At 34.6% G+C, this 144,179-nt stretch overlaps 1 protein-coding gene and 1 long non-coding RNA gene across 4 annotated transcripts; one reads left to right on the forward strand and one right to left on the reverse strand.

The window, feature by feature from the left end:
* Nucleotides 1-19,678: 19,678 nt before the first annotated feature.
* On the forward strand, nucleotides 19,679-87,652 carry LOC126733810 (protein SERAC1). 3 transcript variants are annotated; one of them, XM_050437221.1, is made up of 10 exons: nucleotides 19,679-19,845; nucleotides 29,342-29,593; nucleotides 30,126-30,399; nucleotides 48,107-48,383; nucleotides 65,058-65,327; nucleotides 68,356-68,601; nucleotides 68,672-68,890; nucleotides 81,042-81,200; nucleotides 81,256-81,469; nucleotides 87,478-87,652. In XM_050437221.1, exons 1-10 carry the CDS (start codon nucleotides 19,772-19,774, stop codon nucleotides 87,566-87,568), a joined length of 2,076 nt encoding a protein of 691 aa, XP_050293178.1. In that variant the 5' UTR covers nucleotides 19,679-19,771; the 3' UTR covers nucleotides 87,569-87,652. The 3 variants fall into 3 exon arrangements, with proteins under 3 accessions (XP_050293178.1, XP_050293179.1, XP_050293180.1); XM_050437222.1 differs by having other exon boundaries at nucleotides 65,058-65,309; XM_050437223.1 differs by lacking the exon at nucleotides 29,342-29,593 and having other exon boundaries at nucleotides 19,686-19,845.
* Nucleotides 87,653-98,987: 11,335 nt separating this feature from the next.
* On the reverse strand, nucleotides 98,988-100,100 carry LOC126734590 (uncharacterized). The gene is made up of 4 exons (XR_007660094.1): nucleotides 99,929-100,100; nucleotides 99,345-99,856; nucleotides 99,228-99,279; nucleotides 98,988-99,120 (listed from the first exon to the last, which is right to left on the reverse strand). It is a non-coding gene; the product is annotated as an uncharacterized LOC126734590 (long non-coding RNA).
* Nucleotides 100,101-144,179: the final 44,079 nt, after the last annotated feature.

Consider the following 144,179-nt stretch of genomic DNA (forward strand, 5'->3'; position numbering starts at 1 on the left):
AACAACATTTCATTTACATTTGAAGAACAAAATCTAAATAGTAAAACTTGCTTTATTATTATACATTTAACATAAAACGTCGGGAACACACTTATTGTCAACGTCAAAAACACTAACCTAACTCGCCTTGACCACAGCATAAAGAAACCAGCAGTCGCACTTTAATAAAAATACATTGGCTTGAATAAGCGAGTTCGGTGCATGTGTACTAACGCAGACGCGGCATATTTGCTTATAGTAGGGATGCCGCTGACACTCGCTACGGTCCACGCGGCTTTTGCCTTGGCTAGAGCCGGACTTAAACATTTTTTTAGGAAATTATTATCTTGTAAAATTAGGTATAAGGTAATTAGGTATGTACCATCAATTTAAGAGACCATTCTTTGAGTAATTTTAAAACAAAAAGGTCATATAAATATATGTCTAGAAATTCTTCGTTCTCAATATACAGGGTGTTAAAATTTAACAACTAAAATATACGCCACTGACTTTTGTGCAATTTTTATTATGTTCTGTAGATTATACAAATAAAACTTTTTTGTCTCTTGAATTTTTTTCGTATCTTGCTTAGTTAATAATAAATTCGAAAAGAAACTTTTCCCCAAATTCCTTGTGTGATCCAGGGATATGCAATTAAGTGGCCTTTTTTTTTCTCAAAAAATAAGCGAGATACGAAAAAGTTGTATTTGTATTTGGGTAAATCAAATAAGATATTAAAAATGGCACAAAATTCAGGTGCCCCAATTTTTTTGCCACAAATATTTCTTCAGGTCCCGTTCGAGATTACACTGAACCTAATAAATTTAATCATGTTAGGGGTAAATTAGCTCCTTAATGTTATAAATAACACCGCCAGACAACTTGCGGACCTATGTTCATATGAACTTTTTGTCTTAAAATTACTCAAACAATCGCCTGTTAAATTATTTATGGTACATACTTAATTAACACCCTGTATAGTAACGCTTTTAGATTAACATCTGACTACATAGTAGTTTAAGGATTTAAACTAATTATACAAATAAAGTAATATTTCAAAACAAATAGAAACTCTTAGGCCAATAAATAAAGGCAAATATTTGGCAACAATTCTAACATCTGCGAATTTTTGTTATATTATTAAGTACCAACTAAAGTAAAAGTATACAATTTTGCAACTCTTTTAAATATGGCAACACTGTTAAAATGGCAGAAATATAAATAATTTCCTTAAAAGACCAAAAAAAAAATATTACATTGCTGCAACTTTAATTGATGCTTAATTATGTTTAAGCAATTAATTAATTTAAGCCATACAGCCATATTTGCAGCTATTAAAAACTTTGGCAAAGTCAATTATTTTGCTTCATTAATAATTTTTGACATACCCCTCTTTTAATACAAAAGTTTTTATAAAAAACGCTACGCTTTGTAAAAACGCTATCAAAATAGTCACTAAGTACGGCGCTGAACTAGGCGATACACCTATGAACGCAGTTCGGTAAACAGTGAGCTCGGCATCCGGAGAACATGGCTGCGGCGTGGCTAAGGATGCTATTAGTTCGCTTACATTATTTTTTGAGCGGAGTGCGACTGCTGGTTTCTTTATGCTGTGCCTTGACTGTCGTTTAATTGTTTCCAAGGTAAAAAATGACTAAACAATTAAAACTGAATGAATTGTCAGGAAGCGCGTCCTTGTTAAAACCCGATGGAACAGTTTCAAAATATTTAGAATTATCTTCATTGTTTTTACCCAAAGAGACCAATAATTTTAGGAGAATACTGACAGTCAAAGCAAGCAAGTATACAAATTCTAGAAAATTAGAACTACAGGGATTTACAATAATATAACCTAAATAACCTAAATTGGGGCCAAAGTGGGGCTCTCGAACAAGATGAACTACTTAAGAACTAAACACTATAGATGAAAATAATAAACCAAACGTAAGTAGAACCCTAAAGAAACCCTACGAATCATCTTTAAATATAGAATATTATTAAAATTGTACAAAAACTAGCAGAATAATTAACGTATTTACATTTTCATAATACTGCTTTCCTCTCAAGTTTGATCGTCCCGATCAAACATGGGACCACCTGAGTCATGATAGGGCGCTAGCCGGACGATGTTTACAATTTTCATCTTCGTTGTCGGATGTCGCTGGATACGGTACACCACGTCGTTGATTCTGGTGATCACATTGAATGGACCTTCCCAATCCTTCTGGAGTTTTGGTGACTTCCCCTTGGTCCTCCGTGGATTGTATAACCAGACTTTATCCCAAGGATTAAAACTGGTAGAAATTGCTTTTATGTCATAAAGTGATTTCATTCTGTTACTTTCTAGATGAAGTTTATCCCGTGCTTGTCCGTGAACAATTTGTAAACGCTCTTGTAAATGGTCGACGTACTCCTCAAGGGTTTCAGACTTATGGGGTCTTCCAGTAATAATGTCCAAAGGTAAACGAAGTTCATCACCGTAGACAACTTTTGCCGGGCTTTTTCCAGTTGACTTGTGGATAGAAGAACGATATGCCAATAGGAATGGTTGTATACAGGTATCCCAGTCGGTTTGCTTAGAGTTTACCACCATCCTCAAATAGGTTTCAAATGTGCGGTTAAATCTTTCAACCATTCCATCAGACTGAGGGTGTAGTGGGATTGTACGGGTCTTATTGATTCCCAGCAACTGGCATATTTGTTGGAATATTTGTGACTCAAGGTTCCTTCCTTGGTCTGAATGTCTGGGAACTCTCTGGGTACACCAAATCGACAAATCCAGTTCTGGAACAGCACTTCAGCTACCGTCGTCGCTTCTTGGTTTGGAATCGGATAAACCTCGGGCCACTTACTAAAGTAATCCATAGCAACAAGAGCATATCGGTTTCCGGAGCTACTAGTAGGAAGGGGTCCTGCTACGTCTATGGCAATTCGTTCAAAGGGTGCACCAACAAGATACTGCATCATCTTTTCTCTTGTCCGGGTTCTTGGGCCCTTGCTTGACGAACACTGCTCACACTGTCGGCACCAGCGTTCAGCATCTTCATGATTGTTTAGCCAGTAAAACCGTTCTCTCACTTTTGCCAAGGTCTTACTAACTCCAAAATGTCCTCCGCCGACACAGCCATGAACAGCTTCAAGAACTTCCTGAATCCGTTTTCGAGGAAGGACTGTCAGGTATGTCTTTTCTTTGTTATCCCAGCGATTTCCCCTATCAGCGGCCTCAAATTGATTCAAATAGGTACTCCATGCTTCTTTGCCGTCGAATTTTGGTGGCTTTACTTTCATCATTATTTGCATTCCAGGATCGGGATGAAGAGGAGTCCGTTTTACTTTCATCTCTCGTTCTTGGATATTTTTTTGTACTTACGCCAATTCTTCTTCTACCGTTGCTTCAAAGTTAGTCATTAATTGTTTCTGATTTTTCTCCAGATCTTCTTTAAGTTGTAAAACTCGTTCCTCTTGTTTTCTGTCTCGTTCCTCCTGCTCCTTTTTAATATTATCTTTTAAATTCAGTAAGTCATCTTTCATGGTTCGAATCAGGTCTTCATTTTCTTTCCTCAGGTCAGATGTAATTGTCTTAAGTAAATCTTCCTGTTTCTTGTCTCGCTCCTCTTGTTCTTCCCTCTGTTTACGGTCTCGTTTTTCTTGTTTGCGGTCTCGTTCTTCTTGTTCTTCCTTCTATTTACGGTCTCTTTCTTCTTGTTTGCGGTCTCGTTCTTCTTTTTCTTCCTTCTGTTTACGGTCTCGTTCTTCTTGTTCTTTCCTCTGCTTACGCTTTCGCTCTTCTTGTTCTACTTTTTGCTCGTCAAACTTCCTTAATAGCAGCTCCATCAATTTCTCGGTCTCCATCTTGGCCTGACTTCTTGTTAAAGGTATCCACTAAAATGAGCTTCCAAATATCCTTTACTTCTGACACCAATTGTAACGAAATTCGGGAACACACTTTTATTGTCAACGTCAAAAACACTAACCTCGCCTTGACTGTCGTTTAATTGTTTCCAAGGTAAAAACTGACTAAACAATTAAAACTGAATGAATTGTCACGAAGCGCATCCTTTTTAAAACCCGATGGAACAGTTTAGAAATATTTAGAATTATCTTCATTGTTTTTGCCCAAAGAGACCAATAATTTTAGGAGAATACTGACAGTCAAAGCAAGCAAGTATACAAATTCTAGAAAATTAGAACTACAGGGATTTACAATAATATAACCTAAGTAACCTAAATTTGGGCCAAAATGGGGCTCTCGAACAAGATGAACTACTTAAAAACTAAAAACTATAGATAAAAATAATAAACCAAACGTAGAACCTTAAAGTAGAACCCTAAAGAAACCCTACGAATCAACTTTAACTACAGAATACTAATAAAATTGTACAAAAACTAGGAGAATAATTAAGGTATTTACATTTTCATAATAATATGTTGTAATGATAGTGAAATATGATTCTTTATAATATTTTAATACATAATTTATAGATACCGGTTTATTGTTATATGATATTTTTTATCTTGTTTTACTAAACATCTTATAAATTTACAAAGTTCTATATTTTAACATCCTATAATAAAAATTCATGTAGAATCGTATTTATGTTCCTATTTTTCTTAATTATTTAAATTTGCATAAAATGCATAATAAATAAGCCTCCCTTAAATCAACTAAAGATGCAATTATTTATTTAATACTTTGCTTCCTTACATTAAAATATAAAGAATCCTATTAATAGTAAAAATTATTAATTTTTAATATTTTAATTTGTTTTTGCATCATTCATATCTAAAATCTATATTCACTCAGTTCTACGTGAAAATTCCTTTTTAAGAAACAGAACGCAACGTAGCGTTCTTTTTTATTATTTACATTAAGTCAACATCTCGAGGGCATTAAGACTCATTCTAATATTTGTTAAAGATAATATTTATGAGAGATGTTGTAGATGATATTATGTTGGGATGATTTTGTTTGGTGGAAATAATATTTTTGAAATTATATTTATTGCTTACCTGACAGTTATGATTTAACTATCTTAACAACCAAAACGCCTTTTTAAAAAATATTATTTTATTTGAAAATTAATTAATACAAATTACATGCTAATTGTCTTAGCAACTTCAATTGACTAACTCGATAATAAACAATGAAACAGTTTTGTTGTAATAAAATGCAGGGTCAGCAGCTAGTGGCTTCCATGGTTGTACAGGGTGGCTCGTCACATAACTCCTCCCTCCTAAAATTCAACTTCATGGGCTAGGGTGGAAGTTGAACATCTCCAACATTGGCAGCTTCTGGATTGGTCGATCTTTTCGAACATCTGGTATACAGGAACTTCTTGTAGCAGAAATAACTAGTTACAATTATTAATAATAAATAAATAAATATCGTCCATAAACTAGGGCTTCCAATTATTGATTGTTGTTCGATTAGGTGAAAGGGCGGATTTTGCAAAATTTGATGTTTTACAGCATGAAGTTCGTCCAATCTGATGTCGTCAAGGTGGATTTTGAAACTTGAAGATTTTTCTTCGAACGTTGGTTCCACGATTCTTGGAAGTATCATTGATTGGATGCTTACAATTGGCTTATCGATCAGGAACTTCGCTTGATTGGTAACAATTTCACAATTTTGAGGTACGTTAAAAAGGAAACTGCCTTTTAAACGAATTGACTCAATTTGTTTATTACAGTTGAGTTTAATGACCTCTTGATTAGGAAGAATTCCAATAAACTGATTGGATTCTTCGATGCGCAGAATCTTGGATTTGGTAGCAACTATTTGGACCTTTTTGCAGGTGGAAGTATTTTTATTCTCCAAAAGCAGGATCTCACAGGGTGCTTCGTCAGTAATATCTTCAAGTGTCATCTTCTGGCATATATATTGTTGTCTGGTAGCTTTCTTGCAAGGGTCGCTCGTGAAGGAATAGTATAGCTCATTTTTAAGCAAAAATTTATTTCGTGGTACAATCGCCTTAAATTGACTCCCATTAAATATTGGTGCAGAATATAAATGATAATATGTAAAAGTAAAAGGTTGCATAATTGGTATTTTTAGGAAATATGTTATTTTATTATTTACAATATAACATTCTATATCGATAAACTTTTGAATTAAAAATGTATTTTCTAATGTTACTGCAAAAGGTAACTTTTTATTATTTAATTGTTTTTCGAGTTTAAGGAGTTCATGATATAAATCTTTTGTTTTTATAATACTTGGATGCATCACATTTATTTTTGCAAAAGAGATAGAATTTTCAATATCTTGTAAAACAGAATTAATAACTTCATATAGGTTAATTAATTGGTCTAAATAATCTTTGATAACCAAATAATGTCCTTCAGATCCTAAAATCAATGAGTAAATATCATTCATTTTATTTTCCAATATTTTTTGATTATTTATAATTTTGCTTATTGTAACATTAAATTGATCAATAACATTTAAAGATATTTTATATTGATTATACAAGTTATTTGCTAATTTCTCTTGGTTTTGTTCTAATTGTTTTATTAACGTATCATACCGCTCTCCATCTGATGCATCTAAATTGCCACTAATTGATTTAAATATTGAGCCTAGTCCATTGATTAAACCTCTTTTTACTCTGACATTAGGTAATATTTCATGAAGCTTTATATCTACCTTATCTTTAATTAAACTTAAAATTTTTAGCTGATTAAGAGAATCATTTTTATAAAAATTCTTATCATTTTCTAATACTAAGGTTAAATTATTAGTTTTCTTATCTAGTTGTCCTATCTCTAAAATTAACGGATTAAGGTTAAAATAGTGTATTAGATTATAGCTTGATTCTTGAATTTTAGCAGATCCTAAATTTATTGGAATTAAGCCAGCATGGCTACTTAGGTTTCTAATTTCTATATCGTCGTTTCCTTGCATTCTCACGATGAACGTGAGCAATCTAAAAGAAATAAGATAATTGAAAATAAACAACTCTAGTCGTTGTTATCAAAGGAATAAGGTTTCTTACGCGGTCTTTTTAAATTATTCATGTGAATCTTTTTATCAAGTTCTGTGGAAACCGTTTTTTGAACATTATCAGTAGTTTTAAGAATTGTCGGTTTTTTAAAAACATTAGCGGTTTTTTGTCTTATGTGTTTTCTCACATATGCTTGCTGATCAGGTGCAAATATTTCAGGGTCGTCACGATTTTTATTGCGGGTTTCAATTACAGTTTCTTTATTATGATGTAATTTTTCGTTTATTTGGGAATAGAGCAATTTAACTTTTTCTTTATGCGAATTGACATAATCGTTAATCAATAGTTGATCAAGTTTTATATCAAAAGGACTATTTTCCGTAATATGGCCATTAACTATATCAATTGGTTTAAATTTTGTAGATGAGTGGATTGTATGATTATATGCGAGAACAGAGTAAATCATTTTTTTATTAGTGGGTGTCTTTAAAAATCCAGTGGTATTTAGAATTCGAATATGCTCTAAAATAGTTGAATGAAATCTTTCTATCATACCATTTGAATCAGGATGATTTGGACAAATGAAATGGATTTTAATTTTGTGTATATCAAGTAATTCTGAAATTAATGAATTTTTGAATTCGGTTCCATTATCGGTAATTATTTGTTTCGGTACAGAATGGTGGGAAAAGAAATTTAATAAACAATCAGCTACTTCAATAGATTCGGCTGTAGAAATTGGGTAAGCTTGCGCATATTTTGAAAAAGAATCAATTATAGTTAAATACTTGTTTTTTTCAACAGTAAAAACATCAATGTGGAGAATTTCAAATGGTCGATTAGCTGTCGGTGTAACATTCATTTTTACTTTGACTGGATGGCGTTCATATTTACATTGTTGACAGATTTCACAATCATTTATAAAAGTTTGTACAGAATGTTTTAAATCTAGCCAATAGTATTTTTCTTTAATCCTTCTTTCAGTTTCATCTATTCCTCGATGGTTTGTTTTTGATTCATGATAATTTTTTATAATTTCTTTTATATCGTCTTTGTGTGTGACATCTATTAATTTAGTTAAACAACGCTTTAATTTTAAAGATGGCCATTTAAACGTTTTTCTGATGACTTCACAAAAAGGTTCAAAAAACTCAGGATTTTCGAAATATAAGTGATATTGCAAGCCTGGCTTTACATAATCTTTTATAAAATTTATTATATCATTATCGAAATTATTTTGGGATATTTGTAAATTAATTCGTTTCTTTTTTTCAAACAAAATTTTAATTTTGGGAATTGCCGGGGAATGTAAAACAACAGATATTATTATTTGGTTTAACCCGTAATTAACTGGTGTCTCAACGATCGGTATACCTACAATAGGATTTTGTTCAGCATTGGTATGAACAGTGTCGTCATTTGCGTTATCGTCATTAGGAATATCAGGTTGCACTATATCGTCTGTGTTTTCGACGGGAAGATTTTCAGTGCCTTCGTTTGTTTGGGGGCATTGATCTGTGGGGTCATGTTGCACAATCATTGAAATATTGTCTTGGTCAGGGTTTTCATTTTCCGGGTTTAAATTTTCGGAATTTTGAAGAGACTGATTAAATTCCTCAATATATTTACTTAAATTAAAATTAGTATCCGTATCATTGGCGTGGATTTCTACACGTGAAAGGGCGTCGGCATTTGTATTTAGTTTACCCTTTTTATAATAAATCGTATAATTATATTCATCTAATTTAATTCGCCAACGTAGTAATTTTGATGAAGGATCCTTTAGTGAGAATAACCATTGTAAAGGTTTATGATCCGTAATTATGTTGAATTTTCGTCCGTAGAGATAAGGCCTAAAGTACTTCGTAGCCCAGACAATACAAAGAAGTTCTTTTTCTATGGTTGAATAATTGACCTCACTATCATTTAAAGTACGTGATGCATATGCGATTGGTAGGTCATTACCAATTGGTCCTTGAGAAAGCACAGCACCTAGTGCTATATTGCTTGCGTCCGTTGTTAAATTAAAGGGTTTGTTAAAATTTGGATATTGTAAAATAGGGTCGTTCATTAAAAGATTTTTACAGGTTTCAAAGCAATTTATAAATTCAGCGTTATGTTCTATAGTGGCTCCTTTTTTTAAACATTTGGTTAGAGGTTTAGTCAATTTAGCGAAATTATCAATGAATTTCCTGTAATAGCCTAATAATCCTAAAAATCCCTTAATTTGTTTAGTAGTTTTTGGAATAGGATAATTTTTAATGGCTTTAATTTTTTCGGGGTTGGGTTTGACACCTGAAGGGGTAACAATGTGTCCTAAATATCCTACTTCTTTTTTTAAAAAATCGGTTTTATCTAGCTGTAATTTGAAATTGGTTTCACGAAGACGTTGGAAAACGGCGCGTAATTTATCAATGTGTTCTTGTAAAGAGGTAGAGTAGACAATTATATCATCAAGGTAAACGGCACACTTTTCGTTTTGCATTCCACGAAAGACATTGTCCATTGCGCGTTGGAAGGTCGCGGGGGCATTTTTCAGGCCAAAAGGCATACGCAGAAATTCGTAGTGCCCATTCTCACAACTGAAAGCAGTTTTCGGAATGTCCTTTTCGTTCATTGGAATTTGGTGGAAACCACTCGCTAGATCGAGGGTTGAAAAATATTGACATTTACCTAGCTTATCGAGAAGATCTGTTATATTGGGTAGAGGATACCGCATATCGATGGTAATTTCATTCAGTTTTCTGAAGTCTATTACGCATCTCCATTTTTGTTTTCCGCTAGAGTCAATTTTTTTTGGTACTACCCAAATTGGTGAGGACCATGGGGATACACTGGGTCTTATAATATTTTGTTCCAACATCTTTTTTATTTGACGCTCAACTTCTTGTTTGTGAATAAAGGGATATCTGTATGTTTTCGAATAAATGGGTGTTTCATCTGTGGTTTTAATTTCGTGTTTTACCTGACTTGTGAACGTAAGAGGAGTATTTTCATCATAAAAAATATCAGAGTATTCTTTACATAATTTTAAAATTGCAAATTTTTCTTCTTGATTCATATGATCTGTTCTGATTAGTTTTTCCGGTTTAAAATTAGGAGATTTATTGGTAAAATTATCGATTAAGTTAAAATCAATGGATTCTAATTCTTTTCTTTCAAAGGGTTCAACTTTTATGGGTTCGGAAAAATCTAATAGAATTTGATCAGTAGAGCTATTTAAGATAGTGGTGAGGGCTATGCCATTCTTTGCAATAGAGAGACTTTCTGGGATTTCACAATTTCCTATTTTTTGATATGGAATAATGATTTCACCATTTTTGATTGATGTTTTAATTTTTATAACTTGTTCGCATCGGGGTTCTACACTTATTTGATTTAGGTTTCGTTTTGTGTTTTGGAAAAGTAATTTTATTTGAGCATAAGGAGTACGTAAGTAACCATTGCCAAAATCTAAATTTGTTTTTAAAATTTCAAGATTATCTACTCCTATAAGACCATCAAAAATGTCATGGAATTTAAATAAAAAGAATTTTAATTGTAAAGGTTCGGGTAAGTTAAAAATTCTGGATGTTGGTATAAGAGTACTAAATTTATGAGCTGACATTTCTTTTCCACGAGATACAATAAACGGGTCTTCTATTATATCCTTTTTGTAAAATTTGTTTGCCAAGTTAGGGTTAATGAAAGATCGAGATGAACCGCTATCAATTAAAAATTTTAAATTATGTTCTGGAAATATAATGTAGGGTAGTTTACTGGTAGTAATTAAATTAAAGCTTATTATAGGAGCTACTAAGGATTGGTCTCCTCTGGAGGCTGTTTTGTAAAATTTTCTAAAGTTTCGGGTTCTTGTTGATCGTCATATGCTTCATAGTGAAATTGGGAATTATTTTGATGAACCTCATCATCAAAAGTTGTGGGTTCTTTTGAATCGCAATAATAATTATCATCATAATCATCATAATATTGATTAGTCTCAGTATTATATAATTCTTCTGATACAAAATTACGAGGGCCTGAGGGCACAAAGTGATTTTGTCTAGTTTGGAAGTTTCGTTGTGATTGATTAGGGTTATAAGTTTGCATAGATTGATTATTTCTGGAATTATGGGAGAATTGTCTAGAAGTTATGCTCATAGGCGTCGGTCGAGGAAGATCTTTTTCTCTCATTTGATTTGGCCTAAAAACGTTTCGATTTTGGGGTGGTCTACCAAAAACTTGCGAGTTTGTTGGCAGAGGACGTTGAGGTAAAATTCTAGGGCGTATAGGAACTGGTTGAGATGGAAAAACATTTTGTCTCATAAATAGATCATGGGGTGTACTTGAGTTAAAATTATTATGATTATTTAAATTTGGTTGGATGTAGTTGGGTTGTTGTATAGATTTATTAAAACTTTGATTATACTGAGGTTTATTAATTTTATTATTATTCTGAAAGTATAAGCTATTGTTTTCTTGATTTACAAATTGAGAAGCTTCGGCTAGGGTTCTTGGCCGCATACACCGAATATTTGTCCCTAAAGGCTCTTTAAGACCTGATACAAAGGTTTTAAGTGCTAATTCTGAGTACATTGTACGTTTTAAATTTTTAGCAACATCTGTAATTTCATGACTATCAATATATGAACAAAGTAAATTCAATAAATGCAGTACCTTATCATAAAACTGATTGGGATTTTCATTTGAATTTTGCCTAAGCATAACAAGGTCGCGATTGAGGCAAGCCTCATCTCTTTGATCAGCAAAATTTCTTTCAAGAGTTAGTTTAAGATCATTCCAAGTACTTACATTTTGAATATTTACCACAATTTTAGCATTTCCAATTAATTTACCTATTAAGCAATTAAGTAAATAAACATTTTCAAATTTATTAGGATCCGTTTGATCATAAAAGTGCTTAATTAAAGTTTCACAGTTTACGAGATATCGGTTAAGATCATTAGGGTTCCCATCAAAATTCGGGACACAATTTAAATATTCTGGTTTAAAAGTGGGCATCCTAGTATTTAAATGTAAATTTTCTAAATTTAGATTATTATCTAATGGTGAGTCAACTGAAGAGATTTTAAGATTATTCAATACAACGCTTAATTCATCTATATTGGACATTAACTTGATGAGCTGTACTTACATAAAGGCGATGGTCATTTCTATAAGGGACAGTCTAATATTCTGCCTCCTTGCGTAATTAGATGATTTGTATCTAATCACCGATGAATCTCCAATAGTGGTCTTCTTGTTTCAGCAATTTTCGATAAATTCACTGCAGATACCTCCACCGAATTTTCATCAAGTTTCGTATAGTCCGATTAATCGTTAAAACGAACGTTCGATACACTAACCGATCTAACTCCGGACTATCCTACCGACTGCGCCATTTAACTATCTTAACAACCAAAACGCCTTTTTAAAAAATATTATTTTATTTGAAAATTAATTAATACAAATTACATGCTAATTGTCTTAGCAACTTCAATTGACTAACTCGATAATAAACAATGAAACAGTTTTGTTGTAATAAAATGCAGGGTCAGCAGCTAGTGGCTTCCATGGTTGTACAGGGTGGCTCGTCACATAACTTATGTTTACCAATATAACTTATAAGACTAAATTTGTTGTTTTTATCAAAATTCTAATTTGGAACAATATCTTGCCTTTATATATAAAGCTTGGAATAATAGACGGCATCAGGGAGATTTCTTGGTGATCTAGTTTTTTCATGAGAGAACTTATTGTAGTCTGAGCGTTTAAGCGATGTAGGAATAAAGCCACAATCTCCCAATAACAATTATCTTTACAAATATCCCAAACAATAACTTTTGAATAAATAATAATTTTTAATTTATGCAAGTCTTATCACTTCGAGTCGAATCAATATATCTATTCTCTTTTCGTTATCTCGCCCTGCGAAATATATTAAAGAATGTGCCGATTGCCTGAGTCATTCCAAAAACATCCGATCGGGTGAGTCATGCCGTTGAATGCTTTAAGTTACAGTGGTGGGTTAGGAAGGGTAGTACGTCATTATATTGTGATGGTCAGTATTTGCATTTAAGGTAATTAGGGAGAAAGAGTTTGAAGGCACATCTACTTATTATCACAACTTAAAATGAGTAAACTCAGATCATGTAAAATTCTAAAGGTCTAACAGCCCCATATTTTTTAGCCGATACACCAAAACTTAAGCTGCTTGTGTAATTGTCTAGTTTTCTCTCTCATTCAAAAGCACAGATTATGAGAGTCAAATGATTTGAATCCAAGAACATTAGAAAAAGCTTGGAGAGCCCTTCAACAAAGATAATTTGAAAGCATATTTTCTGATGAGATTAATGGCTTATTCGTTTCTTTATTCATTCATTTTACCATACTATCTGACTGCTGGGCAGTAGTCCTCGGTGTCTTAATTCGAAGCGTCTTACAAGTGTTCTGGAACAAGCCCGATTCAAAATTTCGTCCTTCTTGGTCTGAATGTAGCTTCAAAGTTCAACCAAATCAGCAGATCCGTTCTGTTATTAAAACGTCGGGACAATATAGGCTTCCTGATGTAGTAGAGAATCTGCTTCAACCCTTAAGCTGAAGTTATTCTCTGCTTCTAATGCGAGAAACGGACCAACACCGTCAATAGCAATCTTTTCAGAGGGCTTGGTCTGCGGCACATTTCGAAGCAGCACACACAACACCTGTCCTGCACCAGTCTCTTACGTCTGCCTTGGTTATTAACCCAGTAAAATCTTTCCCTCACTTTTCCCAAAGTCTTTGTTAATCCAAGCTATCCTCCTGACACCCTGGCATGGATTTCCTCTAGCAACTCCGAAGTCCGATAAATGTTGGACTTCAGAGACCTAAATAAGCAAAACAATTTGCCTTCTTTTCTATTTGTTGTCATAGTCAACTATTTTGCAGCGCAAGAGTTCATCTTCCAAAATTAGGGAACCCTATATAACTTGATAGGGAAAATACTTGGCAACTTCTTCTTACGTTGGCTTCTGCCCTTCCTTTTTCCAGGTTCGGACTTCTCTTATAAGAGGTATTTTTATAAGAGGACTACCTTTCTCTTCTACCCCGTAGCAATATTTGCAGTATGTCATCTGGATAGATTATTCTTAATAGGGCATTTGCATTGGATCATTTGGATTGCACCCTTGGATCCTCCCTGCTCAGTGTTCAGTGTCAAAGTTAACCGCCTGTAGCCTCTCTATCCATCTTTCACTTAACCCTTCGGATTTTGAAACTGAAGGAGTCATTTTAAATCTGAATAATTAGATCGCAGCACTAACATTCATTCTAGCGAGCGTTATCAAGCTCCGTCGCTTGAAGAGTGTCTTACTAAAATAGCTAATGAGTTTTGCTTCATACCATCCTGGATTTGAGACAGGCCGGCTCCTATTGCCGACTAGCCCACATTGCTAAGGTCGCTGTCCAGTACAAATTTTTATTTCAGGTAAGGGATAGCTCAGGATACGCGCCCTTGTCAGAGCCCCTTTTAGGTGATGGAAAGGTTCCTGACAGTCTTGAGACCATTGCAATTTTCGTTCTTCTATCAGCCTGGTCAATGGTTTTGTAATGTTAGCAAATCCCTCCACATAGGATCATCATGCTCATACTTGGGAACTAGCCAATCTTTGCCTTTGGGGACTTTTGCCTTCTCAGCCGCAAAGGCACCACGTTAAATTGCCATAGTTCAGCACCAACCGTGAAACCGTTTTTCTGGAGCTTCAGGCGACAACTTATTCGCCATTATCCACTTTTCAGCGTGAGAAAGATCTTAGATCCAGCTAGGGTGTTCAGAGTGTCATTAATTCGGGGAAGAGGACATCTGTCTTTTTAAGTCACGTTATTAAGTTGCCGGTAATTTTTACACACAATCTGAATCATTTTCTTTATTGATTTTGTGCTGAATATGTTGGTTCTCCCTTTCTTCCCAGAACAATCAAAAAGATCTCCATATCTGTGGACCAAATGCGTCAGCCTCCATCTTTGGCCTGGCCTGACCGGTGCCTGACGACGATATCAGCTCTTCTAATTTTTTCGGACTAGCTTTTCGGTTGGTGTCTACAGCTGCAACTTGTCGAAGTCCTGCTGAAACTACAGAGTAATGCCCTAATTCCGTGCGCTTTTTTAATAGCACAGAATAAAGATTGACATTCATTATCCTTACAGGAATACACATTCCAGCACGTACAAGGGTCTTTCCGACTGCTATCCCTTAGCTGCAGATTATACTACGTCGAGTCTTAAGATTGTTTTCGTTGCACCTGTACCCTGCACCACAGTGCGGAAGATTCTACTCAGACACGCATCGACAAAAAATACTGTTGGTATGATGCTGCAGCGACGAGACCGGGAAAGTATTTAATGGGACTTGCTGAATACAGGTTGACGATCGGCCTTCGGGATATAATTAGCACCTTCTGGACTGTGTCTTATGTGACCTGCTGTGTCACATTTCCAACACTCCAACTGCCAGTCCTGGTGGCTACGTCCTCCATTAACCTTCCTAATGATCCGCTTAACAAAGTCGTCCTGTTCCAGAATCACTTGCCGGACACGAGCCTGATCTTTGTTCGTGTTCTTGGCAGCTTCGAATTCAAGGGACCCTGTTAGTGCATCTACCAGTTTAGGTGGATGTGCTATTAATAAAGCCTGCCTCATTTTACCATCTGGATGGACTCCGCCCTTCAGAACTGCCTAAACTGCCAAACGTTTTATGATCCTTACCTAGACGTCTGGATATGCTAGTCAAACGTGTAATATCGGCTTCAAATTCTTACAAGAGCATTCTCGTCTAATCGCACCGATTTTATTCTTATGAACTACGAGTTGTAAGGAACTAAAAGACAATTTAAAAAATGTCGGGTCCAGTCCCTGAATATATTTTACATCCTATGAATACTTTAAAATAGTTATTAATACATCTATGTATGATGTGTAAGGAACAATAAATTATTCAAAACTAGAGACATAAAAAAATCCAACCGAAAAAAAACGGCAACAATAGAACATAATTACATGTATATCAATAGTACACACTAACAAATTATAATAGTTGAAAAGTAGTACCTTTTAAGTAATTAATCACATTTTTTGTTTTGCTGGTACAATTAAAACAAACAACAACAACAAAAAAGATTAAATAAAGAATAAAAACAAAGTTACTAAAAAAAATAGGGAAAAATAAAAACTTTGCATTTTTAACATAATTATTGGCTCAAAAGCTGCATCTTTAGATGTTTTTCGAAACCGGTTAAGACTAAGACTTTTAAGATGAGGCGAGAGTCCATTATACAAGCGAAAGATGTTATAATAAAAACTCTTTTCAAATATTGCAGTGGTATGTTCTGGTGGAGTTATTAAATTTCTAAACCTTACCTTTATATTGTGCACATCTGTCCTATAGCTAATTTTTTTTAAATGGTTAGGCGGTGTTTTGGTGATAATAATTTTGTGATAAAATACCAGAGAGTTCAGGTATCTGCTATCCTTTATGCTTAACCATTTACGATCCTTTGGTTTATGAGATACTGGTAATCCCTTTTTAATATCATAAATAAATCGCAAACAGGATTTATGAACTTTTTGAATTCGGAATTGGTCATTCTGGTCTATACAAGGCAGTTTTTTGCAGCAATTTAGCTTACAGCCCTTGCAACATTTGGCCAATATCGCTTTGACCAGCAGAAACAAAGTTGTCCAGGTCCTCGTCCTCCTAAAATAATGCCGTACCAGCTTTAGCATTTTAACCCTCTTTTGTCCGATTTATTTCCTTTCACTATCATTTTTCACGAATATTCAGTTCATTTCATGAATATTCAGACTGACGTCCAATTCACACTGCACACCTGACACCAATGTATCGTTTTTCCTGTTCGTTAGGTGTGAATTAAATACTCGAGGCACAAAAATAGTCAACTGATTTATTTTATACGTACACACTAAACACGCTCTATAAAAAAAAACAAAAAACTCAGCCGGGGAGGATGGCCTATCTGCCAAAATACTCCTGAACATGCCGGACATCTCTCTGAGTGTCCTTGTTGAAGCTATAAATGCATCATGGGTTATGGGCACCTTTCCCGCTTGCCTAAAATCTGCTAAGGTTATCCCAATTCATAAGACGGGCAGCCTCGCTAAACCATCAAACTTTAGACCAATATCCCTTCTGTCCACACTTTCAAAGATTATTGAAAAATTGGTTAAAAAACGTGTGATGTCTTATTTAAAATCAAAGATTATTCTTAGTGATTCTCAGTTTGGCTTTCAAGAAAATAAAAACACAAATGACGCAATGTTTAACTTTATGAGTGATGTCTACTGTCAGATTAACGGTGGTGGAGTTTCCGCTGCTGTGTTTTGTGACTTGTCGAAAGCCTTCGACTGCGTCAGTCACGAGGTTCTGCTGCGGAAGCTCTTCCACTATGGTTTTAGGGGCTTGGCGGCGAGTTGGTTTTGTTCATATCTAAAGGGTCGTCGTCAGAGAGTGTGTGTGGGGTCGGAGTATTCTGAATATCAATCTGTTGCCTGGGGAGAACCTCAAGGGTCGGTACTGGGACCAATACTTTTTCTCCTATATATTAATGACCTCGTCCGACTTAATATCCAGGGAAAATTCACGCTCTTTGCTGACGACACCACCGTTCTCTGGCATGGGTATGATACCGACTCTTTGAGAATAGCCATGTTGGCTGATCTTCAACTTATATATGAGTGGTTCAGGGCAAATTTACTATCATTAAATCCAGAGAAGACCAAACTAATTTGTTTTACAAATAATCGTAGTCTTAATAATATTCTTATTGCTAACTGCCCTGTCCCGCCTTATTCTAACAATAAGTTTTTGGGTCTGGTGATTGACAAGGAACTTAAGTTTGAGGACCATATACGGAGTCTCAGCAATAGGGTTTCTGCGGGTTGTTTTGCTGTTAGGGTAACCTGTCGGGAGCTTGGCATGGGGATTGGGAGAGCCGTGTACTTTTCCCTGATTGAGTCCCATCTCAGGTATGGTGTCTGCTTTTGAGGTAGTGCAAGCAACTATCTTCTACAGATGTTGTTTGTTCTACAGAAACGTGCTGTGCGTTATATATGCGGGATATCACCTAGGGAATCATGCCGACCATATTTTATCAGGGAGGGCATTCTTACAATCTACTGCCTATACATACAGGAGGTGGCATGCCTTATTTTCTCCAATCAATATAGGTTTGTCCTACAGAATCCACGATATGTCACTCGCCAGCGGAATAATTTGCGGCTTCCCGTTCCAACATCTGCCTTGGTAAAGAGATCAATTTTTTATGAAGGTATAAAAATCTTTAACCACCTCCCAGAAGACATTAGAGAGGCAAAATCTCCCATAAAATTTAAGTTTCTCTTGAGGAGATTTCTGAGTGGTCGAGCTTATTACTCTGTGGCTGAATATTTCAACCACAATCAGATTTTAATTAATTAAGGGAGACCTAGCTCTTTTCCTAACCTGTTTGTTTTAAATGTTTTTCTTTTTTTAACCCTAGATGTTGAACTGTACTTAGTTAAGAAAAGTTAGATATAGTTGATTTTATTAATTCAAAAAAAAAAATGTAAATTTTAACTGTTTAACTTTGATCCGTCATTGTAACTTGTATTTTTAAATATACTTTTAACCTTGTAACTCTGTCTCTTTAGGATTAGGTAAAGCTTTGTTTATAACAATTTTTTGTTCAAACAATAAAGCATATTTGAATTTGAAAAAATTTGAATTTGATCACTTAAGACATTAGAAATATTTATTTAGACTTTATTTATTTACTACTGCTTATGTCGATTTAAAAGTCGCGCCAATTGGCCTCCCACCGGCGACGCGGCTCCTAATATACTCGGCAGTTCACTGTTCCGGAAAATTCGCTAACTATCCACGTATCTTGAGAGATGTCGTGTGCTCGGTGGCGTCACTGCGATAATTTCAGAGTTACGAAGAACGGCTGAGATTTGCGGCGTTGCCAATATGTTTATAAAAGGGTTATTTGGAAAGGCATGTTGAAAATATTGTGGTATTATAAAATTTGATGGACTAAATTAAACTTAATCTGCCTCAAAATGTAAATAAAGACAGCTTCTGACATATCACGGCAGAACTTAAGTGTCAGTAAGGATGGTTGTTGTTCAATAGCATTTGAAACGAAAAAACTAAATAAATTTGAACTAAAAAAAAATAAAAAAATTTGATGAATGTCCTATTTGGGATAAATCCCCCTTCCCCAATTTTCGGTTTCATGACCAGGGGAGTTTTGAAAGTTATAGTCGTTTATATTTTTTAACATCTAACAATTCAATAATTTTTTAATAAAAAAAATTTCGCTCCTAAAGGTTTGCAACCATCTGAAATCGGTTTAGTTATTTATTATTCATTATAACAGAAAGTTTTATCTAAATTCTTTGGGAGGTGTTTATGTTTCTAACGTGTAATTCAATATTTTTTTATCAAAAAAATATTGCATATTATTACATATTTCGTTTTTAGAAGTTTGTAACTACTATAAATTGATTAAGTTATACATTGTTAATATCTAGACAAAAAATTATTAAAATCCATTGGGAATTTCAGGAAATACGGACATTATATTGATTAAATAACAGCGAGCGCGGACTATAAAGCTGTTGCTGGCAACCGACATATGCTGCGTTCTCGATTTGGTTGCTGGATACAGGATTTGGCCCACCTGGTACAGGCAAGATATCTCTCCTTCCTCCAGTCTTCTTGACTATAACTATTTTTCTAATTACATGCCTTAACCTCAAAAACTTTAGTTGAATGTTGAACATGAAAATAGAAATTTAATAAACAAAAATATCAAATTTTAAAATACAGGAAAATGCTTTTTCACTCCGTATGGAAGGAGCATAAAAACTTTTTTAAATATATTTCTTTTGCAGTTTTTGGAACAACGTAAGTACAAACCTAAACCATTAACTTCAAGTCCAAGTATTTTTCTGTATGAGGCAAAAAATTGTAGCAAAACATTTTAAATTATTCTATAAATATAAATTAATTTAAAATGTATCTAACTGCGTCTGAGACCCAGCAGCGCCTTTTCAGTTTTTATAATAATATTTAAACTACATGCTTTGATTTTATTAATTATAGCCAGCATAATGTGGGAAAATTTATTTAGATTTTTACATACAAGGTGACAATTTATAAGCTTAAAATGACCATATATTAGGAACGAAAAACTGAATAAAAAACGCTGAAAACATGATCTATAAAACAAAGTCAGAACAGAAACAGAAAAGAATGTTATCTTACCCTTACAGGCAATCGATTGGACAGGATGAAATACACCCCTAAAAACATAAATAAAAAGGAAAGAAAGAAAGAAAGAAAGAAAATGTGCTATATTACATAAGACAACAAAATCTTGTGTACAAGCATCCTAAAAACTAAAAAATTCCAAATTCACTTTAAATTTCAAATTTCAAACAAACATAACATCTAAAACACTTTACCATAAAATTTACACACATTACCAAAATTAATCATAACAAAACAGATTGAGAAAAAAAAAGCATCTTTTTGATAAATTTCATTAAAAAATAAGTAAAGCTGTCAATAAAACAGAATTTAGAAGAAGTAAATTAAATTATTTAACAGGAAACAAAACTAAAACACTAAAATGATGTCAGAGCATATATGCCCTGGATAATAAAAGTGATTTTAATTCCTTTTTGAATCTCTTAACTTCTAAAATTTGTCTGATACATAGAGGAACATGGTTGTACATTTTTTTGCTAAGGTATATAAGTGAGTTCTTGGTGAGGGAGGATGTAGGGATTGGTAAGGGAAAATCGTTAACCTGGCGAGTCATATGACCAGTGTTAGAGGGAGGTTTAGGACATTTATGAATAAGAGTAGCTGTTTCTAAGATAAAAAGAGAAAAAAGAGTTAGGATTTTTTGAGATATAAAGAGAGGTTTACAAGAATCTCTTAACCCAGCGGAACATAGGTATCTAACTGCCTTTTTTTGAATCACAAAAATTATGTTTAATAATCCCTTGTTGCTTAAACCCCAAAAAGGCAAGCCATAACAAAGGTGGGACTCAATAAGAGAAAAGTACACTGAACGTGCAACTACGGGGAGTTTTCACTAAACATAAGGCCCTGAACGTCACACTTAAATCCCATAATAAAGGTTTTGCCCACATTAAATACAAGCCTGTTTGCAGCACACCACTCCGATAAAATCTTAAGATCCTTAAAAACCTGGGCTCTAACATTATCAGAATCTCTACGATTCCATAAAATGGTGGTATCATCAGCAAACTGAATCACTTTGCCCTGCAGTTTTAATGAACCCAAATCATTTACATGATCATTACCATGATCTACACAATCAAATGCGTTGGATAAATCGCAAAACACTGCCGCCGCGGACTCTCAGAATAAAAGGACACATAGACACTCTCCAAAAAGCCGAAAACAGCATCATGAGTCCCTTTTCCTGTTTGAAATCCAAACTGATTTGCAGATAAAATGCAATTATGTTGCAAAAAAGATAAAATTCTGATTTTTGCAAGTTTTTCAACTATCTTGGAGAGGGTAGATAATATAGAAATTGGATGGAAATTACAAGGCTCACTCGCATCTCCACCCTTATAAAGAGGGATAACCACTAGTGTTGGGACAAACCTGCTATTTTCGTATAGCAAATGCTTTTGCTAATGCGAATCAAAAATAGCAGTCGAAAATAGCTGCTATTTAATAGCAGGTGCGATTTGAGTTTTATACGTACATGTTGTACATAGCTAGTCCCAGCTGTAAACAGTGTAAACTGTGTAAACTTTAAACTGTTAAATTTTAAACTGTATAATACTGTAAAAAGCCATGAGCGAATTTGCAAAAGGAACAATTATTATAAACTATAAACAGACCGAGTGGACAAAGAAACATCGCTAAAAGCTTTTATTTTTATTTCTTAATTTCTAAAATATTAAAAGCCGACTTCTTTCCGATAACGCTATCGCCGACGCCGCACCATAAACGCCGCTGCAACCAACGAGACACCAGACAATCAGCTGCCGAGGTGCCTGCGTAAAAAAATTCAGTTGCTATTTTAATAGCAGCGATTCTTAAACTCATAGCAGATAGCAGTTGCTACTTAACCAAATAGCAGTGAAAAAGTAGCAGACTGCTAAATAGCAACCCAACACTAATAACCACTGCCTCCTTCAAACATGCTGGAAAGATGCCTTTATGAAAGGAATTGTTTATGGCAGAAGCTAAGGCATTCAATGCTGAGTCAGGCAAAAGGAGTAATTTTGATAATATTCCATCAGCTCCAGCTGATTTATGGTTTTTTAAGCTTTTAATTGCATCTCTAACATCAGTATAAAAGAAAGGCTAACAGGATAAAAGAAAAAAGAATTTTGAACTGACACTTGTTGAATATAATGCAAAGGATCAATATTAGTATTCACATCCTTGAGCAATAAATGAGGAATATTACAGTAATAATCATTTAAACTATTTGGTCTTACTTCTGGTTCTGAAACTTTCTTGTGAGAATGCCTGAAGTCATTTATAATTGACCAACATTCTCTCTGCCTATTTGAGGACATATTCAAGCGGTCACTATAATATTTAACCTTAGCTGCTTTTATCGTCTTTCTATATAGACTACAATATTTCTGGTGATAAAGAATAATGTTTGCATTAGTTGTAAAATTGCACAGCTTAGCCAAAAAACGGAGGTTTTTAGCTGAAGTTCTGAGGCCTGCTGTGACCCATGGTTTTCTATTTTTCATTTTAAGCCTCTTTTTAGGAAAACACTGATTGATCTTGTCACATAGCACATGAAATAACAAAGTAAACGGGTCAGGAGCCATTTCAACTGCATTCCAATTAACCAAAGCTGCAGTAGAAGAAAAAGCATTAAAATTTGCTCTGCTGAAAATTCTTCCTATATAATGAGATGAAGGAAATACAGTGTTGCATGGAATCCTAGCGAGAATGGCTTCATGGTCAGAAATACCAGATGAGAGTACTCTGCATGACACATCATTTATATTTGTACACAAATAATCAATAGTAGTTGCAGATGAGGATGTTTTATGTGTGGGTGAAAGAACATGCATCTTCAAGTCATAAGATTTCAATATACTTAAAAGGGATGTATGATATGATGGCAAGCTTACATCAGTGAAGTTAATATTAAAGTCACCAGCCAATATAACTATGGAGTGTAGAGACAATTGGGATAATAGAGAATCAAGTTTGTGCAAGAACATACCAATATCTCTTGTGGGTGGTCTATAAACACAAAGAACATATAAATTAAATTGCTTACAAAAACAAAGGGAGAATTCAAAAACCTTCTCCAACAGAAAGCTATCATAATTTTACAGAAAAAAGCTTCGATTGTTTGTTTAACTAAAATAACTGTTCCTCCATGTATGGAGTGTTGCCGACAAAAAATTGATATAGGAATATAATCAGATATTAAGAAACATTCGTTAGGCTTTAACCAGTGCTCAGTTAGTAATACAATATCAGGAAAATCACATGAATCAAGTAAAAGATGAAGCCTGTCCATTTTATTTCTTAGAGACTGTATATTTAAAATAAAACTACTGAAACTTTTCGCATGCTTATTTTCAATGTTATTTATAGAATGTGAGTGAGCTTCATCTTCTGTGTATTTATCTATAAAAAAGAATCCCTATCACAGTCAGTATCTAGAAGTCCAGATTGATTACTTGGTTTTATTGTGGACACATTTTTTGATGAAATGCTACTTTTGAAATGTTTTAAAATATGGGTATACAGTAATGATGCCAAATCTGATCCAAAGTTGCTGGCGTGATTAGACTCTAAAATTCTATTTAGGATATCTAGGAAGGTCAATCGGTCAACTAATACATTATCTATCATTTTTAGTTAATTAAATGTTTAAAATGATTTCTGTTATTTTGAAGACAATAATAAAACCTACTTTCAAGTTCTCCATGTACATTTACAAATGTTTCTCTTGATATAGCACTGAATTATTCTATGCTGGAGTTGCTCTAGTGTAGCATTTAAAAAACCACAGATTTTAGGTGACCCCACAAAAAAAGTCAAGGGGTGTTTAGTCTGAGGATCTAGGTGGATGGATATTCAATATGATCTTTTCTTCCAATCGACTGGTTAGGATAATGATCATCCAACCATTGACTAATGGGATCTACATAATGAGGAGGTACTCCATCCTGGTCAATAGGCCTGTGTAGCATTTTAACATATTAAGGTGGCGTAGTCCTGCTCATTTGCCGCTTTTCCGACGTCTAATCCGCTCATAACCAATAATAGCAAATCTCAAAATGTAAATTATAACGGATCGCCAAACAAAATAGTGAATCTGAGCGGAATCGAATAAGAAACACTTTGACCAATATTCAACTCATTCTGATGTAAGATTTTTTTTTTAAGTACTTTTTTAAGATGCTAAAAGTGCCCAATCACGAGAGCGGATTAGACGTCGGAAAAGAGGCAAATGAGCAGGATTACGCCGCCTTAAATATTGGGCTAATAATACCATCTTTCAATATACCAGCACCAACATTAATTTTCTGGAGATATGTCTTTTCTACATGTGTGTGGATTCCAGTAATGACAGTTTTGCTCATTATCTTCCCCATTTACATAAATGATACTCATCACTGAAGCAAATATTTTAACTAGTCAAGGTTCTGGCATAATTCTATCTCATTATTTCACAAAACTGGATTCTTCTATCACCATGTTCTTACAGTATTTGTATTTTATAGGGATAAAACTTAAGTACTTTTCTTATTGATTCACAAGATAGTCCAGTTGCTACAGTTGCTTGATGATTTTATAAATTTGAATTCATCACAAACTGATCCAGAATTTCTATTTGAGCTGTTGTATAGACTAATGTCGGTTGATTTCTCTTTTTATTCATGACAGAACCAGTTTGTTCAAATTTGACTATGGGTTGGCCAAAATACTCTGGGTTTATTTTGATATGGATACCTTTTGGTAAAACATTAAGCTGTGCTTAAGAAAGATTTATCCTGGGAACCATAAATGAAAATAATGTTTACATTCTTTTCAGCTATGCTGTAGGTACACCATTGTTAAAGATAAGAAGTGCTGCTTTTCATTTAAACTGAACTGAAAGTCAACTGTTTTTAAAATAACAATATTCAAATTCAAAAAGTAGCTTTATTATCACAGAATTGTTGATAAAGTCTTGCTATGAGCTAATTTAATCCTAATATATATAAAAATATCAAAGTATACACAATGACATTGAGTATGAAAATGGAGGGTGTGTTTAATATACATCAAAAATTGAACACCAATATTATACATAAAAAATAAAATATACTAATTATATAAAAGGTAAGTAGACTATTAATTCCAGCTAGTTACATTAAAATATTCATCCAGCATTTAACAGGCTTTTGAGTGCAACAGTTTCTTTAAAGCTTTCTTAAATCTAACAGGACAGTCTTTATTGGTTTAATTTTAAGAGGAAGATGGTTAAAGATTTTCTTAATTGGTTAATTACTTATTTATTATTTTATTTTTATTGCACAAAGTGTACAAATTTTCAGTTTTACAAAAAGTGGTGCACAGCACAACTATTACTAGTACAAGTTACTTTTAAAGTAAATTCCGCAATAATAAATTGTGAATATTTAAAGCAACACTTTTTCGGCAACAATAGCAAATAAACCAATCCAAAATACCTACAGACTTGAAATTGTCAAAACTGTGGGCTGTCAGTGGCAGTTGTGCATATAGGTCTCCTGATGGACCCATCATGCCCCACCGGGGGTTAAATACAGTATAAATCAGTGGTCCAGAGAGAGTTGGAACCTCTATAAAATCATGGTTTTTAATTTTTTCGCAACTTAATAAACACTCTTACTACTATAAAATTTGATTTAAAGATTAAAACCTTAATGAAGAGCAAAACTTTTTATTCTATTTATGGATTGATGCAACATAATTTTAATACTAATTATCTTTAATTTTGTATTTTGGTCAGTTTTTTTAATGGACTTACTGCAATTATATTTAATTACTTTTCTTTTCTCTATATTTCTGTAACTTCTGAAGACGTTTTGAATGTATGAATATTAGGAATAAATTTTCGGAGATTGAATTGATTGCTATAAATTTTTTTCTTAAGATCACTTTAAGAACCAACTCTAGTATTTTCAATTTAATTTATTTATTTATTTATTTATTTATTAACGGAATCCATTTACAAAAGTATTACATAGCATACCCATACAAACATATATATTCAGAAACATTATATACAAAACTATCTATAAATTAGTGTAAGGTGTAGATGAGTTAATTAATTAAAGCCCCTATGAAATAAAATTCTTTAACTGCCCCTTAAAAGATGTTATCCTAGAGTCAAAAAAGTTTATCTGTCCTGACAGACCATTAGCACTTCGAGCCATTCGTGTAATTGGCTCATTAATACCATAATTGGTATGGTGGAATGGGACTGAAAATATTTCTGATTGTCTATTCAATCTGGAAGGCACCCTAAGTTTAAAAAGAGACAATAACTCGGGACAATCTATAGTAGCATTTAAAACCTTATGCATAAAACATAAGTCGAGTAATGTTCTTCGTGACTCCAATGTGGGTAAGTTCAGGTTATCCCTGACCCACTGATAGTAATACTCCTGTCTCCTGTAACCACATCTAAAAGCCGCCACCCTTAAAAATTTATTTTGAGTTTTTTCAATCTGCTCAATGTAGCAGTTATATGACGGGGACCACACAATTGAGCCATACTCCAAGATGGGCCTAACAAGAGAGCAATAAAGTAATCTAAAAGTAAACAAAGACAAATCAGTTGTAGACCGTTGGATAAAACCCAGCATTTTCATTGCCCTACCAGTCACCTGATTGATGTGACTTTTAAAAGACAACCTGGAGTCAATAAATATTCCTAAGTCAGAAACCTCTGTTTTGATACCAATTGCTACATTATTTATTTTATAAAGAAAAGCAATAGGGTTTCTTTGCTTAGAAAAAGTAATCTTATGGCACTTATTGATATTAAGGGACATTCTATTCAAGTGGCACCAATCAAAGAATAAATTGAGGTCTTTTTGCAGGAGCACAGCATCAGAAAGGGATGTGATAACCCTAAATAGCTTCACATCATCAGCAAACATTAGCACACGACAATTTTCAAGTTTCCAAACTAAATCAATCAAAAAGAGGCAAAACAAAACAGGGCCCGAGTGAGAGCCCTGTGGCACCCCAGATGGTACCATAATTTCAGAGGAACATGTACCTCCAAGATTAACAATCTGGGTTCTACCTCTGATGAATCCCGAGATCCACTGAAGAAGAGGCCCCACAATACCTAAAGCCCTAAGCTTCTGCAAGAGCACCCCATGGTTAACCCGATCAAAAGCCTTGGAAAAATCTGTATATATTGAGTCAACCTGAAGTCCCTTCTCCAAGCAGCGGTAGAGGTAGTTGACATACAGCACCAAATTAGCATCAGTAGATCTGCCTTTTATAAATCCAAATTGCTTAGGATTAAATAAAGATTTAAAACTCCAGGCAATCCTATGACTGACCAGGCAGTCAAGCAGCTTTGGCAACTCAGATTGGTTACACACAGCCCGATAATTGGAAATTTCATTTCTACTACCAGATTTAAAAATGGGTTTTAGAAAACTTCTCTTCCAGAGAGTGGGATAAGAACCAGTACCTAGAGATTTGTTAAAAATGAACAGTATTGGTTTCGTAAGAACACAAACACATTTCTTTAGGAAGAATGCCGGAATCCCATCTGGTCCAGAGCAGAGCTTATTCTTAGAGGAAGTAATAACCTCATAAACATCCTGTGTTGACAGAGTTAAAGTGCTCAGACAAATTGATTTATCAAAATCAAAAGATGATATGTCATTGTCTTGCTCATCCGAGTAGACCGATGAAAAGTATTCTGCAAACATATCCGCAGTATCCGAGATATTCATACTAATCCTGTTATTGTATGTCATTCTGGAGGGAAGACTAAAACCAGTTCTTTTATTTTGAATATATGACCAGAAGTACCTTGGATTGCCAGCGAGATTCATTTCCACCTTATTAATGTATTGTTGATAGCACAACTCTCTTAAGTACTCACATTGTTGTCTCAACAATACAAATTCATCATAATCCTGCTGTTGACCACTAATTTTAAACTTTTTGTGAATTTGTTTCTTTCTTATGATCAAACTGCGAAGCTCTGAAGAAAACCAAGATGGAAAAGAAGAACTTTTGTACCTCTTTAGAGGAATAAACCTTTCCATTGAGGAGTAGATCACATTATAGAAAATTGAAACTATGACATCAATAGATGTCTCTCCCAAAAACAATTGATTCCAGTCTATCCCAGCAAGACAATCATTAATTGCTATGTAATCTCCCTTACCAAAATCATAAAAATATTCCTCATATATCATATCATCAGAATTTTCTGCACAACAAAGGTCGAAACTAATTGCTGTATGGTGTAAGCTATTCTCAAAAATTTTGTCTATTGCACGTTCAACACTAATTAAATCTGAGCTACTAAATACGAGATCCAAGGCAACCCCGTTGGTATTTAGAACCCCATTTACCTGGAAAAAGTTATAGAAGCTAAAGCAGTTGGCCAGAGAAAGCACAGACTCTCTGTCACTCTCCAGACAACCACCAACCACCAAACCAAGATCATCATTCTCCCATCTAGCATGTGGTAAATTGTAGTCACCTGCCAAGACAAACTACTTGAATATCTACTATATACATATTCAACGGATTCACAATGGCTTAAATAGGCTTGAAGTGGAGATGGAGATGGTATATAAATGCAACCAACAACAAAGCTTTGATTGTCTATTGTAAAAGTCAAATAGATCTGATAAATATCCACATCAACAAGTGGGATACCAATTCTATGTGTACATAAACTCTTTTTAGCCGCAATCAATACACCACCTCCACGAGCCTTGGTAGTATTCGTACCCATTTGACGATCATATCTATATAAATCATAGTTTGATACACCAATTTCAGCATCTGAATATTCAGATGTTAACCAAGTCTCTGCAATCATAACAATATCATAGCAGCAGCAACTAAGTGCCTGCTGAAAATCTTTTATTTTAGTTCTCATACCACCTGTATTAGCATAATAGCAAAATAGCAAATTTATACATGTTACTCGCCAACATGGTAATTTACGTCTTCCTATATCAACATCTGCTTTAGTCAAGAGATCAGTTTTTTATGAGGATATTAGAATTTTTAATTATCTGCCAAGAAGCATTAGGTATATACATGAACACTCATAAGTTAAGGAAATTTTGTATTCGGAAATTTGTTCTTTGTTTATAAAAGAAGCATTTAAACAAGTTTTTTTTAGCACTGGTTGGGTTTATTATCAAATAAATAGAACAAGAGAGGTTCTGGAGAATGCATTGGATACAACAGTTTTACAGTCAATGGATACGTACATCTCTAAAGAGGAGACATTAGAGGATGAAATAATCGAAATAGAGCCTTATTACTTTGAATTTAGGAAAAGTAGTTTGATAAGATGGGTCTTAGATACTATTAAATTTAATTATGCGAGGAGATTACTATCAGTTGCTAAAGGAAGCGACAAATATTACAGGTATGTGCTTTTAAGACTTTATTTTAAAAAAAATGAATGATATGACATAAAACATGTTTTACTTATTTTTTGTACAGAGTATAAATGGAAACTTAGGTTAATTAAAAAATGTCTGATTTGAATAAATATTCAAAATGGCCACCCAAAAGGAGAAAAGCCCAATTTTTGTATTATTAGTGAGTCGGTTGTCGACGTGTAAGTAAGGTGTTTAAGATAACTCCATAGGAAATAATGTAAAACACTTGAATCCTGAGATCTAAACTTGATCTATTCCATCTAGAATCTACAGCATATTCTGTTCTCTTTAAGAGGATTTTTGATGTTTTTCATTTTTGTGGTGTATTTAGTAAATAAATCTGCACAGAGAGAAAAAATATCTAGTATAAAAAAATATTATTTTATCTGGAAATTTACAGCACAGTCGTGAATATAATGTGGGGTATCTTTGTGATTGCGTAAAAGTTATTATGCACGTTGTAGATATTTTTTTCTAAATTATTATCAGGTGGTACGTAATTTTTTTAATTTATAGAACGAAAGCTGCGAACAGCCTAGCCGACATGCCATATTTGGACAACTGGCACTATGCCTTGATCGCAAACATGATTGATCCTCGAACTGCGGTGGCTTTAGCGAGAATTCCACATGCCGATAAGCGACTGTTCTTAGATCCGCCCTATAGATATCACAACTACAACAAAGATCAACTCATTAATGCTATGAGAGAGTTTCTAATTAGTGTCTATGAAAAGTCTCAGCATCCCTGTATGGGTTATTTTCTATCCAAAGCATTTGTTTATGAGCATGTAAGTTTTTAAAAAAGTGTTTCTACTTTAATTATTATTTTTTATTTATACGGGGTGATTCAAAAGTCAGGGGCATCCTTTTGGGGGTATAAAAATAGGACAAACATTTCCTGTTAACATCGGTCCGCAAATGCTTTCTAAGGAAGTTATTCCCCTTTTAATAAGACACCTTAAAGACGATTTTTTTCTCTGTAACTTTAAAACAGTTTACAATAAAATTTTAAAAATTGCTTTACTGTAAAATGTACTCTGCCATTGTACTATTGCCATTTTATTTGAAAATTATAAAACTTTAGAGTTTTTTAAGTAAAGAAGGTACTCTTAGTTCATTTGGATAAAGCATACCATTTACGAGAAAATTGACTTTGAAAATATCTTTAATTTGCGTACGTTTATTGATAGAAATTAGGTATTCTACATGTCTGAAAAAAAACATGTTTATTTAAAAATATTTTATTAAAAAATGTCGAGAAAATGTTCAAAATTATTACCACTAGCATCACGACAAGCTGCTTATCTTTTTATTAGCTTACGATGCACTCGTGGAAGAATTCTTGGATTGTATTTAACTGTTTGAAATCCTTCCTCTATTCTTTACCTAAGAACATTAATATTCGATATAAGCGAGCTGTTTTGTGTCCCCATAAATAAAAATCAAGAGGGTTTAGGTCAGGAGACCGTGGTGGCCCTGACACTGCATTCTCATGACCTATCCAACGCTGTGGGTATTCATCGACAACTTTATCTGTGTCTCGAAAAGGAATTTATGGCGCGTGACTTATCTATTAAAAGTTTTAAAGCAAAGTTGTCATGTTGATGCCCTAAAAACACTTTTTTGTAGGTTGAACCTTACTCAATTTAAATAAAAAAATTATAGTATTGGATTGGCAATGATTTGTATTAAGCCAATGCTGCATACAACAACTATTTCCGCATATCTATTAAAATAAAACCAATATGACAACATAGCACAGTAGAGGTGCGGCACGCGATCGACAGGTTATCCGAGTGGCTCGGTTACTACAACAGCAAAATAATGGACGTTTCGCGCCGAGCCAATATTTAAACTTATATAACTCCAACCTAGATGTGTTCGAGGCGTAGATGTTTTACGTCATGCTTAGGTGTTTTAGGAGGCGGTCCTCTACGACAAACAGAGGCGTAGGCATATTTATTATTTGTTTAGGGGTAGTATTTAATCGAACATCAGTTTTTATACTTTTTAGCACGTTTAAAACTGGGTGGAGCAACAAAAATACTTATTGAGCATCTAATCTTTAGCATATAATAAAGTTAATATTGTCAACTGTTTTATACTAATCTGGATAGCTATTTAAATAATAAAGCTTCTAAAAACTGTTTGAACTTCATACTTTATAATATGACAAAAGGTATTGAGCATAAAATAAAACAAAAATAGGCATCACAAATTTACGTTATTGTCTTCTATTCATAAAACAAAAAGAACAAAAAATGCCATTTTTAAAACAGTACTTGAACCACAAAACAAAAAAGAGTGAACATTAAACAAATTATTAATAAAACTTCAATAAATTAAAAAATCACTGAATTACCAAAGCAGGTTTGGATTTTGATGAACGTCCACGCTTTTTTTTTGTCCAATATGAATATTTTTTGCCTCTACAGGCGGAACTGTATATTTTAATCTAATTCCTAGGCCCAGAAGATGTTTGCACATATACATCTTAAAAAACTGTGGATAATTGCAGCTACCATTCATCCAATCATCTTTTTCTTTGGGAATTGTTACTCTCCAAGTGGAAAAAAAATTCTTTGAATTCATCAAAAGTTTCCCAAGGTTTTCAACATCCAATACTTGACCTCCTGGTACTATATAGACATTGTTCTTCATGTCAGCATCTAACACCTTTATTTTTTTGTCTAAATTTGCCCATTGATATGCTTTTGTCCAATCAGGAAGTTTAATAAGCGGATTAATTGAAAAGGACTCCTCTGTAGTTTTGCAGGACCATTCGTTAACCATCTCCGATGCGATTACCAGAAAACGAGACAAAGGAAATCTTTCGCGTAATGTATTGCTGTCTTTTATGGTTCTATTAAACGATTCCAGTGCGTTGTTTGTGGCTGGTGATCCTGGGGCAGCATCTAGGTACCAATTGCGATTTTGAGTTAACCACTCTTCTTTGAAGCATTTAATAAACTTAGTTTGGGTTTTCCATTTCCTCATAAAAAGCTGTGATGCGCTAGTAAAATGTTCAGGAGAAGTAACGGACTGTAAAGCATCAATGTCTTGTAATATATTCTTTCGGGCGTTTTTGTCTGAGCAAGTTTGTTTAACCCTGGTTTGGATTTTTGCTTTTGCATGTGCCCAACACATTCTCACTATGGGTTCAGGACCAAAGACTTCTGTAAAAGCATTTTGGATGCTCTTTGCGGCATCACAAACTAATACCGACGGTTGTAGAGAATGTCCGTATACAAACAAAACCTGTTCTTTTAAACAACATGGTAAAATCTTCCTGACGCTCGTTTATCGAAACTCATAGACATATCGGATGAAATTTTCTATGTTTATCTGTAGTTCCTACAACTAATACCGGGAACCCTTGCCAAATCAACTTGTATGTCGCATCAGCATGGATAATATTTGCATGACGTACTGCTAACCCCAGTAAATGTTTTGTAGACAATGCAAAGCGAAAGGACATTGGTTTATCCTCGAATATATAATAAGAACGTACAAACACTTGGTGTATGTCCTCGGGAACTGCTGTATGATTTAATATCCAGTTCTCCTAGACTTATAGTTGAGGAACCGTATTTAACACGTCTACGACTTGATAGATAATTGTTCAATAGTTTCATTGATGGTAATTTTACTCCCTCCATCTTACTAAGACTTTTTAAAATAGCTTTAGGCTTCAAATGTAAATCAAATAGTTTGTTTATTTCTGTCTTAACTTCCTGACTTATTCCGTAATCAGAACGAATTCCAATCGACTCGTGGTTATGGGCAGCCTCTACACGATAGAGCAAAACAGCATTTGATGTAGCATCAAACAGTAAATAAATTTGTGCCGCACACTGAGGGCCACGACGTTTTACTTTGTTACAGCGATAAAACCTTTTCTTTCCTTCTTCAGTCATATGTGTTATTAAAATAGACCAAGTACTTTCTGCACGAACAACTTCCTCCGCTTCTTTAACACATGAAAATTTTCTTACAAAGAGCCACTGCTTACTCTTGCCACGCTTTTTTTTTGTTTCCAATTCTTCGATCTCCGAATCACTGTCCGAACGATATGAAGGAATTTCTATTTCATTCCCCATTTGAATATTGTCATCAGAACTATTCCCGGGTAAAACAGTATCGAGTTCCATGATTATTTAATGCGAATTTAAAACGAATAAAACGGTGCATAAAACAACCGTTTATACTACTGAAATATTATATACACCATAACTAATAAACGTATATGGGAATCCCAAACGCAGTTAACTGTCGCTCCAGTATAAACGCACGTTGCCGGATTTTTTTTTAATTCATTAACGAAAGCTGTTGCCGAATGCATTTTAAGAAAAAAAAATTGATGATTATCTAAAATTTTAGTTGAAATGAATTTAAAAATTAGATGCTCATTTAGAGTTTTTGAAGTTTAGTTGGTATTTTGGTAAACTGGTTTTGAAAATTAGAAGCTCATTTAGATTTTTTGTAAGCTTTGTGTATTTTTTGGTGCCTGCTTTTGTTGGCAGATTAAAAATATAACAATGCCTTAAGTTTGTTCACCGATAAATTTAGTTGATATACAGAAATATGAAAGTTGCCATGTTAGTTAAAATAGTTACCGCATTTTGTTGTACATCCATAATATTTTATGCTCGTTTAAAAATTTCCCTTTGTTTAGTGCTACACGTGTACAAAAAATAATTCGCCAATGGAGCGGCCATATTTACCTCCGGTCTCACCTATACCTTAAAGCTTCAGATAAATTTGTCGACCTTTAAGCATTATTTAAATGGTTTTTAGAGATAATGACAAAATATGGGGGAGCCCCCTTGTGCATAAACCACATTTTTGCTTGTAATAGAAGTGAAAGATTTTCTAATAGTGGCGGTAATTCATGTTGTAATAATAATGTGTAGGTTTCTCCATTTACCCGCTGCGGTAAAAATACGTGTCCTAATAAGTGTATATCGATAATTCCCACCCACACATTTAAAGAAAACTGCCAATGATAGGTTTTCTATACTGCAAAACGGGAATTCTCATCTGCCCATATATGGTTATTATGGAACTTAAAAATTCCATTTCTTGTAAATCCAACCTCATCGGTAAATAAAACGTTTCTTTCCAAATTTTTAACAGCAAGGCGTTGTTCTTCAATTACAAAATTTAACACTAAGTGGAAAATATCGCTCTTACAATGTATGAACCTGTTGAATATGATAAGGGTACGATAACATCAGATGCAAAATTCTCCATACAATTGACTGAAGTCCCTTCTTGATTTGCGATGATGCGGGTACTTAACGATGGATCTGCTTTAACGCAATCTAGGTCGCATACTGGGTCTTCCGATGCTAGAATTCTGGCACTCCTTGATCGCTTAACAACTCCTGTCTTTGAAAAGATCCTAGAATTAAATGTAAGCAGGTATTATGCAATATCTTGTTTTTAAATTTTTAGAATTAACCTCTTTCCCCTAAATTACGATCTACTCTTAAGAAAACTGAATAATGTAGGACTCGTCGATCAGGAAATGTCTCTTCAGACAATGGTCTTCATGCGTAAAATTTATTTTAGCCTTTTAAACTATATACACTAGGTCAACAAAGGCGATTCTTATTATTAATAAATTAATTTGAAAAACACTATTTTAACTAATCACTATTGCTAAGTCAAGCGTATTTTACAATGACAATCATAAAAAACACCAACATAAATTTCGTAAGGTATTAAATGCATTCTTCTGTCCATGATAGTAAAAAAAGTTTGTATGGCAGGTATTTACCATACACGATTTGAAATTAGGTACTGAACTTCGTTTTAATTTTTTTTTTTTATGGTAAACACAAGCACAAGAGGAAAGTCCTATGTCACTCTTGGAGTAGTGCTTGCGCGAAGATATTTGTGGGCATTTATCTTGAATCGATGCAGGTTGTATGCGTCGGGAAATATGTGAGGTGGAAGCCCGTTCCACAAAGAAGATGTTCTCCAGATGAATGAGTCCCGATACAGCGACGTCCTTGGGGTAGGCAAGTGGACTCGATGTTAATGAGCCGCAACTGCTAGACGCGTCCTTCTTGCCGGAACAGCCCTGGGTGGAATCAGGCCTGCCAGCTCAGAGGAGCACTTACCGTGATAATACCGGTAGAATAAACAGAGATTAGCCACCTTTCTCCTGTGCTCCAGACTATCCAGACTCTTTGTCAGTTCTGGTTTGTTGATAAGACGAATAGCTCTCTTCTGTATAGAATCCAGCAGGTTTAAACTATGCCTGGGTGCAGAGCTCCAGACATGCGAACAATACTCGCGGGAAGGGCGTATTTGAGCCTTATAAAGTGTATGCGTATTTGAGTCAGCAGCTGTTCTGGTGTATACAGTTTTTTCGTTTTGAAAAGCACTCCGAGTTTTTTGGAAGCCGCTCTGGCGACCTCGGCAACGTGGTTATGCCAGGACACACTGTTGGTAACCTCGACTCCTAGAAGATGTAAAGATGATTTCATTGGCAATGTTTTCCCTGCCATAACCAGCTCCGGGCCATCAACGTTAGTCTTCATCGTAAATACTGCAGCCTGCGTTTTTTTAGCGTAAAATTGACCAAATTGCTATCGCCGTGCCAAGATTGCTCTAATATCGTTGTTGGTTGAAGCTACTTGTTGCTGCCTAAGATTCTGAGAACTTGCGGCTGTCAAGCTGAAAATTTTGTTAGTTTTCCACGTTTTAGTATCCGAGCAGTATCATTTTGCTGTGGTATCGCGGAATTTCTATTTTGATAGAGTGAGGCTCCGCGTAGTTTGCACCAAGAGGCAGAGTCAGATCGTGTCGAAGAGAGAGAGTGACAAGTTCACTGCCAGTGTCACCTGTCACTGTCTGTCAGTTCCTTGTCCAGCCTGTAGCCATCCCGTTATCAGCAAGAACAGTCGACATTTTGTGGTTTTAAATAAAAGGAAAATTTAAGTTCATCTTGCCGGTAATTCGGTTGAATGGAAAAATATTCCTCCCAAGTTTTGGGGTTTAATTTGATGAACGTCTAGTGGGAAGTTGTAGCCGAGGGGATTTCGGATTGGCCTGGTATTTTTGGATTTGGTCTGCTGCTCCCACACCATTTATGGGATTTTGAAATTTTCTAACCACAAATCGAGACTCTAGGCCTCGCTCACCACCTTTGGTATGTAGCAACATGTTGGTAATTGCCATCGAATTGATTGTGTGTTTATTTTTTTACTGATTTTTTTTGTCCTCTATTTTAGAGGCCCCTCTCCTTTTTCTCATTCTCTCCTCTATTCTCTGGTTTCTTCTGGTCATCCCAACACTGTAGGAAACCGGCTTAAATGAGCCTCAACACAGCCTGGACTGAGCATTGCACTGTGGCTCTGCGATTTTGAATTGGAACTTGCCTGAAATCGACTTGCCCATGTGGTCGTTACCCTGGTTGTAGCTGACTGGTTCCAGAAGTTGCGAGTTAAGCTACCTTAGCCAAAATACACAAGAGATTAGAGGACACGCAAGTTTTTGCACATTTTATTTTATTTTTCTCTTATTGAACGGTTTGATTTAGGGTTGGGGGTTGATTTATTAATTTGAATTTTATGGGTTTATTTTCTTTTATGTAAAACAAAAACGTTAAGGGGTTCTTGCTAAGTCTATCAATATTAACCTGAGGGTTTTTATTTGAGTCGAGCATCGACATAATTGATTTTGACATTGAGCCTGGATCACCTTGTAAGGGATAGGCTATTTGCTACAAATAACATATTTAGTCATAATGTTGGTTGTTGGTTAACAGGTTTTATTGCACCAACATACCATTAATAGGCTTTCAAATTCGAACCTTACTATTTAAAAGTTTTATTTAGATTAATGTGACTTGACTAGAGTTTGTAAAAGATATTTTAGGGCCAGTGAGGTATTGTGAATTAGGCTCCAAACATATACTTCTTGTAAACAACACGTGATCACGTTTTGGATTTTCTCCTTGAACAGTAGTTCAGTGCGAATTTGTTTTTTTATTACTAATTCCTCGCCTTAAGCATACCTCAAGTAACTCTTAATTCTTTTATCAATTTTTTATTTATTTAAAATTACTACAGTATTACATTTTGAATAATTATCTAAATTTAAATATCTCAGTGGAATTTAATTTTTTTAAATACAAATGGAAGTGACTATGTAACTCTTGGATGATTATAACAATCTGGTGGAACTATGGATTATTATTTGAGTTTTTCCCAAATAATTTTCAGCTTTTAGGATCTAGGTACAAGCATAAATATAGGTCATCATTTTCTTGATTAAGGGGGCTTATATTACCATCATAATATATCAGGGTTTGGTGTAAAATATTTAAATCAAGTGGCGCTCTTATTAAAATGTCTCCCACTACCTTCTCCACTGTCTAAAAGCTGGCGGCCACCAAATCTCTAAATCTTTTAAAACAAAATTTGCTTGTTTGGACTTAAATTTGCTTGACTGTAATTTTTTTGTGGCTGGATGGTAGGTATGACTGACACGGGTTTGGAAATAAATTGGTTTGAACCGAGTTACGCGCTACATTGTGACTCTCTTTGCATTCATCAATAATTCGCTTGCAGCTATTTCTGGAGGCTAAAAAGTTCCTCCGATTTTCGATGGAAGGATGTTGATGCCATTTGCAATATGCTGCGTTTTTAGTGTTTACTGCCTTTTTGCAATTCAGGTTGAACCATTGCTTGTTGTTTGATCCACATTTAGTAGAAAAAGGGATATAAGCTTCCATTTCTGCCAAGATCGTCTCTGTAATTTGTCCATTCTGCCATGTTATTGGTTCTAAAGCAGACTTCTTTCCAAGGGAATGAGCGATAGAATTCCCGAAGATGGTTCCACTCTGCTGAGTTATAGTGCCATACCTTCCGCGGCATCGGAGGATCCTGCGTTTTAACCTCCAACTGGCAAGAGACTGTTATCAATTTGTGGTCCGATGTTCCTAGGGGGGCATGTACTGATACTGTGTACGAATCAGGGTCTGAAGCCAAGACCAGATCTAGGAGACTCGCGAACTCGCCGTCTCGATCGGGGATTCTGGTAGGTTCCTCCACAAGCTGCGTAAGCCCGCATATGGTGGCAAATAGCTCAGCTTCTCGTCCTTCATCGTCGTTCTTGTTGCAGAAGTGCAGCCAGTTGATATTGTGAACGTTAAAATCACCCATGACGATGATTTCTGCGCTTGGGTAGTCAATTTGCAGATGGTTAATGCAATCAACCAGGTTCAAAAAGAGCCGTCTATATTGGGTGTCGCTTGGTGGTCTGTAGATACAGCAGATAAATTTCGTGGCACCACTGGCTATTATTTTGAACCACATGACGTCGAAGTCCGCTAGTTCAAGCGTTTCCTCCCGCTGGCAACTCAAATCGCTCTTGACAAATACTGTCAATCCAAAGTTTAGTAGAAATCGGGTGTGTAGATCGTATCCAGGATAAATGAGGTAAACACTTGTTGTTGAAGGTTTCACCTCTGTTTCTACCAATGCCAGAATCTGAGGCTTATTTGATTGCAGGTGTTGGTGTACTGCATTAATATTGGTGTTTAGGCCTCTGATGTTGCAGAAATTGATTTCTGATTGATGCTATTCTACCCCGGCCCTCCCCGGGGAGATTGCAATACTTTTGCGTACTGTACATACATAACCAGAAAATTTTCAGTCTATTTTCTCGTAAATGAGACCCTTTATTGAAATGAACTAGGAGTAGCTTTTTCTACGTAAAAAACTTTTTAATTTTATTAATTTAATTTTAACCTTTTAAAAGTTTTTAATTAAAAAAAATCACAATAACACAGAGAGTAAAAGAAGTTGGGATGTTTTAACCCCTACCCACTCCTGTATGTGACGCCACTAACTTAAATTTTTAATTTTTTTTATTCAGTATTTTAACTAACACAAACTAATTTTCAAAATGTTATGTAAACTGTTTTAAAGTTACATAGAAAAAATCGAGTTTAAGGTGTCTTATTAAAAGAGGAATAACTTCCCTAGAAAGCGTTTGCGGACCGATGTTAATAGGAATTTTTTGTCTTTTAGATTAAGGGAAACTTACACAAAATTAATCTATAGTCAATGAAAATTTATGAACCAAAAAGAATGTTTTGCGTCATATGCTCTCTTCAAATCAAAAACAAAGAGTAGTATTAACAACCCATCCACATATCACCCTTACGAAATAATCTAGAGTCGATCGATAGGTCGGGGTTCCTAGGAGGCCAATTAATATTGCCTTCTCGACATTTAGTTACTGGGGAATAAGATTTTAACAGTTTCAATTGTTATGACTTCGTCATACGAGAGCGGTCTGATATCTGAGCAGTTTGGAAACAAAAAAAAGTCGGCCGAGGCCAAATATGGTGAATAGGGTAGCATTTCGTAGTCAAATTTAACCAATCTCAATCTGTGTGCAATGCAAATAAGTGATTTCAACCAAGTGGAGAGCACTTGTTTGTCAAATGGGATTGTTTTTTCTGTAATTCGACACAAACATTTTATGCAATATACACACGGTCTTCTGGGATGCGTACTGTCTCGAGATCGTGAACTTTTGATACGTTTTTCTCTGTGGTAAGTGTTTTCGGGGCACCTGGGCGGGGTTCATCAAAAACCGACACGCGACCACGTTGAAACTCGTTAAAACTAACTTTTGACGGGTGGAGAAGAATCACCGTATAAAGTATCCAAGCGTTCTTTAATTTTAAAAAGAGGGACAATGCTTCGCCTCACATCTTCGCTGTCGCCACAGCCAAATTAGTCGATTTGGAATTCACCATATTCTCCAGATTTGGTCCCGCGCGACACCTTTTTTTTTGGTATCTAAAATTGAAAAAGTGACTTGCCGGGCAGAATTGTGAAAATTCGAGTGAGAAGGTTATCGCCACTAGAGAGAACTACTCAAAACCTCAGAACACGTGATTTTCAGGCGGGTTAAAAAAGTTGGGTCAAGGGTATCGAGCTAAAAGAGCTACGTAGAAAAATATATAATTTTCATATTTTTTCCGCTCTCGTATAAAGAAATAAAAAATACCCTGTGGGGGTAGATTATTTTTGCAATGAAAAAATACCTGTAAGTTGTATTTTTTGTGATTAATTATTTGTTCTTTTATTAATATTTTATGCTTACCTCTTTAAAAATTGATTGATGGATGGGCAGCTACACCAGGTAATTACTTACATATTGTTCTGTAACGCAAAGGAGGAATCACCTTTCCTCGATGTACATAAGTTTTTGTTACGGGTCTGTCCCTAATGACTTATTAGTTGTAATATGAGGTAGTTATTTGCAAAACTTGCTATTTGCTTGAAAGTCTTTTTTTAGGAAATCGGAAAAAAAACGATTAAGGGCCGAGTAGTATTTTTCTCGTAATGAAAATATTGTTATTATTGTTGCTTGATCAGGTAGTCTAAGCAACGCCAAGTTTTTCTGGCAGTCAAATTAAAAGTAAGTTGTGTTGAGTTTGGATTTTTAAGGAGTTAAAAAAGCCTTGGCTTGTGCGTTATAAACATGATACTGAGTGACCAGGTTTTGCTGAACATCTAAAAAAGTTGGTACTTCGACTGCTTCTTTATTCTTAATCAGGTGAAGCAACAGTCAGTTAGAGGAGCTTTAAAAGGGATGTTGTATTTAGAATTCACATACTTTCGAAAATGACTAATCTTTACATGCATAGGCTGAGAAACTCTCCGAAGATAATGTTGAAAAAGTTTTTCATCATTCAAGTCAATGGCAAGTACATCCTCTTCTCTCTTTTTCTGCACTGATTTCCCTTATTAGCGTCAAGGCTCCTGTCGGTCTTCTGATTACTTCCGTCTGCTAGTTTCGAGTGCTTCGCAGTTTATGGCTCGGGTCGAAAGGATTGACTGTGGGGGAATTTTTCTTTAAAACTGACATTTTATTTACTTCTTCAGCTTGACCATGCAAGGTCTATACCTACTAACTAATACATATAATATTCTTAATGCTAAGGTATTAACATATATATAAAAGTTTTGGTGGTCTTTGCTCGGTGTAGTGCGTGGGTTCTATTGGACTCCCACTGGTTTGATGCTTTGTAGTAGCAATTAGAATTGCTGCTGCATTGAAGCGAAGAATGCTTGCGAATAGCATTGCGTTTGGGTCTGTGGCCCTCCGCTAGAGATGCATCGACATCGACACCCACAATCGATTGCATCTATTATCGAAATAAAACATCGTGTTCTTAAATATCGTTGGTCGATGGTCTGTCTTTCAAATTTTACATAATTTTATTATTATTATCTTCATCAGATACCTTAAACAGTTTATTTTCATGTAACCTATAAATGTAAAAATCTATATTGTCGTTACGAATTTATAATTATTTACTTATTTTATTGGGTACCTATTACGTCACAATTTCAAAAAAATTACTGTCTTATATTCTTAATTATTGAAAAGAAGAAAAAATAGACTTTTTCACGTATTTAGAAGAAATGTACCGTACATCTATAACCACACCTCTCATTATATTTAATCCAAGTTTAGTAAATCTTATTTAAATAGTATAATATAAATAATTTACTGGAGGTATAATAGATTTTTATCTGTACCCAAGACCTGAGATTTTATCTATGGATCTCTCAGATCGTTTATTCTTGTCAATCTTCTACCTAACTTTATTTTTCCTATTGAAAAGAACGAAAAACTTATTTATTGATTAGACGTAATTTTAACCAACGTTTCGTTAGTTTAATCTAATACCGTTATCACGGTAAATAAAATAAATTAAAATCAATAAAAATAACTATTGCTCGAGTGGGTGGTATCGAATTAGTTGAACTTCGTGAGGCTGGTGTAAAGTCTTGGGATGAGCACAGCAGAATTTTTAGATAAAAAATACCGTTTTCTACTGTTTTATTAGCTACTGTCTGTGAATCACTAATGTTGCTATCGAGGGTGCAATTATATTATAAGATATTCTTACTTTCAGCATCAGTGTATTGATTAATAGTTCTTGAATTATTCTTGGAGTATAATGGTTTGCCTTTAATTTGAATTTGATCATAAATTGATTTGCGCATTTTCTTTAGATCAGATTTTAAATTTGATGTGTTTCCAGAATTTCAATTTTTTTGGAACATAATTTGCATTGTGCATGGATAGTTTTTTCTACCAAAACAGCTCCAAAATGTACTTTTAAACGGCACTTTTAATAATGTAATTTGTAAAAGGACTGAAGTTTAATACATAACAAAAAAAGGTTTTCATCAGAAAAAATATTATTACCTTAGATATCGAATAGACAAGGCATTCAATGTTCTAAGATTATTACCTTGGCTGCTATGATATTAATAATTAAAAACTTTCTCGAAAACTATTTAGCATCAACCAAATACCTATTTACAAAAGTATTTGGCACACTTTAACAATTACTTAAATTCAGATTTAGGCCACATTTTGAATAACTATCTTAATTTTACCTCAACTAACCTCTAAACTGTGTAAAAACTTAAATATTTAATTACATAAAGAAGTAAAGCATCTGATTGGGTTCACTGTGATTCCCTGGCATTAGACCAATAAACTATATGGCTTATTTGTTTTATGATTGGCCGAGCTTCTGGTCTAGGATTCTCCGATTATATTTGAATGACATAACATGACGGTGCAATGAAAGGTTTAGCCTGCTTGCTGAATGAGGATGGAATTGCTCTAATAAGATCTTGTTTTTTTTCAACTATAGAGTAAAAACAATAATGGAAAATTGACAATAAGGAAGATATTTTTGTAAAATATAACTTAAATAAACTATTTCGATGTTTTGTAGAAACATCGATATTCTGAAATGTTACTATCGATGACCAAATATCAAACATCGATGAATATCGCACATTTCTATCCTCCGCAGTTGGCGCAGATGGCTGGCCGATCACGGGGTTTGGTGCAATCGGCAGTTGCGTGAAGTTGGCCACTTCACACTCACACTTCATGCATTTGTGGGCTGCCGTGCACCTGGCCTGAGCGTTTTATGGTGGTGGTATCTATGGCACTGGATGCTCCGGGATTTGTTTCTCTGGATTTCCACCCTGACCTTCACGCCTCTCAGCTCCGTGAGTTAGAAGATTACTTTCTCTTCCCTCAGGAGATCCTCCAGGATTCTCTCGGCTGGCCAGTACTCGAGATGTTCACGGAGAATGATGTATAGTCGTTTCTCTTCTGGGAGGGAAAATGAGTGGAATGGCACTTTATTGATCTCCAGATAGTTCTGGGTTGTCCTGTAGTCTTTTATATATTGTGGATGAATTTTTATGCGATCGTGTGTGTTTTGACATCATGGCCATGACTTATCAGCTGTGATTTCCTCGAACATTGGATTGTTCCTAATCACGATCGGAGGTATATTTTGGGCCTTGGTTGGTGGCTCGGGTTCTGGGGCAGTGTTCCTGAATCCTGCTTTGGAGGTGAGGGAGTTTAGACAACCTGCTTGGTTGGCTGAGGCTGGGCGATGGCTGGGGTCTTCTCTGGGACCGTCTCCGGGTCGGATGTCTTGTAATGATATTACTGGCGCTTACTAATTTTTTTCTATCCCCTCTCAATCTTCTGGGTTATTCATAAAGTTTGTAGTTGGTTATTTAAGCCATATTTTAGCGAGTAAGCGTCTTACTGGGTTGCCTTACAATGTCTTAAGCGTTACGTCATTATCTGGTTGCGCTCGAATGACGTCATGTCTAACAGCTGTCAGAGTCTAAATATTAGTAAATATTAGCTATACCTTTCATCGGTATTGCATTCGCTTTGGAGACTGACCTAAACCAGGTCTTCTGTGTGAGTAAAACAATAGGCAACATTGTAACAAAATCACATTTATTCATCCCATAATCTAACATGTCATCTCCTATAGCAAGGAGAAGTATCTCTATTTCAGAAGTGTGTAGAACAATAAAACCTCATTAGGTATGCAAAAGTGGTACCTGGTGATCCACCAATATTTTATGCCACTACTTAGTTGGGTATTAGTTTCAATGTAAAATTCTTTCTTTTCGTTGATTGCAGGTTTTGGGTCAATTTATGAGTTTTGCCCATTGTTACCCACTGATAAACATTGAAAACGGTTCGCCAAAGGCGTGCAACTGGGACTTCTTTTTTACCTTATAATTAATGTACTTAAATGCTATTTTATTTTAGAAAGTTACTTTTGTTTAAATGGAATAATATATTTTGTTCACAAATTTATTGAACATAATATGTAGAGTAACACAGTTGAAAATATCACTTTTGGATCTGGCACTTTTTGAACAGTGTATAACAATTTTAAATTATAATAGATTGTAGTCTTCTTCGTCATCTGACGAACTGTCATCACCTCTTGACATTATAATTAAAGGATCGACTGTCTGATCGATGAGGTTGTCAAGATCCCACATTTTGTCCTCTTGCTTAATTACATGCTGGACTGCTTTTCGCCAATTCTCTGGTGTCGCTTCCGTAATGGCTTGATCAAACAGTAGCTTAACATCTTTCATTTTAAAAGTCGTGTTTCGTCTTGCTACAAATCCTTTTACCTGCGCCCATATCAGTTCTATAGGATTTAGTTCGCAATGATATGGCGGTAAGCGCAGTACAGTTATATTATATTTTTCGGCTATATCTTCCACGGCGTATTTCATGAAACGAGTTTTGTGTAAGTTTGCTATTGCCAGCAGTTCTTTTTTTATCAAATTTGCTTCAAACGCAATACCTTTTGCAGTCAGCCAATCGATAATTTCTTGCTTTCTCCAACTTGAAGTTGGCGTCTTCTCTATTCGCCGTGAATGATAGCTTGCGTTATCCATAACCACCACCGAATTAGCCGGAAGAAATTTTATCATTTCACCAAAATAGTCCTCGAAAACGTCTGAGTTCATGTCTTCATGGTAATTTCCTGTGCGAGTCGACTCAAAGGTTAGCAGACCTTCTTTTAAAAATCCCTCTTCGCTTCCAATATGTGTGATTATAAGCCTTTTTCCTTTTCCCGAAGGTACTTTAATACCCGTAGACAGGCCTTCTATGAAAGCTTGGCGAGCACTGGTTATATTTTTGTCTTGCCACATTTTTTGGACTATATAACCTTCGTTAATCCACGTCTCATCAAGATAAAAAAACTTTCTTTTGCTCCCTGCGGTACTGCTTGATACTTCTCAAGTATTGTCGTCTCCAACAAACAATTTCGTCGCTCTCCAGTAAAAGTGCTTTGCGGTTATGCTTTTCCCAGGCAAAATCCATATTTTTTAAAGTTTTCCATAAAAGTTTTCTACTTATCAACGGAATACTGTCATCTCGGCCAAGCTCCATTAAAATTTTGTCTAGGGTGGGTATTTCCTTTTTAAAATAAAAAGAGTGAACTTTTCTTCGAATTATACATTTAGCATTTTCATCAAGGACTTTTGTAGGTCGTCCTGGCTTTTGCTTGGGAGATTCCACTTGACCTGCTACTTTTCTTTCCCGCAACAATTTGAAAATGGTGGACTTTCCAATTCCACTCATTCGAGAACATTTTTCAACAATTTCTTGCACAGTAAAACTAGGGTAATCGTGTTTTATGCAATCATGTACATTTAAAATAATAAATATTGGAATTTTTTAAATATTGGGATAATAATATTGTGATTACACTACAGCGTAGCAGTGACTACTAACGTTTAAAATATGATTTAAAAGTATTTATAGTCTGTATATATTACCTGACCCCATTTTTGCATGTTACAAAGCGTTAAAAGATAGGTACCTATACAAAAGGATTAAAAGTATTTATTTAGTATTTAATCTCTTTCAAAATAAAGGCATTTAATCCGTGGAAATTAAATTCATAAATATTATAAGTACCTGCGCCTATGAACTACCACGAAATGTAACCAAACAGAACGGAATTCCCCAGTTTATTGCTCTATACACTTCTGAAATAGAGTATACACAACAACAACTTCTCAATAAGCTTTACATACGGTCAAATTCAATACGGTACGGGAAGAGGAGGGGTGCAATGAAGAGAACCCATGTCGGTAAGCAAAATGTAAAAGCGATACGATAATTTATGGCAGTGAATAAACGGATCAGATACAGCCCAGAGAAAATAAAGCATGAAACGGTCGGTATTAATCGGAATGGTAAGCGGTAAGTCACCCACAGGATTTTTAAGCGGTCTAATATGGAAAATAAATACGGTCGCTCGTAACCTTGGCCAACTCTGTTTAAAATGTCGGTAGACGTGGTCTTCATTATGTAGGTAGAAGATGGCAATGTTGTCAGGTTGGGAATGATGGGATAATATCCAATGCAGGGTGCTATCTCGTAACGGTCCGACACGTAGCCCCCTAGCATTTTTTTGAGGAATACACAGTGTTACCCCGTAACGCTCCGGCACGCAACCCCGTGTATCCTGTAGACACTAGGAATAGGAAAAAGGAATTTGCCTACCTTCTTACCTATTATACTTACATGCTTGCAACAGCGGCGGAGCGATGTACGGTACTGTGGGGCTTACCTCGGTCGGTTACTGCTGGCGCTTCGGTCGGTCTTCTCGGTCGGACTGTTCTCAGCGGACTGCTACTCAACGCACTGCCTGACTGCCGGTCAGTGCATCGCGTTATATAGAACACGGACATGCGCGTTACTTAGTAAACGCGGTAACAGTAGTGGTGGTACGGAATGAACGGTGCTGAGGTATTAACGCGGTGATAAATTAATAATTAACGCGGTCGCGCGTTTATTAACAAAATAGAAACTTTCCCAACATTACTGGGCAAATCTTAGTTGTTAATATGAATCTTGAAAATTATTAACTTAAGTTGGAAAAAGAACCGATTAATTCTATAGATAAATAAGAGAATTACAGAAAATTTAGTAACTTCGTTACAGTCTTCCGCCTCTTTCTTCTGCTGACGACGGGTTGGAATCCGTCGTCTTCGTACTTCTTGTGGAAGCTTGCTGTCTTTCTAGGCCAGGAGCTAGGCTCCTGCGATGGAAGGTCGGCCATTTCGATAGACTCGATAGTAGGAGAGAATCTTGCGCTGCAGAAGTGGTCTGTGGTGCAGGTGCAGGGATCCAAGTGCTTTAATCCGACTCTTTAGTGCCTTGGTTATCTTGACAAACATCTGGCGCATAATATCCATCTCCTGATCGTGCCTCCTCTTGGAGCTTTTTATGAGGACGATCTAATAGTCTGTGAGTTCTTCACGGGTCGTGGGTGTGCTTTTGAGGTCGGAGAAATCTCCTTCCTCGTACAAGAAGAATTGAGGAGTCAAAGCAAAAAATGAGTTTTGCGTATAACGGCCAAATAGAGACTTTTGAGAAATTCTTATTTTATTATTTGATTCCCCTTTAAAATTAAAATAAACTTAGCAAAGTCCATGATTTTGTGAATTTTTGCAAATAATGACCTCATAAATCTATTTAAGATCTAAAGTGCTACAGTACGATTTGTGTTTCCCCCATTGCATTAAATCATTTATAAGGTAGAATTAGACAATAACTACAGTATTTCTTTAGGATAGCGGCCACATCGTAGACAATGATTCATCATCGTTAGAATTAAGTAAATTCATCCAAACCGAAAAAGAAGTACTGCCGATGTGTCTTGAATCGTTATTGCACCATTGCAGTGTTGAAAAGTATTCCAAAGATATTGCCGATCTCAATGGCTTGCCACTTCTTATGGAAGTCTATAAACGCTATCCGGATGATATTAATGTCATCGTCAAATTATGCCAAATACTGTCTTACATGAGTTACAACAAGAGTTTATTGGTCCCTTTTTGTAAGTCTGGTAAGTCTCTAAAAGAAATTATTTTCATTTTAAGAAATATTTACATAAAATAATTAGGGTAGAAAGAACAGATTCGTAGAAAAAACACTTGGCTAAAAATGTATACAAAACAACTCACCAAGAAAATGTGACCAGCTTTTTGAGAACTCCTCAGAAAGAACTTCATCCCACGATTATCTCAATGACCATAGTTTTTGCATAATCAACTTTGCAATAATTATAACTGGCCCCAATAATCCCAAAGGATCATAAATCTGACATATCACTGATAAAACTAACCTTTTAGTGTAGGTATCGTTTACAAAGAAATCCTTAATTTTGTACCTATGTGAAGGTTCGATTTAGGAATTATAAATAAGAATGCCAAATGCGCTTACACCATTGTATATTACTCTCTTCGATGATATCTGGTATATTAGTAGTTATTTAAAAACAGTGTTCTACATAATTGTCGTGCATACGTGTGCAATAGTATTGCATAAATATTTAACAATAATAATAATTCATTGTATAACAAATTAATATACAGTATGATACTTGAAAATAAATAACATATATCACTATTATATTATTGTACCACATCTCCCCCTTTTGAAAGAATGAACTACATTTTTAATGAAATAAAAATGGAGTACTTTCGTACAAAAATAAATATTCATAAGGTATATGCGCTTTTTTACTACATTTTACACTTCTATTTTACAATAAAAATAAAATTATTAGAGGTTCAAGGAAAGTGTTAAGAAAAAGATAAGAGGAATAATAGAAAGAAAATAAATAATAAAGAAAGGATAGAAAAGAAAAGTATTTATCGATCGAGTATAGATTTAAATATTATTTTTTGTTTAATTTAAAAATGAAACCTAAAATGTTAACCCTGATTTTACTTAAACAAACTTATTACCTAAATAAACTTATTACTTAATTAAGGTACACATGTACTTAAGTTGTTTAATTTAAATAATGTTACATAATTCTTAACTATTTCGAAGCCTAAACAATACGTGTTAAGTTATTAAATTATGAACCTCAATTTTTGCGAAGCTTTGCATTGACTTATGAGTACATAATATGTATTATAAAATATTAGGTTACAAGGTTAGTAAATTAAAACTAGTACATGTTTTCTTTTCGGTACAACTGCTATAATTGACATAATTAATTGTTTTTCTTTTAATTTTTCTACGATAAACACTGAAAATGGCTTTTTCACTTTAATCACTTATAAAAATGCTGTAATCTATTTTTATGCACTTTCACTTTAGCGTCACTTTTACTATTACTTAATATACAATTTACACCTTCTACCTCCTCTACTACGAAAGGGCCTTTATACCAAGGGTCAAATTTCGTTCTATTTTCATTATTTAAAAGTACTGAGTCATCGGGTTTTAAATATATTTCTTTAGACTGTTTTTCGTATTCTAATTTTCGCTGAACTTTTGCTTTTTGAATAAAATCATTGGCTCGTCTATTTGCAATTTGTAAGCGATATCTGACTTCTTGATAATATGCGTCGATATTATATACAGGGTCTATCAAAGTACCATTTAAAATATTAGAAAAATCAACCTTACGTGCAAAAACTAATTCAAATGGCGTATATTCGTGATATACACTGGGAGTTGTGTTATAACAAAAGCTGAAATAGTTTGTCCATTCATCCCAATCGTCTTGCATTTCGTTTATGTACATTCTAAGAAACTCATTTAAGACTCTATGATTTCTTTCGCAACCACCTATAGTTTGACTATGGTAGGCTGTCGAAATAGAATGTTTAATTTTTAGAAGTTCAGAAAGTGATGTAAGTACTTCGTTTTTATACTCAGTGCCCATATCGGTTCTGATTTCCTGCATTGGGCCATAATTAAGAATAAATTCATTAAACATTGCCCTAGCTATAGTTTTAGCTTCTTTATTCGGAATAGGGATAATTTTGACAAATTTAGTTAACTCGCACTGGATTGTTATTGCATACATATTGTTGTTAGGAGTTTTTCTGAATGGTCCAATCGTGTCGATACATGTGATGTCAAATGCTTTTTGTGGTGTAGGTGTTATTACCATTGGCTCTGAATGAGTTATTTTTCTCCTATTAATTTGACACTTTTGACATTTTTTAACGTATTTGTTGACATCGCGGGACATTCCTTTCCATCGGTAATTTGCTCTTAGCTTCTTAAGAAATTTTTTCTGTCCACAGTGACCTCCGGTAAGTGGATTATCATGATATTCCTGTACTAACGCTAACTTGTCATCATTATTTTTAATAATTTTGGGCTCTTCATACAGAAAAATAGTAAGATTTTTTAATTTACTTAAAGCAATATTTTTTAATTCGTTTATTGTGCACAATTTAAATATTTCATCTGTTATTTTTAGCTTTAGTTCCTTAATGTTGCAATCAGCAGCCATTTTTTCCAGCTTAGACAAAACAGTTCCTAAGAATGTTTTGTCATTACTGATTAACATTTTATCCTCGATCATAAAATCTTTATTCTTACCCATAAGTATCCATAGATATTTATGCTGAATTTTAAATTTTACATAAGCTAATTTTAAAACATTACTATTTTCTAAAGTCTCTAGGACTTTTGGTTTAACCGTAAACGGCATGCTAGCATTCTCGCTATTATCTTCTGTTAAGGTAGTATCCTTTTTTGCCATTGCCCGTGTTACTGCAAATACGTTGACTGTTTTGTTATTTATCGCCAAATCGCTTAGTTCGCTAATACAAATTCTCGATAATGCATCTGCTCCTACATTCTCCTTTCCTTTAATATATTCAATTTCAAAATTATATTCTTCTAAATCTAATCGCATCCTGGTAAGTTTTGAAGATGGGTCTTTCATAGAAAAGAGATACACTAAAGGCTTATGGTCAGATTTTACCAAAAATTTATTTCCGTACAAATATGGCCTAAAATACTGAATCGCCCAGTGGATGGCTACTAATTCTTGTTCTATAGTCGCTTTATTAGATTCTCCTTTAGTGAATGATTTTGAAGCGTAAGCTATTGGCAATTCTTGCCCATTAAAGTTTTGTGATAATATAGCGCCACAAGCATTTTTTGATGCGTCTGTTGTTAAAATAAATTGTTTATTAAAGTCTGGGTATTGTAAAATTTCGGGTTGCAACAATTTTTAAGATAAATAAAAGCTTGTTTACATTTTTCACTCCATTCAAATTGTGTATTTTTTCTTGTTAACATATTAAGAGGCTTTGCAATTTCTGCAAAGTTTCGAATAAACCTGCGATAATAGTTACAAAATGCTATAAAGCGTTTTACTTCATCAGCATTTCTAGGCTCTGGGTATTTATTAATAATGTCGTATTTTGACTCGTCAGGCAAAATTCCATTACTAGCAATCCTGTAACCTAGGTAAGTAACTTCTTGCGAAAAAAAATTGCATTTTTCGGGATTTAATTTTAAATTGTATTTTCTGCACGTTTCAAATACACTACGTAAATTTTGTAAATGATGATTTTTTGAACAACCAATTACAATTACGTCATCCATGTACAAGAAAGCCTTTTCAGGTGTTATTCCAGCAAATGCTATATTCATCGTCCTCTGGAAACTGTTTGGGCTTATTCTGAGGCCAAATGGTAACCTTGTAAATCTGTAGCTACCTGTACTTGTACTAAAAGTTGTAAAATCTCTAGATTCTTCTGCAAGTGGTATTTGATGAAAGCCCGCCTTTAAATCTAGGGTTGAAAACCATTTAGCACGGCCTAGTTGGTCTAAAATATCGTCAATTCGAGGCAATGGAAATTTATCAGGGATAATTTTCTTATTTGCCTCTCTAAAATCCACTACTAGTCGCCATTTTTTATCATGACCCTTAGATTTCTTAGGTACCAAAAGGATTGGACTATTGTAAACGGCATTAGATTCCTCTATTATGTTTTCCTCTAACATTTTACTTACCTGTGCATTTATTTCTTTAGATTGGGAAAGCGGTGTTCGATAATTTTTTATATAGAAAGGTTGCTCATCAGCTAATTTAATTTTTTGTTTATAAAAATTGTTTGTTGTTAATTTATCACATTTTAACCCAAATATATCAGCAAATTCCATGCATAATTCGGTGGTTTCCTTTTTCGCGCATTCCGGGATGTTTTTATTTAATTCCTTTAATAGTTGATCTTTTCGGTTATTTTGATTACAATGCAATTGATAACACGAAAAGTTTTTTAGGGATTCGGTTACAATTTTAGGATTATTTATGGTTATGGTTTCGCATGTTGTATTTAGAATTTTAATTATTGGACTTGACCTAGAAATTATGGTTGATGCTATGAAAACGCCTGGGGATATTTCGTTATTTAATACAACCGAATCTTCTTTAAGATATTTTAACTTTTCTACTTTTCTAATTATTTCACATCTCGGGGGGATAATTAACATATCTTTTGCAGGGCTGTCATGAATTGATATAGAGATTAATTTATTATGAAGTCTTATTTGCATTGTCCAATTAGAGTAGTCCAATTGACATTGATATTGTGTAATAAAATCTCTACCAAGAATTCCATCTGCTGGTATGGGAAAATTATCCTCAACTATGTGAAAATTTTGTTTTAAAGAAAAATTGTCAATAAACATTACAGTTTTAGTAGTACCTATGGAAGTTATATGTCCTTCTGTAACACCGTTTATCCTGCTAGCATTTGCTCTGTCAACTATTTGGTTTTTATCGATTTTTGTTCGCTTAATTAAAGAAATATCGGCACCAGTATCTACGATTAATGTTATTGTTTCATTTTGTGTCATTTGGGTCTGAACGACGATAAAATTTGACAACGATAGGTCCATGTTAAAAATATTTATTGCTCCCCCAATGGACCTGGTTGGGGTGATAATTCGTTTCCCGAATTATCTGTCTCAAAGCTGCGCACAGAATAGTTTCCTCTGCCTCGTTGAGAATAGCCCCTGTGACCTCTATATCTGCTATGGCCACCATGATAATTATTATGGATAGGAACTTCAGGATTTCTATTAAATCCTTCTCTTTTTCATTGTCCTTGCGCCCTAGGATAATGACCTCTATAATTTGGATTTTCTCTATTGTTGAATCGATTTTGTGTAAAAAGCACTGTAGAATTTTTTGATTCAGTTTCGACGCTAACAAACTTTGTCAAGGCGTCTTGAGTTGTGTTGAATGTGCCTGCTTCCATTATCAACCTGGATCTTTCTGAGGTTGCACTCGATTTTAGGGCATTAACTGCAATATTAGTTGTATAACCCTCTGCTACATTTACTGGTACACCTTCATTTATGTACGCTCTTTTTAAGCTTGTTGCTAAAGCTTCTATGTCAGATGCATATTTTGATGTATCGCTGGATCCTTGTTTAAGAGCTAATAATTTTGCCGAAACTAACTGCGAACTTTCACCCTTAATATTGCTTGTTAGTTTTTGAATTATAATTGGTATGGTATCATTATCGCCAATAAGGTCTCTTGCTTTACCAACTAATTTAGTTTTAATAAGAGCCACGGCATTTGCTTCGTGCCCTTCGCAATTTTCTTGGATTAAAGTTAGTGCGTCAATAAAAGATCGAAGTTTATCCACTGAGCCATCAAAATCATTGCACAAAACCCTGCTGGTGAAATTAAAAAAATCAATTTTAGTCATCGCCATTTTGCCAGTTTCAATTTTAATTTCAGTGTTTGTATTTTCTTCGTCTGAACCCTCTGAAGAGTTTTCACTGTCAATAATATCCTCCTCAATCACGTTTGGATCAATTAGTTCAGTGCACGATGTAGGTATTTTATACGAAACATTTAATACTTGATATACCCTGACTACTTTATCTCTTGAGACGGAAAAAAGTTTTTTAATAGCAAAATACTGTTCTTGACTTAACTTTTTGTAATCATGTAATACAAGTTGCACAAAGGTATTATAGTATTTAAGTAAATTATCCCTAACTTCTTTTTTAATTTCCTCTGATTTAGGTATTTTTTCCTTTAAGACTCTTTTTGATTCGTTAGTAATTAATATTTTTAAATTTGATAACTTGGTATAAAGTTCTTCCCAAGCTGATGACATAAAAATAACTAAATTTAGCCTAAATTACGGTAAAAAAAATCTAACATAATAGTAGTACATGAAAAATGTAAACAAAAATCCAACATAAAAATTATTATTCAGCTATATATATGTAATATGTAACTTTATAATATATTATAATATTATAACTTTCAATTACTTTATGAACTAATAAAAAAAAATAGTTTAACCCCCAAAAATATTTTAAAACTGCTAAATAGCCAAAAAATCTTATCCTAAATATACACAAATAAATAAAATTACATACCAACTATAATATAACATTTGTGTGGTCCATGTCCTGGGACGGATGCCAAATCTCCATTACATTTCCTTCTTCCATCTTCCAATAAACAGGTGGCGTTTAATCGCTCGTCCTTAATGTCACTGATTTCAGGTTTTACTAAAATATTTTTCTACATCAACACATTGTTTCTTCTTTCACTAACACGGACTTACAAACACAAACCACTATGTAATAGTCTTACTTAGACATCACCAACTGGAGCTTTCAGCATAAGACTTCTTGACAAGTCTCTTTTCATGTTTCTGCAGTAAGCCTTCCTAATTTTTAGTAATACCAAGGTTACAACAGCCACAGTGATTATATACAGCAGAATACGGATATCCATAGGAACATTTATAGCTTGTTCTTCCACTATAAAATTGGAGTTTACAACACCTGTGTCCGTAACTTCAGCATGCTTGGTGTTAGTAGTACCCATATTGACTCACACTGTATGTTACTGTACATTAGCACACTTTACAGCAACTAGCTCCCATACTTTTACCACGGTTTTACTATAAACATTTTTCTTTTTGTACTATATACATATAGAACAATTACTACTCTTACTGAAAAATGCACTAAAAAATGGTGTTTGGCACTGGCAGGGTCGCCATGTGAAGGTTCGATTTAGGAATTATAAATAAGAATGCCAAATGCGCTTACACCATTGTATATTACTCTCTTCGATGATATCTGGTATATTAGTAGTTATTTAAAAACAGTGTTCTACATAATTGTCGTGCATACGTGTGCAATAGTATTGCATAAATATTTAACAATAATAATAATTCATTGTATAACAAATTAATATACAGTATGATACTTGAAAATAAATAACATATATCACTATTATATTATTGTACCACACCTAATCAGATCTTGATTAGAATCCCAGTAAATACCTAATGTCTTATTTTGTTGATGATCGCCAAGTTCTAAAATCCCCATTTCTAATTCTAAATCCATTTCAAACTCCTTCAATAAAGTTTTGTTGGTCCACAACCATTTTCTCAATTGAAATCCTGTACTACCTAAAATTGTTGTAACCTGAATCTAAATATTTAATAAATCTTTCTTGGTTTTTGCAGAGGTTAATAAATCATCAACAAAAAAAACATTTTTTATAACCTTACTGGCAACAGGATAATTCTTTTCATTCTCATTTGCCAATTCAATAAGAGAAATTTTAATATTTTCCTTTAAATTAGGTCTCCAAAATAACCTCTGATATTTCCTATCCTCGAATGAATTTTTTCTAAACCTTAACAAAATATTGCTGCAACCTTGGACCACTAAACCGAACATCATTTAGACTAATGCCTACTAGCATCGAAAACAATTAGACATCTTATAGTCTTTCTATCAGCCTTCAGAACTGCATGATGCGGCAAAAAATATCCTTCACTATTAGTTAACTCTTGCCACTCTTCATTTACTTCCCCTATTTGAACCATGTGGCCTAAAGTTTCATATTCGTTCAAAAATGTAATATAGTCATTTTTCAATAATTCAGCCCTTAATAATCTTTTCTCAAGAGAGCAAAACCGTTTTAATGCCATTTTTGCAGAATCTTATCGCGCCGAGTTGTTCTAGTGACTCACAAAATTCTTTCGCCTGAGAAGGCACAATCTTCCTTATTTGGGGCTTTTCCAATTCCCAAAATCGAACAATTAGTTGATCATCAACTGATTTTCTACCACATTTTCGGTAACCAAATAGCTAGTGGATAAATTGCAAGGAATGTCATTTCTTTTACCCTTGACACACATTTGACCTGCAATAATTCATTTGAAAACACTGTTCTGCAACACAAGAGAGGTGTTATCTAATATTTATTAATCCGGGCATAAACTTGACCAAAATATCTAAATCAGCCCTCAAATTAAATTTTAGATCAGCAAGATTCAAATCTGCAGGAATTTTTAAGAGATTTCTATCAAAACTTACATTGGGCAACCTCTCAGTAATCCTTGATAAAACCAAGCAACTAATTTCTAAACTAAACTGACTATTACATGATTTTATTACAACATCAACTCTTTCTGTAATGTGGGTTAAATTTTGTCCCACTCCCCTTACCACATTAGTTACTCTTGAAGGCTGCAACTTTGACAGAGATCTTTAGATATGAAATTTCCTTGACTTCCACTATCCAACAATGCCCTACCAAACACCATAATATCACCATTCTGTATCTCCAAGAAAGCAGTTTTGGATGAAGCAGCAACAGAGTCCCTTGTACGGGTGGTGGCAGCACCTTCTGAAGCTAAACAAATCTTCCTATTGGAACATGGTACACAAGAAATAACAGCAGTCATACTTTGCTCAAGGTTACCTGTAGAATTGTTACTACCAGCAATGCCATTACTATCTGTGACTTCCAAATTTGGCATGGGAACTTCACTCGTATGCAGCAGTACATGATGTGAAACATTTTTTCTGATTACATTTCCATGATGGGTGATTCCCTTTTAAACAATTAAAGCAAAGCCTATTCTGCTTTGTTCTCTCTAACCTATTAATTACACTTAGCTTAGTAAATTTTCCACAATCATAAATAACATACTCTCCTCCACACCAACCACATTTATAGCCCTTTTCACTCACATTACTTATAAAAAAATCTCATCCATTTTTCACAAAGAGACCGACGTATACAACAGACGAAAAACAATGAAAAACACAAAGTCACGGTCTCACAACATTTACTTAAAGCTACACGTGTTTCGCTCTATTCAGAGCATCATCAGGCCTAAAACAATAATAATTAGTCTTAAAAGAAAAAAAGAAAAAAAAAAAAGAGGACATTAAAAAGACTAAAACCTTAAAAAGCCACTAACGTTGGCAAAACAGTAAATAAACATACATTTAAGGTTAGGATGACTATACAGTTATTTAGAACCAAAAAATAAAAAATTAAAAATTGTAAAATATCACACCTATTGGGAATCGAAGCCGCGACAACAAGCTTACACGCCAGAGACTATAACCTATGGGCTACCGGAACACTGAGGAGAAGTTTAAAACATTTGTTGTTAAGCCAAGGCATTCTAACACAATATTAAACTTATTTCAGTTGGAAGAGATTATGTAAATATAAAATTGATTAACTAAGATTATTAAAAATAAGGTTGGGTTCAAAATTAAATACGTCGTTAACACAGACAAGAACAGGACTCTTCTTGGCTTCTGAACTCCTCTTGGCGAAGCTAACAGGTGATTCGCAAACGCTGACTTTGTATCACGGACGTCTGTATTTTTAAATTTCTCAAACAACGCTACATGTTCTTTAACATGTTTCATTCTTCTACATGTTCTTTTTTTAAAAATGTCTTATGTTCCCCACTAAAATTAAATATTCGTCCCTTTCTTGCTCATTTTCTTGACTCGCTCCTTCATCCTCACTTTGCAACCCTTCAATCTCCGATTGAATCTTACTAAATTCTTCTCTAATTTTACCGTTAACGAACTTAAACACTTCTTATCTAAAGGTTGAACCAACTGAACATTACCATAATCATTTATTAATCTACTTTTTAAAACCCTTCGCCTTTGTTTTAAATTCGCAAGTTCTTGCTTAGTAATATTTATTCAAACGGATACATAAATATAAAAGAAAAGGCTTATTTCGATGCCTTCTCTTGCGTTTGGAATCCAGGGATTTGCCATCCGATTCTCAAACGTCATAAACGATTTCCTCACTGCTCACTGTTTTTCTTTTTAATATTCACGACTTCAGCAACCTTCCAAATAATTAATAAATCCCGATCGAGTGCCCAAAATGTTCCTTCGTTATGTTAACTATTCAAAAAAATTCAAGTGGATTGTATAATTTATTTTATTGCCCTTTTTAGCCGAGAATAAAACAACCTTACACCTTACTAGTGGTAGCCATTATTGCATCTTCCTAGGGTTCATTGCTAATGCTCTTGTTTTCGTCACACATTCGGCGACCGTGACGACATACGTGCGCAGTTGCCGCGTTGAACAAAAATTCCCTTAAATAACTCAGACAGTCGCAAAACCAGAAAAAAACTAAGCACGAGCCCCATGCAACTAGAAAAACGAGACAATGGAGCTTACACTTTGCGATTGTTGCGACTGCTCTCTCGTCAGAATGCAGCAGAATTCTCGCTACATCCCATCCATCATATGAAGAGATCGAGGGATCGGCCCTGGGTCACGTCATCACGCTCATTAATTCGTTGTGAGGAATTACGAGCTGACGGTGGCTTCTCGCCTCTTTGGACTTACTGAAGCTTAGGTGCAGGAGTGTCCGCACCACTCTCTGCACGTTACTGATACAGAAAAGCAAGTTTTAGGAATTATTCTGGGTTATAAATTATGCAGACTTTGGTACGCAATTTGAATCTCCTGTTAAATATTTTTATTTTATTTATTTATTTCAATATACAGCAGAGCCAGTTCACAAAATCAATAATAGATAATACAAAATACTAGATAATATAACAATACAAATATAAATATAATATTAGAATTACAAAAAAAAATAACAAGATAAAACCTCTGTATAAATAATCATCAACAAGGCTAAAAACTTAACACTATCCAAGGAACGTAGGTTAAAGTCCAAGATTATTTATTTTTCATTTGAATGACCATAAACCGCTGGAAAATGGATCCAAACTATTTTCATTAAAGAAACGCAAAGTCCTAGTCAGTGGACAAAAAAATCCATAGTTGGCCAAATGAAAGGCTAAACGAAACATAGATAGGAGATTTGATCCTTCTTTGACAGGTGTTAAAAGAAATTGCTTCCAAGACGGTAGGACAATGATGTAAACCATTTAAGATCTTATAAAACGTTAAAACATCAGAATAATGCCATCCTACTTAGATTAAATTGGATACTAATAGCATTATAGTAGATGTAATAATTACGAAAAATATTAATTTCTGCTCTACAAGCAAGGGATCTTAAGAATCTTCTCTGTACAGCCTCAACGCGTTCAATATGAGATTAATAAGTTGAACTAAATTACAGACGCATACTCAAGCGAAGAATAATAAAGTAATTTGAAACAGTAAGGTGAAAGACGTTCACTATTTCTAGTGATAAAATCAAGACTACGCATACTCCAGTTAATAACATCCAAAATGTGCGGTAAAAAAATTAGCTTGGTACCGAAAAGAACACCTAAATCTTTAACTGTATCAACTGACTTGAGTTCGTTATTGTTGATTGTATATTGATAATTAATAATTTTATTAGAACGACCAAACGAGATACATACACACTTCTTTACATTCAGTTCCAAACTATTGCTATTACACCACTCAGCCACACTATTTAAATCCAATTTAAGTAGCTCAGCATCAAGATATGACTCAATGGCTTTATACAGTTTAAAATCATCAGCAAAAGCAAGATGCTTTGAATAAACAATTACATCACTCAAATCTGCTATGAACAAGTTATAAAATACCGGTCCAATATGCGAACCTTGAGGCACTCCTGAAGATACTTCAATTAGAAATTAATTACTCCAACTTTCGAACCAGATGTCCATGACCAACCCTATCAAAGGCCTTTGAGAAGTCTGTATACACACTATCGACCTGTACAGACCTCTTAAAAACACCAATCAAATCATACTGATTGATTTGATTGGTGTTTTTTAGTCAATATTAAACCATGCGACTTAAATCCAGACTGTAATTAAACTTATAGTCAGGTGCCTTGCTGATAGGTTGTCTATATGTAGTTTCAAAATACCTAGCAAATAAGTTTACAATATCTTGATCATTACCAGCAACCTCGGCTTCCATATGCATGCTATGGGGTACGAATCAGACCTATGCAACCTATTGATGTGTTCTGACAACATTCTGTAATTTGCTACTAAACCAAATGGGAAAATTAGATGATTTAAAATGTTTAATTGGAACAAACCTCTCAATAGCAAAATTTTCATTTATTAATATCTTTCTGAATAAAAGCAATATCGCAATTCATGCTAGCAAGGTAATTATTAATGGCAACAAAATCACAGTTTACAAAACCATAATAATAAACATTGTAGCATTTTATTTTTCCATTTACATTTATTTTTATTAAAATAGGCTAAATGCTCATATACATAGAAATACATTTTTATTGCTCATCTTAAAGTGAAACACCTGTTCAGTATACTGGTGGCGCTAGTATCGTTACGCCGCGGATTTCTTGATTTATTGGGTTCTGCTCCCTGCCCTGGTTCTTCATGGGTCTGAAATTTAAATAATCAGGTAAGAAATTTTCTTAGTTTTAGTAAAACTAAGTGGCGCCTATTTGGTTCTCTTTATTATTATTTTATTGATTTGCAAACTGCAACTTATATTGAATCCTTACCTACGAACACGCAGCCTCGAATAGTTCTGAGCTACCGTCTGCAATACTTGTGTACAATTTAACAATGTGCGATAAGAAAGTTTTTCTAAATCAGCCTGCTCTGTGGCAAATATAATAAAACTGATCTGAACTTATCCTAGTCTTCAGTCAGCCACACATGGAGCTTTACCAAGATAATCTGGGCCGTCTGTCCGAGTCCTATCTGTATGAAACGGGGCTCATAGTTAAGTTAGGTTTCCTCACCGTGGGTGACCGGAAAACCAGACTGTTTTGTTGTCAGTCATCACAGAACTTCAAACCATTACACCCTCAAGGTAGTGGTAAGGTTAAGAAGCAATCGAAGATAATAACGGAAAAGAAATGGAAAGAAAACCCTGAAACAATTTTTCAGTGATAATAACAAAGTTCAATGTCACAATGCCGGTACAAACAAAGAAATGTCCTATCACTCACCTCGCAAAAGGTTCCAATCAATCAAAAGTATGGCATATTTTATATAACTTGCATCCTCACTTCTTTGGTTGGGTCGTAAAGTTTTACGTGCCCTCCTACCAACACACGATTATTATTTTCAAACAAAAAATCCCTCTTTCTCCCGCACAGCTCCATACGGAGACTTTCAAATCAAAAAAAGATAGAAAGCATCAAAACACATACCAGCTAAAGACCTTTTAGTAGTCAAAAAATAGGCAAGAGCCAAAAAGGCTAGCCGAAGAAAAAGTCAGTACGACAAAGAAAAACCAACACGAGGGAATCAAATCCGCGGAAATATCGGAAGCGGCAATCGATATCGATCTTGACAAGTGACAGACCCATGAAGAACCAAGGCAGGGAGCAGAACCCAATAAATCAAGAAATCCGCGGCGTAACGATACTAGCGCCACCAGTATACTGAACAGGTGTTTCACTTTAAGATGAGCAATAAAAATGTATTTCAGTTACATTAATCATGAGTAATTGTAGCCTTATTTACTTGATAATTAAAAACAATTCATATTGTGAACGTTTAACTTACTTTAATAAAAATCAATTTAAATGGAAAAATAAAATGCTACAACATCATACTTAAGATTTAAATCACAATTAATAGGAATACTTATTTCACAAGCAGGATAGTGATTTGATGCCGGTGATAAATTTTCAGTGGCATATATGACTTCAACATTTTACAAACTTGAGAATAACAGATCAATAAATGTACCAAACAAATTTGGCAAGCCATTCACCTGCAAGATTAAGATAGTTACAACAACTACATAGCACATTTGCAGATGATATAGAATCAGCCGCCTGAACATGCAGTCCGTTCACAGAGTTCCTCCATACCGCATGTGGCAGACTAAAATCACCACAAAATAAAATATCACAACTAGTATGAATACTCATAAGATCCATGGATGTAGAGGGAAATGCCTCATAAATTGATAAAGGAGAAGCAGGAGGGATGTAGACAGCACCAAAAATGATATTCTTGTCACTGCATGATATAAGCACAAAGTTGTGTTCCAGGGTTGAATCACTGGTCTGTAATAACCTGGCTTTAAAACATTTACGAACAGGAATCAAAATGCCACCCCGTATTTGTGTAACTTCAATCCTGACAGGAAAACTAACGGAAAATATTGAAGTCAGTGAACTTTAACTCCGAGTCCAGAAAATCTTCATAAAGTCAAGACTCCACCAAAATTACGATATTAATTTAACATATTAAGACATCGTTATAACTTAAAACTTATTTTGATCAAAAAAATTGAAAATATATCGAGTGCAAATTCTAAACATGAAGTATTTTTCGTACAATAAACATGTTATCTATTCTTTATTTTAACATAATTCGTAATATATATAAAAACGAAAGAGCATTTCGTGATTTTAAGATTTCCAAGTCTAATCATCATCTAGAGATATTTAGATCTCTGCGCAAGACAATTAAAGCTCTAACTGCACAAGCCTACAAAATGTACATCCATAGTATTAAGAACAAAATAACCTCCGATCCGAGTGAATTTTGGTCTTTTATTCGAAGCAAACGTAATCAGTCTCAAATCTTCTAACCAATCATACAATACGCCTGACAGTATTGTGTCCGCTTTTGGAGATTATTTCAGGAGTGTATACACGAACTCACTTCCCAGCGATCATCCTGTCGTCTCTGAACCTCCCTTAACTTGCATAGACGTCGTCGCGCATCGTGGCTACCGACATTATAATGGCGAGCAAGTGTCTCAAAAGCAAAATGACCTCTGGCCCAGATCTAATTCCTAGTTTTTTAGCTAAGGACTGCTCTGTTGCACTTACAGACCCTCTGCTCCACATTTTTAATCTGATCCTTAACACAGGTATTTTTCCCAATATCTGGAAGCAGGCCAAAGTTTGCCCTATCTTTAAAAAGGGCGAGGCTGGAACAATTGAGAATTACCGCCCTATATCCATTCTGTGCAATTTCTCAAAGTTATTCGAGTTGGTTCTTTATAAATTCATTTTTCCCAAGGTTAAGTCCATGCTGACTAACGATCAACATGGTTTTGTTTCTGGCCGCTCATGTACTACAAACCTAGCATTCTTCTCTCAGTTTGTGTGCGAAGCACTTAATGATAGAGGTCAAATCGATGTTATCTACACAGACTTTCAAAAGGCTTTTGACCAGATTGACCACTTCATCCTATTAAATAAGCTTGAAGGCCAGTTTGGATTTTCCGATCGCTTGATAAAGCTCCTTAACTCCTATTTAGTTGACCGCTCTCAGTTTGTAGTGGTCGAAGGCTTTAGATCTGCTTGTTTTTCACCCACCTCTGGAGTTCCTCAGGGCTCTAACTTGGGCCCCCTTCTCTTTAACGTTTTCGCTAATGACTTGATCTCCACCCTCAATTGCTCTCGGTTGGCATATGCTGATGACCTAAAGCTTTTCCATAGGATTGACTCTATAGCAGATTGTGGTCAACTGCAAGAGAACATCAATACTGTACACCATTGGTGCACTTTGAACCGGCTTAACCTTAATGTTTCCAAGTGTAATGTGGCCAGCTACTTTCGAATCAAAAGTCCAGTTGTCTTTAATTACTCAGTTAATGGAGAGTCTCTGGCAAGGTCTACCTGTTGAAAGGATCTTGGAGTTACCTTTGACCAAAAATTTTCTTTTATCCCTCACATCTAAGATACTGTTTCTAGAGCTATTCGCATGCTGGGCTTTATTATTAGAAATTGCAAACTTTTTTCGAACACTGCTACTGCCAAAACTCTTTACTATGCATTTGTTAGATCCAGGTTGGACTACAGCCGATTCCTTAAATGTTTGGCATTTAAGGATGATGGGAGTCTATCCTCCAAGGGGTTTTTAACCATAACCTGCTGCTCTCTAGATATACTGAACGGTCACTTGCAAAGAGGAGAGAAATGCATTCGGTGAAATTCTTGTTTAATTTACTTAACCATAAAATTGACTGCCCATCCCTTTTGCAAAGGATTTGCTTTCATATACCATGCCTAGGATCTAGACAGTGTCCAGGTTTTAACTTGGGACACAGCCAAATCCAACATTCTGTACCAGAGTCCTATTCACTTTATGTGTCAAAACTTTAACACTATTGCTGATTCTTGTGACATTTGCCATGACAACTTGGCACTTATTTTGAGTCACCTGCGTATGGTCGGTGGGGGAGGCTAGGTTGTTTAGTTTTTAGTTTAAATACATTTGTTTACTCATTTTTTTTCTGCTCTTTTGATTTAAATTAATTCTTGATTCTTATCCCAATATAGTGTTGATTTTTTATTATTTATTTTCTCAAACTCACTACTTTTTTTTTATTATATAGCAATTCTTTTATAGTTTAGTTGCATGAATCTAATACAGTTCATGCATTCGTACTTGTACATTTATATATTTAATTGATTTAATTGATTATTATTATTATTATTATTATTATTATTATTAACAAAATCTATGTTTTACTTTATTTACTTGTCAATATATTTTAGGTTGGATTGGCGTTTTATCTTCCTGGACCAAACACGACGACGTACGGGTCTCCATTCCAGCCGCACGTGCTCTGGCCAACTTAGATGACGACAACGATGCGCAATACCCGAACAATTTATACATTTTACACCCCATCACCCGAACGAAAAGAATTCAAGATGTGGACGTAATATTTGTGCACGGATTACTTGGCGGTGTATTCTTTACGTGGAGGCAGAGACGAAAAAATCAATCTGCTTTAGGGCTACTTGGTAAGAGGCGGGGAAAAGGTAAGGCCTTTTTTATCATAAACTGGCATGTCACCATTTCTAGTTCCCGAACTTGGCCCTATCCTTTATTCCCATTTTTTCTGTATAAAAGGAAAAATATAATATAATAAAATACATACTTATATATTAGACAAAAATACATAAAAGAAAAATACGTAACACACGAAAGATTAGGTTTAGAAATAGCTGTATGATGGTCCCAGCTGGTAAGAAGGTATAGGCACGAACCTAATAAATATACCTGGACTGCCAATTCAATGAAAATTAAATGACCACTATTAGGGGGCCATTTGCGTGATTGTGTCCTTTCGATGTTGGTCACTCTGACCAATTTTAGTTGTGCCAATTGTAGGGAAATAAAACAATTAAAGTTTTTAAGAGGTTATGGCAAAAAATACAAAACAGAAAGTTACATATAGGTAAGAATTTAAGATAGTTGCGTTAGATTTGTGATTTTTCTCTAAAACTTATGAAAGCATGCATTTTAAAATATTCGTTTTTTTATTATTTGCAATGGCTGGAATCCTATCTGTCTAATCGTACCCAAAGAGTTACAGTATCTGGATGTTTATCCGATTCCAGATCCCTTAAAACTGAAGTACCTCAGGGTTCAGTGTTAGGACCACTATGATTTTTGCTCTGTGTAAATGATTTGGATTCATTAAAACTGCAAGGCAAAGTGGTTCAGTTTGCTGATGATACCACCATTTTATGGAATCATAGAGATTCTGATAATGTTAAAGCCTAGGTTTTTAAGGATCTTAAGATTTTATCGGAGTGGTGTGCTGCAAACAGGCTTATATTTAATGTGGGCAAAACCTTTATTATGGGATTTAAGTTATTACATGCAGATTTTGCCCTAAGCATGTATCATGGGATTTCATATAAATTCGGGCAAAAGTTTATGGTTTTTGGTATTGGCTTGGAAGGGTTGTGTGATTTACAGTTTTTATAAATGGAATTTGGGGTTTGATAGCAATGCAATTTATTTATTTTTTTAGGCTTTTGGGTTTGATTATTTTTAGGAATGTATTTACCTACCCTATCCTGTCAGCACACCTCGGTGGAGTTAGTTGTATTATGTTTCCTTAGTCCCTATTCATGTACCTGGTGTTGGGAACACTCTGACCTTTGGTTTGTTTGTCAAGAGTTCCTATGAGGCCGGTATATGTCTGGGGTATGGAGGGACTTCTAGAGGTGCTGTTGTGCCACAGATTGCGCTATGAGTGGAGTAAATAAGAGCTTTTAGATGGTGATCCGTTAGTGTAGGAAAACTTACAAATACTTTTTTCTATAGCGGAATCATGTTGGGCAAGGTATCCTAATTGATTTGAAATTGGCCTCGCCAGTTTTGCTTGCTATATTTCCCTTCAATTCTTCAAGTTAAGTTTTAGTAAATAAACGTGCCTTGACATCTGGTTTCTAACCCTACTAGCCGATTGACAGTGACTGTGATTGACAGTAATGACTATTGACACACTTGTTGTTGTGGAGGTTTGGCAGCGTTGCTGTTTCCCATTAAAGCTTGGTTTCCATTTGGCGGATGACGGAGCGTCATAAATCAGGCAGAGCGACGTAAGAGGAAAATTGGAATTTCCTAGCCCCGTTGGGAAAATTTTGTTAGTTTTCTATGTTTTAGCATCCGAGCAGTATCATTTTGCTGTGGTATCGCGGAATTTCTATTTTGATAGAGTGAGGCTCCGCGTAGTTTGCACCAAGAGGCAGGGTCAGATCGTGTCGAAGAGAGAGAGTGACAAGTTCACTGGCAGTGTCACCTGTCATTGTCTGGTCGGTTGTCAGTTCCTTGTCCAGCCGGTAGCCATCCCGTTATCAGAAAGAACAGTCGACATTTTGTGATTTTAAGGAAAATTTAAGTTCATCTTGCCGTGAATTCGGTTGAATGGAAAAATATTCCTCCCAAGTTTTGGGGTTTAATTTGATGAACGTCTAGTGGGAAGTTGTAGCCGAGAGGATTTCGGATTGACCTGATATTTTTGGATTTGGTCGGCTGCTCCCACACCATTTATGGGATTTTGAAATTTTCTAACCACAAAACGAGACTCTAGGCCTCGCTCACCACCTTAGGTATGTAGCAACATATTGGTAATTGCCATAGAATTGATTGTATATTTATTTTACTGATTTTTTTTTGTCCTCTATTTTAGAGGCCTCTCCTTTTTCTCATTCTCTCCTCTATTCTCTGGTTTCTTCTGGTCATCCCAACACCATCTCAGTGGAATTTAATTTTTTTATATAAATGGAAGTGACTATGTAAATTCTTGGATGATTATATCAATCTAGTGGACCTATGGATTGTTATTTGAGTTTTTCCCAAATTATTTTCAGCTTTTAGGATCTAGGTACAAGCGTAAATATAGGTCATCATTTTCTTGATTAAGGGGGGCTTATATTACCATCATAATATATCAGGGTTTGGTGTAAAATATTTAAATCAAGTGGCGCTCTTATTAAAATTTCTCCCACTACCTTCTCCACTGTCCAAAAGCTGGCGGCCACCAAATCACTGAATCTTTTAAAACAAAATTTGCTTGCCTGGACTTAGTAATTTTTTTTTGTGGTTGGATAGTAGGTATGACTCACACGGGTTGGAAATAAATTGGTTTGAACCGAGTTACGCGCTACATAGTTAGCGCTAGATTTTGTTTTGTCCCAATTATATTCGGCTTTAATCCCTGATGGCTCTGATTGTCTCGTCGGGAGTGGAAACTACGAGATGCGACGGTCTCGCGGGAGATTTAAATTATATTGAGTCGCTAACAGTATACTATATCGAATGTTGTAGAATATTTAATGATAAATAAAAAAATATTAAATCAAAATATCTGACCGAAAAAATATTTTGTTTCTAGCACTTCATTTTGCGCAGAGGTGACACGTTTATAATTCCCACTTGCCAGAAAAAAATTGACGTTTATTTTATCTTCTAGGGGCCTCTACCCGGGTACGCCCCTTGGACTGTTTATTTGAATTATTTTAGTGTATCCTAAAACAATAATTATGTTTTCAGAAAGTTTACTGCCAGATACGGAAATGACGCCATCAACTGAGAAAAGAAAAACCGCTAAAGAGTATCTGGATCAGCTTAAAGAAAAACTACTAATACAGGATTACGAAGTCGTATGGACTGACATTCCCGTAAATGCCAACGAGAAATGTGCCGGGCCGTTCACTTGTCCCGGAGATGACTTTGCCGTCAAGAAAAATTTCGAAGAGGATCAAGTCTATACGTATTGTTGGCCAAAGGATTGGTTGGGTAAGTCTTGTAGACTCCAATTGATGATCACAAATTAACATACTCAGCAGTCCGTTTGTATTATTTAAAGGTCAAGACTGTAAAAATATACGCGTTATTGGGATCAATTATGACACCAACTTGTCAATGTGGACTCCGCTATGTCCATTAGAAAAGGAAAAATTGACTTTAGATGAGAGAAGCGAACTTATAGCTAAGAATCTTATAAACTGTGATGTCGGGAACAGACCTATCGTGTGGATTACGCATTCAATGGGCGGACTTATCGTAAAAAATATTCTTCAAAAAGGTAAGAAAGCCATATACCTATAGTTGTCTATATAGTGTTCAGTTCGATTTCTATATAGTCTTTTCAGATTTTTACATAGTTATAAAAATACTAACCGAATGCCCGCAGCGTTGCTCTCGTGGGTCTTATACAGTGCATCCCAAAAGTTATGTCTAAATTCATTTAAAATTCAACGGTGTGTTCGAAAAAAAAACGCTCGGACCCGTCGATTTTTATTTCAAGTTGCGCATTTTTGTACGTGAAGTTTGTATATACAGGGTTGCTCAAAAATAAATTACGACCATAAACTTCATTTTTTCAAATGAAAGCACCTTTTTTTATTTCATCTTTGAATTTCGCGTGGAATTCTACGTATGTTTCATGCATCATGTCCTATACCTAAAGTCAACAGTTATCGAAAAAAAGACGATTTATGTAACAAATAAAAAAAGAACAAAAATTAAGTTAAATGTTCAAAATGGTTGCCATTCATGGCTTGACAATATCCGAGGCGATCAATAAAGTTTCGTTGCACATTTTCAATCATTTCCGGAGTTATGGCGCGCACTTCTCTGCGAATTCTCTCTTTCAAGTCGTCTAGATTATTTGGCCTATTAACAAATACCTTCGACTCAAGGTATCCCCACAAAAAAAACTCCATTGGTGTTAGGTTAGGCAACCTAGCAGGCCATTCGATGGGTCCTCTCCTTCCTATCCACTGATTGGGAAAGGTTTTATCCAAAAATGTACGCACAGTGGCAACATAGTGCGGAGGAGTGCCATCTTGCTGGAAAATTAGTTCTTCGTTAGGATAGTCTGGGTCCAATGGATTTGGAAATAAAGCTAGTAATGCTGGAACTAATTCAAATTGGAGAAAATCGAGATACACTTGTCCCATTAAAGTCTGTTCAAAGAAAAAGGGACCTATTACTCTTCCGAGCCCTATTCCACACCACACATTTAGTTTTTGAGGGTACTAGGTGTTTACCTCCATCATCCAATGCGGATTTTCTGTTGCCCAATATCGACAATTTTGTCTGTTCACACTGCCATTCAAGCAGAACGTGTCTTCATCGGAAAAAATAATATTTGTTATAGTGGTTTTAAAGTCACTTGAATGACCATAAAAACTATTAAAAGCGGTCCGGCGGGAAGACTTATAGACCGGGGCCTGTTTTAAACACATTGCTTCGCATTAAAAAATCGCCAAATCCGTGTGGATTACGCGTACTAATGCAGGTGTCGATGTTAAAGCATGCCGTGCCCAGGGCCCCTGCCGCCTTAAAAAAAAAGTCGCCTTTGACGAGCCGACTATTTTAAAGTTTTAGGACAGTGACAGGTGGCAGGACGAATCGAGGCAGGCGGCTCTTTTAGTTTTGCTCTGATGTTTAATGAGAGTGTTGTATGCATATTATAATATTTCTTTGTTTTTTAATTTGCGATTTGTTAAAGTTTGTGGAGTTACATTGTTTTTTGTTTCTTTTTTGATATAATTAAATAGTTTTTATTTCCTTGTTAATTCCTATAAATATTTTAGTGTTGTTATTGTTTTTTATGTTTATTAATATGGCTTTCTGGAGACCTTTTGAGGTAGCCGATACAGTATTGACAAGTAGTGTAGCTAGTGAGGAATCCAGCGAGTTTGGACATAGACTTACTTGTTTAGTGTCAAAGAGTAATCTTAAATATTTTTAATTGCCTTAGACAAGAAAGTCCGGATATGTCAGAAAATGCCATAATTAAACGTATTCATAAATTAACTTTAATTCCGTCGTCGACAATTTATCTCGTTTTAAAAGTGGGAGATGTCCTTTTTCTCTTCACAGAGTCAGCTAAAAACTTAGAAGAGTTGATGAAGCTACCAAAGACGTTATCCGGCGCGTAGTATACAACTTTTATAAGGCTAACTTGGTTCCAACATTGGAAATGATTAGAGAAAATTTGGGTTGATAGTTCAACAAATTGTGTTTTGAATACGCCATGTTCAAGAGGAAAGCGAATCATGAACATACTTTATGCTGATTTGTTAAAAATGCTTTACTTTTATCTGCAAAAAATATTTCTGAATCGTCGGCTGATTACCACGAAGACATGACTGCGGCATTATTTGAAAAGTGGTTCTCTGAATAGCTCCTACCAAACATTCCTCCAAACTCAGTAATCGTTATGGACAATGCATCTTACCATTCCAGGATATTAAATAAAATACCAAACAACAGCTCTAAAAAACAAGATATCATAACTTTTATAAAAATTAAGAACACTCCAGAACCTAACAAAATCCCCTTGAAAAAGGAGTTGCTTAATAATTAAAGGTTATAACTTTAAAAATGAGTATGTTATTGATAACATTCCTAAGAATAATGGACACACCGTTTTAAGATTGTCTCCATATTATTGTATTTTTAACCCCATTGAACTAGTATGGGGCACATTAAAAAAACAACTCCGAAAGTGCAACAGTTCACCAACAATTAAGTGCGGTAGTTATTGAAAATATCCGCATATTTGTGTCAGAATTCAAAACTAATAGATGGAAAAATTGTGTTGAGCACGTAATTAAAACTGAAAGAGAGTATACCGTTTTGTCACCCATACCCCAAATAATAATTCAACCTGGCCTTGATGATTCTACTTCTGAGGATAGTCTTTCAGAAGGTTAGTTAAGCATTGGTGAGTACTTTGCAATAATATAAATAAGTGTTTGAGTGTGAATAATTCTAGTCGACTTTACTGCGTTATAAAAATGTACCTAAGTAGGCAACATAAAAATAAGTTCTCATCTCAAAAATAATAATATAATAGTCAGTAAAACTCTAACTTTAACTTAAAAATTTTTATTTTATTTTATTATTCACCAAGAGATTTTTATAAATAACCGCACGCCTCTGACGGCGCGGCGGCAGAATCCTTTATGATTTTTATGGGTCTTAAGTTTTTGCTTCTTCAAGTGAGGTTAAAACTACTATACTAAATTATTATTTAGATTGAACATGTTTTGTAAGCGTATACAAAGCTCATTTCGCCTATCGAAATCGTCATCAAATAACTTTTGCACAGGAATAACTTTGTAGGGGTGATATTTGTGCTTTTTAACTATTCGTTGAACTATAGATTTCGCCATGTGTAAATTTGCCCCAATCTGCGACAGAGGAGTAGTGCATGGATTTTCTTCCAAAGAAAGCAAAACGTCAAGTTGTTCATTTTCATCTTGAGCAGGACGACCAGATTTCGGCAGATCTCTAACATGACCGAATTTTCTAAATGTAGCCTCTATTCTACTCACCACCTTTTGACATATCGGAGGACGATCAGGATGGATTTCATTGAATAATTGAGCAGCTTCTCTTTGAGTACGTGTTCTATCACCAAACCCAACCATGCACAGAATTTCTATTTTTTCTCGTTCCGTTAACTTTACCATTGTGAAAACCGCAACTTTGCTCGTACACTTCGCACTTGATAATATCTGTTCGGCGTACAACTTTTATACAGTTTCTATGAAAATACACGGTCACCAGCCAACAATAAAAAAACACGAATGAATGGAATTTTGCTCTGTATAGAAATTCTGAGAGATAAAGTGACTCGTAAGGTGAACTTCAATAATAATGTTTGGTCGTTTTTTTTTTCGATAACTGTTGACTTTAAAATTAAATTGATGCTCGTAATTTATTTTTGAGCAACCCTGTATATACAAACTTCACGTAGAAAAATGCGCAACTTGAAATAAGGATCCGAGCGTTTTTTTTTCGAACACACCCCTGAATTTTAAATGAATTTAGACATAACTTTTAGGATGCACTGTATATAAAAAGACTTATATAATCAACGTGCAGCCCAACCGGTAAAACCTAGAAATATGAAATTGGGGGACAACATTCCTATGGTTATGTAGACGTCCACTAAGAAGGGATTTTTTGAAATTCCATCGGGAAGGGGTTGAAACCACGCCTTATGTATCATAGCTTCAAAACTAAGTACTTTTTGCAAAAACGGAGAAACACCTCATTTTTTTATTTTATTTTTTTACTCAATTCCACAAGAGAAGTTCTACTGAAGAACTTCTTTGTAAACAACATTTTTTGTTTTGCCTTCTTGTGCCAGAATTATTAAGTTTTTTGGTTGTGAACCCCGTTTACCTTAATACACCCCAGGCATAAACAAAATTTAAATCACAATTTTTATTTTAAATGTACTACTTAGGTATACATAATAATATGAAAAAAGATCAATTTTCAACGCTATAAGTTTACAATGAAAGAATTTTCGTAGAAGAAGTTTTCACCCCTTCAGGGTGGCGGAATTTTCGAGAATCTTTTTTTTTTATTAAAATGTAATTAAATTTAAGTATTTTGCAGTTTTTTTTTCCGAAAAGCAATGAATTTAAGGATAAAAAAAGATGTTAAAATCTTAACGGGTGGTTTTAATCACTTTAAAAAAAAAACAAAAAAATGGAAATTAGGTAAAAAAATAAAATAAAAATGACGTGTTTCACCGTTTTTTAAAAAAGTACACCCCATAGGAATGTTGTCCCCAAATTTCATATTTCTAAATTTTACCGTTTGTACTGCACGGTGATTATCAGTTAGGACAAGTCTTTTTATATATAAGATAATAAAAATATTTACGGCCAATGCCATTTTTACAATAAAAGTTAAGTTTAAGATTGACTTATTTACAGGGGCGGCTCGTCAGGTAAAGTAGGTGAAGGTGAGCTTCACCAGAAAATATAAATAAAATAAGAAAATAAAAACAACATATGAGTATTCTTTTTTGATCTAAGACAATCAAAAAGTACCAAAATAACTAGTTTTTATTAAATAATACATCAGTTTTTCCAATAAACAATAAATTCTATTAATCAGTTCCGCGCCGCAACCCGCAAAACCCCAATATACTAATTTATGTCCAAGTGAAGATCCCGTGTTATATCCGCGATCGCCTTCACCGTTGCCATGGCAACGTGACGTCAGCCTCGCGCGCATGAACTTATAAATATCGATTCTTTGATGTTGGTCACTCTGACAAATTTTAGTTGTGCCAACTGTAGGGAAACAAAACAATTAAAGTTTTTAAGAGGTTATGTTTACAAAAATACAAAATAGAAAGTTACATATAGGTAAGAATTTAAGATAGTTGCGTTAGATCTGTGATTTTTCTAATACTACTTTAAGAATTTCGTTAAAATTTATAAAAGAAAGTAATCCTCATCTAAAATGAAACCAAGTTTCAATCAACTTGGAATAGATGCATGCACTTTAAAATATTTGTATAATAAAACAATCTGATAATCTTGAATCTTATAAATCCTAATACCATGAAAATCATGATATTCATTTAAATTTTTGCTTGTATTTACTTAACAAATTCAGTTAAAAACTATTTTGTTACTATAACGAGTTTTACTTTCTTTCCATGTACAGTGTTTTCACATTAATAGGTACAACCATCTATAAAAATCAAAATATACATGATTTTATGAGGGGTTGTAATTATAAAAGGTTTATAGAGTAAAAATATATTACTCTGTCAACAACTCAATATATTATTCTATTATTAACAACACAGACGGACAATTCACAATAATTCGGTTTTGAGAACCTCACCAAATACCAGGTATATTTATAAGTTCGTGCTCACGCGGCATCGCATAATCGGCCATAAGAAATTGAGGCGGGTGCAGATCAATCTGTTTGATATTCACCTGTTGTTTTTCGCGGTGTCGGGCGTTTATTTGTGGTTAGTTTGGATTTTTTCGGATTTTGGATATTAGTTAGTAGTGTGTTGGAGTTTTTGCGGTTGTGGAGATTGAATTTGGATATTGGTTCGTGTTTAAGATTTTTTTAGACAATATTTATAATAAACTAAATAAAAATGAACCCGATTAATGACGTAGTGTGCAACATACTGGAAACTCCCTTCAGGCATTGGATGGATGAAGATAAAAGGGATGTGCTGTTATATAGTCGACCAACCAATATTCTAAGCATAGAATTAAAAAAGGAAGCAAAGAAAAGAGGCAAGTCTTATAATATTAATTTTAAGCCTTCTTGGTTTACCGAATTTAATTGGCTGTGTAGCAGCACGGTGCTGCAAAGATTATATTGCTGGCCCTGTTTACTATTTTCAAACAAACAATCTGTATGGAATAGGGATGGCTTTACAGATTTTATTAATATTATTAGGTCCTTGCATAAACATGCAGATTCTGGAGAGCACCAAAAACCGCTACAACAAAATTAAAAATGTTTTTAGTGGGAAGTCAAAAACAATTCAAAATGAGATAATTGAATGTATTTCAAATTACATTAGTGACTACATTAGATCTGAAATTAAGGATACTATTTTTTTCCCTCCAAATTGATGACACTACTGACATAACTCAGACCTCACAGTCATCAATAATATTAAGATTTGTTAATTCTCAAGGGATATTAGTAGAAAGGTTCTATGGATTTTATGATGTTAGTGCTGGGAAAACCGCTGATCATTTGTTCACTATGGCTGCAACAGTTTTAGAACCTTTAGAATACAAAGATAAGCTAATAGGACAGTGTTATGATGGAGCGAATGTGAAGTCAGGGCATTTGAATGAACTTCAGCAAAAAATTAAAGAACATGCCCCACAAGCAATTTTTGTGCATTGTCTAGCACACCGACTTAATCTTGTTTTACAACAAAGCTTTAGGAAGATTTCAAAATGCCGCATTTTTTTGCAACTATTGCAGGAATTCCATCATTTTTCCATAGTTCACCAAAACGATCCTACGCTCTGGCGTCTACATCAGCTAGACGTATGCCAACATTTACAGAGACACGATGGCCTTCTAATTCAAAATTAATCAACGTAATTATTGATGACTGGCAAAAACTGTAACAGACTTTTGACAATATTATGAATTCTGAAGAGTCAGATTGTAAATCAGTTCAGTTGGCTTTAGGCTTTTTAAGAGAGTTTAATGACTTTGAGTTTACATTTTTAGCAATAGTGTTTAGCGATATTTTCAATTTAACAGATATTTTATATGATGTTCTTCAAAAAAAATCCCTGGATATTAATTATTGTTTAAATTAAATAAAAGGAACGCGTCAATTGTTAAGCAATAAAAGAAATGAATAAGTTTTTAATACAATTTTTGATAAAGCCAGCAGTTTGACTACCATAAATACATTGAAAAGATTTGAAGCTGGAATGAACAAAATAGAAATTATCAAACAATATAGAGCTTTATATTTTGAAATATATGACTATATTTTATCAGAAATTGATGTACGTTTTCAAGATTGTGAGAAATTAAAATTTGTATGCTTAGCAGATTCAACAAAGTTTGAAACGTACAGTTTAACATTTCCTTCGGACGCTTTTCAAAATTTACTAGAATTTTATGGCACAAAGTTCACAAAACAACAAAGACTAAAAAATGAACTTTGTCTTCTGTATGCCGATGAAAATTATAAAAATGTGAATTTGCAAGAACTAATAATAAAATTAAAACCAAATAAAGACATTTTTACGGAAGCTTATAATTTATTTTGTCTAATTCTCACCATTCCATCGACAAGCATGTCCGTAGAAAGGAGTTTTTCATGTTGTTTAAAAAGGCTAAAAACATTTACAAGAAATACTATTTCACAAGAAAGACTTTCCAGTTTGGCTATTATTTCACTACATAAAGAACTATTAAAAGAACTTATGCAAATGCAACATCCGTTTTACGAGGATATTATTAACCGATTCGCTTCCCTAAAGGACCGAAGGATCGACTTGATTTATAAAAACTAGGTAAGTCAGCTTTAACTATAATACTGTTTTCTGGGCCATGCAGATCTTCACTTACTTTTTTTCCCACGAGCCGCCACTGCTTATTTATAATAAGTACTTAAACTCAGTTTAAGAGAAAACAAGTTTAGAACAATTTACAAAATGCTTAAAACATTGAAAGACTAGAATGAATAAACAGCAACTTTGTTTAAGTTCATGCTACGTTTGGTGGTATGTTACATAATCCCAAATTCAGAGATCCCAATTCAATCTAAATTTATTCAATTGGCCACCGTTTGTATGTGTATGTAATTTTTATTTTCTCATTTATGGACAAAATAAGCCAATTAAAGTTCATACTCAGGGGTGAGTTTTGATGTCTAAAATTTAACCAGTTAATCTGAATTAAAATTAAACACATTTTTTTTTAATCTCGGGTATTTTGCCCACAATTTTAAATAACAACTCTCATCTTTCGGATACAGATCAATTAAAGAAGTAATCGCATCTTGGGCTATTTGTTACCATTCGTTGGTCAGTGCTTCTTCTAACGGAGCGAAAGTTTGAAATTTGCCGTAGATCTGCACTCTTGAACTCTTGTTCCCAGTATATTCCACAAGTACTCAATAGGGTTGAGGTCTGGACTTCTTAGGGCCAGTCCAATACATGAACGTCAACATCTATTAAATATTGCTTTGTTATTAGTTCTGTGCGCTATCGAGCATTGTCGTGCATCAAGGTAAAATATTCTCCTATAAATGACCCATATGTTCTTCTAAGCTCTTCAGTATTAAGCAGTATCAGGTGAAACCAAGATACCTCAAATATCTATCAGTCCTCTTATTAAAGCTAGAGCAAAGGCTGTTTACTCTCGAAGACTTGAAGATGAAATTGATCCTCAACTACGTCGTCTTCCTTGTTCAAGTGTACTTGGATAAGAACCAGTTTGGCTGAACCTTCGTATCGCATCGGATATCGTACCTTTCTGCAATATACCTAATCTGATGACCATCGCCTCATAAGTAGAGTTTTTAAGCGTATCGCTTACGCAACAGCTCCGAAACACACTTTCTAAAATAACTTAAAAAACGCTTCAAAAAATTCAAAAATTTACAGCAAAACTAAATCTGTAATTCGTTGACCACAATTTTTGTGACATGCCACGGTGCCATGGAAACTTCTACATATTTCTTATGTCATAACAGCCAACTTTGCAATATTTTTAAAAACAAATTCTTGCTACTAAAGTATTGTTTCCTTTAAGTTTTTTCTTTAAGAATACATATATCGGCATGAATAAAAAAACAAGTTGTTAAGAAAAGATGAGGCTTGAAAATGCAGCAAAATGAATCATTATTCAGTAGTGAATTTTTTCCATAGGTTGTTTAAAAGTTTTGAGAAAGATTGAACTTTTTATTAACCCCTGTATAACAGCAGATCAGTTGGAAAATTTTGTAGCTTCCTAAAACTCGGCAAAAAATTATCAATAAAATCGATGCAATACTGAAAAAGTTATTAAGGATTAAACTTGTGTGTTTATTTATTTAGATCGACCCCCATCACTTGGTGGAAGCACAATAAAGTTTAAATTACCTGGCAAATTAGTGTATTTAATATTATGCTAATCTGCGTTACATTTAAACATTGCACCTACCTGGTACCCTTCTTCTAGCTTCGAACTCTACCTTGAATTGAATTGACGAAACAGTGGGATGCCAAGGCAGTTGTGCATATAGGTCTCCTGATGGACCCGTTACCCAGAGCCCAACGGCCTTAAAGAAACCGATAAGGCTCTCTGGTCTGAAGGACTTAAAGTCACTCGGTACTCTGAAAGTGTTACCCAAGTATTTGAACCTGGCGCGCGTGAGTGCTCGGCACTCCCCGACTACATGGTCAACGGTTTCATCCTCCTCATAGCACCATCGGCATTCCGGGATGTCCGCAATACCGATAGTATGGAGGTGGCTTCTTAAATGCCAGTGACCGGTTAAAAGACCGGTCACTAGCCGAATTTTGCGTCTTTTTAGGCGTAGTAGATTTTTGGTGAGACAGGCAGATGGCCTACCTATGTGCGCTTTGGCCTATCTCATACCAGGGGACTCAGTCCATCTTCGGTGGATCCACTTGTCCAGCAGATCCTTCATTGACGCGACCGCAACGCATTTGGCAATACCAACTATGGGTTCCGGCCCCATCGGCACATTCGCGGATCCCAGTCTGGCAAGAGAGTCCGCTTCCTCGTTACCTGCATTGCCTGTGTGGCCAGGTACCCAGACGAGCTGAATCCTACAGCCAACCTGCACCAGTTTTTTCAGGACTTTTATGCACTCTAGTACAAGCTTGGAGCTTACCTTTGCGGCCGTGAAAGCCTTAATGGCAGCTCTGCTGTCCGAGCATATTGATACGACTGTATTACGGTGTCCGCAGCTTAGGATTTGCTGTCCGCATTTTAATACAGCGAATACTTCAGCCTGGAAGACAGTGGCGTGCTCCCCCAGCGAGTATGCCCTACTGGTATGTGGGATCCCACCACAAAGCCCTGATCCAGCTCTGTTATTCATTCTGGAGCCATCTGTGTACCAGATGGTCTCCCTATTTAGCAATGCAGGTCTGTTGGAATGCTGCCACTCCTCTCTGCCTGCAATGTGCGTCACGAGTCCCTCGCAGTCCACAGTCACTGGAGCCATGCAGTCACTGCCCATCAGAAGGAGAGAACATTCCTGTATGGCCCATGACCAAATTTTTGCGTGACCGGTCTCGCCAGCACGTAGTTCGCCGAGGACGTATAGCCTGTACGCAGTCCTCATTGCCTCGAATTGCACAACGAGGTCCAGAGGCGGAAGGCTCAGCAGAGTCTCAAACGCTCTAGTTGACGCCGTCCGCATGGAACCCGTTATGCTGAGACTTGCAAGACGTTGGACTCTGTCCAGTTGAGCACGAATTTTCGCTTTCTCCGTACATGGCCACCAAACGATAGCCCCGTATGTGAGAAAAGGTCTCACAATGCGCCAGTGGAGGATCTTAGGAGACAGACCCCAAGTATTGCCGAAAGCCCGCCTGCAGGCCCATAGCGCGCAGGTGGCCTTCTTCATTCTGGTGTCTGCATTATCGTGCCAGGAGAGTTTGGGATCGAACTGTCCTGGAGTAATGCAGCTGCACGCCACCTATATAACAGGGGGCGTGCCAAAGTTATGTCTACTCGTGAATAATAGCTTTTTTGGGGTTAATCCTGAGACCCCCCGAGAGGCACCATATGTCCACCATACGCAGGGCTCTCATCATAGGGCCCCGCATTGAGACAGCGTCTTTCCCCGGACAAAGGATTACCAGATCATTAGCGTAGGCCTGTGTGTATAGGCCAGCATTGTTTAAAAGATTTATCAGGCACCACAAGGTAGGGGACAATACTCCTCCCTGCGGGCAGCCCCTAGCCGCCAACGTTTCGACAATCTCGTTGTTGAGCTGGGCAGATACATGATGTTTCGAGAGCATGGCCTCTATCCAGCTAACCAAACAGGGTTCTGAGCCGCGGCTCTCGAGTGCTTGGCAGATTAATGCGAAAGGGGTGTTGCCGAACGCCCCTTCAATGTCTAGAAACGCACCCAGACAGGCCTTGCCACTACCCAGAGCACCCTCCACCTTCCTCACGAGGTGGTGTAGGGCCAGGTCCGTGGATTTGCCCGTCTGATAGGCGTATTGGTGCACATGCAGTGGTTTTTTGATCAGGATGCTTTCCTTAAGGTACCGATCAATCAGCCTCTCCATCGCCTTCAGCATAAAGCTGGTAAGGCTGATAGGTCGGTACGATTTGGGATCTGTAAAATCGCTTTTTCCGGGTTTCGGAATGAAGACGACTTTCACTTGACGCCATAACTTTGGGACGTAGCCCTGAGCAAGGGACGTCCTAAATAGTCTATGTGTGGGGTTAGTACTTCTAACCCGTTTTGCAAAAGGCATGGATATAATCCATCCATTCCCGGAGATTTGAAGGAGGGGAATGTCTTGATTGCCCATTTCACCCTCTCGTAGGTAATTATTCTTCTAGCAGTCTCGAACTCTAAGCGAATCGGAGCTCGAGATGAGTTGAGTCTGGGAAATGAGTGCGCAGCATGACCTCCAGTGACTCCCGTTCGTTGGTGGTAAAGCCGCCATCTGAAAGTGACAGCGATCTCACTTTAGTTCCAGGTTCCTTGGACAGTACTTTGCACAGTCGTGCTCGAATTCTACCTTTTTTTCTCGCTTTATTCATTAACTAGGTACTAAGTTTACCTAGGCCCATGGATGACCACAAAACTCTCGAAAATATGCATTTTATTAAACTCTGCCTATTTGAAATAAGTATTTTACATAATTTTTTTATATTATACAGAAATTTAAATTTATTATAGTCCATTTTAATTTTTTTAGGATTTAATAGTGCCGATCCTAAATTAAGAAGTCTCTGCATGAACACCAGAGGAATAGTCTTTTACAGTACGCCACATATTGGGTCGAAAATGGCAAATTTAAGTAATGCTGTGTCCCTTGTTCTATGGCCGTCAGTAGAGGTGCAAGAACTAAAAGAAAGCAAGTGATAAACCGACATTTTAGGGTTAACATAATGTGAAAACAAATTTTTCAGATTCGCCACGGCTCAAAGAAATGCACGAAGAGTTTTTGAAAATTGTTAAAGAAGTGCCAATGCGTGTCGTCAGTTTTGTCGAACTGAAATCGACGGTGGTAACGGCGATGAAATTTAACTTTCGATTTGTCGATCTCAAATCTGGTAATCCTGGAGTTGGAGAATATTACGAAATTCCGCAAGATCATTTAGGAATTTGTAAACCCGAAAACAGGTACGAATCTTAAAAATATTTTTTTTATATAAAATTGTTATTCGTAGAGGAGACGGCCGCAAAATTTTAGTTACATCGCGTACTTATATGGATTATTAAAAACTAGTCGATTGTTACGCAGTTTTATGCTTGCCATTATATACACATTATATCCGATTTCAAAACTAAAATTTAGTATTTAGTTTTGAAACCAGATATAATGTAAACGTCAGTAATATTTTTTATATATTTATTTTAACTTAAATGTTTATGGTGTTAAACAAATAGCTCTACCGATCTGATGATGTCTTAGAGCGAAACACATGTAGTAGATTTTTTAAAAATTTTTTATTTTAGATTTTTTTTTTTTAAATAAACATAATCTGAGACCACTGACTTTATGTCCCCCCAATCTATGAATTTCCTGACAGTAACCAAGTCGATATTCAAATTCTCAAAATACTTTACTTATTGTTTGAGGCCGGATTTCTTGTATTTCGGCTCTAATTCTATTTTTTAATTCTTCTAAACTTTCAGGTTTATTTAAATAAATTTTAGATAACACTATAAATAAAAATCCAATAAAGTTAAATCTGGCGACCTTGCTGGCCATTCAATAAAACCCCCCCTTCCAATTATCTATTTGGAAAAATGTTGGTAAGGTAATCTCGTACTGTTCGCGAATAGTGTGTGAGGGGTTTTCACCATTTGGTTAAAGTGAGAGAGATCTCTTTGTTTTTTCCCTATTGCTTACCTACCTATCCGAGCCCCCCTATGTTTTGCCTTTTAAAAAATGTCCTGCATTGGCTCCAAGACGAGAAGCGTATGACCCTGTCTAAGATCCCTAATATTAATATTTCTTGCACTACTCTTTTTTTTATACTCTTTTTATTAAATACAAATAGAATACAATGTCATACTACCCAATAGTATAATTTTTGAAATACTATATTAGCAACTTGTTCTACAGGGTGTTTCAGAACTATGGGATCAAACTTCTAGGGTTGTTCAGTGCAACAGTAGAAAATATTTGAGTATAAGGACCCATGTCCGGAAAAGAAATTATTCGATGAATTGCTTAAATAGGATTTATTGCATTTTATTTTTGGCTTTTGTACTTGATACAAATGCTACAGGCGGCTGTGTGTTGTTATCTTTAAAAACGATAACATAGATTGTTTTTTGTAGCTGCATTCTATATCCACCAACAACTTTGTACTTACCATTTCCAGAAAGGATTGACTGCAGTCGATTATCATGCTAGTGTTCAATTTTGTCAATGTAAATCGCTGCACAAACAAATTTCTTATGCTATATTTTATGGACTGACGAAGCCTCTTTCACAAGAGAAGATATTCTTAGTAGTAGGAATAGCTAATATGTTTAAGACGAAGAAAATCCACATGCAATTTTTCATAGAAAATTGGTGTGTTAACGTATACATTGTTGATAATTACTTAATTGGCCCATACCTTCTACCGGAACGATTAACAGGACCTAACTACTGGCATTACTTGAATAAAAAAATCTTCCAATAAACGTTCGACAGTTAATGTGGTCGCTTTACTATACAAGTACGTGAGGATTTGGGCACCATTGGATTGCCAGAGATGGAGCAGTTTCTTGGCCTCCTAAGTCACCTGATCTAACTTCACTAGATTTTTTCTGTGAGAATATGTAAAGTCTTTGGTCTACGAAATTCGAGTAGAAATAGAACAAGACTTAATTAGACCAATTAGCATTTGATACCATTCAAAACGAGTATCGAATTTTTAGTTAAATCCGCCGAAATCATGTGCGACCTTTAAATCAGCGTATTCTTTTTTTTTTTTTTTTTTTTTTTTTTATGGTAAACACAAGCACAAGTGGAAAGTCCTATGTCACTCTTGGAGTGGTGCTTGCGCGAAGATATTTGTGGGCATTTATCTTGAATCGCTGCAGGTTGTATGCGTCGGGAAATATGTGAGGTGGAAGCCCGTTCCACAAAGAAGATGTTCTCCAGATGAATGAGTCCCGATACAGCGACGTTCTTGGGGTAGGCAGGTGGACTCGATGTTGATGAGCCGCAACTGCTAGACGCGTCCTTCTTGCCGGAACAGCCCTGGGTGGAATCAGGCCTGCCAGCTCAGAGGAGCACTTACCGTGATAATAACGGTAGAATAAACAGAGATCAGTCACCTTTCTCCTGTGCTCCAGACTATCCAGACTCTTTGTCAGTTCTGGTTTGTCGATAAGACGGATAGCTCTCTTCTGTATAGAATCTAGCAGCTTTAAACTATGCTTGGGTGCAGAGCTCCAGACATGCGAGCAATACTCGAGGGAAGGGCGTATTTGAGCCTGATAAAGAGTCAGCAGCTGTTCTGGTGTATACAGTTTTTTCGTTTTGAAAAGCACTCCGAGTTTTTTGGAAGCTGCCCTAGCGAACTCGGCAACGTGGTCATGCCAGGACACACTGTTGGTGACTTCGACTCCTAGAAGATGTAAAGATGATTTCATTGGCAATGTTTTCCCTGCCATAACCAGCTCCGAGCCATCAACGTTAGTCTTCATCGTAAATACTGCAGCCTGCGTTTTTTTAGCGTTAAAATTGACCAAATTGTTATCGCCCCACTCCAAGATTGCTCTAATATCGTTGTTGGTTGAAGCTACTTGTTGCTGCCTAAGATTCTGAGAAGTTGCGGCTGTCGTTGGTTTGGCGGACTTAAATGTGGAAATAAGTGTGATATCCTCCGCAAAGCTGTAGATTGGATTGACAGTGGTTTCTAGCAAATCGTTGATATATATCAAGAAAAGGGTGGGGGATAGAATGCATCCTTGAGGGACTCCAGCGTTAATGTTAAATTTGTCGGAGAGGTGTCCATCGACGGCTACTTGGATTGTTCGTTGTTCAAGAAAACTTTTGATCCAATTCAATAATGAGTTTTGTATGCCGATTGAGGAGAGCTTGGTTAGTAGTCCCTCATGCCACACTCTGTCAAATGCCTTGGAAATATCAAGAGCGACTGAGCGGGACTCGCCGTGCTTCTCCATGGCTTCCGTCCACAAGTGTGTGACGTAAGCCAGAAGATCGCCGGTGGATCTAAGCTTTCGGAAGCCGTATTCATGATCGCTGATTAGTCCAGATGATTCCAGATATCTTAACAGGTGTTGGTTGACTGCCTTCTCCATAATCTTCGATATTACTGGAACTAGTGCAATCGGGCGGTAATTGGACGGCATCGTCTTCTTACCCTTTTTGGGTACAGCTTGCACTTGAGCAGTTTTCCAGCTTGTTGGAAATGAGCCCTGTTTATACGATGCCGTGAACAGTCTACATGAGGGAGGAGTCAATTCGTCTGCACAACGTTTTAGTACTAGGGCTGGAATTCCATCGGGTCCAGAAGCTTTGTTGGTGTTTACGCTTTTAAGAATTTTATTTATAATTCGTTGGGGAAACGAAATTTCTCCCATCGACGAATTCACCCTTGGCAAATATGGCGGTGTTTTGCCTTGTGAGTGCAGAGTAGAATTGGACGCGTAGAATTCAGGTTGGAGGAAGACATTTTAAACAATTATTGTGTTACAAAAGGAAAAAATTAAAATCATTAAATCCTATTTAGGCAATTCATCGTTCTTCTAAATTTTAAGGGATCTTAGGGCCGTAGTGCCATAGTGACACTTTTCCGGACATGGGATCCTATACTCAAATGTTTTCTACTAGTGCACTGAATAACCCCTAGAAGTTTGATCCCATAGTTCTGAAACACCCTGTCTTATGAATGAGTTCCTATATTTGAACACGTGGCTAAATGTGCCAAGCACAAGGCCAAAAAACAAAAAAAAGAGGCTTTTAAATTCATAAAAATGGCAATTTTCAAAACCGCGTATCTTAGAAACAGTTGACTAAAAGTATGTCAGATGCCATACATCAAAATGTTTATAATTTTGTGTAGAATCAAAAAATTTAATTACATACAGGATGTTCCATTTAAAATAACAATGTTCCATTTAAAATAACAATGGAACAACTACACACCCCACAAAAATTATCGTATCACTTGTTATAATTTTTAAACAATTAACCCTGCTTGGACATACTGGGTGAATCCATAAAAAAAGTTAACTACTCAAGCAATACCTTAGCCTTTGACAATTACCTTATCATATATTAGTCTAGGATACTTTTTATACTTTCTGCCATTAGCCCTCAAAACCCGTTAGATAAATTCAACCCAGTGAGACTGGTGTACTTTCAAAAACATCTTTGTTTTTTTAAATTTTATTGATATTGATAATTAAATCACCAAATAATACGACTTTTGCAACATTTGTTTTAAATCAGTTCAATCTACAGAGGACAAACATTTTAATTTACCAAAACATACAAAAATCAAAAAAATTGTTCAAAACATGTATACAAAAAAAATTAACTTTATTTAAGCCAATGAATTTCTAGTAGCGTCTGTTACCGTCCCTGGCTCTAATTACAGCTTCCATTCGTCTTCGAAGGCTTCTAAACAGGTTCTGAAGGTATTCTTGCGGCACGTTTGCCCAGAAGTCAAAAAGAACATTTTGAAGATCATCTAGTGTTCTTATTGATGCTGGATGTTGCTGAATTTGCCATCCTAGATGGTCCCAGACATGTTCTATCGAATTAAGGTCCGGGCTACGTGCAGGCCAATTTAGGGTGGGTATCTCGACCTCTTCTAAGTATTGCCGAACAACTCTAGCAGCGTGTGGACGAGCATTAGCACGGAATTATCACCGGTATATGGCATATAGGGCACTACATGGGGTTCTAGGATACCAGTTATGTACCTGTCAGCATTTAGTCTTCCATCATTCACAGGTACTAGCTCCGTGCGACCCTCAAAAGAAATTCCTCCCCAAACCATGATAGAGCCACCGCCAAAGCTTTCAGTTTGACAAAAATTAACCTGATCGTGCCGTTCACCACGTCGCCTATATACTGGTACACGCCTACCTGATGAATATAGACAAAATCTTGATTCATCCGTGAATAAGATATTGGACCAATCTTGAATATTCCAATTTTCGTGTTCTCTAATAAATTGCAATCTTGCTACTCAATGTTCTCTGGTAAGACGTGGACCTCTAGCTGGCACTCTGGCTCGTAAACCTGCTTTTCTCAGCCTATTTCGAACTGTCTATAGGCTTATTCGGACATTACAGACATTATTAATTTTTCCAACAGATCTGTTTGCAGTCTTCTAGAGATGGTATGCCTAATTCTTAAAGCCGTTAACCTTAAATAACGATCATCTATTGCCAAAGTTACCCTTCTGCGGCCTTGTCCAGGTCGTCTGGATATTTGTCCTGTTTCTTGGTAGTGATTAACAACTCTGGATATGGGGCTTTGTTGAACTCCCATTATCCGAGCGATGTATCTTTGACTGCGGCCATCTTCTATGACCGCGATGATTCTAGCGGCTTCTTTATTAGTCACATGTCTTGTTAAACGTTCAGGCACATCCATTATTAACAATAAATTTAAATTTTCCCTTTAGAATAACACTATTTGCTTAGGACGTTTTCGATCTCAATGCATTCCCCAACACAGGAATAATCTACGCGAGCATTTTTGCTTCAAAAAAAAATATGTAAGAAATTTCGATCATTTTTTGTCCATGATAAGAAATCAGAAATATCTTTTAAGATGACACATATACAGATTGTCCCAAAAAATATTAAAAATATCTTAAAATACTAGTGATGCGATAATTTTTGTGGGGTGTGTATTTATTTTATACATGGTATATTTATTTTTGTTAACACTATAATATTGAAAAACTCATTGATTTCTCTTACAAATCCAGTACTTTATAGTTTTGAATTAGCCTGTATACATTGTCGACTGTGTTAAATCAAATTAAGTTGAATATGTATTAAACATCAGCTAATATGTATATTAATATGTAAATTTACTGGTATTTTTTCATGGTTTGAGAAATTTTTACTACGATTGTTTTGCTTTATAAATAATTGTTTAGACTTTAGAGAATGACATTAATTTACATTAACATTTTAAGGTATTCTTTCCTGTACCAGAAAGTTCTTCATCTCATCAAGCAAGTTAAGCAAAATGCCAAAAATCCCGAACTGAAGCAGCTCGAGTCCTAATTAATAAAACGCTCATCAAACTGTGTGATACTATTTTACCATTTTGTAAAACATGTTTTATATTTAAATATAATTTTTATTTAAGTTTTATAGCGTTTTTATTCGTTACCCACATACAAATATTTTCTTTGCATTTTGTTATTGAATTTATATAAAATTTTGATTTAAACTCTGAAAGGGTCAGGAACGGACAGGGACGGAAATTTAACCTTTCCTATTTTATCTACTTTGGGCTCTAGAGCAAAAAAAAAACTGTTTTTGGTACTATTATTTTGCCCAATAACTGAATCGCTATTTACAGTGCAAAAAAATTTTTACCATTAACATTCCCAGCTTAGGATCGCCAGAAATGTAATTTTTTGGGATTACTTGACATTTAAAGATTGCATTGGTGTCCTGACTGATCCGCTGACCTACATTTTCAACTTAATACTGTCAACAGAACAGATTCCTGAAATTTGGAAGACTGCTAAAATAATACCTATTTTAAAAGCTGGGGACTCTGATCAAATCGTGAACTACAGGCCAATCTCATTACTCTGTAACTTCTCAAAACTTTTCGAAATTATCCTGAATCGGTCGCTATTTAGTCACGCAAAAGAACTCATCTCTGTAGACCAGCATGGATTTTTTATCGGGTGATCTTGTGTTACTAACTTATCCTGTCTGTCTAGCCACATCTGTGAATCACTTAATGTTAATACTCAAGTCGATGTTATTTATACCGACTTCCAAAAGGCCTTTGATCGGATAGATCACTATATTTTGCTGCATAAATTAACTCGGTATGGTTTTTCAGGGAGATTATTTAATTTATTTCATTCCTACTTGACTGGTAGATCTCAATATGTCGAATATGAGGGCTTTAAATCGAAACTTTTTAACGTCTGGTGTGCCACAGGGCTCAAACCTGGGTCCGCTCCTGTTTAGTTTTTTTATAAATGACTTGATTGAGTCACTCACTTGTCATAGGCTGGCTTTTGCCGATGATTTGAAGCTATATTTAAATGTATATGGTTTGGAGGACTGTGTTTTTCTTCAGAACTGCCTAAATACATTGGAGGTATGGTGCGCTGTTAACAGGTTAGGCTTGAATGAGGCTAAATGTAGTGTGGTCAGTTACTCTAGATCAAAAACACCCTTAAATTTTGATTACTTTATTAATGATACTATTTTGAGTAGATTAGAGCAAATTACTAATCTCGGTATCACCTTTGACTCTGAATTTACATTCGTTCCACACTTCAACAACACAGTCAAGTCAGCCCTGAGAAGGCTTGGGTTCATAATTAGAAGTACTTTGGACTCTACATTAAGACTACTTTTCTGTTGCTTTGTGAGATTAAAACTGGAGTTTGGCTGCATTATATGGAACCCGCTCTATCAGAATCATGTTGGTCTCCTTGAATCTGTTCAGCGTAGATTTGCTAAGTTTTTGGCCTTCAGGCAGGATGGCATATATCCGGTAAGAGGGTTTGACATCGACAACTATTGGAACGCTTCAATCTACATCCATTACATCTCAGAAGAATGATCTTCTGTGTAAAATTCCTGCATGGGTTACTGAATGGATTCATTGATAGTCCTGTACTTCTTTCTGGTGTACTCAAACTCAAAAATGCTTTATTGTCAATATAAACATAGAAGTTGTAGACAAAGCTAATAGACTTACATTAAAGGAATAAAAACGAGAAACTAATTTAAAATAAAATAAAATTATATAAAACTTTGAAAAATAATTAAATGCTAATCATTAAGAAATTCACCTAAACTATAATACGCTTTACTAGCAAGAAATATTTTCGTTCTTGTACGTAGGCTTTTTTCAGTCTTAAGTTGTCTTATTTCTAGTGGAAGTTTATTAAACAGCTTTTTACCTCCTCATATATGATAGAGCTACGGACAAGTTCAAATGAGGAATGGGTAGCCTCAACAAATAATTTTGTCGCGTATTATAGTGGCTTCCTAAGTGGAGTTCCTGTTTATATTTTCTAAAAACTAAGCAAACTGTTTCCAAAATAAAGATACAACACAGGGTTAAAATATTATGACTTACAAAAAGCGGGCGACATGAGTCACGAGGCTTGGCCCCACATAGATATCTAATGGCCCTTTTCTGGAGTACAAACACTGAACTAAAAAGTGAATTTGAACATGAACCCCAAAAGCAAATTCCATATCGAAGGTGCGACTCGATAATCGCGAAGTATGCAGATCTGACGATGGAGAAATTAAGACTGGTGGCAATAACCTTAGGGCGTAGCAGCCTGATGAGACTTTTCTACATACATTCACAATATGGTCTTCAAATTTAAGGAACTTGTCTATGGAAAGACCCAAAAACTTACTGAACGGTGGCATGGTGATGGCTTCATTATTTAAACATATATCATTTGTATTACATTTAAAATTAAGGATATTTGTTTTGGAAACATTATATGTCAAAAAATTTGCATCACACCAGTCTTTTATTTTTAACAAATCTGCACGTATATTGGCTTCCATTTGAGAAACATCAGAGTCTTGCCAGATGATTTGATAAGTAGGAACGAAACCACTCAAGGGCAGTTCCTCTGAAACCATGGAGCTCCAGTTTCATCAGCAGCACTCTGTTACTCACGCAGTCAAATGCCTTGGACAAGTCACAGAATACCGCTGCTACAACTTCACCAACATTCAGTCGGTTGTACAGGTGCTCTAGAAAGCTAAAGATAGCATCATTTGTGCTCACAAACTCACGAAAGCCAAACTGCTGAAGACTCAATAGGCCAAACCTATTTAAAAATTAAACCATCCTCACCTTAACGAGCCGTTCCACTATCTTGGCTAATGTAGGCAATAACGCTATAGGTGTAAAGTTAGAAGGACAGTCGCGATCGCCACCCTTGTAAAGAGGGACAATCATTGCTCTTTTTAAGCACTCTGGGAAAACTCCAGACATAAATGGAAAGTTAATTGACTCGGCCAAGACTTGCAAAGCAACAAGAGGTAAAACAGAAAATATTGTAAGAGAAAGCCCATCCCAACCTGATGAACTCTTATTCCTAATATTAACCATTAACTGTTAAAGCTCTTCTACACTTGTGGGGGCAAAAAAGAAAGATTCGGCTACTACCACATTGCTGAGATAGCTCCTGGGATCTATTTTTTGAGAAAGATTGGCTGCAAGGTTACTAGCAATATCACAGTAGAAGGAATTGAGGACATTGGAATCTAAGGTACTTGGAATAACCAAGACATTATTTTTGCCCCTTAGCTCATTTAAAATCTTCTAATACTCTTTTGCTCTGTTGGAGGAATTATTTCTATAAATCTTGCGGTATCTGTTATAATAATTTTAAAATGTTGCATTGTTCATAGCGTATTTCCTAATGTAAAAAAGAGAGCGCATATTTTTCCCAGATACTCGTAAACCCTTAGTATACCAAGGTTTTCTATTTCGTTTCTTAATATTGACAACAGGAAAAGCAGTGTTAAAATTGTTTAATACTATTTGATGAAAGCTATGCAATGGGTTAACAGTAGTCAATACATTATTCCAACTTGACATATTGCAAAGCAAAGAGAATTTGCGGAAATTAGCTCTAGTATAAAGTCTATCGCGTCCAAACTTATTCCCATTAGCTGCACTATTAAGCTTTATTAATTCCACTATTGCCTCATGGTCAGACAAACCGGCATTGATTGTTGTACACTGATTTTCGTGTTGGTTAAAATTCGTACAGAAGTAATCTATCAGTGAGGAAGAAAATGCTGAAATCCGGGTTGGCTGATCCACGTGCATCTTAAAATTAAATGAGTTTAACAGATTAAAAAGCATTCGATTTGATCCATTAGATTTGTCTAAAAAATTTACATTAAGATCGCCAGTCAGAATCAACATCGCATTAACCGAAATTTCACTTAAGAGGATCTCCAACCTTTCTAAAAACAAATCTAAATTACCAGATGGAGATCGATATAATCCTAAAATATACAAATTTAACTTACTGCTAAATACAATAGAAAACTCGCACACCTTTTCAATCAATAGATGATCAAATCTGTCAATAGTAATAAACACAAATTTAGTTAAAAAAGCTTTCTCTAACATAATAAGAGTACCACCATGTGTATATTGCTTGCGTGAAAATTTGAAAATTGGTACATAACCAGGGATATCAATAGGCTCGTCAAACCTCAACCAGTGTTCAATAAGAATTAACACACTAGGAAAGTTAACCGATTCTAAAAATAGTTCCAATTCGCTAACTTTTGAACGCACAGATTGAACATTAAGAAATGCTAGGGCAACTTGATTATGGTGAGAGTTTCTATTAAAAAAGAAGATCCAGTAGCAAGGGTGTCTAGAGATTGGTCTAGTTGAGGCGTAACCGAAGACCTACCTTCGATCAAGAGTGTATCGCTGATTATCCCACTATTGCTAATACCTAAAGATGCTAATACTAATTTGGATGACAGAAAAGTATTTTTAACATATAAAGATAAAAGTTTGCACATAGATTTGGCAGAGTGACGGTACCTAAAATTTTGTCTGACATCAGTAATTATTCTCACAGAAAAGTTACGGTTACAGATGAAAGAATTCATAAAATGAATTGTATTGTAATATCTGCTTTTTGAGCACTTATTAAAATCGCATTTAATACAAACAATTACAATAGTTATCCTGCCCATTGATAGCAAGGATTTTATTTGGGAAAAAGATGGCAATGTACAAGAAAAATCAAGACAAACAACAACATCATTCTTCGTATAGTTAACAATTAAAGGAAACGCATAATTACATAAGGTCTGGGCTGTAACATTACTAAACACATAACCACAGGTGTTGTATGACGAGCTCAAAATACCTGAGAGAAGAAAAACCTCTAGCACTAGAATCACCATAAATTAGTACATTTGATTTTGCTCGTGGTTGAAATGCGCTTTTGCTAAGCAGTTTGTAGATTTTGATTGAAGATTTGTAGTCGTCAAATCTTTTAAGTTACTGCTAGCGTTTCTATTTAGAGACAGGATATCCTTCTCCGCTTCAAGAGTTTTAATTGATATTAACATGTGCGTTAAATTTCTCTCCGGTTCATGTGATTGTCGATATCTTGGTGGATCATTACTCTTGGGATTAAGGCTCATGTGTTTAAGTTATAGTTAATAGGTATACTGCAGTTAATTTAATTTAATTTTGTTGAATATGTGATTATCTTGTTAAACTTTTATAATTGGGTTTTTATATCATATTAATAGTTATTTGTTCTAATTTTTTGGATAACTTTTGAGATTGTGGCTTTACTTTACTTTTTTACTTTTTTTTTTTATTCTTTTAGGTTTGTTTTTTTTTCTTTAAACTATATTTTTCATTGTTTTGCAACTGTTTCCTGTTATTGGGCAGGTTGCCTGTTGGAAATAAAGGCTTATTATTATTATTATTTCTCATCAGCACTCAAGAACAGCTTGCACATTTCAGGAAGACGTATTATACCGTATGAAAGATAACCAATCTACAAGTGTTCGTGCAATTACACACCAGATAGGATCTTCTAGAAATTCGGTACATCGAGTCCTCCAGAAGCAACTTTTGCACCTTTTTTATTTAGAACGCGTACACGCTTTAATTCCTAACAATTATCCACACTGGTTGACTTTTCGTCAATGATTTTTGAATCGTAACGAGTCTCATTTTGAAAGAATATTGTATTCGGATGAAGCATGTTTTACCCAGTTATAATCAGAAACAGTCATATTAAAAAGACATCAACAACAATTTTTTGTAAACATTTGGGCTGGGACTTGAGAGAACATAATTGTTTACTTGTTGCCTGCTCGTTTGAATGCAAATATTTACCTCCATTTTCTACAAAATACTTTGCCTCAATTATTGCGAAACATCCCTATAAACCTTACAAATAACATGTGGTTTCAACATGACGGGGCACCTCCACATTTTGGTGCAAACGTGCGCCGGTATTTAAGGAGGAGATCCCGGTGCCTGGCCCGTGCGTTCTGCTGATCTCAACCCTCTAGATTTTTTTCTTTGGGGTTGTCTGAATAGTTTCGTCTACCAAATACCGGTCCCTCATGAGGAAGATCTACTAGCAAAGATAATGGCCGGCTGTACCTATGTAGACGCTATTCCCGAAATATTATAAAGAGTTCACTCAATGACCCAACGGTGCAATCCTTGCGTTGAAGCAAATGGCCGAAATTTTGAGCTTGAAACTATTAACAATAAATTATTTGTTAATAAATGAAATAATGATTACACTGTACTACAAACAGCGATTCAGTTAATGAGCAAAATAATAGTATCAAAAAATTTTTTTTGGTCTAGAGCCCAAACTGTCATTTGTGGACAACTAGACAAAAAATATTTAGCCTGTAAGTTTGAAGCTTTTTGTAAATTGAAATAGAAAAAAAGAAAAGAGGAAAGAGAAGACTAGAAGTGGTACTTCTATTTCGAGGATATTAGTCACATTTTTTTCACAATCATTAATTTCTTCTTATATTATTTGAATGACTGATCAAAACTATGATTTTTTTTTGATACGTGCTTCATTGTCACCATATATGACAAACGACTCCGCAAATATATTACAGTGGACAATGTCTGCACTGACCGTCCTTCACAACACATCAACTAGTCACTGTCGCTGCTGAAGTTCCAATGCATTTTAATTTCTTCCTATTTCCGTACATAACAGAAAAGTTTCCCTAAATATCTAAATTCTTCCATTCCCGTCGTTATTGTTTTAGTGCTATTTCATAACTGATGTTTTGCATTTCGCTTCGCAAGGTGCCATTTCTTATTGACCTCCCTTATTTCCCTGGTCGCTCAGCATTAAGCACTATGGATTACTAGTTTTTCATTCATCCTAACCTCGCAATAACTCTTTTAGAAATCTGTACCGTTTCTATCGTATCTTTCCAACGGTTTTGTCTTAGTTTCGTCCTTCCGAATCCAACGAGATCATTTGGCAAGGTCATAGTTCTCATATTAGCTGAGATATCGCATTTTTAGAGCCCATTGTTGGAATCAAAAACGAGGTCGAAAAATGGCTTTTTCCGAATCTTCAAAGGGCTCTCATTCAGTTAGTTCTAATCGAATCCCATTATAACCCGGTGTTTTCGTGATGTGGGTGATGAGAGGAAGCCGCTGGTGTAGTTAATTCAATTTCGAAAAAAAATCAATTTTTGGTGAAAAAAATTGGATACGAGGAAGGAGGGATTCTATATCACATTCTCTCAAATATACGAAAAACTAAACTAGAAGAGAGTGATAAGATCACTTCTGATGGTAAAATCACACAAAAAAGGAAAGGACGCCTAGAGGAAAGCTTAATAGACCGTTTTCCCGAAGTTATGGAAGAAGAAAAGACAGAACACGATTTTGGGTCCGTCATAGGTATAGAATAGACATATTGCCTACGTTCCAGGCGCAACGAAAAAGAGACGGAAAAAGCCAGAAGTGTAACAATAATTATAAGAAGAGCAAATACAACAGAAATAGAAAAACACGCCTTTATGATGCTAAAAGAAATGAGATCTTTGTCTAAGGAGTTAAGTATAAAACAAATAACAGTAATTGCACCAACATATCTGGATGTAAATGAGTTTCCCATTTTCGGTTATTATAAATCAGAATCTTAATTAGTAACTGTAAATTTGCCATGGGTATAGGTTTAGTATATTTATTTTTATTTTATCTAATTATATTTTATAAATTGTATTATAAATATTACAAATTAATTATGAATTCATTAAATGATTTTATTGTTTTCACATAAATAAAAAAAATGGTTTCATGGTCTTATTAGAGAAAATGCATTATTTGATTTAGTAATTTTTATGGATTTGAAATATGTTTTTCTTATCCCTTACTTCTGACTTATTCTTTTTCAAAAAATGTTCAGAATTGTTTTCACATTTCGTTTTCTCTATTAAGATTTTTGCGAAATATCCAGAAACATTACATTAGAATAATATATACAGTGACCGCCTAAAGTTCCGCATAAATTCGATAAAAATTAGAGACATGATTTTTTGAGAAAACGCTCGGACTCGTCGATTTTTATTTTAAATTACGCATTATTTCACATAAATGTTTGTATACAGGGTGGAACAAAAAAAAAGATACGTAAAATCTTCTCAATATAAACTTTACTTTTCAGGTAACCCTTTAGAAAATTGTCGCAGGGATTTAGGTCTGGTGACCTGGCCGGCCACTCTATTGGCCCTCTTCGTCCTATCCATCTTCCTGGGAACACTGTCTGGTCTTAGAGTGTTGGGTATAGGGCAGTCAAAGCAGGGATAAGATCTTCTTGAAGAAAATGCAAATAGCGTTGTCCTGTTAAGTTTTCTTCAAAAAAGTATGGCCCTATTACTCCTAAATGGAGATTTTTTACAAGTGCAACCATGGAAATAGAAACAATTGGCAGTGCTTATAACATTATTTTTATCCTCGATTTTATCTTAATTTATAAATAGAGGTACTTACTGGCTTTCTTGTTGGTAAAATGTAAATATTTCTGAAACAGTTGAGTTTTGAGACAAGGTGTGTTATACGAAACTTGCTTGGAATTTCGCCTATATTTCATAAATGCAATAAAAAATATATACCATTCCATTTAAAAAAATCACCGATGACGTCATATCTTTTTTTTTGTTCCACCCTGCATACAAACATTTATGTGAAATAATGCGCAACTTAAAATAAAAATCGACGGATCCGAGCGTTTTCTCAAAAAATCATGTCTCTAATTTTTATCGAATTTATGCGGAACTTTAGGCGGTCGCTGTATACTGATATTTTTAGATTGGAAGAAGTGAAACTACTTAAATTGCTTGTAGATGCACTTAAGAAATAAAAATAAGTTAAATTTTTATTCAATATATCAATATCTAAAATTAACGTTTCAGTGGTCTGATTTTCATTCAATTGTAAAAAACATTTTGGACATCTCATTCTTTATTAGAAAAAATAAATTCTCTAGGAACACATCTCGTGAGAGTGTTAAAACATTAACAATGAAAGGTAGTTTGTTAAATATTCAAGTAAAACAATGACTGAATTAAGGATTTAAATAAATCCTTAAATGCAGTGATTATACAGTGCTTTCATTTCAAAATGATCCACCCTTAATAACTTTCTTAAAAAAAAAAAAAAAAAAAAAAAAAAAAACACGTCAAATTAGATATACAGGGGGACGTTTAATTATGCATTTACTGAAGTTCTGTCAATCACCTCCTCACCTCCAGCTAACCTCACTTTAATATGTAAAATGAGAACCCCCATCGTGTGATACATCATAGTAAGGAGCGTAAAATTCTCTCTTCTTTCTTCTTCTTTCGAAAAAATTCTTCTTCAACGGTACTAAAAAAAAATGAAATCGGTAAATGTGTAAGCAAATAGTTAGCGAAAATGTCTAGAAATACTGAATATTTTATTTACGCCAAACTTTGGTATGTCAAACGGCTACCCCATGGTGTGATACATTATTTTAAAGGGCATTCATTATGCTATCAATGGTTGTAAAAAAAAAATAAAATTGATTGACCAAGAAGCAATTAAAGTGTAAATCGGTAGGGAAAAATAAATTTAATTAGTTTAACAAATTTATTTTATTAATGTTCAAAATGCGCGCCGTTTTAGCAAGCCAATAAAAAAGGCCTATTTTCAAACTCCTTACGAACATTGGCAAGGGTCTGTCCGCTAATTTCTCTGCATTCTTGAAAATTTCTATTTTTTAACTTCTAAATTGCTTGTATTTTTTTTTTATGATTTATTATAAAAAATGTAAGAATTTTAGAATGATGTAGGTACCACACTAAAAGTATTCATTTAAAATACCAAAGTTTGGCGTAAATAAAATATTCATTATTTCTAGACATTTTCGCTAACTATTTGCTTACACATTTACCGATTTTATTTTTTTTGGTTACCGTTGAATAGAGATTTTTACGCTCCTTTACTATGATGTATCACACGATGGGGGTTCTCATTTGACATATTAAAGTGAGGTTAGCTGGAGGGTGAGGAGGTCATTGACAGAACTTCAGTAAATGCATAATTAAACGTCCCCCTGTATATCTAATTTGACGTGTTTTTTTTTTTTTTTTTTTTAAGAAAGTTATTAAGGGTGGATCGTTTTGAAATGAAAGCACTGTATATTTTTTTTAAATGAATTATATATAAACCTTTTTAAGATACCACATTTCCTTACATTTCTTCTTAGTAGTTTTTGTTGGTAAGTTCTTAAGTAAATATCATTTTTTCAACACCATTATTTGGCATACATTCATTATTTTTTAGCAGTGTATTCTCCATCAAAAAAATATCCACATTTCATTTTTCTGGCTTTTACCGTTTGGGCTGTACGTTGATTATCAGTCAGGACAAGTCTTTTATATATAGAGATTAAAACTGATTGAAGCTTATTTTATGTTAACTATGTATTCATATTCATAAGCATATGTACAGGGTCTTTCCACTCTTTCCCCATATATTGACTCTTCTTCTGCAGGGGTTAGGTGAAAAGTAAAAAAAAAAAATTTTTAAATCTTTTGGGGTTTGATTTTGGGTTTTGAATCTGCTGTCATTTGTTTTCTTTTAAATATGCCAAATTTTGACACCTAGTTAGTTTTTTGTTATGGAAATTCATCGATACAATGGTATGAATGTAAATGATTTTGCAATTTTGATCATTTTTAGGGCTTTACTGTGACATTATAACTGGCTAATTTTTGATAGAAAAGTTGCCGATCAGAGTTGAACAGAAATGGTGTTACTAGAGAATAGATAGTAGTTAATAGAGAATAATAGTGATAAATATAGGTAAGAAGCTGAATTGGTTTGGTGGAGACAAATAAATTCATTCTAGTTAAAAACAAATAATAATATTTATTTTGCATGCACCTTAAAAGAAACCACTCATCATAAATAGTACAAATTATTCTGAAGTCTTTTACTTTAACATTTATGCTAAATACTGTAAAATAAAATAGGAACTGAAGCAGAAAATGATTATTAATGATATAAATAAATTATTATTTATTTATTGAAGTTGGGCATAATAGTTATAATCATGCAGGTTTTCTGCAGATACCACGAATTTAAGCTAAATTCTTTGTAAATATGGAAATATAGCACTGAAATTAAACAATATATGTAAATTCTAAGCTAGCTAAATTGTAAAGATGTAAAATAATATGAAATAAAAAAAACAATACTTACACTTCACCTTTCACCTAGTCAACACATGGTTGTTCCTAGTCTCTTCCTTTTTCTTAAAACCTATGTCTGGTGGTCATTTGAATTTCTTCATGTCGGTAAGCAATAGATTATTGTGCTAATTTTTTTTTTTTTTTTTTTTTTTTTTTTTTTATGAGGTTTAGGAAAATCTGCGTGCAGACCCCTCAGGCATGGGTGTTCTGGCGCCTGGGGGAGTGTGGGGATGAGAAGGCCAATCTTGGCGTGTTCCCGACCCACTAAAAACCCTTTCCTCTTTACACGAAACAGTCTCTTATTTTATGTTTGATTGTAAACTCCTGTCGGACGGCTGTAAAAAAATTATATATAAGAATGGACATTAACATAATTTATGTATGCTAAATAATTTTAATTTTTAGGAAAACAAATTAATTTTAACACAAGTTAAGAACCTACCCATGGACAGAGAAGAAGCAATCGAGTTTATTACACGTAAGGTGGGTTGACACTGAAAACATACAAATTTTATTAAAAAATGGTTCTTCTACTTAATAGGACAACAATTTAACTTACCACAAGTTAAGAAGCACAGTAGCACACTGTCCATAGAAAATTTCATTCAACGACTATTAAATACGTCCAGATTATCAATTCAAAGAAAATCAAAGAATATCGTACCTATATCTAATTGTACTTTAATGCTAAGTACAAAAGAAAGTAGGCAATAATCTAGGTTCTTATAAATATATCAGCACCTTTTGCTGTTATATTATATAAAGTAGTGAATGCCATTTTATTTTGATTGCACAGCTTCATAAGAGACTCCACTTTGTTTCTATAGTCTTTGATGCTCCTTGTCATGCTCATTTTTTGGCAAGCATATTTAATATAATAACAAATGCCATGTTGTTTTGCATAGATAACGTTTGATATTAAATTGCTTATGTCGTTGTCTGTCCAAAAATCTAATGTTCTATTCTTGTGTTCCTTTAATGTTGTTGGTAGGGGTTGCTTCTCATTTGCGCCTTCTTTTTCTGTTGAAGAAATATTGGGAAATATTTCTTTATTTCCTTTTGCGTCGCCACCTTTATATTATACAATACATTTGTAAAAATTAATTAGGAAAACAAAAGATTTGATTAATAATTTAAATTTACCTGATTATCTGCACTGATCCTCGTAGATGGCACCGGAGATGTAACGCCGAGGACGATTCGCCTTGACGCCTCCTCACCTTCATCATGGTTTTATATTTCAGCCTATTTAGAAATATTTTTGGAAATCGTTTTAAATGTATTTATTTGATTTGCTTTACCTCATTTTGACGAACACCAGTAGTGACGATGATGGCGTTTTGATTTTGCACTTGAGCAGATTTTGTAGAGGCGGAAGTAGATGCTTATTAGGATTGTCACTAATACTAAATCCTTCTATTTCTTTTTTCAACTCTAACAGGCGCTTCTTCTGCTCATCGAGTTCCTGTTTTTTCTGCTCAAGTTTAGTGCGCTCATCCCTGATCCGTCGCTCCTCGAGTGTCAACTGAATTTGCCTCTTTAATAAATGAATTTCTTTTTTTTTCATGATTTTTCTCTAGATTAAGCAAGCTTCTTGCTTTGCCCGAAAGTGTTGCTGGCGTCCTTTCGTTGTGGCTAATTTTTTTTATGCCCTCGCTACTTAAAATGTTCGCCCATCTATCAAATGACTTTGTTTTCTCATCTAGGAGAAACAATGGCCACCTTCTCACATACTCTTTTACGAACTTTTTAAGATAAGTTCTCTCCGCACCATTTTCGTTCTGCAAAAGAGTGGAAGCTGTTTGACTCACAAACAGGGCCATCAGCATATCAATGGGTTTCGTTAACTTAGTAGAAGAATCTTCCCTGTCCTGCTGATAAGGCCTACTAAAGAATATCAGGGGATTGAACTCTTTTCTTTGCAGCCCCACCACCAATTCCTTCCTTACACGACCTACAGCAACATTTATTAAAAGTACCTTCACTATAATAGCTGCAGAGGGTTGAGTGTCAAAATCGTCATAAAATCGTAATAATGACCGGTATTTGAATTGGTCCGTTTTCATTATTGTGTGATAAATCTCTGCAGTTTTTGAAAAGTAACTGATAATAAATTGATCCCTGTTCATAATGTATGTACTTCATACGATTAAAAATAAAGGAGCCTTCCTTAAATAAATTATCGTCTATGTTAAAATTTGGATTTGTATACGAACATTTCACTTTGTCGAGTGTTTTCGATGTGTCCGGGCTATTCACTAGTTTTATCAGCATATCTCTGTCGGTTGCCGTCGAAGAAAGCGGTTGCTTTCTGTTCCACGAGATATGTATGGCTGACCAGTGTGCGTAGTGGTATCAAATGAACAGAGTTCATCATGCTTCTAGAAAATGCATTTCCGGTCCAATTACCTGATTGATATACTCTTTAATGATAATTTAATTGCGTACCAGCATAAATGCATTTTCTCTAACCAATTTATCGAGTATTATCGGCACAATAATTCGCCGATGGTCTTGGTTGTGCCTGCGTAGCGTCATAAAACTGATCGAAGAATCGATTGCGATCCAGTTGCGCCTTCATCTAGAACTCCTGTGTCACTTCTAGCCTTATATCAATCTGTTCATTAAGATTTTGATATAGATCGAACAGTTCTGTAAAGAATCTTTCCGTCGGATGTGGTTGCGACTGGATATTCCACCTATTTCCAGTCGCAAATCCGTTCGTCAAAACATATAACAATAATAGTTTGTACACCTTACTGCTGAACTTATGTATCACTGTCGCATATGATTGCATATATTTCATTGATCCTTTGTAAATGGAGGAAATAAGATCTATTTGCACAAATTTTGTTGCCAATTGCCGTCTGTGCCCTCTCGATATTTAATAATATGCCAATTTCCGTCGGGCTGTTAAAAGTCACTCTCATGTGCATTTGGACGAGCAAAATTTGTGTTTTGGAAGCAATGAGACGTTGTACTTGTGTGCATATGTCATCGAATTCCAATAATAGAATAGTTTGCATAGTTTGCAATAATAGAAAAATATGTATTCTACGAATGTATGTTTGTTTCGTAGATTGCATAGTCGTCGTGCAAACAATGGAATGAATTGCTCATAGTTTCCTCGAAACACGGTATTTGTAATTGCAGAGTGTGGTTATCTGCCGTGAACATAATGCTTCGACAACTGACTTTTCTTCGGTAGCTCGTTCACCAAACTTTTACCATACGAACTGCGAGAGTTTGTTGCCTTTTTCAGAAAGACCGCGTAGATCATTTCTGATCCATAGTTTTGCGAATCTCACTTCGTACAACATTTTGTCCTTTGTGCCTATTTTCATCGCGTTTAATTTGTACAGTAGCGAGGGCAGAGCTTTTTGGTTTTTAAAATGTTGGTTCCGTTGACCGTCCAATAAATTGAGAGATGACGGTAAGTTCAGTTCTCTCAAAGAAGAGGCCGCTACGAAATACCCATCAATATCGAAGCGGCCTTTTAAATAAACGACTGAACTTAATGTTATCTCGTACTCGTCTTTTCTTCCTTTTAGCCGTGGTTTTCTATAAGGCAATAAAAAACAATAATTATTCACTGTGTTCTGAGTACCCATCTATGATTAACACCGAAATAATATAGAATATTTATTTTATGAATTTAAAAGATTAAGAAGGCTGCCGGTATTTGCTTTCATCAATATTTTATTTTGCGATTTATTTAATAACGTGTTCCAAGTCATAAGAATCATCATTTGACAGATTTTTGTAATTTCAATAGTAATTTAAAAATTCGTATGTATAGGCATAATAGTGTTCAACAAGTTTTTTTAATAAAAATACAAAATTTGAGTCCACAACATTTCATGGAATCAATAAAAATAATAGTTATTCTGAGTATTTTATTTTCATAGGTTTCCTTGTATCAGGAACAGCAGTCATCTGGCATCTGGTGTATTGGGAAGGTGGATACAATGTCGGGGACCTCTTGGATGATGAGGCTACAGGTCAATAAGGTCAATCAGCTTCAAATTTGATATTGGATCAAATTCGCATATCATTCTTGTGTTTCGCAACAAATTGGTTTTATAATAATAATAATAAGCTTTATTTCCAACAGGTTACATATACCCAGTTACAGGAGAATCAATTAAATATATAAATTTGATTGTAGTATATATAGATTGAAGTGTAATATCATCGTTGCATGCACAAGACGTATTAAGCTGCTCTCCAAGTGTTTTGCCTAATTTTGTTAGTTTTTCTTGTAACTGGGTGAGTTTTACTGAGTCTCAACTTTAGTTTACGACCTACGCAGTCAACTGGTGAGGTTTTTTTGAGTTGATATTACCAAAGTAATACGTTTAAAGCACTTAGAAGCTCTAATACGTCGGCGATCCCAGTTTGGACTTTGAGACGTGGAGCAGTTCCGGACTTAGCATTATGACTAACAGAAGGAAACCTATTAGTTGCGGCAAGTGCAATCGTAACTTAACTAAGTTGCAATATAAGATCCAATGTGCTGGAACGTGTTCCAAATTGTTTCCGCAAAGACTGCTCTGGACTTAGTGCAGTTGAGTTCTCCGCCTATGAACTACGTCAGACAACTCAAAAATGGGCATGTGTTGATTGCTTAGCTGCTGGTCTTTCGTCGAATATAAGAAGAAACAGCACTGTGACGAACAGAAGAAGCACGCTATATGAAATCTCGGAGGTACATACTAATGCACTCGGCTTTAAAGACCTGTTTGACGTACAAAATCCATCTAACCTTGACTTGACTTGAGGGCGGTAAAGGGAATGTTTGAAGAACTGAAAAACTCAGTGTCTTTTAATAGTTCTCTGATGGAAAAGCTTCAGAAAACAGTTGAGACTCTTTCAAATGATAACAAAGAGCTAAAGAAGGAACATGACCTATTAAAAGCCAGAGTGTCAGATCTAGAGAGGGAGCTGACACATGTCAAATTCGGTAATCCCAGAGCCATGGAGGAGAAGAGCAAAAATTTAGTTATCGTAGGCATAAAGGCCAACCAGCAATGTAAGGATAACGTTTTAAAAACTTTAAAAAGTTTAAATGTAACTATATCTGAAAATGATTTTGTTTTAAAGGCTCCTCCTAGTGATAAATCCATTAAAATGCCAATAATTGTATCCTTCGAAAACCTTGCATTTCAAACCTTGCAACCAAAATTTCGTTTCTTAATTTTGGAAAAACGGAAATTAGTATCATTAGACACAAACATCTGTAATATTCAGTCCGAAATAAAAAAAAAATTTATATAAATCCTGACCTGCCTAAACACACATGCGATCTGTTTCTTAAAGCACGGGAACTTAAGGAATTTGGCTATAAATTTGTATGGTGTAAAAACGATAGCATTCTTGTGAGAAAAAAGGAAGGCGAAGTTTTGTGCTAGGTTCACAAAACAAAATTTTACAAAAGAATTTTATTTCGACTAACAGCAAATACAGTTACAGAAATGACTTTATTTATAAATGTTCCTTTATTTATAAGTTTAAAGTGATTATGTGGCATAAACTAACCTAAGCAAAATATAACAATGTAATTATTATATTCAGAGGGTGTAACTGCGAGCCGGTGACCAGTATCATCACTGCTGCTCAACTAGATAACTTAAAATTGTAGATATTTTTTTTTGCAGCTATTGTTTATTTCTATTTGTGTTTATGTTTTGAATTAAGGTTCGATGGCTTTAAACCGTAATAACCTTAATATTACTAATGCAAAAATTGGTCATATAAACGTTAGATCTTTAATTCCTAAATTTCAGCTTATCAAAGACTATATCCTACTAAATAAGTTTGACATTTTTGCCGTCACAGAATCTTGGCTCTCGGGCTTTATTGATGATGAGATGTTACAAATTGAAGGTTTTCGCTTGGTACCATAGGTAGAGGAGGCGGAATTGTAGTCTATGTGAAAGATACCATAACATATTCTATTTTAAATGATTTTGACTGCACTTTTTCTGAGCAAATATGGATACAGTTTAAAACTAAGGGTGTTCTAAGCACCATAGGTGTTTTCTATAGGCCCCGGGTCTTACTAATATAAATGATTTTATGACTGAGTTTGAAACTTGAAACATTTGTAGATATCTTTTGTCGTGTGACAATCTCCTCTGTCTTGGCGATTTTAATATAAACGTAAATAACTTGGAATCTATCCATACGCAAAGGTTTCTTTCTCTACTTCAGGTATACAGCTTAAGTCAAATTATCAATGATTTCACTCGGCCTGGCTTAGCTGGAAAAGGCTCCCTCTTAGATTTGATTATATGCTCAAACTTAAATTTTGTACAGAATAGTAAAGTTGATTCAAATTTTAGGTATCAGATCATTTTGTCGTTTTATGTAAAGTACGTCTTATGATTTTCAAACCTCCACCCTTCCTATTAACTTACAGGGATTTTAAACATTTTATACATGATAATTTTTACCAAGATTTATTAAATTCTCGATTAGATGACATATTTTATATGGAAGATATTAATGCTAAAGTTGATAGGTTCAATGATTGTATACTTAATCTTTTTAATATACATGCGCCATTTAAAACGGCCAGAATTACTAAAGGAAGGGGTCCTTGGATCACAGATAATATCAAACATCTTATTTATCTTAGAAATGGGGCCTTGTCCAAGTACAAAAGACAAAAAACTGAATTAAATTGGGAACACTATCGCCAACTTCGGAACCAAGTGACAGCGGCTGTTGAAATAGAGAAGAAGTGCTATCTCAATAACACCTTACAAAAGGGTGACTCCAAAAATAACTGGAAGGTACTACGTCAGCTGAACATACATTGCAAGCCTCAAAATACCATTCCTGACCACTTGGGTGACCCTGAAATCATAAATACCTTTTTTGTAAATGCTGCATCTTCCAACGCGCCTAATCTAGAAACGTTGACTTATTATCTACTAAATGTTAAGGAAGGGGTAGGAAACTTCGAGTTTCAGCTAGCAACGCTTGAAGAAGTTAAATCTACTTTATTCTCAATGAAATCTGAGGCCATTGGGATAGATGGAATAGGCTTGTCGATGCTGCTCCACTGCTGTCCATATATTCTTCCATTCCTAGTGCATCTTATTAATTGTTATATTGAATCTTCAACTTTTCCCGATTCTTGGAAGTCCTCATACCTTATCCCTATTCCAAAAGTCCCTTCTCCAACTGAATTAGCCGACCTTAGGCCTATTAGCATTCTCCCTGTCATCTCAAAAGTTTTAAAGAGGGTATTGGAAAGCCAAATCAGAACATACGTAAACAGATTTGATATCTTGCCGGTTATTCAGTCCAGGTTTCGAAAAGACTTCAGCTGCTCTACTGCTCTTCTAAAAGTAACTGACGATATTATACAGTCAGCTGATTACAATGAGTTAACAATCTTGACTTTACTTGATTACTCCAAGGCCTTTGATAAGTTAAATCACCTACTATTACTGGCTATACTAAAATTCTTAGGTTTTGGGGAGAGTGCTCGTTCTCTAGTTCGGCAATATTTGACCGGTCGAACTCAGATAGTGAAGCTCAATGGGAAGCAATCCTCGGCTATGGATCTCTCTTGCGGAGTACCACAAGGGTCTATTCTTGGTCCTCTATTCTTTACCCTGTATACGTCTCAATTGTGTAAGAGTCTCAAATATTCAAAAGTCCATCTATATGCCGACGATACACAGGTTTATTTCTCTTTTCCTCCTAACAAAATCTTAGAAGCTAATGATAAGGTATCTTACGACCTTAACATGCTAGCAAAGACATCGGAAAATCATTGTTTGAGTTTAAACCCAAGTAAATGTAAGGTTCTTCTTTTTGGTAGGTTGCATTCCAGAGACACATATGAGAAATTTGTTCAGATTAAATTGAATGGTCAACTAATAAATTGAAGGAATGTGGCTAGGAATCTTGGAGTTTCATTAGATGTTAAGTTGAGGTTCACTGAGCACATTGATCAATGTATTAAAAAAGCTTTTATTAACCTTAAGCTACTTATAGTCAGAGGCAGCTCCTTAATAAGGAACTAAGAAAAGTTTTATGTGACAGTCTTGTATTGTCCTATTTCACTTACTGTGATGTTTTGTATGGCCCCTGCCTTTTGATAAGTAATATAAAAAGAATACAGTACATTCAAAATTGTTGTGTAAGGCTAATTAATGGAATGAGAAAATTTGATAGAGGTGTGAGTAGTGAGTTACGCTTGATGAGATGGCTAAATATGAGTGAAAGGAGGTTACTACATAGTCTTGTTCTCTTTAATAAAATTGTCTTTAAAAAATGTCCTAATTACCTTTATCAGAAAATTAAGTTTAGATATGACGCTCATGTTTTGGACTTAAGAAATATGCATTTTATTACACCTCCTCTTCATAAAACTGTTTTATTTGAGAGGAGCTTTAGTTACTGTATTTATCTGCAATATAATAAAAGTCCTCTTGATTTAAAATATATTTCACCTTCTATATTTAAACGAAAAATAAGCAGTTATATTACTAATCTCTGTTAGCCTAGAGTGTTGTTAAATATCTATTCTTTAACTTATTGTAAATTTCTATAAGTCTATGTGGTTATCAAACATTGTAATGTTAATCGGTTGTGCATATAGGCAGTTAGAACTTAATATTTTGTAACTATGCAATTATTTAAGATACATTTTGAAATTCTTTGTAATATCTAACCTCAAGCTGATTTGTATGGTTAAGCTAGGAAGTAAGCTTCAACTTCGCCATTTAGAATTTACCAATTGTAAATTTTAATAAAGACATTATTATTATTATTATTATTAAATGTACAAGTACGAATGCATGAACTGTATTAGATTCATGCAACTAAACTATAAAAGAATTGCTATATAATTAAAAAAATTAGTGAGTTTGAGAAAATAAATAATAAAAAATCAACACTAAATTAGGATAAGAATCAAGAATTAATTTAAACCAAAAGAGCAGAAAAAAAATGAGTAAACAAATGTATTCAAACTAAAAACTAAATAACCTAGCCTCCCCTACCGACCATACGCAGGTGACTCAAAATAAGTGCCAAATTGTCATGGTGAATGTCACAAGAATCAGCAATAGTGTTAAAGTTTTGACACATAAAGTGAATAGGACTCTGGTACAGAATGTTGGATGTGGCTTTGTCCAAGTTAAAAGCTGGACACTGTCTAGATCCTGGGCGTGGTATATGAAAGCAAATCCTTTGCAAAAGGGATGGGCAGTCAATTTTATGGTTAAGTAAATTAAACAAGAATTTCACCGAATGCATTTCTCTCCTCTTCGCAAGTGACCGTTCAGTATATCTAGAGAGCAGCAGGTTATGGTCAAAACCCCTTGGAGGATAGACTCCATCATCCTTAAATGCCAAACATTTAAGGAATCGCCGTTGGACGGATTCTAATAGGTGAATGTGATGGTTGTAAATGGGAGACCAAATGAGGGAGCTGTAGTCCAGCCTGGATCTAACAAATGCATAGTAGAGAGTTTTGGCAGTGGCTGTGTTCGAAAAAAGTTTGCAATTTCTAATAATAAAGCCCAGCATGCGAGTAGCTCTAGAAACAGTATCTTCGATGTGAGGGATAAAAGAAAATTTTTGGTCAAAGGTGACTCCAAGATCCTTAAAACAGGTAGACCTTGCCAGAGACTCTCCATTAACTGAGTAATTAAAGACAACTGGACTTTTGATTCGAATGTAGCTGGCCACATTACACTTGGAAAAATTAAGGTTAAGCCGGTTCAAAGTGCACCAATGGTGTACAGTATTGATGTTCTTTTGCAGTTGACCACACTCTGCTATAGAGTCAATCCTATGGAAAAGCTTTAGGTCACCAGCATATGCTAATCGAGAGCAATTGAGGGTGGAGATCAAGTCATTAGCGAAAACGTTAAAGAGAAGGGGGCCCAAGTTAGAGCCCTGAGGAACTCCAGAGGTGGGTGAAAAACAAGCAGATCTAAAGCCTTCGACCACTACAAACTGAGAGCGGTCAACTAAATAGGAGTTAAGGAGCTTTATCAAGCGATCGGAGAGTCCAAACTGGCGTTCAAGCTTATTTAATAGGATGAAGTGGTCAATCTGGTCAAAAGCCTTTTGAAAGTCTGTGTAGATAACATCGATTTGATCTCTATCATTAAGTGCTTCGCACACAAACTGAGAGAAGAATGCTAGGTTTGTAGTACATGAGCGGCCAGAAACAAAGCCATGTTGATCGTTGGCCAGCATAGACTTAACCTTGGGAAAAATTTATTTATAAAGAGCCAACACGAATAACTTTGAGAAATTGCACAGAATGGATATAGGGCGGTAATTATCTATTGTTCCAGCATCGCCCTTTTTAAAGATAGGGCAAACTTTGGCTTGCTTCCAGATATTGGGAAAAATACCTGTGTTAAGGATCAGATTAAAAATGTGGAGCAGAGCGTCTGTAAGTGCAACAGAGCAGTCCTTAGCTAAAAAACTAGGAATTAGATCTGGGCCAGAGGTCATTTTGCTTTTGAGACACTTGCTCGCCATTATAATGTCGGTAGCCGCGAGCGCGACGACGTCTATGCAAGTTAAGGGAGGTTCAGAGACGACAGGATGATCGCTGGGCAGTGAGTTCGTGTATAAACTCCTGAAATAATCTCCAAAAGCGGACACAATGCTGTCAGGCGTATTGTATGATTGGTTAGAAAGCTTCATTGAGCCGGGGATTTGAGACTGATTACGTTTGCTTCGAATAAAAGACCAAAATTCACTCGGATCGGAGGTTATTTTGTTCTCAATACTATGGATGTACATTTTGTAGGCTTGTGCAGTTAGAGCTTTAATTGTCTTGCGCAGAGATCTAAATATCTCTAGATGATGATTAGACTTGGAAATCTTAAAATCACGAAATGCTCTTTCCTTTTTATATACAGGGTGATTCATTAATATTGCACGAAAATGAAATGCCGATTTTTTTGGGTTAAATTATGACGAAAAGTTCCTATAAACATATGTCCGAAAGTGCTTCGTTTCCGAGATACAGGGTGTTCAAATTTTCTTAAAAAATCGATTTTTTATTAATATCTAAGAAATGCCTTTGCTGTTTGCAATGTCATTCACACCATTTCTGGATATCTTAATGATGTATCTTTTTGACATATGACAGTTGATTTGTTATTCCAGGGACGTGCCCACGGGGTAAGCGGGTTAGGTTTTTTGTACAAAAAATAGCACCTAGTAGATTTTTTGAACCTCCTGTACATTTTTTTGAATGACGCAACTAAAGATGGAATTGTTTCAACTCTTGGGTGTTTTTCGTATCTCCCTCCGTTTTCGATAAAAAAATTAGTTTAATGCAAACGTTTGAAAAAACTTGAATAAACATAATAAAATGCCTACTTATCGATTTACAGGGTGAAGAATAGTAAATACGGTAATTTGGAATTTTGACATGACATTAACTGTACTACCTGTTGAAAAATAGTTTTAATTAAACTTAGGTACATTAATTAAATTCTTAGAATAAACATTAGTAAATTGATGAAGGTAATGAAAAGCTATGGACTAAGAAACGTACGCTATAAGAGTTGTTCAAAATGAGTTCCTCCAACTGCAATGCATGCGTCTGTCCTGCGACGCATTGACTGGCGAACACGTTTAAAGATCCCTGGCGTGTTTCGAATAATATCGCAATTTGCAATAATACGATTTCTTAATTCTTCAACATTTTCGATGGGGGTGGTATAAACTAATTGCTTGAGGTGGCCCCAGAGGAAAAAGTCTATTGGATTTAGATCGGGAGATCGCGCAGGCCAGGGTTGTATACCTCCACGACCTATCCAACGATTGGGATATACTCTATCTAAATACTGTCGAGCAATTAAGCTGAAATGCGCCGGAGCGCCATCATGCATGAAAAACATTTGGTACCTTAAGTCAAGCGGGACGTTTTCTAATAGTGTTGGCAACTCCTCTTGAAGAAAACGCCGATACACTTCTCCACTTAACCTTTGTTGCAAAAAGAAAGGACCAATTAAGTGGTCTTCAATGATTCCAACCCAAACATTCAGTGAAAATTGGTGTTGATGGCGACTTTCACTTATTCCATGTGGATTTTCATCTGCCCAAATGTGATTATTATGGAAATTCATTATCGAATTCCTGGAGAAATTAGCTTCGTCCGTGAAAAGTATTTTTGATAAAAAAGGAGGATTTTCTACAATGTTTTGTTGTAACCATCGACAGAAAGCCACTCTATGAGGATAGTCGTCTGGCAAAAGTGCTTGTACCCGCTGGATGTGATACGGGTACAAAAGCTGATTTTTCAGTATTCTAAACACTGTTGGCTGACTAATGTTTAAAGTGGCAGCAATCTGTCTTGTACTCGTTGAAGGATTATCCTCGATTTCGTGGAGCACTGCTTCTTCAGCTTCTGCGGTTGCAACTGTGCGGGGTCGTCCATTGTCGACTGTAAGTTTTTTAAAACTTCCACTTTCTCTGAGACGTTGATGGAGGCGAGTAAACATTTGACTATGAGGAAGTACTCGGTTAGGGTATTTGTCCGCGTAAATACGCCTCGCTGCTTGTGAATTACCATTAGCAAGACCATACACAAAGTGCATATCGCACATTTCACTATAAATGTACTCCATTTTAGACAAAAATGAGGAAATTGTCTACTTGACAGGAAAAAAACAACACCTTATCACTGAGCCACACCTAGTAATGTTAAATGAACTGGTATTTTATTTATTGCATTTTCAAAGCAACGAAAAGAATGCGACAAAAACTAAAACGATAATAGTATTTACTAAATTTTGTTTAATACGTATTTACAATTTCAACATTCCGCAGTATTTTTTAGATCAGCAGTTGTTAATGCTGTACTTGATATTCGACACTATGAATAGGTAAGTATTACATTTTAGGAAGAAAATTATTTCTTTGCTTTCGCGTGATTTAAAAGCATTTACTTGTATTTTTACAGAGGGATGCAAAAAAGCAATTCTTAATTTTTTTATCGAAAACGGAGGGAGATACGAAAAACACCCAAGAGTTGAAACAATTCCATCTTTAGTTGCGTCATCCAAAAAATGTACAGGAGGTTCAAAAAATCTACTAGGTGCTATTTTTTGTACAAAAAACCTAACCCGCTTACCCCGTGGGCACGTCCCTGGAATAACAAATCAACTGTCATATGTCAAAAAGATACATCATTAAGATATCCAGAAATGGTGTGAATGACATTGCAAACAGCAAAGGCATTTCTTAGATATTAATAAAAAATCGATTTTTTAAGAAAATTTGAACACCCTGTATCTCGGAAACGAAGCACTTTCGGACATATGTTTATAGGAACTTTTCGTCATAATTTAACCCAAAAAACCGGCATTTCATTTTCGTGCAATATTAATGAATCACCCTGTATATTACGAATTATGTCCCCCGAAAACCAGGGAGGGAAACGTCTTTTACGTTTTACCTTGAAGGGTACCGCTCTAGCGAAAGTGTTGTTCAAGTGAAAGTGTTGGTTTTATTGTAAATGGATTGCAATGTACTTGTTGCAAAACCAGTTGCAACATAACGAAAAACAATTCAAATACAGACATAAACCATCCACACATTTATTCATACCCAAATTAACTAAAACACAACATTTACAATAGAAGTCGACTTAAATAAAAATTTATATTTCACAAGATATACATTCCCGGAATCATTCCCCTTCGTTTTATTGGTCGCGACGAGCTTCCTCACACCCCCGCGCAGGTAACGGTTTTTAAGGAAAATTGCATCATCCGATTTTTTGGCGTCAGTCGCTCCTAGATAATGGTTGTGTAAGAAGACTCTCGTTCTCGCCGTTCTGCCCCGCCCGCTCGCATTTTTTTAAAAATAAGAACAACAAATTCTCTCACACAAAACTAAATGGTTTTAAATTAAATTGTTTAAAGTACTTTTCGCGTTTCTGTTTTGGTGCCCTTTTCACATAGCCAGCTGGTCCTTTGTAGCCCTAAATAGAGATACAAGAAAGCCCTCAAGTGTTGTGGGTTTGGATGCAGCCCAAATCCCATCAGTACTTGTGTGAAACTAGGCTCTCCTATAACAAACATTGTTCGCCTGTAGTTAGCTAAAGTTATTTAGAAGAAAGAGTAGTCAATTTATTGTATGTGGTATATGGCTGTATCAATGGACAGTTTTCTGATTTTGGGGTTGTTAGGCTGTATTGAACGGAAGTTATTTGGCAAAATAGAATCTTGTGAATCTCAAAATGATAGGCTTAATTAAATGTTGAAATTGTCAAAAGAGTGGGCTGCCAGAGGCAGTTGTGCATATAAGTCTCCTGATGGACCCGTCATGCCCTAATTAAATGTTAACAAAATTTGAGTAGATGTTTTTATATATATGTTAAAGAAATGGCTATGTAAGGGGAAAATATATAACTTTGAAACCAAATGTAGTACCTGTAGTGTTTTAGTAATATACACTATTAATATACCTATTACCAGGAATTTTCCTATGTACTTATAAGAAAAATTAAATTTAGGTCAATTAGAGTCAGATGGCAGTATAGAAAGGCTAACGGAAAGTACTGAATAGGTTAGTCCTGTTGTTAATTATTGTCAGAAAACCTTGGGGTGCTTTGAGAATATGTGTAGACCCAAAACACCTAAATAATTAAACAACTGGACAAATTTTTCAGTTGTCTGTGGATGATGCTATTTTTGCTAAATTGAGGGGTAATAACATTTTAGTACATTGGCTTCCACTTAGGGTTTTTGCAAATTAATATACTTAGATAAAGTAAGCTCCAGGCTATGTACTTTTAAGATATATACCTATAAATGACTCCTATATGGTATTTTATATTTATCTGAAGTATGGCACAAGAGAATTATTTTTATGTATAATATTAGATTTAATCAAAAAAATTTTAATTTTTCAATAAAATAATTTCTAGGGAGCATGCCATTTCAGAAAAGGAAGTAGAGATGTATTGCTTAAGAGTTCAGGCGATCATGTAAGAATGTAAAGGATGTTCAAAGATTGTTAGGCATGGTTAGTTATATACAGTATTGTGCATAAATATAGCAACAAGCGATGTTTTCAAAAATATTATTTGCTCCTTTATTTATTCCATATTATTTCTTTACTTTGAAGTACACGCCTCTGTATAATTTATAAATATACCGAGATATCATAAGAATGCCAATGCAAAGTAAGGAACTTCATGTTTGTTTATTTAGACAAAGTGCATAAATACAGCAACATTCTTGTTTTGCATTTATTTTATCAGTTAAATATCGATTTACCTGCTGTAAAGTTGTTATTTTTGAATCTCAGAATTTACTTAAAATGGGTCGCTCAAAAACCGTTTCTGGTGATGTAAGAAGAAATATTGTGGAGCATTACAAAAATGGTGTTAGGCAGAGTGACATTGCAAGAAGCTTACGGCTTCGTAGGTCAATCGTATCCAGAGTGTGTAAAAAATTTCCCCTTACTGTAACAGCTGCACCAGCGCCCATTCCTGGTAGACCCAGAAAAACCAATTTGAGGATGGATAGGCAGCTGCTACGAATTTCCAAAGAAAATCCTTTTTTGTTCTCTTCCCAAATTTTGGCAAAATTAAAAGAGGGTGGAGGAATAAACCTCAGTTCCAGTACCGTAAGGAGAAGATTACTTGATGCCAACTTACCTGCTCGTCATCTCGCCAAAAAACCGTTACTCTCAAAGAAGAACGTCAAGGCTCGTTTTCACTTTGCCCAATCTCATGTCCACTGGTCTGTAGCTGATTGGAAGAAAGTCGTATTTAGTGATAATTCTAAATATAGTTTATTCAGGACTGATGGAGTGATGTACGTCAGATGCCTCAGTGAACAAAGATTAAACAAAAAGTACATTTGCCCCACAGTTAAACATGAAGGCGGAAATATTCTTGTATGGGGATGTTTCTCGGCTCGTGGCTTGGGACCCATAGTAAGAATAGTGGGCAAAATGGTTCGTTTCATGTACAAAGACATTCTGCAAACACATTTAGTGCCATATATGGATGAAGTCATGCCTGTAACAGCCATATTTCAGCATGACAACGATCCAAAACATGCTTCTCAATTTGTTAAGAGGTGGCTATCCGATGAAAAAATAAATGTAATGGTCTGGCCATCTCAATCGCCAGACCTAAACCCTATAGAGAACTTATGGCATTACATTGACACCAAAATCAGGCACCTAACATGCTCTAATACAAATATTCTCTTTGAAATAGTGGAAAAGGCTTGGAAAGAAGTGAACAATGACTATATTATGAAATTAATTGAGTCCATGCCAAGACGATGTGCAGATGTTATAAAGGAGAAGGGGTACTACACGAAATATTGAATTGATTTTAATTTAGTTGGGTTATATTTTTTTTAGAATCAAAACTATTTTTTGTTGCTATATTTTATAATAAATAATAAATCTGCATAAAACAATTTGGTGTTTTATTTATTATGATACAAAAAATATGATAATATGAAAATATAAATAGGCTCTAACTATTCTTGTAAATAATATATAAACCTTACTTATAAAATAGATACTAAAAGATATATAACAGGAAAGTTCAATGTTGCTATCTTTTTGCACAATACTGTATTTAATTAAATTTGCTATATAAGTAACTAAAAATGCTACTATTTGTAGAAATTTAATGAATTCTAATAGAAACACACTGTTAGCCATTTTTTGATAATAGTACATTGAAAATCATCTCTGTAGATAGCAGCCCAAATGACCGAAAGTACAGACCTTGTGCTCAAGGCTCCATGGGTTGGGTTGAAAATAGATGGAAAATGAGATATTTTATTGGAAAAGAGCTTTTAACATGCTGGTTTGAAGCTAGTTGGTTCCAACAATATGTTTTTGGAAAAAAAATTCTTATTGAAATAAATCCGTAATTGTTAAAAAACTTCTTCACTTATGTCCGCCCAGATTGAGATTGTAAAGAAGAATAATGCAATTAAAAATTAATTAATTTAACCTTACATTGTTAATTTATTTAAAAATTAATTTAGCCTTGTTTATAAACCTGGAAAAAAAATTAATTATTGCTCATACTCTTTCTTGAACTCTTGGACTTAAATTTTAATGATAATATAAATCTGTATCAAAAGCTTCTTATTTAGAAGTGAGATTCTAGAAAAATTACATTATTTTCGTTTCTCTATCAACAATTTTTGATTGCTTCTCTAAATTTGTTGAGGTTGTAGAATTAAATAATGACTTAACATCTTAAAATATAATTCATAAGTTAAAATGTGTGCCTGTGGAAGATTTGATTCTACAGTGCCATTCTATCAATCTGGATTTTGATTGAACCATTAATAAAACACACCTGATTGGATTGTACAGCAATTTTGATTTGCATTTTGGATTAAAAACAGTGCTATGTATGGAATTTCTGAGGACCTTAATTTGATAGATTTATGGAAGCAGAAAGAAGCCAAGATCAGTGAGTTTTTTCCAATTTGCCCTTATTATTTTAATTCCTATTAAAATAGTCCTTTATTTGTTGCATTTTTATCGACTATTTTATATAAAAAATAATAAAAGATTTTGAATTGCGATTGTTAATTAGCAGCCGTTGATTTGATTTAATATAGATTTTGGGTCAAGATTGATTATCAATAAATTTGGGGTTGGTGAATTCTAATTGATTGTACTCAGATTAATTTAGATTATAGGTAAAATTTTTATTTGAATTATAAAATTTACCTTGAAACTTACATTAGAATTCACAGATTAATGATTAAAAAAAGTTGATTTTTAAAATGATTTATCGATTTTAGATTATTATTGTTTAATTATTGAATTGCTCCTTCGAATGAATAAAGTAGTTTGATTTGATTACTTTGATTAAATCCTAAAATTAGGAGTGATTAAAGTATATTTTAATAATTATTTCTGATTATTCTTTGGTGTCCTTACAAAGAGTTTTGTGTGCTTCAATTTGATTATAGTTGATTTTTGGTATTGTATTTATATTATTTTTGGTGATTTAATTAAAATTACTCCACCAAAAGGTAAAAATAAATCAAATGTTGGTAATGCCTTGAACTCTGACATTTCTGTGGATGTTCCAGATTTAGAAAAGCTTTCTAGAAAAAGAAGTATTATTGAACAACAAGTGCAGAGATTTATTAAATTTATAAATACAGTTTGAGATGTACCAGTTAATGATATAACAAAGGAACAGATTTTTCATGATTTTAAGGATGTTCAATGAAATATTGAAATGAATTGTACATTAGCTAATTTAAACAGCGAATATTAACTTGTGAGGTAAGGGATAATGTAAATAAGGGAAAATGTGGAGACCTTGTTGATGAAAAGTATATCATATGGAAAGTTAATTTTAAAAGAAAGTGAAAGGAATTCTAATAGTGGTATGGTTGGTGATATTCAACATAGTTTTATGAATCATCAAGGTAGTGAGGTTAAATTAGATATTGAAAAAATTAAATTAAAAGAGATTCATATTCCTATTTTTCATTCAGATTTCCTCAAATAGTTAGAATTCAAAGATACTTTTGAGGCTTTAGTTCATAATAATAATAGGTTGCCAGATATTATTATTATCAACATTTAATAGATAATCTCACAGGTGAAGCTAGATGTATTATAGAGCTTAGGATTTTCAGTGGGAAATTAAGAGATAGCTTGGGAAACACTGTGTGATAGATATGATAACTCTAGACCATTGGTATGAAAGTGATTTTTGAAATTCCAAACTGTACTAAAAAATCTGCTAAGAGCCCTAGAGATATTATTGGTAGGGTGAAAAAGAATTTAAGATCCCTCAAGGTTTTGATTTTGCCCACCAAACATTGGGTTGGTATAATTTGTTTGATTTCTGGGAAATTAGACAAAGTTATGATTGCAGAGTGGGAAATGATAAAAGCTGATAAGACATCTTTGGATGCATTTTTTGATTATTTGGGAAAAGATCAAACTTTCTGAAAATTTTGAATATGAATCGCAAGTCTGTATCTTAATGACAACAAGCAAAGATTTGTTAAGAGTTGGTGGAAGACTAAAGAAATCTTTTTTAAGTTTTGATGCAAAACATCCGCTATTGTTAGATAAAAGGCATCTTTTGAGTAAAATGATTTTAGGACATGAGTATTTATTATTACATCATGCAGGTCTGCAGCTCTTCTTAGCTAGTGTTAGACAAGAGTATTGGATTATGTCAGGAATGTCTGTAGCCAAATCAAGGATATATTTTAAATTTAATTGAAAAGTTAGTAGGGGAAGTCTTTTCTCCACAAAGAAAATGCTAATCCTCTAATTTCAGGAGTGATGCATTTCGGCAAGTGTTTTTGCCATCATCAGACTTGGGTTACTTAACACATACACAAATTCTAAACAATAACAAACAATTTGTTTGTGCAAGAACACTTGCCGAAATGCATCACTCCTGAAATTAGAGGATTAGCATTTTCTTTGTGGAGAAAAGACTTCCCCTACTAACTTTTCAATTTTATATTGACTCCACTTCAGAATGGACTTCTTCCTTAATATTTTAAATTAATGCCAAAATTGTGTGTGTATCCATGTTAGATACTTATGGCCCCTAACATGTTAATTAGCAGCACAATATATTAACAGCATATTGAATAACAATCAAATGAACTGTTAAAACACTTACTCTACTGCAGGTCCATTTTGGCAGTCCTGATACCAACTCTCTAAAATTTTTTTTTATTTTTCTGTTAAGAAGAATCCCATCATCGGCAATATCTATTTCCTTAATTTTATTAATTAGGGTATTAAATAAGTTGGTCTCCGCATCTTCAAAAATATTTTCTTCGTCTGAGATTTTATTATCTATATCACTTTGCATTTTTATATATTTATTAAATTTTATTTGAATGGCGTGACTTTTACCTTTTAACTGGTTTTAGTTTGTAACTTTTAAGTTTTAACGAATTTTTGTTTGACAGCTGTCTTCTGTCTTTATCGCGTGGTTAGTCAAGCAACTGTCTTAAAATAAACTACTTTTTTACAAAAGCAGATATGTGAATATTGAATAAACAATTTATAAAAATAATAAATATTTTGTTATAAAAACAAATATATATCAATGAATTTCAAGATAATTGCGTTTTGTGCTGTCCTCTATAGTTCAATAGCACGTTTACGCAATGTGTGTAAAGCTATAGCTTCCGATCGATATCCAGCGACCGAAATCAAGAACACAGTATATGTATGTCGAAGCCAGGCAATCAATTTATTATTATAGTCCGCGCTTCCTGTTATTTAACCCCCAAAATTCCCGGGATTTGGATAAAACTTTTTTCTATAAAAGATAATAAATATCTAAACTGATTTTAGATGGTTGCAAACCTCTACAAATGAAAGTTTTTTGGTAAAAAATTATTGAATTGATAGATGTACCGGGTGTCCAAATAAGAAAGGACGCTGGCTGTATCTCGGAAACTATTCATCGCGCAGCGCTGAAAAAAAAATTTCTTAAGAAAAGTTGCCAAAAGAAATGGCTGGAAAATATTTACAAGTTCCTAAGACTACCACAAGAGGGCGGCACTGCACAGTAATTTCAAAAAATTCAAATTTCGTCTAAAATAGCCAGTATTAGGTACCATTTTGAAAACATCAGAATAATCTTCATTAATTTTGCCTTAATTTGGCTAAAGGATTTTCTTCATATCTCCAATGAGAAGGGTGAGGGAAGATCATAAATAATGCAACTTTTTAATCGGCCTGTACTCGGATTCTTCATTAAAAGTAATTCAAGTGGGTACTCGTTTAAAAGGAAATTCAAAGGGTTTTCAAAATATGCACCTGTCAATGTCACTTTGTTTTCAGTGAAGTCGTCAGAGGGCGTTGTTTAACAGAGACTGGGTTTTTAGAGATTTTCTCTAAAAAGTTAAATGCAATGATATGATTTTTTTACTGCGGTTTCGAAGACTTAAAACATACTAACAAATCAGTGAAAACCGCGTTTCGATATCTCCATTTGTTTTTGAGTAATTTTAAAATAACCTATTTTTCAAATTTTAAATATATGTACCTATAATTAATTTAACAAATGATTTAGAATTAGCAGGAATTGACAGATTAGATAAGTCGGAATAAGTTTGTCTCAGCGTTTTTACATATATTGAGTCGCCTTAATATACAGGGTGATTCACGGTAGATGGCCTATTAGACGTTTTAGGTGAATGGCAACGCCGATCAATCTGAAAAAAAAAACGTTAGAAAAATTAAACTACCCCGAAGCCTAGCAGAAAATGGCAGTATCCGTTTACCTCTTATCCAATCTTCAAAATCCTTCTGACTAAACAATTATAACAAATAGCGCAAATTAATACTAAATATAAAATAAATAAAAATAAAACATAACTAAATCAATTTCATTCAAGATGTTCGAAGTGTCCACCATCGTTACTAATACAGTCGCGTACTTTTCGATAAGTAACGTGAAGTGCAGCCTCCACTTCGGCAACTGATATGCTTGTTACCGCATTTCTGATCCTGGCTATCATATCATCTCATATTGTAGGTCTGGTTTGGTAAACGATATTCTTTAGTCTGCCCCACAAATAAAAATCTAGGCAAGTCAGATCATGAGATCGCGGGGGGCCAAGGAAATATACTTCCTCGACCAATCCACCATGAGGAAACCTTAAATTAAAAAAATTTCTCACATTTATCGCAAAATGCGCGGGACATCCATCGTGCTTTAAAAACATCCTTGCACGAGTTTGAATTGGGATATCTTCAAGCAGTACAGGCAAGTGACCTTGTAAAAAATCTAAATAGGTGTGTCCATTGAGGACCTCTTCAAAAATGTATAGACCAATAATTCTTCCCCCTATTATCCCACACCAGACATTAACAAACCACCGACCCTGATACTGCACTTCTCTCATCCAGTGGGGATTTGTGGGAGCCCAATAGTGCATATTGTGTAAATATACACTACCAACACTGGTGAAAGTTGCCTCGTCTGTTCATAGAATGTTTGAGACAAACTGGGAATTTTCGTCCATCATATTGCTAAACCAGTTACAATAATCAAGTCGTCTATCAACATCGGTTCCTGTTAATTCCTGATGCAGGACCATATGATATGGATGCAACATTCAAATTAGGTAAAAAATAGAAATAATAATTATTTTATAATATTCGATTCTTGTAATAGTCAAATTTGATTATCAATTTTTTAACAAACCTGTGGTCTCTTAAAATGTTATGCACAGTTGATTTCGTAATGCCCAAATCCAATGAAATTTGCCTTATTCCTAGCAAGCACATTAACAATATTTTCTTCAGATCGTCCAGAGCGACGTCTTCTGTTAAGAGGTAAATGGATACAGCCATTTTCTCGCAACCGAGTAGCTAATCTTGCAAATGTCGTTTTTGTATAATGTCTCTGTACTGGATATCGCATAGCATATATTCGAGAGGCAACCGTTGAGTTATGATTGCGTTCGAAATAAACTGCTAGCATAGTCACTAGCACACACTAGCACATTTTAAGTCTTCGAAACCGCAGTAAAAAAATCATATCATTGCATTTAACTTTTTAGAGAAAATCTCTAAAAACCCAGTCTCTGTTAAACAACGCCCTCTGACGACTTCACTGAAAACAAAGTGACATTGACAGGTGCATATTTTGAAAACCCTTTGAATTTCCTTTTAAACGAGTACCCACTTGAATTACTTTTAATGAAGAATCCGAGTACAGGCCGATTAAAAAGTTGCATTATTTATGATCTTCCCTCACCCTTCTCATTGCGGTTATGAAGAAAATTCTTTAGCCAAATTAAGGCAAAATTAATGAAGATTATTCTGATGTTTTCAAAATGGTACCTAATACTGGCTATTTTAAACAAAATTTGAATTTTTTGAAATTACTGTGCAGTTACGGCCTTTTGTGGTAGTCTTAGGAACTTTCTTAAGAAATTTTTTTTTCAGCACTGTGCGATGAATAGTTTCCAAGATACAGCCGGCGTCCTTTCTTATTTGGACACCCGGTACAAAAAAAAATTAAAAAATAATTTGAATAAAACTTTTTTATGTAATTATTAATAAATATCTAAATCGATTTTAGATGGTTGCAACTCTCTACACGTCACACGTGTGACTTCAAGTCTTAATCAGAAATCTGTTTGGCTAATATGTTTGCTATACAGGGTATTCCGTTCATCATGTTACAAACTTCTAGGGTGGATAAAAACCGTCAAAAAAAAACGTTTATATGAACAAGGGTCCGAAAATGCTTCCTCAGGGAACTAGAGCTTTTTGAAGGTAACCTCTAAAACTAGTTTTCGTTTTATAGCTTTAGAACTATTTTAGCTACTGCAACCAATTTTGGGACATAAATTATTATTCGTACGTTTATTCTTTTGAACCTACTAAACAAAAATAATTTTAAAAAATATACCAAAGTAAAGAAATTGCGAAAAAAAAAATAGAACTTTTATGGATAAAATTCTCATATCTTTGAAATCATTGAAGTGAGAGATCTGAAAATTGGAATGCAAATTTCTCTTAATAAAATTATTTCACATCTATTGAAGCATTTTTTTTAACTAAAAAATCAATCACAAAAGTCTTGTCTGAGATACATCTATAACATAAGAAACTTTGAAACCGTTTTTTATAAATTTAAAAAGTGTCACGGGGGGGGGGGGGGGGGAGATGAGGCCGATGTATGAATATTATGTGTAACTTGCTCGGCGCTTTCGCAAATTTCTTAAATTGTGCTAAATATGGGTTTAAGCTATTTTACTTAGTGTGTGGCTAATGATCTCGTCAATCTCACTGGCTCGGAATGCGACTTATTTATTTATTTACAATGCTGACAATAACTCCGTGAGTTATTTGAGCGTAAAATGCGCATTGAGGCGAAGTTCTTTAGTGGCTGTGTGCAAAATAGTGAATAATTTGAACTCGATTTGCCTAATTTTTCAACCCTCATTGTAAGTAGATTTAATTACAGTTCATTGAGTTTAAAAGTACAAGAAGTGTATTTTTTATAAAGAAATATATTTTTTTTATTGAGCATAGGCTGGGGGCTACAGTTTTAGAAAAAAATCCTATTTTTTTTTATTATCAACATTTGTTGTTTCGAAATATGGGCTAGTTTAGTAAGTGTATTGCAAATCGCATTTAAAATTCCATATAAAAAATTAGTAATATTTATTTTAATCGTACCTGGAATTATAAACCCAACCCAACATTTCTTAAAACCACACTTCAAATTATGGGAAAATAGGGTTTATTTTCGACATAAAGTTCCTAGAAAGTCATTATTTTCTAATAATGAGTACATTTTTTACAGTAATATAAGTTCTCGAAAATTAATTTTAAATTTTTTTTTCATTTTTTGTAGAGAAACAGTACCTCTGATCCCTACTAACTTTATTATCAGTATATAACGAAAAATATAAATACTTTAGTAGAATTATATGTACATACTTTAGTATGTACATATAATTCTTTTTCAAATTTTATAATCAAACTATACCTGCAGATAAACCAAAATATATTTACAAAAACCAGAATACCAAGAAAATTACCTACCATATTCCACAAATAAAATATTTCAATTTACAAACACTGCCCACTACCTATCCATAGTATATAAAATTAAAAGAATTTAAAATAGACGCAAAAACTTTTCACAATTTTCCCAATAATATCTTTTAAACAGAATATTAAAGCTTTTGTTTCTACCACACTCTTAATACTTTCAGGGATTAAATTGTAAAATTTAGGTCCTATATACTTATGACATAAAATATAAATTTAAGTCACACTTAGATTGTGGCATATTTAGATTATTAGCCATATTGGCTGAAGTTTCATAGATATGACAAACATTTAATTCTCTATTACTATGCACAAAATTACACACTGCAAAGATATACAGTGTGGTGACTTTAACTGGAATAAATTCAGTTAAAACTAATCAAATTTTATCTCGCAAAATTCCTGAGACCCGTCGATTTTTGTTTATTTTTTTTTACATTTCAAGATAGTTTTTGTATTTTTTCACCTACAAGGGGAGTCCAAATTAACCCAAACTTTTTTTTTTCAAATGGAAAGCCACTTTTTTAAACTCTCATTGAAAAAAGCCCTTTTTCCTGATTAAATTGCCCTGTTTACTTTTGTGATTATCTAAAGGAGAAATACGAAAAAAAAATAAAAACCATTAAATTATTAAAAGTCTCGAAATATTTTGTGTTTGTAAATTTTTGGCGTGTTTGTTTATTTTATTGGTATCGAGACATTTCCTGACATTGTTGTAGTGTCACTGTTAAAGTGAATTTCAACCAGTTGTTAAATAAGTTAACTTATATTGAAAAAATGCCTTATTTATCCGAATCCCACAAGATTGAAATCTTAATGATGATTGGTTATGGGGACAGAAGTCGTACTCAGCTAGAGGTTGTCCACCTATTCAGGCAGAAATATCTAGATTTGCCACCTATTAACCAAGGTACGGTTAGTAAAATCGAAAGCAGATTTCGAGAAGTTGGGCACGTGAGGGATGTTTCAAGACAAAGGTCTTCTAAAATCGATGAAAACACCCAATTAAATGTATTGTTAGCGATGGAAGAAAATCCGGTAACTGCAGCCGGAAGAGTAGCTCGTGAAAACTCTATTCATCATAAATCTATGTAAACATTTTAAAAAGTGCAAACAAACGACCTTATAAAATGCAACCCGTTCAAGAGTTATTGGAAGACGATCCAGATCGCAGAGTTCAGTTCTGTCAATTAACGATGAACGCCATTGACGAAAATCGCATATCTTCGGAGTGGATCCTTTTTTCTGATGAGGCTACATTCACCCTAAATGGCCATGTTATTAAGCAGAACTGTTGCTACTGGTCTGACGAGAACCCACACTGGGTAAGGGAAACTAATACACAATATCCCCAGAAAACTAATGTTTGGGCTGGCATAATTGGCAAGCAAGTTATAGGGCCCATATTCTTCAATGATACTTTAACTGGGGAAAGATATCTAGAATTTCTTAAACATGAACTAGTTCCAGTCTTACGTGCCTTATATCTGACCTGATACCTTATGTCAGTTCGATCCAGATTTGTATGATGAAAGAATCTGGATGCAACAAAATGGTGCTCCCCCCACATTATGCCCGTAATGTACGCCAGTATTTCGATGACAATTTTCCAAACAGATGGATTGGTAGAAGGGGTGCAATCGAGTGGCCGGCACGTTCTCCCCGATCTCACCCCACTTGATTTTTTTTCTGTGGGGACATTTGAAAAGTCAAATTTATATGAGCAAACCAGGAAACCTAGACGAACTCAAAGAACGTATTAGGCAAGAAATCCGACAAATATCTCCAGAAGTGTTAGAAAATGTCAGAAACGAATTGTATTATCGTCTTGGGCTTTGCCAACAAGTAAATGGTGCTCATTTTGAGCATCTTATATATTAAACGCAATTTTTAATAATTTAATGTTTTTTTTTTTTCGTATTTCTCCTTTAGATAATCACAAAAGCAAATGGGGCAATTTAATCAAGAAAAAGGGCTCTTTTCAATGAGAGTTTAAAAAAAGTGGCTTTCCATTTGAAAAAAAAAAGTTAGGGTTAATTTGGACCCCCTCCTGTAGGTGAAATATACAAAAACTATTTTGAAATGTGAAAAAAAATAAACAACAATCGACGGGTCTTAAGAATTTTGCGAGATAAATTTTGATTAGTTTTAACTAAATTTATTCCAGTTAAAGTCACCACACTGTTATACCCATTTTTACGTCATTTATTTCATTGGAATATAATTAATTTAAGGGGTATAATCGAGGTTTAATTTATTCTTAAGATATAATTCTGAGCTACTTTTAATTGATTTAGGTGGGAGTCATACATTCCACCCCACACAATAATGCCATATCTCAGAAAGATCCACTAGTGCCTTATAAATCATAAGAATTCATTTAAAGCTCAAAATGTTGCGTAAAATATAGAACTTATTAATGAGGAATCTTATTTTTTTTATTGAGATAAAGATTTGCTGATCCCACTTCAAATGCCTGTCGATAACAATGCCTAAGTATTTAATATGGGATACCTCTTGAGAGCTTCATTTATATTTTCAAGCTAAATTTGATCAAACATAGGTCTATTTACCATTGTTATGAAAAAAGCTAATATATTGGGATCTTTTAATGTAAAAAGGTTAATTTAAAAGTATCTAAAAAGTTCTTAATCATAGTAAAACCGGTCTTTAGTTTTAGACGTGCTAGTTTCCAGCTTCTCGTTCTGACTGTTTTGGCTTCACTTAGGGTATCTGTCACCCTGACATACTGTATCCTATTTTTCAGACAATTAAAGAAGACATTTAATACCGCACCCCTAACCCCATGCCTCCCCAAAACTTGTAGCAGTAGAGGATGTGATACTGTATCGAATGCCTTCACCAGATCCAAAAACAAAACAATACACTTTTCACCTTTATCTAAGTGAGGCATTATTTTAGACACCAATTCAAAAACTGCATGTGATGTACTTAACCCCGACCTAAAACCAAATTGATTGTTCGATAATAACCCATTTGAATCGAAGTTCTCGACCAACCTAGCCTTAAGACATGTCTCAAATATTTTTGCCAGGTTAGAGATTACACTTATTCGCCTATAATTATTTATATCTTCTTTGTCCCCACTTTTTAATATTAGTGTTACAACTGAGGTCTTAAATTATATAGGAACTTTTCTAGTTTTGAAGATTTTTACATTGTTCTTATCTTTTCACTTTTCAGTGTTCTTATCTTTTATGCAAGTTATTCCTGTCTGTAATTGTTGTTCATTTATTGCCTCTTTAACCAAATTATAATTTTTTTATGTCTTGTTTGTTTTGATTACATTTGTTCTTATAATAGTCATCTTTTGAGCATGCTTTCTTAAGCTTGTCTCTATGCTTAATGGACTTGATTATTCCATTTGTAATCCAAGACTTATTATAATCATTTACTATATGTTTAGAATATTCAGCCTTTTTTATTATTGTATTAAGATTGCTTAATAAATGACTTCTTCTGGTTGACTAAAATTTATTGTATGCATTTGTAGTTGGATTGGGTTGTGTTAATAATTCCAGGTATGATTAGTAATGGACGGGGGACGCAGACTTATGCAAATTTTTTGGGGTGCCACGCCCTTTTTTACACTACAACAGACATTTTTAATTTTTTATTTTTATTGGAAATAATAATTATGAAATGATTAATTAATAACAAAATAAACATCTGTAATCCGTAGAGTTGGGCATGGTCAATTGACCGACACCTATTTGACCAGTCAATTTCAGTCAAAATATATAAAATATTCAAAAACCATTTATCTATGTTTTATTTAGAGTTTTATGATATAAGAAAGTACATTAATTTCATTTTAATATTTATAAATTATTGAAAGCAGTCCAATTTACTTACAACCGTCTTCTACGAAATCCGATACACCTGATTCGGGGAATCCCACCACTCGCAACAAAACGACTGAAAACGTATTTCGTATTTTCTAGCGTTAGAGATTGCAGCTCGAGCTGTACTTATAATTATTGGATTTTTGTGAACTAACAACGTAATTACAATGAGTTTGGGCACGTCCAAAACCAAAATTTGGAATTGTTTCACGGAAATTTGCGAAGAAAATAAAGTGAGAGGCAAATGTAACTACTGTGAAGCAATTTACATCACTCATGTCGATAGAATGAAGAATCACATACCCAAAAAATTGCAAATCAGTTCCAGAAGCGGGTCGACAAGAATATGTAAGTATACAATCATATAAATAGTATTTGATTATTTAGGTAGTTTCCCAAAAAGAGTAATATGTTTTTAATTAACTTGTAAGCAATACAAATTAAATGTTATTTTTTGGAAAGAGGAATTCCGGATAAAAGCTTTTTACTGACTTTTTACTTTCCTGTTGTATGCTTGAAAGTAAAGGGGAATTATTGCAATGGAACCAAAAAACATGTTTTTATAAAATGTCATTATGTATGAAAGTTTTGAGTTCCTTTTTTTATGTGCTGAGGTCATAGTGGAGGAATTTTTGGGAATACCCGAGTGATAGAATTATATATGAATACTAACTTTAAAAAAATTAAATTTATTCAAATAATTCTGCACAAAAAAGGGGTTAAATATCTATTTAACTACGATCTTTACTACTCGAAAATTAAAAGATAAGTAAAATTAAAACTAATTGTGGGAACTAATATTACTTATAAATGCTTATTTTGCGATACAATAATAATGAAATAATATTATATGAATAACCAGGATTGTCTGGTCATCGGGGTTATTGGCCTGGTTGCATCACATAACTCCTCCCTCCTTAGGTTCAGAAAATAAGGGCTGCAAGGGCTGGTTTTCCGACTCTCTTCTAAGGGTTCTTGTAGAAGAGGTTTCTTTGGGATGAAACAGGCTTCTTCCATCCAATGTACAAAACAATTCCACATACAAGGGCGGCAATTGATGAGAGTGGAGCGATCCAAAGGTGGGCTAATTTTTCGGGTGTTTCGAAAGGATGTAACCGAATTGTCGTCAAAATTCTTTGGGCTGTCTTCAATTCGTCTAAATTTACTTCTTTCAAGGTCAGTTTTGAGATGTTGTTGCTGCTTGGTATATACGAAAAGTTGGGTAATTCTACCACATATTGGAACTGTGATGTGCTTTCTTTCACCTTCGTAAGTTTGGTTACCTATCTCTACAGGGCACATAGATAGGGTAACGATGCTGGGCTCAAGAACTTTGTATAGTCCTTGTTGACATTTGTTCTGGGCGACTTTCTCGTTTACGGGAATTACCAGCATATGATTTCCATTTAGGCGTTGGATGGTACTTCTGTGGAAGTTAATGCTAGTTAATGTGCATCTGTTATGTGAGGTTGTTAGCAGCTCAAAGAGACAACGTTCATCTTTCGTTAGGGTGGTTTGTTTGCAGATAAAAAGGTCTTCTAGTTGCGGACATTCTTCTTTCGTGGTCTAGTAGTCTTTTTGGGTGAGCAGGATATCAGGATTGGATATAAGAATGATTTTGTTTGTAATAGGTTTGGGGTAGAGTTTGTAAAGGATATAATGATTGATAAAAAACAATTGGTGTGTGTATAGAAAATAAAATTGAGTTATTTTTGATAATTACTTGGACAGATAAATAGTTAAAAAAATTAATTAACTCTTTAAATTCAGGTATTCGATTTGAACCATATATTGTTTTTATGTTTTCTATTAAGTTGATTAGGGTTAAGAATCGAGTTATGCATTTTATTTACATGAGCAAAGGAGATTGCATTTTAAATATTGGTAATTATAGAATTTAAGGTATTTAATTGTAATATTATACTGTCTAGCATTAAAGACATATACAGGGCATTTGACAAATCTAGTTGCTCTTTTTCAAATAAATTTATTTTTTGCAATATGATTTGTTGGTTAGAATTTATTTTCTCTAAATTTTTAGTAAGTTCTTGTGTAACAGTAGACAGGATTGACTGTTCTTTATTAAAATTTTTATTTAAGATTTCTTGATTTTTTGTCAGTGTTTCGAAGTAATTATTATAACGAATTTCATCGTCTGAATCTAGAGTGCCATAGAGCCATTTATCAACTTTATCTACTATGTTAAGTAGTCCTCTTTTTGCTCGATTAGATTTGTGAAAAATTTTAGTATTTCTTAGAATTGTCTGCAGATATTCGTAAGATTGATTGAATTTATAAGAAGTAAGGATTGAAAAGCTTTCTGTTTGTTGGGTACTAAAAATGGATTTGTTTGCCTGAATTAAGATGTTTTGTATATTATATAGGGGATTTTTTATTTCGGTTAAGTTTATGTGAAAATGGGCTGTATGTTTGGTAGTAGCTATGTAAGTCTTTCCTAGAGCTGTTGGTAGTATGCGATTTTTAATGTTTTTTATTTCTAAGTTCGTAGCGATGTGTAGGAGGGCCAGGAGTGGGATGATTTGTTTCATCTGAAACAAGGAGATGTTGTGGTTTTAATAGGTTTTTATGAATTTTCCTGTTTTGTGTGGTTACTACATTTTCTTTCGCTACTACAGGTTTCATTACTTTTTGATATTTATCAGATTCTTTGACTTTTGATTTCTGTGGAAAGGTTTTCGTGAATAGTGGTTTATTAGGATCAAGGTCTACCTCGGTACGGTTTTTATTTAATTTGTCTAAGGAAAATTGTTGTTTTGCATTCAATTTCTCATGAAGTTCTTGACTAATTATTTTTATGTTTTCTGCATGTTCTTGCAGATACTGGGAGAGATTTTCTTGGTTTGAAAGTTCTAGAGGATTTTTGTAGTGTAATTTGCCTCTGATAATTTGAAAAGGGGTATATTTAGATGCGCTATGGGTGGTGTTGTTATAGGAAAGGATAGCATAATTCATTAAAACAGCTATATTTTCTTTTGGCTTTTGGTGTTTAAGGGTAAGAATGATTTCATTTAAGGTGGAATTAAGTCGTTCTGTTGGACTATTTGAGTTGGGGTTGTGACGGGTACAATAATGCATTTCAATTTTATGCAAGGAAAAAAGGTTTTGAATAATTTCGTTTTTAAAAGATGTACCGTTATCTGTGGTAATTTTCCGGGGTAGTCCATAGTGGTTAAAGTAACTTATAAGTTTGTTTGCTATTTCAACACCTGTAGGGGATAAAAGAGGGTATGCCTGTCCTAATTTAAAAAAGCTGTCAATTACTGTTATTAGAAAGTAATTATTGTGGGTCTTATACACATCTAAATAGATATGATCAAAAGGTTCATAACCAATAGGGGTGGGTTTGAAAACTAGTTTATTAGGGTGCCTTTCATATTTGGTTTTTTGACAAATTTCACAAAGATTTACATATGTTTTAACGTCATTTTCTAAATTTGGTCAATAACAATTTTTCTTAAGTGAAATTATATTTTCTTGAATACCTCTATGGGATGTTTCGGTTTCGTGATAATATTTAATTTTCAGTTGTTGTTCTTCTACGTCAGTTATATCTTCTAAAAGGGTATTAGATATGTAGAGTTTAAATGAATAATTTTGGAAATATTTTTGAAAAATATTAATTATAATGGGTTCGAGAGATTTATTTACAAAGTGCAAATAATATGTAGTTTTGGGCGTAAAGTGTTCTTTAATGATCTGACAGAGATCTTCTATAGATGGATCATTTTTCAAAAATATAATAGTTCCTTGTTTATCAAAGATAAATTCTTTTTAGACTCTAATTTTATTATTATTGGAGTACCTAAATATAATTTGATTTTTGTATATATTTAAAGCTTTTTGCACATAAGAGGCTCCAATAATAGGATTTTCAGCACTTGAATGTTTAGTTTCTAGGTCGGTTTCAGGGGGTGGTAGTATTTTATCTGCTAGTCGTATGATTTTATATCTGAGATTATATTGATTTTTTGAGTTTTTGGTTTTTCAGAGAGAGTGTTCAGGATGTCGTCTTCAATTCGTTCTATCAACTGAAGTTCTTCAGTTGATAGTTGGGGAATTTCCTCTGGGTCAAAATCGACATTTGATCGTCTTCGATTGGATTTATTTGTATGCGGGATAGGGAATCGGCGTTAGAATTTTGTTTTCCTTTTTTATAAATTATCTCATAATCATATTCTTGGAGTTTTAGTCGCCAACGAATAAGTTTAGAATTAGGCTCTTTAACAGAAAATAGCCATTGTAGAGGCTTTTGATCTGTGACAATTTTAAATCGGGTACCATAAAGATAGGGACGGAAATATTTGATAGCCAATACTATAGCTAAAAGCTCTTTTTCTATGGTGCTATAGTTTGTTTCTGCGGGATTTAGGGTGCGTGAAGCATATGCAATGTGCAAATCATTGCCTTGAGACAAAATTCCACTGATAGCGACGTTTGAAGCGTCTGTCGTAAGGACAAAAGGTTTTGTAAAATCTGGGTGTTGGAGAATAAGGTTAGCACGTTTTTGCACATTTTGAAGCATTGAATAAATTGAGGGGTGTGTTCAACTTTTTTATTTTTCTTTAGGCAATTTGTTAATGGTTTTGTTCTGCAAAATTTTTTATAAATTTTCGGTATTAGCCGATTAATCCTAAAAATGATTTAATATCGCGAGATGTTTTTGACAGTGGAAATTTTTGAATAGCTGCTACTTTTTTTGGATTGGGTTTTACACCTTCGGGCGTAATGACATGCCCTAAAAATTCTACAGATTTGCAGAGAAATTCGCATTTATCAAGCTGTATTTTAAGGTTGTTTTCCTTAAGTTTTTGGAAAACAGCTTTTAAATTTGAAATGTGCTCTTGCAAAGAGGTACAAAATACTATTAGGTCATCCATAAAAACTAGGCAGATTTTACTCTGCATATCTTTGAGTATATTATCCTATCCATGGGCATTTGAAAAGTGGCAGGAGCATTCTTAAGACCAAAGGGCATTCGGAGGAACTCGTAGTGTCCGTTTTCGACACTGAAGGCAGTTTTTTCGGTTGAATTCGGATGCATGGCTATTTGATGAAACCCAGAGGCTAAGTCCGAGGTTGTAAAGTATTGGCTACGGCCAAGTTTATCCAAAATTTCGGAAATGTTGGGAATTACGTAGCGATCGGCTATAGTTTTTATCGTTCATTTTACGATAATCTATAACGATCCTCCATTTTTGTTTATTGGAAGCGTCAGCCGACCCTGTCTGGGTCGTTCCCAAAACGTCGTAACATTTCTGAGATTTGCTTTTGTACTTCTTTTTTGTGTACAAATGGATATCTATATGATTTTGTATAGAATGGGATATTGTCTGTGGTCTTAATTTCATGTTTAACAGCTTCTGTACATGATAATTTTTCGTTGGGTCTCTGTAAAACTTCTGGAAATTGAAGAATCACTTTTTTCAAGGCAGCTTTTTCTTCACTATTAAGATGTTCAGTGCGGATTAAAGAGAGATTGGATATTATCGAGATTATCATATGTGTTGAATTTGGATGCTACTTGTTTGATATTAAATATCTCGAAATTTTGGGAGTCGAAAAACAGAGAAGTAGCTCATTCTCTGAGTGACTCAAGGTAAAATGCCAATACAATATTTTCATTGGTATTATTTCGAAATTCTAGGGGAACAGTGCCATTTTGTACTTTTAAAAGGGAGCTTGGAATTTCAATGTTTTGTACAGTGCGTAATTGGGGAATGTACAATTCAGTTTCGTCAGGTATATCGGTGTTTATGTTTTTAACTATTATAGATAAGGGTGGTATTTCTATTTTTTGTAATTCAAAATTATCTCTGTAATAGATAGTAATTTCAATTTTATCATTTTTTAAAAGCTTACTTCCTAAATCAATATTAAGACCTAATTTACGTAAAGCTCTAATACCTATTATACCATCAAAATAATCGTGAAAACTATATAGGATTAATTCAAGTTCATTTTTTATGCTAAATTCGTTTAAAATAGGAATTTTTGCTTTATTTTGGGTGTTGGTATTACCAGTGCAAGTCATAAGGGTGTGTTTACAAGGAAAAATTAAATGCGGAAAATATTCTTCTGCTATAGATGGTCTGATTAGGGATGTATAGCTACCCGTATCGATAAGAAGTTTAGCTGGGGGATTTTGTAATTGAATGTAGGGCAAGGAATTTACTTGGAAACTGTTTTAATTTAGGACGGATTTTCTGGAGTGCTGTAGGGAAAATTTTCTTCTTGTGTATCTTATTGGTTTAAACTTTCGTAATCTTGGGTATATGCTATTTCCTCACTGTATTCAGGAGATTCGAAGCAATTTTCATATTCTGATTCTTGGGCAAAATTCATATTCTTGTTTATAGTGAACTTTGTTATCCGTAATATAGGTTAAGTCAAATGGGTTTCGATTTTGGGGAAATGAATTTTGATTTCGGGTTTGTATTGTGCGCATATGAACATCAGAGCCATTTTTACTTATTCTTATTAATCTATTATATAAGGTAAAAAATAATGGGAATGGAAAGGAAAACTCACTTACGATTTTTGTCTTCGCAACTGTGGTCTTCTTGCCTCGGTTACTGTTTCAGCAAACAGTTAATTAACTGACGATTTTCTGGGCTTCGGCAATGTTTTTGCAAAACCAGGAACCTCTGAGACACCTACACCAACGACTGCGCCAGTGATGGAATTATATATGAATATTAACTTTTTAAAAAATTAAATTTATTCAAATAATTTTGCACAAAAAAAGGTTCACTATCTAGTTAACTACAATCTTTACTACTCGAAAATTAAAAGATAAGTAAAATTAAAACAAATTATGGGAACTAATATTACTTATTAATTCTTATTTTGCGATACAATAATAATGAAATAATATTATATGAATAAGCAGGATTGTCCGGTCATCGGGGTGATTGGCCTGGTTGCATCACATAACTCCCGGAATACCAATATTTTAAAAACTATATAGAAAGTAGAAAGAAAATCAATCGTTTTGCACTAAATTCAAATTATATTGGTATAAATTTAGAATATAGCTTTCATAAAGGTCTTCGTTTTGAGTTGTCTATAGTTTTTGGAGATTGAGGGAATAGGATTTCATCAATTTTTGGGGTTTGGGTATAGTTTACAGTGTACAGTACAAATATTTTTGAAAAAATAACGAAAGTAATATGAATTATACATTACACCATTAGGCACGATCGCACGAGTGTCTTATTTTATTATTTTGTTTTCAGATGGACGAGGCAAAGACCAGGTTGAATGAATCCTTCGAAGATGAAGACGAAGCAATATTTCCCAAGAAAATCAAGAAGCCATGTACAGAAATCAATGAAATTTCTCATGAAATTCCAAGTACTTCATCTGGTTCCTCTCAGCCACCTATTAATTGTAGAAAAATGCAAAAATTAACATCGTTTGTTGACACGGTAAGCGAATCTGAGCAATCTGAGTTCCAAACTCTTTACTCATCAAATTGCGCCCTGTCAATATTCGAATCAGACAAATGGAAAATATTTTTTGGAAAACTGCGACCAGCTTTTAAAATTTCCGACAGAAATCTATGGCAACCTCACACCTCGACAGGTGCTTTACCAAAATAAAAAACAACATCAAAGATATTCTTGATAGCGAAGATAATATAACTTTAATGAGTGATGGCTAACTTTAATGATAATAAACTACATGGTGCATACGAATAATGGAGAGATTTTTTCTATGATTTTTCACAGCTTAAGGCAATTATTAGCAAACACACAGGCCAATACATTGCCAGTGAAATTACAAGGGTAATTAAAGAAATCGGTGAAAATAAAATTACTTCTCTGGTAACCGACAACGCAGCAAATATGCAAGTTGCATAGGCCCAATTAAAAGAAACATTCCCAAATCTACAAACGTATGGCTGTGTTTCTCACATTCTGAATTTACTGCTGAAAGATATTGAATCGCTTAAAACCCTTTCTGATCATCTTAGTATCTCTGATCATTTGTAAGGAGATTGTGAAATTTGTTAAATTAAAACATATTCCCAACGCCATTTTAAATGAAAAGCAGGGCGGTAATTTTCAATCTCTGAAATTACCAGTCGCAACTAGATGGGGCAGTACCGTCACTTGTATGGAAAGCATACACGTGAATAAACAGCTACTTAAAGAATGTTTAATTCATCCAGATATTGAGACACTAGCAACAAATAAAATAAAATCTGCCATATTGAATGATGATGTATTTTGTGATAGAAACGTTAAATTTATTGAGTTACTGAATCCTGTTGTTCGTTTGATCACCTTCATGGAAAATACTACTTCTACTTTGTCAGATGTCCGGCACAAGCTGTTCCTCTTGAAAGAACACTTTAATGCATTTGTTTCAGAAAGTCCATTTCTTCAAAATTAAGAAAGACTGACGACTAAATCGGTAATAAAAAGAATCGATATGGCCTGGACCGACACTCACAATGCAGCATATCTACTCGATCCTAGATATAAAGGAGGAAATTTAACCCCAGATGAGCTGCAACGTGCTACGAATCTAATAATACAACTTAGCTTCAATAAATCTGAGGTTGACGTAATTGGAGAAATTTAAAATTTTAGAGCAGCAACAAATGAATTTAACAATCGAATAATATGGATAGCAGTAAAAAGTACCAAATCAGTTTGTAAAACGTCATCGGATATTACTCCATCAACTTGGTGGGAGAGTTGGCAAAAGAAATTGGTACTTCACGATGTAGCTATAAAGTTACTAAAAATGCCGGCCTCTTCAGCTTCGTATGAAAGGAACTGGTCAACATGGGGAGTTCTCCATAGTAAATTGAGAAATAGACTGACCACTACACGCTCCGGAAAGCTGGTCTATGTTAAATACAATTTAAATATTATTAATAAATGTGATAAATGCGACTTATAAATATATCTTTATCCTCCGAAGCTGATGTTTCTTCGTCTTCCGAAGCCGAGCAGCTAGACTCCGACTCCGAAAATGAGAATCTTCCATTAGCTACACTCCTAAACTAAACTACACTCATAATAATTCAGATTAATAACTGAGATTGATATTTTTTGTTTAATTTTAAGTGTTCACGTTTTTATGTGAAAAAAAAAGTTGACCGGTCAAATCCACAACCCTAGTAAGCTGTCACTTAAAACTAAAACTTTGATTAGATTAAATGTTAAATATAGGTGTTTTTCTTGATTCAACGGCAGCAAATTCTTTTATAACTTCATCAAAATCGATTTTGTCAACCATCTTCTGTGTTATAGCTAATATTGCTAGGCCAGATATTCTCTCGTATATGTATAGTATAGTACGATGTATAGTTGACCGATTTTTTTTTTTATTTAGTATATTAAAACATATATTATATTTTTATTATATTAATTTTGAAAACGAGTATTCTTAAGGAAATTGTAACATTTGGCAGAGAAGAGGTTAAATTGTGTTCAAAGATATATATACATATATTGCAATATATTCAGAAGATTTGAAGAATGAGGAATTGAAAATAACTTTAAAGCTTTCATCTCATTAAACAAAATAAGTGCCTCAATATCAGCCTCAATCTTCTTCTCAACTTCTGTTGTAAAGCTTGGCAGTTCTTTAGGAGATCATGGTCACATAATGTAAAAATATTACTAAAAAAACCAAAAACATTATCATAATTAGAGATTAAAAATTATTTAAAAAACTATTTAAAAAGCTTAGTATTTGATCAATTATTCTTAAAAAAAAATTAACTTTAAACGCGATTTTGGGATTTTAAGGTGCTTCATCCCTATGTCCATAATCCATTTTTTAAATGATCAACTAAATTCTTTAAATAATTTTGACATACTTTAATGTCGATTATCATTACACTTTGCATCATTTTGCTTACAATATTAATCCGAAATAAAACATCATACCAAATAATTGCACTACAAATAAATTTAAATGTTTGGATATTTAATAGTAAAGAACTTCCTTTATGCCTACTTTCTATATTAAAAGTATCGTTATCCGCTATTTCTAGAAGACTCTCACAAATTTCAATTAAATTAAATTATGTAGTAATGGCTTTATAGCATCCACCCTATTTGATTATCTAGTATCACTTAGGGGTTTTAGATTAAATGCAGGTACATTTTTTTTTTAATAATATCCCATCTTTTTGTGGAGAAAGAGAAAAAAAGAGTTCTTGGAGAACGTAGAGGCTGCTGTCATATAAAACCGTTAGATGAAATCATTGAGGTAACTCCTCTCCTCCCGACCATCAAAAATGACATGATAAATGTTTTTTCCATATTTATGCTGACGTGGTACAAATCCAGAGTTGACTCCCAAAGACCATAAAAAATAGACGTCTTCCAGCCTGGAAGAAGACTGGACTGGACTGGAGAACTGGACCCTCAGGAGATCCAGACTTATGACGTTCACTATTCGTTTTTGGGACTTAATACTAAAGGACTTCTCTTTTTCAGGTGCATCCAGAGCTCTACGGTATCCTACCTGGACCGAGTTCACCTCCCATTCATAAGGTACGTCATTTAAAATTTGAACTTATTGAATAAATTGAATATAATATAAATATTTTTTTTAGGTCACATCCCTGTCTCAAATTTGGCTCCTTTTATATGAAACCATCAGATGAAATCATTGAGGTAACTTCTGCCCTTCTGACCATGAAATATGAAATCATTAATAGAAGTTTCTTCCATATTCAAGCTGACGTGGTATAAATCCAGAATTGACCCCCAAGGACCATAAAAAATAGACGCCATCCCGCCTGGAAGAGGACCATGCAAACAAATGAGGACCCTCAGGAGATATAGACTTGTGACCTTTACTATTTGTTTTTAGGACTTTAATACTGTAGTAGTTCTCTTTTCAGATGGACGTGGATTACCCCCTACCACTGGAGTTCACCTTAGGTCGATAAGGTGAGTCATGCTAAACTGACACTTTTGGATAAAACAAATGACACATGAACATTTTTTCCAGGTGACTGAGGCCCCTCTAATCAAAAGACTTCGGCAATAGGGACCAAAGGAGCACCGCCACAATTTTTGTGGTGAGTTACTCTTGACTCAATTCTGTTGTTCTTTAGTCAGATTAATTACGCCCTTCTTGCCGGTATCCAGAGGTACCCTTCTATGGTCACGAAGACTCTTTAAATGGATTTGGTGATTAGTGAGTGAAGTAAGTAAATCTCTTAACAAAATATCCTTTTTCCCATCAATATTTTTTTCTTAATTTTTTTTCTTCTTTGTTTCGAGCATAGTGAGTGACTAGTGTTCTGTAGTGTACTAAAAAATATCATGTAATAAACAGTATAGTAGTGTAGTGTAGTGCCAAAAGAGGGGGTAGCAGATCTGGTTGGCATTATAGTCTCTTCTTTGGGGCAAAGTCCTCAGGACGTGGACAGAAGAGGACCTGTGAAGTAGACGATAAGGCGGCGAAATATACCTTGAAAAGGTGAGTTGGTTTGGTACTTACTTTGATTAAATTTTGTACTTAAAGACCCTCCACCTAACACCACAAAGTTTGTTCCCTATTTAATTGATAACATATAATTAACGTCTTGTTTTCTATTGTTTCAGGTATCTACTAGAGTTCATACAGGTGAGCCAATTCATTACTATGCATAACTTAAGTTTGAAAATCAGAAAATCTTAATAAAAAACTAAATTTGATGGTGGACTTTTTGGTTCGTCACTGGATTTAGATTTTTAATGATTTAAAGCCAATGACAGATCTTTTTTTTAATGAATTTTCAAACTTAAAAAGAAAAGTCCTTAAGACTTAGATAAAAGTAGAAATACACACATACACACATTTGCCCACCTTGTCTTTAACCCTGATGAACAGTTTCCCTGGGACACCCTGTAAAAGCCCACCCCGTCATTTCCTCTTTCAGCTTTCCCTTAACACACGGGGTAAAACATGAGAAAAATCCGCGTTGTTTTCTCGTGGTTTGCCCTGTAAAATATTTTTTTACATTTCCATGCTTAGGGGTGCCAAAACCTACCCTAAGTCATGTCCGGAGGTGCCAAAATCTCCTCTGGAGCGTCACCAAAAAGATCAATCGATCAATTTTTTTTTTTTTAAATTACTTATTTTCATTTTTATAAAATAATTAAATCTCTTCAATATCTGTATCCCCTTCAGTTCCTTAATGTTCAGCGGAAGTTTTTATAGTGATGATTTAATACTGATGGGGTGATTTTCCACTTTTCGGTGACGTCAGTTGATGGGGGAAGCAGTGATGTCTTTGGAAACTGGAGGTGCCAAAAAATCCTCCATCGTTACCGTGGAGTCCAGAGCTCTTCAGGTCGGACTCCGTTTGCGTTTGGTTTTTGGTAAAGGTTCATACGGTTTAACAATTAATTTATAATTAACTTTAAAAAAAATATGGGGAAAAATCATCCATCCAACACACATTTACTAATCAAGACGTCCCTTTCAGCATTTTTTATTGTCTTCGGAGGACCATATCAAGGACCACTCATGTACTTCTCTTTCTGCTCGTCCATCTACAGGGTCCAGAGTGTCCAAACCAGAATCGAGTTTCCTTCAGTTGTCTTTGAGAGCCATTGATTTGGCCACATCTTTCTTTCCATCTCTTCAGTTCGCAGAACCATCCATTTCAGTAACTTATTTTTTGGATGTTGTTTATCATATGTGCTTGGAAAAGCTTTTTCTATCACTTTTGCCACATAACGGAGTCTCCCCTAAGGCTCCATCGTTATCCATTCATTCACTTCTTCAGTATTGATTGATAACTCCCACCTTTCCTTGTTTGTGGAGTGTGATCCGCTGGATCCGTCGACAGCGTTGATCTCCCACTGCACGATCGGTTTTCCTGATGATGATGTCGGAGATCCGTCGAAACCCGTTCGTCAATCGGCGTCGATCTCCTCTCCGCGTTATTGAAAATCCGCTGAAATCTGTCGATCAGCGTCGATCTTCGTTTGTTTTCGGGTCGCCATCGGTTCAATCGCGAGTGACAAATGACAATTGTGCATCGGGTTTGTTCGGTTACGCTCGGGTCGGTCGTTGTATGTTTCGGTCGGTTTTTTCGGATTTATAGGAGTCTTGCTTTATTGTATTTCGTGTTTGAGTAAAAATAAATTTTTTAAGTCTGTAAAGGTTTTTTTTAGATATTTTTGAAAATTGTTTTTTTTAAACACAAATGAAAAACCGTGTCAAAGTGAACCTTTATGAAGCCAAATTGCAAACTATTTTTCATTAAGATAAGTTAGAGGTTTTTTCCTGATGACATTGAGGTGGAAATGCCTCTTTGAATCAGGAATTTCATTTTTTCTAACAAAATTTCTTATTTCATTAATAAAATATTTCTCTTTTAAACAAAATTTAATTACATTTTTAAATTTAAACTAAAATTTAAAATTTCACTAATTTATAAAGAATTTCATTAATTGATTTTAAATTTAATGAATAAAAATGAAATGTCTCTATTTTTTAATAATTTCTGAATTTGGGACTAATGCAATGAATAATGGAAAGATGCAATGCCTCTATCGATTCCCGCTTGAGTTAGACGGCTTTAGGGCGTTTCTAGGACTAGGTTCGGAAGTTCTGTCTTCCTCAAAACTTAAAACCAAATAAACCAGAAATAAAACATATATAAACATATAAAATAAAAAACAGGGTGTCCCATTAAGATTAGATGTATTAAATTAATAATAAAATTACAATCAAAACAATATTTATTTCAGTATGTGTTATAGACAAAAAAATAATACGTTGGTGTTGTGTGTTTTTGGTAAAAAATCGATACTGGGGGACGTACCCAAAAAATTGAAATTCCAAAATTTTCAAGTTCGTTATCTCGGCTCCCATTGGCTTTATCGGGAAAATTCCAACGGTTTTGTCTTAGTTTCGTCATTCTGAATCCAACGAGACCATCCGCAAGGTCGTAGCTCTTACGATAGCCGAGATATGGCATTTTTGATGCCCATTTTTGGCCTCAAAAACGGACGTCGAAAACGACTTTTTCAGGATTTTCAAAGTGCTCTCATTCCCTTAGTTCTGCTCGGATCCTGTTATAACCCGGTGTTTTCGTAATCTAGGTGACCCAAATAATACGTTGGTATACTTACACTATCGGACAAAAGTAGAGAAACTTTTTAAATTTGCGTTTTATTTGAATACTTCAAAACTAATGCAGTTCTACACATAATGAAAATCAACAATAATTGTTAAGACTTAATTTGTATAAAGTAAAATAAATTGTAGAAGAAAATCCTAAGATTTAATTTAATTAAACAAAATATTTATGAGACAAAAGTAGAGAAACTAAATTTTATTCCAAAAGTACAAGTTATTTCTTATTTCTATCTTAGAAAAATTAATAGTAAGTAGAGTATCCCTTATTGGCAATCACCTCGCGGCATCGATTTGGCATGGATTCCAACAGTTTCATAATGGTTTCCTCTCCAATAGAATTCCAGGAATCTTGTAAAACTTTTATAAGATCATTTTTATTACTGATCTGATGTTGCCTTACACGCCGGTCTAGTTCCTCCCAGAGGTTTTCAATCGGGTTAAGATCGGGACTTTGCGCAGGAAAGTCCATAACCCTAATATTTTCCGATAAAAACCAATCTTTGACAACCTTTGATTTATGTTTGGGGGTCGTTATCTTGTAGGAATATCCAAGTCAAAGGTAAATTATCCTCAGCAAAGGGTAGCATTACATTTTGTAGGATGTCTAAATACACAAATCGATCCATGATACCCTCAATGATGTGTAATGGTCCTGTACCGAACCCAGAGAAGCAACCCGATACCATGCAGGAGCCACCACCATGCTTTACCGTAGGCTGTGTATATCTTGGATCGAATCTTTTGCCTTGTGGTCGATGTACCCATGAGATTCCATCGGACCCAAACAAATTGAACTTACTTTCATCAGTAAAAAGAACTTTTTTCCAGTCGTTGGTTGTCCAATGCAAATATTTTTGTGCAAAGTTGAGTCGGGCCTTCTGATTCTTCTTGCTAATAAACGGCTTTTTAGCGGCTCTTCTACTAAATAATCCTCCTTCCCTCAGTCGTCTTTGTATGGTCTTAGAACTAACATTAACACCAGGTAATTCACTTAAAATTTTATTTGCTGATTTGTGAGGATCAGACTGGGCAATTCTTTTTATCATCATTTCCATGTGTTTGGTTGTTTTTCTTGGGCGGCCACTTTTTTTAATGCTTTTTGTTGAATTTCGTGTTTTAAAATTGTGTGCATCAACTATTTTTCTACGAAGGTCTTCAGACAAATATCTTCCGCGAGGCATGTTGATTAAAAAAACTATGCAAAACTATCAACAGAACTCACGTAAAGCGAACTAAATACTAAATTTGGACGATTGATATTTAGGTTTCTCTACTTATGTCCATCCGAAAATATTTGAATTCTTTTATTGTAAATAAACAACTGATAAGAGGCATGTAAAATGCGGTAAAAAAACGCAGTTGTTGAGAACTACAATATTTGTAGTAAATATTTAATTTAAATACATGGTTTCCGTAAATCAAAGAATTTTTAGAAGTTTCTCTACTTTTGTCCGATAGTGTAGTTTGATTTTAGAAAAAAATCAATTTTGGTGAAAAAATTCGATACGGGGGGGTATACCCGAAAAATGAAAAAACCCTAACTTTGAAGGTCGATATCTCGGGTTCTATGGGAGCTATCGGAAAAATTCCAACGGTTTTGTCTTAGTTTCGTCATTTTGAATCCAAGGAGACCATCCGCAAGGTCGTAGCTCTTACGATAGCCGAGATATGGCATTTTTGATGCCCATTTTTGGCCTCAAAAACGGACGTCGAAAACGACTTTTTCAGGATTTTCAAAGTGCTCTCATTCCCTTAGTTCTGCTCGGATCCTCTTATACCCGGTGTTTTCGTAATCTAGGTGACCAAATAATACGCTGGTATACTTAGTTTGATTTCGAAAAAAATCAATTTTTGGTGAAAAAATTCGATACGGGGGGGTATACCCGAAAAATGAAAAAACCCAAACTTTGAAGGTCGATATCTCGGCTTCTATGGGAGCTATCGGGAAAATTCCAACGGTTTTTGTCTTAGTTTCGTCATTTTGAATCCAACGAGACCATCCGCAAGGTCGTAGCTCTTACGATAGCCGAGATATGGCATTTTTGATGCCCATTTTTGGCCTCAAAAACGGACGTCGAAAACGACTTTTTCAGGATTTTTCAAAGTGCTCTCATTCCCTTAGTTCTGCTCGGATCCTGTTATAACCCGGTGTTTTCGTAATCTAGGTGACCCAAATAATACGCTGGTATACTTAGTTTGATTCGAAAAAAATCAATTTTTGGTGAAAAGATTCGATACGGGGGGGTATACCCGAAAAATGAAAAAACCCTAACTTTGAAGTCGATGTCTCGGCTTCTATGGGAGCTATCGGAAAAATTCCAACGGTTTTGTCTTAGTTTCGTCATTCTGAATCCAACGAGACCATCCGCAAGGTCGTAGCTCTTACGATAGCCGAGATATGGCATTTTTGATGCCCATTTTTGGCCTCAAAAAACGGACGACGAAAACGACTTTTTCAGGATTTTCAAAGTGCTCTCATTCCCTTAGTTCTGCTCGGATCCTGTTATAACCCGGTGTTTTCGTAATCTAGGTGACCCAAATAATACGCTGGTATACTTAGTTTGATTTCGAAAAAATCAATTTTTGGTGAAAAGATTCGATACGGGGGGGTATACCCGAAAAAATGAAAAAACCCAAACTTTGAAGGTCGATGTCTCGGCTTCTATGGGAGCTATCGGGAAAATTCCAACGGTTTTTGTCTTAGTTTCGTCATTCTGAATCCAACGAGACCATCCGCAAGGTCGTAGCTCTTACGATAGCCGAGATATGGCATTTTTGATGCCCATTATTGGCCTCAAAAACGGACGTCGAAAACGACT

Source organism: Anthonomus grandis, chromosome 3 (assembly GCF_022605725.1).
Source record: "Anthonomus grandis grandis chromosome 3, icAntGran1.3, whole genome shotgun sequence".
Classification (NCBI taxonomy): domain Eukaryota; kingdom Metazoa; phylum Arthropoda; class Insecta; order Coleoptera; family Curculionidae; genus Anthonomus; species Anthonomus grandis.

Coding starts and splice junctions, on each gene's coding strand:
- LOC126733810 (XM_050437221.1), top strand. CDS start 19,772: ATGCTTTTTCACTCCGTATGGAAGGAGCATAAAAACTTTTTTAAATAT. Junction 68,891..81,041: donor AAAAAATATTCTTCAAAAAG/GTAAGAAAGCCA, acceptor TAATTTTTTTAG/GATTTAATAGTGCCGATCCT. Junction 81,201..81,255: donor GGTGCAAGAACTAAAAGAAA/GCAAGTGATAAA, acceptor CAAATTTTTCAG/ATTCGCCACGGCTCAAAGAA.